Source organism: Megalops cyprinoides, chromosome 20 (assembly GCF_013368585.1).
Source record: "Megalops cyprinoides isolate fMegCyp1 chromosome 20, fMegCyp1.pri, whole genome shotgun sequence".
Lineage (NCBI taxonomy): Eukaryota > Metazoa > Chordata > Actinopteri > Elopiformes > Megalopidae > Megalops > Megalops cyprinoides.
The window spans coordinates 5,276,697-5,420,875 of NC_050602.1; the positions used below are offsets into that span (position 1 = coordinate 5,276,697).

General features: G+C 42.2%; 5 protein-coding genes across 9 annotated transcripts in view; 3 read left to right on the plus strand and 2 right to left on the minus strand.

Moving 5' to 3' along the window:
- Positions 1–24,706: 24,706 nt before the first annotated feature.
- On the minus strand, positions 24,707–88,483 carry vav3b (vav 3 guanine nucleotide exchange factor b). Its single transcript, XM_036554146.1, has 28 exons — positions 88,113–88,483; positions 75,882–75,998; positions 56,612–56,670; positions 56,275–56,340; positions 54,759–54,864; positions 53,956–54,048; positions 53,215–53,283; positions 52,577–52,680; positions 52,361–52,460; positions 52,029–52,124; positions 49,871–49,939; positions 48,005–48,091; positions 47,254–47,339; positions 47,023–47,155; positions 45,475–45,584; positions 44,213–44,314; positions 43,729–43,826; positions 42,392–42,417; positions 41,342–41,375; positions 37,122–37,252; positions 34,836–34,901; positions 33,841–33,875; positions 33,389–33,505; positions 32,087–32,174; positions 31,529–31,658; positions 28,056–28,136; positions 26,598–26,749; positions 24,707–25,366 (listed from the first exon to the last, which is right to left on the minus strand). The coding sequence occupies exons 1-28, from the start codon at positions 88,314–88,316 to the stop codon at positions 25,325–25,327; spliced, it is 2,601 nt and encodes an 866-aa protein (XP_036410039.1). The 5' UTR covers positions 88,317–88,483; the 3' UTR covers positions 24,707–25,324.
- Positions 88,484–91,165: 2,682 nt separating this feature from the next.
- On the plus strand, positions 91,166–97,729 carry selenoj (selenoprotein J). Of its 2 annotated transcripts, none has more exons than XM_036554438.1 (10): positions 91,166–91,449; positions 91,874–91,946; positions 92,273–92,449; positions 92,638–92,736; positions 92,973–93,065; positions 94,470–94,626; positions 95,100–95,215; positions 95,679–95,756; positions 96,464–96,603; positions 97,289–97,729. In XM_036554438.1, exons 2-10 carry the CDS (start codon positions 91,874–91,876, stop codon positions 97,388–97,390), a joined length of 1,035 nt encoding a protein of 344 aa, XP_036410331.1. In that variant the 5' UTR covers positions 91,166–91,449; the 3' UTR covers positions 97,391–97,729. The 2 variants fall into 2 exon arrangements, with proteins under 2 accessions (XP_036410331.1, XP_036410330.1); XM_036554437.1 differs by having other exon boundaries at positions 91,167–91,463; positions 97,289–97,728.
- A 4,735-nt stretch (positions 97,730–102,464) lies between these two features.
- sh3glb1b (SH3-domain GRB2-like endophilin B1b) lies at positions 102,465–111,084 on the plus strand. Of its 2 annotated transcripts, XM_036554143.1 has the most exons (11): positions 102,465–102,760; positions 103,519–103,660; positions 104,094–104,222; positions 104,640–104,773; positions 106,072–106,164; positions 107,205–107,291; positions 108,620–108,643; positions 108,906–108,995; positions 109,118–109,218; positions 109,651–109,864; positions 110,425–111,084. In XM_036554143.1, exons 1-11 carry the CDS (start codon positions 102,698–102,700, stop codon positions 110,530–110,532), a joined length of 1,185 nt encoding a protein of 394 aa, XP_036410036.1. In that variant the 5' UTR covers positions 102,465–102,697; the 3' UTR covers positions 110,533–111,084. The 2 variants fall into 2 exon arrangements, with proteins under 2 accessions (XP_036410036.1, XP_036410037.1); XM_036554144.1 differs by lacking the exons at positions 107,205–107,291; positions 108,620–108,643.
- Positions 111,085–118,101: 7,017 nt separating this feature from the next.
- LOC118795993 (transforming growth factor beta activator LRRC33-like) lies at positions 118,102–122,845 on the minus strand. The gene is made up of 4 exons (XM_036554817.1): positions 122,697–122,845; positions 122,346–122,446; positions 121,605–121,734; positions 118,102–120,116 (listed from the first exon to the last, which is right to left on the minus strand). The coding sequence occupies exons 3-4, from the start codon at positions 121,719–121,721 to the stop codon at positions 118,158–118,160; spliced, it is 2,076 nt and encodes a 691-aa protein (XP_036410710.1). The 5' UTR covers positions 121,722–121,734; positions 122,346–122,446; positions 122,697–122,845; the 3' UTR covers positions 118,102–118,157.
- A 9,379-nt stretch (positions 122,846–132,224) lies between these two features.
- LOC118795612 (myelin-associated neurite-outgrowth inhibitor-like) overlaps positions 132,225–144,179 on the plus strand; it is a 12,159-nt gene continuing 204 nt past the window's right edge. Inside the window, exons 1-7 of one of the 3 annotated variants that reach the window (XM_036554229.1) lie at positions 132,225–132,343; positions 137,022–137,112; positions 137,848–137,931; positions 138,428–138,570; positions 141,118–141,298; positions 141,665–141,789; positions 142,185–144,179. The exon at positions 142,185–144,179 is cut by the window's right edge and continues 204 nt beyond it. In XM_036554229.1, the coding sequence (XP_036410122.1) occupies positions 137,043–137,112; positions 137,848–137,931; positions 138,428–138,570; positions 141,118–141,298; positions 141,665–141,777 (591 nt within the window). In that variant the 5' untranslated portion in view covers positions 132,225–132,343; positions 137,022–137,042 and the 3' untranslated portion in view covers positions 141,778–141,789; positions 142,185–144,179. The remainder of the gene's footprint in view (positions 132,344–137,021; positions 137,113–137,847; positions 137,932–138,427; positions 138,571–141,117; positions 141,299–141,664; positions 141,790–142,184) is intronic. The other 2 variants (XM_036554231.1, XM_036554230.1) reach the window with 2 other exon arrangements.

Here is a 144,179-nt window from a genome sequence, read left to right on the forward strand (position 1 = left end):
CTTCGATTACTGTTTTGCTGTATTCTACAGAATCTCAAGAAAGTCTAGACATGAGTTTATAAAAGAGGTTTGAACAGTTTGTATTCATGTTTCTCAGCCGCCTTTGGGCCTGCTAGAACACACAAATTAACCTGTGTTATAAAATATTGTGCAGAATATTCAGTATCATCTTCATAAAGACTTTTTTCTCTCTCACGAACGTATTCATTCATTCTATAATTCGGAAGCCAGTTTGCAGAAAGAGATGGCACGGATCAGATCCGAACGTCCCGTCAGCCCGAGCTAATGCTAATGGGTTTTAATTACGCGCAAGCGAAATGCGTTCTGCATACCGCTTCGTATCTGGGAGTGCGCCAGCGCCTCGTGGGTTAGCTGAGATGTACGGCGTGCCATTGCTTGGTCTCCGAGGGGGGCTTTCAGGGTGTTCAAATGTTCAACAGATGGCCGTTGGTCAAATTTCACTGGGGCTGTCTTTGAGGGCGCTATGTCAGTATTTATCAGAGATCAGGGGACAAACACACATAGACTGAGAACAGTTGATTGAAGGAAACCTAAATTTTATCAGTAGGCTATGTCATAAGGGGCATATGCATGTTGTATGTGTATATACACATATAGAATTTTGATACAGTATATCTGATGAAATGTATAAATTATTGCCACTTTCATGTACACGTATTTGCATGCATTGCAAAATACATTTTACTGTGTCTGCACTTTTACAAATTAAAATGCATACATGAAATTATGCATCATAAAGGGTCAAAAACACATCTTTTCCACAGCACAGCATGCACTTTGACATATATCAAAAATAATACCTAAACATGGGACATTTTCTAACATCTATTGCTGTTTCACATCTCTTCACGAATTGTATTCATTCATTCTATAATTCGGAAGCCAGTTTGCAGAAAGAGATGGCAAGGATCAGATCCGAACGTCCCGTCAGCCCGAGCTAATGCTAATGGGTTTTAATTACGCGCAAGCGAATGCGTTCTGCATACCGCTTCGTATCTGGGAGTGCGCCAGCGCCTCGTGGGTTAGCTGAGATGTACGGCGTGCCATTGCTTGGTCTCCGAGGGGGGCTTTCAGGGTGTTCAAATGTTCAACAGATGGCCGTTGGTCAAATTTCACTGGGGCTGTCTTTGAGGGCGCTATGTCAGTATTTATCAGAGATCAGGGGACAAACACACATAGACTGAGAACAGTTGATTGAAGGAAACCTAAATTTTATCAGTAGGCTATGTCATAAGGGGCATATGCATGTTGTATGTGTATATACACATATAGAATTTTGATACAGTATATCTGATGAAATGTATAAATTATTGCCACTTTCATGTACACGTATTTGCATGCATTGCAAAATACATTTTACTGTGTCTGCACTTTTACAAATTAAAATGCATACATGAAATTATGCATCATAAAGGGTCAAAAACACATCTTTTCCACAGCACAGCATGCACTTTGACATATATCAAAAATAATACCTAAACATGGGACATTTTCTAACATCTATTGCTGTTTCACAAGGTGCACCCAGTCCTGCCATAGTGGTACGCTGTGCTGGGAGAATAAAGCGTGTCTCTGCATAGAGTTTGAGTGACTAACAGTACACTCGGTACTCACAGTAGTCCCAGCCAAAAAGACAGTTTGTACGCTGCTGGAATCAACCATCCATCAACAGTGCTGGTGCATTTTTTAAACACTGACACTTGAAATTTCAGGGTGTTTTACAGTTTTTACAACTGTTTTCACACTTAGGTCAAAACCATGCCCACTTTTTCAAAACTCTTAACACAGTGTGATTAACAAGCTTGCATATGGGCACATCAGTTAATCTTCGTGCAAAATACACTATGACCACTAAAACACTTCATAATTCACCCAAAAGTGACTCATGCTGCCATAACTATAGCAAATGTTCTCTCCCAGCAAGACTCAAAGAGCAAAAAAAAGAAAAAGAAAAAGAATGACACCTCTTTAGAGTATATACTGTAATACCAAACAAATAATTCTAACATGCTGCAATATGTTTCATTACAGGGATATGCTAAAGTTTCTGTGTTACTGTATATGCCTACTACAGCACAACAAAAAGCATGCAGATGTTACGCATTCATTTCCAGTGCAGTAAGTTACAAATAACAACACATGATACAGTATACCACAGTAATACCACTAGAAGTCTACTGTAGCCTTAATGCTGATTCATCCTGTCCTCTGTCTTTGGTGCCAAACATTTACATGTATGAACTTCACATTTACGGTAACATTCTCCTTTGCCTTGAATCTTGGAAATACGTAAATCTTTAGCATATCTTACTGTATCCACCCCTACAATCATCCACAAATATTGTAAGCCAAAGAGCTGAAGAAACTTTTGATCTGTTGGTTTGCATCTCATAATAGATGTCACGATTGAGTGTGGTAAGTTTACAGTAAACTGTAAATGAATGAATGTTTTATCAGAAAACAAAGAATAACAATTTTTACTGTGTAATGTAAAACAATATGTGATAAAGAAACAAATCACAAAATCAACAGTATTCTTCAGTGGGCTTTACTGCATTTTGCCATTTGTTATCAGAGTACATTATACTGTAGTACAGAAGAGAAAAATACATTAAAATCAATTATTCTAACAAAAATGCCAGTTAGAAATATTTTCACTGTATACAGCAATTTGCACATATATTGTCTGCCTATCAGTGGCTCAGAAGTCTACTGTTGAACTGGCCTAATCCATCCTATCCTCTACATTTGGCCATAGATTTTCATCAACATCACACCGAATGCTATGTCCTGCCATACACCGAGGAAAAAATCTCTTAAAGTGCCTTATCCAGCCCTGGATGTCTTCCACTGTCATGGCCATATACCCAGCAGCCATTGCATCTAGAGGTGACATCTGGTCATGTGGGCGGTGGTCATAAACCTTCCATCTCCATGCAGAAAAAAATTCTTCAATGGGGTTGAGGAAAGGAGAGTATGGTGGCAGGAATAACGACATCATCCTGGAATGGGCTGTAAACCACTCTGTGACCTGGCGGGAGTAGTGAAAGGCCACATTGTCCCATACAATTAGAAATATTGGTAAATTCTGCCTCTCTTGCTCTCTTGCTGCTGAAAGCCTTTCATACAGTTCATCAAGAAAAGCAATAAGGCGTGCTGTATTGTATGGGCCAATGACGGGCTTATGCAGCCATCATTGCCGTTATCCATCACCAGAAATTGCTGCACACATGGTGATGTTAGCACCCCTCTGGCCTGGAACATCTATTGTTGCCCTTTTTCCTTTTTCACATTCCTTCCACGGCAGCATCTCTTTGCCAAGTTGAAACCAGCCTCATCCACAAAGATGAATGTGTGTTCGGTTTCACTGGCTCCAAGCTCTATGACTTTCTTCAATAAATTAGAGAATACACAAGGTACTGTAAGTCACAAATTGCATAGCTTACTGTGTTGTGAAAAATCTCAAAGAAAATGCGTGTATGTGCTGTGTTGTTCAAAATCACCTCAGATATCTTACCTGGACATATCGGTACCCGAGTTCCTTGACATGCTCAGAGTTCCTCTCAAAGGGGACAGTGTACAATTGTTTCATCCTGATATGATGTTTCAGTAGCACTCTTGAAATGGCTGCAGTGCTAACATTCTCAGTGTTTGAAAATATGTTGTTGTCTGCGATCATGTTGTTGCATATTTCTCTTAGCCTGATTCTGTTACTATTGCATCCTCCTGTTGAGGCGTAAATATTCTTCCCCTTCCCCCTGTGGGAGGTAACCACTGGGTCCCACAGTAGTGAGTCAAAGACAATTGTGCACTGATACATCAGTTTTTTCTAGAGACTTTTCTCAAATCACAATACTTCTGTAATATACACATCATATGCTGTACCTTCAGTCAGAATGCTGTGAATACTGTATAGTACCCGTTGGTTTGGCTGAAAATCCTCACTATCGATGCCACTGTGGATCTAGGCAAGTTTGGTTGAACCCTCAGACCTGCTTCCCTCAGGGATAGACCATGATTTACCACATAATCGATTATTGTGGCTCTGATTTCATCAGACACAACTGTTCTTGCTATTCTGCAATGTCTTCTTCTCTGTCTCTTGCTGCATATATAAAGCTATATAAAGAAATATAAAGCTATATATATATATATATATATATATATATAAGCTTTATATTTCTGTACAAATGCATCACATAATATTGCCCACAGTGTTTCAAGTGTGTGTAAGATTTTGAGCTATATGTTAACTGTTTTGAAAACATTATCTAATTATATGCAAAATTTGTTGAAATTACATAGTTTTTCTTCTGTTTGACATTGATTGAGAAGACAATCCATGAAATTTGCAACAAGTACACATTGAACGCAACCACCAAAACACTTCATACTTCACCCAAAAGTGACTCATGCTGCCATAACTATAGCAAATGCTCTCTTCCAGCAAGACTACTTTGTCACTCAAAATACAATGGACTAAAAAACAAACAACTTGAAGCATTGCATATATTATGTGTTGCCGTATCCTCTGTTTTTGCATGGATTAGTGCTGCATTGCAAAAAAAAGTATAGTTTACAGTGTATATTGTAATACCAAAAAATAAATCTGAAATGCTGCAATATGCCTCATGACAGCTCTATGCTACAATTTCTGAAGTATACTATAGTACAACAAAAACTCTGCAGATGCTTTTCATTTCTAGTACAATAAGTGAAACAACAACACATGATACTACCACTAGAAGTCTGCTATAGCCCTAATGCTGATCCATGGTGTCCTCTGTATTTTCGGTCAATTTTTTATGAATTTCACATTTGCTGCAACATTTTCCCTTGCCTTGAACCTTTAGAAAAAAATCTTAGGCATATCTTATCCACCCCTACAATCCCCCGCACCCCCCAAGCAGCTATCAAGACACCAAGAACAAACTTTTTTATCTGTTGTTTTGCCTGTCACAATACTGTAGATACCACTATTGAGTGTGGTAAATTTATTGTAGTTGCTAGTTCTTGGGTCACTTTCTCTCACTGATAGCCCATGACTTACATATACAGCAGTAATAGTGGAAAAATCTCTTCAGCGATGACTACATCTATATTTTGCCTGCCTTTTGTATATATGGTAACAAGGCTGCAAACAAAAAAACTGAATAAATTTTCTGCTAAAATCAGAATAATCTGTCTTATTTCAAGCATATAGTTTCAATTGTATGTCAAAATGGAGAATATTTCCATCTACAGTGATGTAAATTTTGTGAGGTTTTGAACTGAAAGCTAACTGTTTTGAACAGAGTATCAAAATGTCGGCAAAATTTGTTGTAGTTGTACAGAATTTTGCTGGTGGTGAACATTGACTGAGAGAGGTATTTCATGAATTTCGGAAGAAGTGGTGATTGAATGCATTTTGTATCAAAGCAATGCAAAAGTATACACAGTTTAGTTCACATAGTCTACTGATATGGTGAATATGTTAAGTGTTTTGAAAAAGTGGACATGGTATTGAGACACGTGAAAATGATTGTAAAAAACTGTAAGTGAGTTCCAAAATGCTTTTTTAAAAGTGTGGTTTTATTGGTCTCTATGGTTAAAAGGTCTTCCGGATAAACTCAGTCAACAGCAGATGGCACCGTCAGACGATTGAAATGAAACGAAGACTCTTCGCAGAGACCGTCATCTTGAAGGATGGCCCAGGTGTGACAACGGGACTTCTTTCTCGTTAACCCAGAGCAATGAGAAAGCTTTGGTGCCTGGGTCACGTGTTACGTAACCATGTTGACCTGTGCAAACCTGACCTCACTCTTGGTCATTAACACTGACATCAAAAACCCAAAGCTCATTCTTTCCCACTACCAACGGCGCTTGCTACCAACGGTGCTCGCTTTCGCGGCGGGCAAGGCTGTCGGGAGCAAGATGCCCACCCGCCGCAGGGTCGATGTTGGTGTGAGAAACCACAGCGTCCACTCCAAGACCACTCTAAAGTGCGAGTGAGCCAGTCACGGAGCAGGGTGTGGCTGCAAGGCAAGCACAGAGTGCAGGAATTTGAGCCAGCGTCAGTCGCATTGATTTCAGGCCTTGGTCAAACTCACCCTTTCATGCTACCTACCTCCATATCTGAATCCCAATCAATCCCAAAAGTGCAACGAGTTCATGTATCGATTTTTAAATTCTTTTTTAACAGATTTTTTTCTTCCTCCAGACATTACAGTACTGCCTCTGCTTTGATCCAAGACTGCAGATATGTTCCTCACCTCCAGCACAAACAACACAGGCATTCCTGACTGACATCACCTTGGCCGGCAGGGTGCGCCGTAAGGGATTTTTTTAGCTTGAGCGCTCTTTGCCGAGAGAGCAAAGGAGCAAGTCTGTGTAAACTCTGCAAAAACTGAAGGTGTTTTGAGAGAATTTCCAGCGAGGATGTAAACTGTATTAAAAAAAAAAAACTTTCCGACCCAAATTTGCCCTTTGAATGTGTTGCTTCGGCAACGGCTCCGTAACACCGATGGCCGATGACTAATGAATCTTTTCAAGGTCCAATTTTTCAAACCCGCGGACTTCTTCGGAGAGCCGTACACCTGAGACGGGCCTGTGACGATGTTACTGGGGCAAAATGTCTTGCGCCGTGATAAAGTGTTACATGCTCTGCATTTCCGCCGCCCGGCGCAGCACAGGGGCAGTAAAGCATTCCTTATGGGATGCACGCTGGTCATTCTCTGAAGTTTTGGAGCTTTTTTTCATAAAGTTTTAAAGGTTGGGAAGTTTTAGGACTGGCACGCAGATCATTCACAGGGCACTGACAACCCACCAACAGAAAACAGCTGTGATCAGAATGCACAAGTAAAACTGTTGGAAGAAAGAGTGCAAGTTAACAAGTGATGTATGATCATATTTTCAAAATGATTAAATGAGATACATCTCTTCACTTACCATGTATTTAAGCCATCCTCACTGACATTATTAACAGGTGTGACATTCATATTTATATGACAAACACAACCTTTAAGGATGTTGTGGCAAGACACATTAAATGCATATTGCAGCAGCTTCAAAAACATGAGCACAGATCTGCCAGCAGCATAGCACCAAACACAGCACCCCTACATCATTTGAATGTGAACAGGAAGGTCAGTGGTGATCTGTAGGAAAAGCTTTAACTTACACTATATGGACAAAAGTATTTGGCCACACCTGTTTTTCAGGGTTTGGGCTAGGCCCCTTATCTCCAGTGAAGGGCAATCTTAATGCTTCAGCATACCAAGACATTTTGGACAATGCTATGCTTCCACCTTTGTGGCAACAGTTTGGGGAAGGCCTTTTTCTATTCCAACATGACTGTGCCCCAATGTTCAAAGCAAGGACTATAAAGACATGGTTTGATGAGTTGGGTGTGGAAGAACTTGACTGGCCTGCACAGAGCCCTAACCTCAACCCCATCCAGCACCTTTGGGATGAACTGGAACGGAGATTGCGAGCCAAGCCTTCTCGTCCAACATCAGTGCCTGACCTCATAAATGCTCTACAGAATGAATGGGCACAAATTCCCACAGAAACACTCCAAAATCTTGTGGAAAGCCTTCCAAGAAGAGTGGAAGCTGTTATAGCTGCAAAAGGGGGACCAACACCATATTAAAGTATATGTATTTGAATACAATGTCATTACAATGTAATGGTCAGGTGTCCAAATACTTTTGTCCATATAATGTATATCATGGTGCCATGATATCACAGCGTTCCATACTGGCAATGTTGTTTCATGGCATATTCTGTAAGAGTATGATTATATATATTGAAGTGAATTTTTTCTAACATTTTTAAAACTAAAAAAGGTACCTGGTGTTTATAAGGTACCTGTTTCAAATGACATAACATAATGACAAACAATGACTATGACCAATCTTAAGACATTGCTTTTATCTGTCTTTTTACTGTATGTTTTTGACTATTATGTTCTTAAATATGTTTTTTGTTCCCTGTATGGATGCAGCATGGGTGGAAGCCCAAGCCAAATTTCCCACAGTGTGGGACAATAAAGTTAATCTTGAATCTTGAATTGGTGTGTATGCATGAAAGCTTAAGTTGATGCTAAACCAGACAGACCATTTTTTCAACAATTCATAGATTGTATACTGGAAGGATTTCTCACACTTTCCACAAAAGATGGAAACAGCAAAATATTCCCTGTTCCCAGTTTTCCATTAAAATGCTGTGTAAAAGGACATTGTCTCCACGTTACCAAACTTACCACCTGGCCACATCTGGTGGAGAGTGGAGACTGTTTTCTAATTAATAATCTGGTGAACATGAATGTGACACCTGGGGATATTTCCAAGATGTGATAATGGAATTTAGTTAAGTGCTTTGATTCAAGTGAATTAGAATTGATTTAAAATATAAAAATTACAAAAGTAAATGGGTGATGCATTTTGCCATGCACTCCCAAGGTAACAGCAAACTGTTAGGGGTGGGGGACTTTGCGGGGGGAAGCGTTGGGGGAGGAGGCAGGGGTTTGGGGGCTTTTTTTTCACAGACCAGCCATGAATCAACACCTTTTCCCTGTTCCTAGATCAATACTTATACACAGACCGGTTTTGAAGACAATTCCCTCTTAACTCGGGCGGCAGTGTAGCGTAGTGGTTCAGGAGCAGGATTGAAAGGTTGCCGGCTCGATCCCCGCTGGGACACCGCTGCTGTACCCTTCGGCAAGGTACTTAACCCACAGTTGCTTCAGTAAATATCCAGCTGTATAAATGGATAACATTGTAAATACTTGTAACCTGTGTAAGTCGCTCTCGATAAGAGCGTCTGCTAAATGCCAATAATGTAATGTAATGTAACTCAGGTAGCATTCATTACCTGTCGTCTAACATCATGAATTCATTGTTCAAGCCTAACCACAAGAAGGACAGATAGTGACCTGTTCCCTTTTACAGAGGGTGCGAAGTGTAGAAGTTCTGAAAATATGCATGCTCCCGAGAGAGTGAACACGCTGCTGCTAATTACCTGCGATCTCGTGAGGCAGTCTGCAATCTCTGGATCTTGGCTGTGTTTGATGTCTGTGATCAGTGGCATGTGAACCATGACATTACTCTGTTATAGAAATATGTCATTTCTACCAACGTGGTCATATGGAAGGGGACTGAATATTAATTGGACAGTCCCTAATGAGAGAGTGTAGTATATGACTACATATGATATTAGAAATATGTATTCTATGTCAAAAATGTATATCAGTTATCTGTGAATCATATCTGTGTTTGCCTAATTAACATAATGTGCATAGCATACTATATTTTAAATTACACACTAAAGGTATGAAATTATCTAATTTAAAGCAATAATAAATTCAAACTGAATAAGCAAGTAACTAATAAAAATGATTTGTTACAATATGCATATGCACATTTTAATATCCATCAAAATGTATATTATGCCTTAGTTTTATATTCTGTCATTAATTGCTGTTTTGCAAAGGACCATGCTGATCTGAAACAGACTTTGTGTCATATATGTTAATATACTGTTGTATTGATATTGATTAATATGTATAAATTTCAGTACAATGTTCATGGAAGTTTCCATCAATCATGATCCATTGAAGGGCCATATATAAATAAAATAATAAATAAAGTGCACTGTGCACTTTAGCATCATGACGGCACACACCAACCAGCATGATGTTGTTACTGGGAGAACATAAGGATCCACTATGGCAAATAAGATGTTTTTATTATTATTTTAATAGCACTCAATCAGGGCTCCATGTAATGACTTGTAGTTGTAAGTTATCTGTTTGTACCATGTTACTATGAGAGCACAGCCACTGAAAGGAAGCCAGCCTCATTTTTGTCTCTCCCTATAATTGCATGAATTGCCGTTCCAGTTGTCTGAAATGGCAGTGGGGGTCATTAGAGGGGTTTCCTTCTCCGTTTTCCTGTGAAAACAGCGATGCCTGGTTGGCCTTCTGGCTCCTCGGGTGTCTCCTGAGGTACACTATGGAGGCGTTAGTTAGCCTCTGAAAAGCGTTGAAAAGTTTTTTGTTGTGAAGCTGTCTGCGGCATCTTCTGCTCGCCAGACTGACTGTAATGCTGTCTCAGGAATCAGCTCCACACAGACTCAACGAGACAGATCTGACTGCCTTTCCTTCAAGCAGGCAAGCGGTGCCCCTGGCCAATGACTCAAACCTCGCCTGTGTATTATCCTGGACATAACAGGAGATATCAGTGTCCACACAATTTCTGTAAAGGTTGCTGTTGATGTGAGTATAAGGCCATTGATCTTTGGCATGGAGTCCCATGAAGGGATCGCACCTGGCCGTGGGCCAAGGTTGTTGACCATCACATTTGGACATCATAAACAGGGAAAAGAAAGGGCAGAGACAAGGTGAAGAGGGGATGTCGTGAACAGCAAATGGAGAAAAAAAGTGGTAAGTCAGATTTTTATATTTGTGGATAGAACCAGCTTGCCTAGGTATGTTTTACTGCCTAGATATTGTCTGAAAATCCTTAACCTTTACTTGGAACTTCTGTTATTTATGCTCTTGGCAAACGCCCTTTTTAAGAATGACTGGCATAGTTTATACTTTACACAACATATTTCTGTGCAGTGGAAATACCTCCTGGAGGGTTGTCTGCTTGTTTGGGTGTGCAGTATTAGCATACAAACTGGGGGTGGAATCCGCTCCCTTCTGGCTTTCACAGTCAAGTTTCCCAACCACAGCTCCATCCCGCCACCTGCACGTCCGCTTACCTGTTGGTGTCTCATCTGTCCATTCCAGGACATTCTGACATCCGCAGCTAAACAATCACACACACTATCTGTCCACTGACCCCGTGGTTTCAGATGTAATTTACAGGCCACCATTTGGGCAAAAAGGACTGATGAGTAGCTGGGGGAATGGCGTTCAACCCCGCCGATACCACCACGTTACAAGTGTCTGGTGCGCCTGGTATGTCTGATAAATGTTTGATACATCTATGTACAAAAGCCACTTTTCATTGCTCCCCTGAGCTCGTTTGCAGAAGCAGAGGCTTGAATTTGCAGCTTTAGTGAGTCTAAAGGATGGCTGAGACATTCCAAAGCTTTGCTTGCACACGGAAGCTGTGAAATGAAATCACTTGTGTGGCATTTGTCGTCTTGCTCGTCTGGGGCTGGTGAAGGCCAGGGCCTGCCACTTCTGGCTTGTTGCCAGGAGCTAAGGCGACGCAAGGAAGGAGGAAACGGGACGTGGTCATTATGTAGGCCTGACGTGCGTGCTGATCCACCTCCGAGGATACAACATTGGGGGGCGCGTGGATAAGAGCTGCATGCATCGCAGCACAGGTGAAATTATTCGGCAAACAAGTTTCAACGATAACCCCCGTAATCTTTCACAGGCTCAAACAAGACCCCCCCCCACCCGAGCCGTGAGTGATTGCCGCTTTGTGACCTCCAGCTGCCTCTCCTGTCAGTGTACACATGATCAATCTGTGTGAACAAGCCCCGTGTTCTGGCGGGAGATTGTGTGTGTTTACGGAGCCGCACACACACTCCCGGGTTTACACAGCCACACATTGCTATGCAGCGCAAACGCGGATCAGTTGCAAAGTAAGCAAGAGGAGGTGCCAGCGTATTCCGCTAGCTGGAGGCGAAGGGTTCTTTTTGTGCCACATAGTGTCTGTTGACTGCCTTTTACTTCATTTCAAGGGTGAAGGAAAAATGTTTAATTTGGATACTTTTGGATACTGGTGCCATATGACACGGTCATTGCATAAAAGATGTTCAGCAGCCTACACATTAAAGGGGCAGACATTATCATATCATGATAATGTCAATATCATGACAATATCAAATCATTATCATAGCATTCTCGTTGCCCAACATCAAGCTGCAGTAGGCTGAGGCACACGTGTGGCCCTGCCGGCAGACAACCAAGCTTGTTTTGTTCATCCAGGGAAACAGCCACCAGCCTGCTCGTTTTCAGAAGCGCGACCTTGGGGATGCATGCATTTACTACACCACATGGCACGATGAAACAGAGCCTGGCTTCCAGGCCGTTCGATTGCTCGCTGAGTCTGTTTCCATGGGTTCATCACTGGGGCTCTCAAAGGAAGGTCTCTTTTTGTGAGGGCTTTTGTGTTATGGAATATGAAGGGGGGGTGAGCGGAGCTATAATGGAGATGACTCCAGAAGACACGGCGTGGTGATGGCTGGCGTTGAGCCATTAACCCAAATTCCAGTGGTGTGTCTTTGTGCCGGAAACAAAAGGCCGTCCTTGGCTCTGACAGCATTTTGCTTCCAGCCACCAGAACCCCAACTCCCTTAATAAGGCAAACATAGGCACGCGGATTGTGCTGTCACCTTAGCCTCGTGGGAATTTCTGCACAACCACTCTGGCAACCATTCTGATGTGCACACCTTTTTATTTCTGGATGAGGCAGAGGGAGGGAGTGCGGGACCGGGTGCTTCTGACTGAGTCTGTCATTTCAACTGGCAAGTCCTTGTGCTGAGAGGAAAGCGACTCTTCTCTTAGATCAAGGGCAGTCCTGTTGCTTTTTTTTTTAATGGGGGATGGCAGAAGGCTAAAACCCACACCAAAATGAATGCGTCACCCCCTGGGTTGTTGCAATATATGGCAGTTCTGGGTGTAGTTGCTGGGTCTGGCTACTAGGGGATGAAGGCTGAACAGGGAAGGGGAGCAAAGGTGTGTGAGAGTGAGCGTGAGTATGTGTATGTGTGTGGGTGTAGGCGTGTATGTGTATGTGTATGTGTGTGTGTGTGTGTGTGTGTGTGTGTGTGTGTGTGTGTGTGTGCGTGTGCGGATTTGGGGGGGGGGGGGGGGTTGGGTTGCACCTGTGCATGTGTAGTTGTGTGTGTGTGTGTGTGTGTGTGTGTGTGTGTGTGTGTGTGTGTACGGGGCGCATGCTTGTGTGCATGTTTGCGTGGGCACTGAGAATCTGAAGCCTCCAACAAGCACCCTTCACCAGCCTGTCCCCCCTCATTAAAATGAACAAGCCAACAACACATTTTCTATTCCACCCAACTACAAGCAGCATTTCCATATTTCTGTTCAGAGAAGCCCCAAGTCCAACCCAGTTTCCCCTGCTGGGGGAATAATGAAGTCTGCCTCCCAGATTACAACAGGAGCACTTAATTAAGACGCCTCTCCTAAAATACATCCAGAGCTGTCGGGAGGCAGGTTTGGTTTCCTTAGCTCACTCTTGGGAGGCGGGCAGGTGCGCAAACGATGAAATCACTCCTACAGCTTGAGCAGGGAGGGAAGTGCAAGGACACAAGTCTGGGTATAAGATGTGTGTTTGTGTGTGTGTGTGTGTGTGTGTGTGTGTTGGTATGCACGTTTATGTGCATGTGCACGTTTTTTTTTTTTTTCACCAAATTGAAGTCGAGTCATATTTTTCTTCTGAGTCCAGAAGTCTAACTTAGGTTTTTTAATTACGTTTTTAAAACATGGCATGTATGCATCTGTGGAATATATTGTAAATGACCCAAATGGATGCGCTGCAGAAACAGGCATTAAACACAGATGCGGACATGGACACATAAGTGCGCACACCTACTCTGCTGGACGTTTTTTTTTTTTTCACAGTGCACTGTAACCAGCCAGCGTCTCATAAGGATTTGTAGAGTCATGTCCTGACAAGGTCACTAGCTTCTCTGAAACCAAAACAGGCACAGCCCAACCACCCCAAATCAAGAAAACGCCACTCTCAGGACCCTGTATGCCCGCTAACATGCGCTCTGTGCGCGTGCTTCCTCAGAAGGGATATTGGGCAAAGCTGCACGGCATGGAGAAAAGCCAGAACACAAGGCCGAGGAGATGCACATTATTAAGATTAGGCCACTTATTCGTGGTGGTTTCACAGCCAAGGCCAGGCGCAACCGACAGCCAGACCGACGGTCGTTCACCTCTCCTGTCCCTGGCAGCTGCCAACAATCTGTCCAGCCGAGGGGCCCCCACGCGGCCGTAACCCTCATCCCCGCCTCCCGTCCCAAGGCTGCAATGTTTCTGATTGTTTGCAGAAACAGGCAGAAGAAGAAGGAGGCACACGGTATGTGATAGTGACCAATTCCGGGGGGTTCGGGCTCTGCCGTGGCAGCGGGGAGGAGAAAAGCAGCGCCGCCAGATCAAAGGGACATCTTAATCAACCGCTTTGAGTGGCGGGAAAAATCCAAAAGGCCTATTTACACATGAAGGGGATGGGGTGGGGAATTCTATCGGCAATAAACGCTCCCTAATTAGACGTAATGGGAACATTTGCATATGACCTTTTTCGAGGGTTTTTGATACAGGCATGCCGTTCGGACCGTGCATGCAGATGAGCGGAGAGGGCTGATTAAAGAAATGCCGGTGCAGCTTTGGGAAGGGTTCTTCAGGTAAACGGGCGGCAATGTGTTGCCACCCGCAAAAACGGACCAATCCAATTTCATCCAGATGACCTTCGAGGATTGAGAACCCTCCCCCACCCACACAGCAAAAAAAAAAAAATTTGCATTGCCTCTCAGGATCATCAAAATTGGACGCAGCCGATTTTCATCACCTAAGCACCAGGCTTTAAGGTCCTGCCGACCGTGACAAAGTGCCGCCTCCAGTCGGGCGCGGAGAACGGCTGCGTTAATGCACGGCTTTCCAGATGTCAGCCGCCGAGTCCTCCCCATCTCATCGTCATGAGGTGTAGCGCAGCTGGGGCCAAGGACGCCGTTAATTTCGCGGCCACCTCCGGGGCTCGTTAGCGAAGTGACGCCTCAGCGCGACCTTACCCGGGCTGGCAGGGCCATCTGCGCTTTCCTTATGCATGTGTCTGGCCGACATTAAAGAGCGGGAGGGTGCAGGAGTGACGGGCTCTAAACCAGACCTCCTCACCCCCCCCCCCCCACCCCCCCTCGACAGGGTCGGCATGGACTGGCAGGTGCGTTGACGGGGCCAGGCGAGTCTGTGAAGACCTTTCACAACACAGCTGTAGGGACAGAGGAACTCTTAAAACGGGCGGTGTCTATCTAATAACATGTGTGTCCTTAAAAGCTCCCAGTGTTTCAGAATCTACATTTTATCATATTTAAGGGGCAATTTGTATTGTACAAGCATTTCTGGTCGTACCTTGGACAGAAGGGAGACAGAGGCAATGGGACCAGGACTGAGCTGTGATCCGTGAAACTGAGTACAACACTGACATGGTTGACCATAAATGGTGTAATGATGAAACCCATGACCAGGAGACAATCCACTTATTCGCAAGCATGAATTTCCCCTGCAGATCCATTGATCTTCATGCCATCTTAATGGGTTTATAGGGGGCACAGATGATAAGTTTACAACATCCATATCATGAGCAGATTTGTGCATCTGCACGGCGCCTGCTCTGCATTTACTTAAACAGTAATTCCGTGGCAACATCCTTTTATACATCCTCTCCACTACATGCAAACCAGGAACAGGGGCAATTTTCTTTGAAGCAACAGTCTTTGAAGGCAAATGCCGCCTCATTCAGAAAAAGACCGTTTATGCTTTTATTCATCACAAAAATATAACCCTGTTGGCGTCTCTATCCTATTTAGCATCACGATAAGCATTTATGCCTGTTCCTGACAGATATTGCCGCCGTGGTGCAATGCCAATAACATCAACAAGTAAGGAATATGATAACCACCTGCCTTGCTGTGTTCTACATTCAGCTACACGCCCACTGTCCTGCAAGCATATAATTTCCCAAATGAAGATAATTGCATGATCCAGCCTAGGCGCTGAAACCGCGTTCCACTCCATTCCTGTCTCATGTTTAAGATAATACGGGGGAGAAAAAAAGCACTCTAAAAAAATCTGAGCACTCCATAATTGGCTCGTTAATTAATATTGCCGGTCCGCATGAGTAATTGCAGGAAATGATGTACACAATGATCCTACAAGGACCTTTTAAAACACTTAGATAGGCCTAATGCTAAACACATGAATGCGTTAGGCTCGATACATTAGAGTGGAATGGCGTTTCATAGCGTTTTGGTGTCATCAGCGTTTTACGCTGTTTACGCATCTGTAAACTGGCTAATTAAAAACGATGGCTCAGGAACGTCTGTAATTGAGACTTGCAGTCTGTCCTCTACAAAATGACAAGACTGCCGATGTGTTGCACAGGACACACTTGGCTAACTATATGCTTTTTTTATCTTCGAGTGACTTCAGTGGCAGACATGTCACCCCTGCCAGCTGACATTAACGCCACTGGATTTTTTTCAATAGTCTTTGAAATAGTTTTATTTGTTTACACTACCCCTCTTACATATGTTTGTTACACATTACCATATATACACGTGCTACAGATTAGAGTCGTGTTATGGTAATATGCATGCGGTATTTGCTGTACAAGTATTACTGGCTTTCTGAAATGTAGAACTAGGTCATGAAATGCCAATCTCTGTGTCATAGCAGAATGAGTTTGCATAATTTGACATTTTTTTCCATAGAGAGAAGCATAAATTATAGGTTGATGCGTTCAACACTGCACATTCACCGTTTTCCCCAAAGCGCATCCAAACCACATCCCCTTAAAGGGGTTCTGTTTGGTGACGCATGACACTTAACGGGGGTGAAAATCTTCATTCCATTGCAATGGAAGTTTAAGAGTGTGTGTGTGCGTGTGTGTGTGTGTGTGTGTGAGTGTGTGTGTGTGTGTGTGTGTGTTTGTGTGTGTGTGTGTGTGTGTGTGTGTGTGTGTGAATATGGAAAACTCATCTGAATCTGTAACTGCAGTACTAGTTTAAGCATCCCGGCCCCACGGAGCAATTTGAAAGATGGGTTCAATTTACAAGAGGAATTATCAGGTGTCACTCTGATTTGGTGAGGGAATGGCTGGTGGGGATTGCCGTTATTGCTTGCAAGGTGGGATACCTGTGCATATTTATGGCGGTATGACAACATTAACTTTGTTGAGAAATAAACTGTATACATCGAAAGCACTGTGCTCTTTCAGGAGTAACAGCAATATTTACTTGGATACTTTTGAATTCCACTTACATCTCCTCCTATGGCAGTCAGAAAGACCAGAGTTAATTTTGTCGTTGCACCTGCCAACCATTTGAGGCTGTTGAATTTCCCCTTTGCCATTTGAAATGTGAAATGAAAGGCCATATATAACAGGCGAATCACAGACGACCCAGTAAGCAGACCCATATCTATTTAGCCTATATTTTCACCTGGACCCATCCACCATTGGCAACCCATGGCAACAATTTGCTAGCGACTATGACATGAGAGGTTGGCCCCAGCATTACCCATGCCCAAAATTAAAGGAGCTGGAGTCAGTCTTTTGTAGACTCTGTGTGATTGGAATAACTCCAACAATGAAAACAAAAGCAGTCTGAAAACATACTTCACTATATTCGAGATTCAATTAGTGGGACCCGAAAATCGCCACCCTAATAACCTGTGCTTTCTCACCGGTCCTGCAATGTGGCTTTAGCGCCACTAAGGTGTATAGAACTTTAGATGGAGTGAAACCTGTGGGGAAATCATTGTGGGCATTATTGGATAAAGAGTGAAGAGAACGCGCTAAAGAAATAAACTGACTTCCGGGGGCAGCGCGGCCGAGGCTCGCCGCGGCGGTACTGTGCAGAACTGCTGACATCCCTCGGAATGACAAATGAAAGTGGAAAATGTCCGGAGGCGCTGGGAACACGTGGGGCTCCCTAAATTTCGGAACATTTGGTGTGCGTGTGCGTGTGTGCACATGTGAGTCGGAGTTCACAAGTAAAGAGATCGTCGTTAAGGTCTTCATTATAATTTGACTATCGTATAAACATGGTCGGAAAAATCAAAAATAATCAAAAATCAAAAATATTTATATATTACGAAAAAATATTTTTCGTAATATATATATATATATATATATATATATATATATATATATATATATATATATATATATTACGAACAAACGAACGTGGACAACTCTGACCGTTCATTCAATTCATAAACCGATCCCTTTATTAATCCTGTCCATGGATCAAATTACTTATGAATCAGACAAATAGTGTGAATAAATAAAAGATACAGCGCGATCTCCCGATGCATGGAATAAACTAGTTTATCTTCTATTTAAACAGGCTGCGAGTAAACCGTGTTCGGTGGATGGCGAGTTCCAACTCACACAAACAAGCCCAGACGGGATACACATCACAGCGAAACCAAAATTTTCCGTTAACTCAATATAGTCCTAACTCCAGCTGAACTACAGGCAGGCAATGTTGTTTTGGAAATACAGGCGTTGTCTCCCCCTCCGAAGCGTTTAAATCTTTTATTTTCATTATATCCTGAGCTACCACTCATATTCTGAGTGACGTAAAAAGTTTATGTTTAGCATTTAGAAAATTGGATAGTTAATGAAGCAGTTTCCTGTACCTTGATCTTCAACCCGAGATCCTAAACCAAGCCCAGTTCCCTGATCCGAGTGCAATATTCCCACTAATATAACAATATTTAGGAGATATATTCGTGTTCGAAGTTTAAGTGGAACTTCGGGGAATTATTTTCCACAACATTTTACCTAGGAGACTGAGTCCTATCCCCAGCTCAGATTCCAAACCAAACCAAACCAAACCAATCTTTAACGCTGTTCGAACTATTTTAAGTGAATACCGTATAAGCACTCCTGTCGGGAAATTCATTAATTTCATCCTTCTTTAGCGTATGTGTACACAGCGCTTCCTCGCGGGAGGCAGGGTCCGTTACGTTAGATAAAAAGGGGAGATGAGAAAAGCTTCGGATGCAGGGGAGGAGTCGTCGCGCTGTGGTGGTTTGACTGGTAAAAGCAGCAGACTCCGCTGTAACTGACGGTACCTCATCATGTGCGAGTTCCTTCAAGAAGTGAGACACTGCAGGGTGCTGCTCTTGCAGTCGCGTTGAGGCGACCCGCTCTGTCACGGCGTCCCAGATGCTAAAAGCGCAAGGGGCCTTCAGACACGAGTTGCTCATGAGAGGAATACACTGTAATTGCGGATATGCGAAAAGGAACATGCCCAAGGAAAAAAAAACTTATCGAGGGCTGACAAGGCACTTTAGGCTATATCATGACACCAACGTGAATAGACTGTGGTAACGTTAATTCAATACCGGCGCCTACCTTATAACGTGATAAACATAATCCTACAGGGTGAAATCGGAAACGAGCATTACATTTTGTCGTGATTTAATCTATTGTATCAAGGTAGCAAACGCGTCTAGATTTAAATTTATTGTTCGTATTAGAATATGCATGGAATTGCATATATGAGGTATGGAGTCAGACATATAAGCAATATTATACATCTCTGAATATGTTACATGCCAAAGCACGTAAATGACTGTCTCATTGATATATTACTCTATGCTAATAGATTGAAACTATTCAACGGTATGCCACGAGTTACGTTTTAAAGCTATATTTCGACATACAGTATTTGTACTGTTTTCCGAAGGGTTCCTAAGAGTGGGGAAATTACATCTTGCACGAATTAAATATATAACGCTCTGCTCGGATGAGTCAGAGAGATTTCGTCTGTTTACGCACATTTGGTACAGCAGAGGAGAGCTTTTGAACGGACGCCCATCTCTGCTTTGTGCTGCGCGGATTCTCTTTCAGGGATGAGAGGGGCCGGGCTGGATGTTTACACACTAGCAACAGCCTGTGAAACGACGCTCCCCCGACGGCCCCGAACCGCAGAAAACACGCGTGATGCCAAGAATGCCCGGCACCCCGTGGGAGAGGCGCTTTGCCAGCGCCGCTCCGGCAAAAAAGCGCCGAACTAGAGGACGAGACAGCTCGTCTTGCGCGAATATGAAATGCTTGTTATGCAGTCCGGTGAACTGAATTCCGAGTTGTCTTTCAACGGCGGTTTCTGTTGGAAGATCCACTGGTCTCCAGTCTGTGACTTAACTGAATCACTGACCACCTTAATCACCTTTAGTTCCAGGTGTCAATCACGTGTCAAAAGCAATGACGTCTTACGTGCTCTACATGGTAGTGGCAGAAATCTTACGGTTCCTTTAACCCAATCATTTCTTGAAAATGGATGGAAAGCAATAATCAATTAAAGTAAACATTTTGCCTCCAGCGCTGGAAGCTCACAAGCTGCACTGTTTGAAAGGCATTTCCAAAGGTCAGGAGATATCATCACAGCCCCACAAGAATCAACCCCAAAACACATTTGTTTGAGACTGACCAGCATCCCCCAATCAAAAGGCACTGTCCCTTTTGTCTGGAAACCAGCAGGACCCACACAGAGACAGTTTATCCCATTTCCGTCAGCGTCTTTTCTGCATCCGAGAATCCCTAAAATCCTGCAAAGTAAACCACTTTCCTTGCCACCGCCATCTGTTGTCTAAGTAGCTGGCGGTCGGACGTGTAGCCGCGCACGCTATGAAGCCACTGCCAAGACTACTGGAGAGAGCTGGGGCTTTGCACAACTCTTCCCACTGTTCGATATCAGAGAGTCTCTTGATGAACCCCCATGCAGTAGACTCCATCTCTGTCAGAGTTACGTAACCAAGAGCAGATGGTTAAACAACTGCTACTGCACACACTTTTGTCTGACAAACTTTCGCCCCTTTACAGAATCCCCCCGTGATCACTTTGGTGTGCAGCAGCGGAGAAACGTGCATATGGGATTTACATAGTTTTTCAGCAACAACCCGCAACTTTTAAGTTTGGAGGAATTTGAGTCCAAAATCCTGTAGGCTATATACTTTTATTTTTTTTATTCACTTGGCAGGCCTTTTTTCTCCGGGGTGATGTGCATATTAGAGTGCGTATTATCCTTTTATGCAGATGGATATTTACCGAGATCCAGGTTAAATTCCATGCATGAAGGTTTAGAACAGCAATGGCCCGGGTTCAAGCTTGCAAGCCTTTTGGGTCATGAAATCTCAACCTTAACTTGCCCTCAGGCCAAACAGTCCGCAACATTTCCCATGCCAATGTCTGGAACAAATTCCTTTTTTTGCCTGTAGCTTGAGGAGAACACTTGACATGCCAATGGCTGCATCCACGCCATTGCGAAACTCTGGACTCTCGACATCATGCCCAGAAATGGCACAGAACTGGAGGTGGCCTCACACACATTATGAATGGCATTTATGGTGCCCCCGTTCCTGATCCTCTCATTTCAAAGAAAAGTGCTGTACTCTGTGGGGTTGTGTCATAGAGTATCATATTAATTAAATGCATGCTCATGGCCAGTAAAACTGTTAATCCCCTGCACCCAGCAACCCCACACTTTCAAATGAACTCTTTAACTGGATAAAGGTCCCCTTTGACAGATGCAGAAATGAAAAGAAATGGCAAAGTTGCACTGCAATAGCAGTCATTCTGCAGGCGTAACACAGACACAGGCACAGACACACACACACACTCACACACACACACACACAACCTACACACACACACACACACCCAAAAATCATATTCTATGGTACATTTTTATTGTGTAACCTATGTACATTATTACAATAATCTGTGGCAAAACAATCCCAGATTGTACAGTATTCTATGCAGGTTACCATTACCAGCAGCTCAGTATCAAGCATACATACATCTTTGGCTTCAGATTAGACTTGCGTCATTGACAAAGAGCTTCCCTGGATACAAGAGACACTAGGAGCACTGGCTGGTTCATTGTGGATTCGTCCATAATAGCCTTTGCGCATATTTAATTTGCTCCTTGCCATTGATAAAATTACTGCAGAGAGGCATCTGAACTGAGGTACTACATCGAACTACATATGGGATTTTTTTCACACACACCCCCACCCCCCATTTGGGTTTATAGAGGGAAAGTGCTTTCCTCTACCTGACCACTGAATCTGCTGTCTCCACCCCCCGGTAAAGCTATCAGGAGGTAACCTCTGATACCGAGGGAGAAAAGCCATTTTGGGGTTTGAGAGATCCCCGAAAGATTGCAGCAGCCGCAATCTGAAGCCGAGATGTCTTCCCGCCACACGGAGGCCGATAACTCCCTGTGGTCGGAGTTCATCTCCAGGGTAGCGAGAAGCAGGCAGATTATCGGAGTGGAAAGGCTTTGAAACCCAACTGTTGCGCCCGCTATCTGGAGTCCGAGCGCCCGCGCACTGGGCGACAGCACTAATCTCCGGTCTGTGCAGACTCAAAGGGCACCTAGGTAGGCTCTCAGATCAGCAGTGTACCTCACCATTATTGTCAAATACGTTTATGCAGCTGGAGCTCGACAGAGTTTTTTTTTGGGGGGGGAAAAAAGCAATCATTTGAAATCAAACTCTAGGCATTTAGTTGGATGCACCAAGCTCTCACCAACTAACTGGCCCTTTGAAGAGTAAGTTAATAAATGCCTGGCACGTCCAACCAAGCACTTTCCCTGGGTTTTTTTTTTTCATAGAACCACCTCTGGTGTCTTATAAAGGATGAGCCGAAGCTGCTTAGGGTTGCAAATGGGGTTTAGAAAATAACTTCATTCAGTGACCTGTATGACAGATAGCCTGCCAGAGACAATTATGAAAAAGAGCCGTTAATGAAGTCTGACAGAAGCATAACACCTAATTTTTCCAATTGATAATCTTGTGATCATCAATGCATGTATTACTTCAAAGGCAACTGATAGATGGCTGCGGGCCCAGATCATTATCAGACAAGACCATGTAAATAACTCCTTTCTGCTCTCAGTAAGATGGATGGATTTGATTTGTCTCTGATACTTCAGTACAGATAACAAGGGAATCTCAGCAATTTTAATACTGACCTCTAGTGGTTACTAAACTTAATAATGGTATGGTTTGGAAACAGCAGTTTGGATGACACCTAATGACACCACATCTGGTTGTTTTATGCATGATGAAAAATAAAAAAAATTAAAAAGATTTTAAAAACACACAAAGGCCACATTCAAACCTCTCATGCAAAACAGAAACACATGCTACAAACAATATAGATAAAACTCCGGACAGAGACCACACCATCTGGCTTTTGAACTTTCAAATAAAGATTAACACAGTGCAGGACCCACACTCATTAACAAGCACAACTCATACAAGCTCATCCAAGACACAGTTCACCATAGGTTTTATCCAGCAAAACGATTTGTTAAATTATCTCTTATGTTACATTTTCACCTGAAAACATACAGCACAGACCCAGGGAATGATAGCACTATTGTGGGGACCATGCATATAAATATACATGTGGGTTCAGCAATGCAACAGAACAGTTTGTGGGAGATGAAATAAAATTTTTCTATAAAAAAAATAAAGGGGTAAAAAGTTTTTTTTAACTATTAAAAGGAATAAGGGGCTGTTTTTTGGGAAAAAAAAATTGTGAGTACCATGCTGAAAGACTGAACTGAGCCAGACTGACTCTGGCTCATACTGAAAGACTGAACCGAGCCAGACTGACTCTGGCTCATACTGCAATCCACCAATGATCATTTTTAAATTTGTTGTTTATTTTGGCAACAATTTCTCTATTCTCTCTGAGTGCAATGGATAAATTTGGATGAGCACTTTTACATGAATAATCAAGGATCACCTTATTTGAGGTGCATGTTTATACTGTAAGAAAACATTTCAGTTGTTATATGTTTTGTAATCCCTGAAACTGATAATAAACCTGAAATAAGCAGCTAGTGCATGAGTGGTAAGATTTCTACTCATTTCCGCTTGGGTGTTGGAATATCAGTTTTGTCGGGAGGTGACTAAACTGTAGTCCCCTTTAAACAGCAAAGTTAGAACCTGACGCACTTAACACAACAAATTTCAAACAATTTATTTGTGGGTACTTTAACATGAACAGGTGAACATGTATTAGCCATCTACTACATACAAAGTGTCTGCTTGCCAACTCCTTCATAATAAGTTATACATACATGAATTAAATCCTACTAATAATTTAGCAACTACTTTCTAACAGTATAAACAGGCCCTTAAGAAAGCATGACCACGTTAACAACTGGAGTCAAATTTTTCTGTATGTTTCCTAAGTGCATTTGTATGTTTGGAGTGCCTGTAAGACCTATTTGCAAATTTTCCCACAGGAGTTTCTAAGGGCTCTCCTGTTTAAAACGCCCCCTCCTTGTAAGGGTGATTGATTCAGAATCCCTCCCTGGCACATCTTTACCCATCACACTGAAGGACTGTAAAGAGAGCCGCCCTGCCGCACGCTCGCCCGTCAATCAAACCAGCGGCCGAGCTGCGGTCACTGAGGATGCATTAATCTTCAGCGTGCTACAAGGAGCATGAGGATCCGGCTCATTTTTAAAAACTTGCCGGGTGAATGCAGCCAAGTCGTGCTGTCCAGCCGAGACTGTGCGCTCTCTGAAGAACGAACGGCGTGTCTGTCTGCTCATTTCAATCCCACCCGTTACTGGATTAAGGAGGCAATGCCCTGAACAGTGAACAGGATCCCTTACAACTGGAAGGTGCAATTATATTGGAGCTGCGGGGCGTCGCACACTGTTTGGAAGAATGCAAGAAAGATCGTGTTTGTTTCCCATCGCTGGCACGATTGGAGGCTGCTGTCGGATCACAAATGCCGCCCCCTCAATATTACAGCACTGCTGCTATTGGGTAGGTGGAGCATCTGGTATAAATGGGCAGATCACCATGGCTTAGCTGAGGGCTGATAAAGTAAGAGGGAACGATCCATTGTCATGCTGCACCACAGCAGTTCTGCCCCACCCCCGCTCGCCCCCCCAGCGCCCACGCCAGTGGATCCGGGGCGCTGACTTTGATCTGCACTGATGGTGGGTTGGGGACAGGGGGGGTATGTCACATGGCATAGCGTTGATGGTGTCCCAGCTCCCACAGACTTCGGGTGGAGAGACCAGGCAGCAGGCACTGCCATCAATAATACCTCAGCTAAGTAGGACACGCAGGTCGGTCAGGACAGAGGAAGGTGTGAGGTGGAACAGAAAAAAAACAACACTGGGACTTTTTCCCTATTATGACTTAGTCCCTGAAAGTTCTGTCTGTGGGTGGCTGGGTGGAGGGGGGCATGGTGAACTCAACAGAGGTGGATCTTCCAGCATAAATGGGCAGGGCTGAGTGACGAAGGGAATGAGGTCATCTGGGTTTGAGTGTCTCCTCCAGGAGGACGCTCTAAGCTCTAAGCCAGTCCAGACTGGCTGACCGGTAGCCATGGTCTCCCTTGTAAAGCTCCAGGCTGGTTGGTCATTTGTAATTGTAACTGGCAGAAAGCTCCTGGAGTTTCGGAGGCAGGGCTAGAGAGACAGGCACAGAGAGTGTTTTTGGCTGTCCGAGCCTGAAATATGGCGTTTCCGTGGTGTCAATCCCATTTGGAACAATAGTCAGCCTCCTTGGTCATTCCTCTTCTTCGACGTATGTGGATGGGAACCAGCCCACCTGTAAGTCAAACAGAACAGGACAACGACGGTAAGGCCAAATAAGAAGATCAGGCCCCACAGAATAGGAAGATGAGGGTCAGACTGAAAAGGAAGTCAAAGCCAAACAGAACAGGATGGTGAGGGTCAGATGTGCCCTACAATCCCTGGAAAAGCCTTACACCAGTCTGTTGGGGAGTATGTGATGGATGGAAAGCAATGGGCTCCTTTGCAAGTGGAAGGTAAGACAAGGGGTAACGCCCTTCACACTACATTAGGCATGGCAGTCAGTCACTGTGCAGAGTCGCCACCGCCGCCGCACAGAGATAATTAAACGAAAACGGCAGTCCATTGCGGAGCACGTTCCCCTATTACCCCCGACCCCTCCCACCCTCACGCCCCACGCCCACCGCTAAACAGCCACTCTTCCCCTCCCATCCAATTCCCCTCTAAGCAGGACAGGGACGCAGCCGTGGTGACACTCTGGCACAGAGACAGCCCTTTGCCTGTCAAGAGGGGCCCAGGGGAATCTACAGGGGACTCAATCTGAAAAAAATGTGGCAAACGCAAATGCACACCCCTCTGCTGTGGGGTGCAAACTCAGGCCTGTCGAGCGCACTGATCCATAAACCTATTAATGATGACCAGAGGCATCAGGGAGAAAAGACGCCCAGCATCGCAATAGCAATAAAGCTAATAGTCACACCCTTAAAGGGAAACACAGAAGGTTAAAATTTGCAGAAGGGAAAGCTTGTACAAAAATATTCCCTTTCCCTTTACAGAAAAATTCCCTATTGACTAACATACATAGAACATTCACAATTTGAACATTCCAACACATGCAACACAGACCATGCCTTTATCAGAGCTTATAACTACAAGCTACTACCATGCTAGGCTTTTACAAGCCAAGTACTCCTCAGACTTTCCTTTCTAGTTTTTGCTGTTGCTTCTTTGTATAGAGTTGGGGAATCACTGTACCATTTTGTCCAGTAAATTGGACACATTCTTTCCGCAACACAGCTTGTTTAAACCTGGCCTGGAACGCTGGGTTTTTGCCATAGGGTCCCAAGGGTTATCCCAGTATTTTCTGATGCACTATTGCCATAGCAACAAGTTAGGTACTTCAGTAAATATCCAACTGCACTCATGGATGCTGTGTAAAATGTCAGCTAGGTGAATTTCTCCACATGTGTAAATGTGGTAATCTGAAGCTGGAGATCCCCTGCCCTCCCACAGGGGGCAGCACTCACCCTGCCATTGACCTCGCCTTTCCACCAGCCATTGGCGCCCGTCTTGCTGTAGATCTTCACCACGTCCCCCTCCATCAGAGACAGCTCGCGCATGTCCCTGGAGCTGAAGTCGTACCGGGCGATGGCGATGCCCATCACTTTGGGAGTGAACACTGGTATTAAGAAAACACTGAATTAGATTGTGGTAAACTTTTTATTGTTGCTATGCAGCTCTTATGTTACTCTTAATCACCTCCCAATGGTGTATATCCCAGATCCAGATAATCAATTGATTGCAGTTGATCTGTCTGAACAAATTCATATTTCAAAGATGGCAAACCCAATGAAAAAATGAAAAAAACACCCTGGAGTCATATTTAACCAAACATGCTGTACCTGCAAATTTAAACATTGACTTTAAGCACATGCTTTTTTATTACTTTCACACAAACCTTCACACAGACTGAGCTGTGCAAGTAATGAAACTAAGACTCAATTTGTTGCTCAAATCTGAGGGAATTGCGGTTAAATACAATGCAGCCATAAATGTTGGGGTTTTTTTGTTTATTTCTGTTTTTTACCGTTGCTCAATTGCTCAATCTGCACTAATTGTGTTGGTTGAGAAATTAAGGTGTTACACATGAGAACAGACATTGCATATCTTGTCACCTTGAACATGTCTAACAAATTCAATGACATGCAACAGCTTCAAGCAAGGAAAGCATTTTTTATTACTTGCAAGCATGTTAGGTAATGTACACTAATCAAAATTGACATCCTTGGTGTCAGCTATTAAAAAAGCATGTAATCTGAGCAAATGTATTCAAGATGCAAGATGTGTGAATGCTAAATGCAACTGAATGATTGTGGTGTATTACCGTACCATTTAAAAAACAAAAGAGACTAAAGACCAGTCTGTTAATAGACCAGTGCAGGTCACACTAACAGATGCTACAATGTGGCAGAGAGCTGTATTGATACACAAAGTAAGATAATAGAAATGTATTTCTTTGGTCTGGGAGCAAAAGGAATATCCAATTATCTTTGCTCAAACCTGATGTTCATAATCAAGGCTGTGCCAAGGACAGTGCAGCATGATTGGCTGTCTATGCACTTTGAAATGTTTCATTGGGCAGCACAAATGCTACATCTCTCGAGCTCCAGGGGACCATTCTCGGTACGCGGGTCTGATGAGTAGGGTTACGACCCTGGGCCTGCCCACTCCTCCTTCTTTTGTTGAATGCGCTCTGCTCTGCACGGCAGGTCTGGAGGGAAATTACCACAATTCTTTCTCTCACGCACATAGATGAACACGCAAGCACGTGCACACACACACCCCTACATGTGCATACACACAGCGCGCGCACACACACACTCATACACGCACGCACAGTGTGATGGAATGCTCTCGAGGTGCAGAAGCGCAAAGCCGCGTGATCTCAGACAGCAAACGGAAGAAAGAGGAAGCGGTACGTGTACCTGACCAGAAAGGAGTGGAGGAAGGAGGCACAAAGCTGTGGCTGGCAGGAGACACAAGAGAAAGCCCGCAGAGCAAAGCAGCTGGGAGGGGGAGGAAGAGAAGCAAAAGACAACAAATTTAAACACCACACGCACATCAGACAGAAGCCAATCAAGAGCAGCGGACAGAACAAGACCAAGCAGCCAAAAATACAAATCCAAAATTCAAGACTCCCTTTGGGATTTTGCTGACTAAAAAGGATCGGAGCCACAGTCTGCCGCTGTCTGCTAAGAGAATCTGGTTTGTGCCCAGCTCATTGCAGGTCCAAACTCTAGATGTGACACCACAGTTGTACCTTTAAGCAAGGTACTTATCCTGTATTTTTTTCAATAAACCTCCAAATGGATGATATGTGGAGTTCAAGCCATGAGGCCAAGTCACCTATGCAAATGAATGTGGCAATGTAATCCAGAGTGGCTCTGTGAGAAAATAATATGCAGGTCAAGAGTTTGGTTAGATGGGCCAAGCATTTATAAGCCACGATTGAGTTGGCGTGCCAGTGTGTGCTATGGTATGCATGAGTTAACACTTCTCCTGGAGTCCACTTAATATTGACTTCTCTTAATTGTGAATCACTTACAAGCTTTGCCTCATTTAAGTATGTAGTCATAATTTATCATTCATCCAAAAGCTCTGCCTTCACATTTGCAACATAACAGAGACGTTCAGATGGTTTTTACAATCAGTCCCGAAATCTCGTATTCTGGTCACGCCTCGCTCCTGTAGCAGAGGCTACAGCTCAGAGCCCCCCGTGCGAGAGCCTTGTCGCGGGGACACCTGGTAGTGGCGAACAGTAAAAGCCACTTCTGTCGCCATCATATGCTCCATCTGACCAGCCAGGCCAACAAGCTGTAAACTAGCTGGCCTCAAGTCCGCAATATGTTTACCGCCCTCCCGCCCGCTCTGCGTGCCAAAGGAGCTGAACACGGGCCAACGTGCGCTTGCTGCCATGAGGGCCAAGCGCTAACAAAACGACGAACATCATTGCTGTCGCCCCACAGCTTGTTTTTGTTTTTCGTCCTTCGCACCTAGTTGAATGTGCGTCGTGTCTGTTGTTGATTTTTGTTTTGTTTCTCGGTTTGTTTGTTCTGTTTTTGTCTCTTTCAGAGCGCGTTGTCGTCCCTGGCTTATCAAACAAAGACCAGCCATCTCCTTTTTGAGCGCGCCGCAACAAAGCAGCGACAGAGCGCCTTTCCCGCCGATGCCGTCGACAGAAGACGCCCGCCAGAGCGGGCCGTAAGATCTACGGCAGCGGAGCCATCACGCCCACGCGGTGTGGGAGTGGGGGTTGGCTTCTGTGAAACCTGTCCCAGAATGCACCGGGCCTCTGTGCATTTTAACGAGGCTTCGGATGAAGGCGCGGGGAGCGAGTGGCAGGGACGAACAAACACCCCCTCCCTGAGCCCTTTCATGTGAGACACGGGGAGAAATTCACACGACTTCGGGAAAGCAGAAGCACTGCCAAATCTGAGATGAAAAAAACCCAAACGCTCTCTTTCTTCCTCCCGCTGACTTGCGCTCATCTCATCAGCCAGAAAAAGGAGCAAAACACCCATTACACTTCTTTTGTTTTAACTATCAATTTTTTTTGTATTGTTTTTGTTTCCCTATCAACGAAATAGCGCCCAGTCCTGTCTGAATTAAAGTTACCCCAAAGGTAAACACGATTCTGTCTGTCAAAACCGTTCTGTGTGATTCAAGGTAAAATGTTGGTGTTCTTGCGGGAAAAAAAATCGCAAACACCATTGCCTCAGCTGTCACCACCCATGGCAGCTCTCTCATGCCGGCGGCAGGAGCTGAATAGGAAGTTTGCGCTAAAGCCAACGTTCCTTATTGCAAGGGTGTTTTTTAAACATCTGTTTGTGTCTTTAAGGAGCCATTCCTGGCACCATGTGACCTCGAAACAGAGGCATGCATTTATTCATGAGTGCACGCTGTTTCCCCCCAAAAGGTCTCCCCTGGCTACGCTGTCCGCTCTGCTAGTCTGTGATGTCAAACCATCTGACGAGCATTAAATAGGCACTTCTGATTCTACTGCCGTAGCTTCTATAAAATACGCAGACAGGAACACGCAGGGTGGACCAGACACCCTCCTCGCCACATAATAAATACTCCATAAAAACCCATTCGCTTCCCAAGTTTGATCATCATGATGTGAACTGAACTTTGTGTTTCTGCAGCTTGCACCCTGGAATATCAACAGAAAAGCTGGGCGGAGATACAACAGACTCCAAAACTTCCAAAGAGGGGGCCCAGAAATTAAAATATGTAAGACGGAAACCAACTTGGCAGTTTGTCTCGGCGATTTATGTTCCGCAGCCCGAGTAATTTAAAACTCCAAAACTCCATATTCAAAGGAAAGGTAATCCATGCAAGTATATTACATGCGTGCTACAAGGGGCATATTGAAACAAACATGGACAGACATTTCATTGTGCAGAACAGTCGAGATTAGTATGGTAAATTCTGACATTTAATATTAAGATATTACTCTCCTTCCAGATTCAGTTCGCCTGGGGTATTGGTGACACAGCTTGCAACATTTAAAAGACTGTCTGTTATTAGACTGGAATGGGCAGCAAAGTGGGACAATGGTAAGGGCGGGGTGGTGTTGTGACCCTAAGGCTGCCGTATTGATGGGGCATTGCGGCATGCTTCAGAAAAGGACTTAACTTGAAATACATCATTAAATTTCCAATATCCTAAAATGGTCACTCTTCCTTATGGTTGACTTATATGGATGGCAATATTTGTTTGTTTTTTTTCCCAAGAAGCACTGCAGCAATGTAAATGATGCAGTCACGATCAGCATACATCTGCATTCATTTCTGTGGCAATGAAAGTTATAAAGCAGGCCCGCCTTTTTCCCTGTTTTTCCCTGAGAGAAGGCCTTCGGGACACAAAAAAAACACCTCTACTTGGATTTCATTTCCTTTAGAGCCATTTCTTCTGTTTATTTGTTTAAGGAGAGAGAAAAAATGGATTGACAAAATCAGAATGAGTGGAGGGGGTGCCTTGTCCTCATATAATGACCTAAAACAACCCCCCCCCACCTCACTTTTGAACATTGGCCTTAAATAAGGGAGACATACAATGTTCCTTTCTTTGTGCTTTTGCAATTATTTTTAAAAAACAAATTTAGGAAGCTACTTTTTTATTTGTTTTGTAAATGTAACATATAATAGATTTTTGTGCCAATTACTATATTGATAAACCACAAAGGATGGATGAACACATGTGGAGATGTTGAAATTTGACAGAAAATTATTGGAGTTAGCCTTCTTCTATTTAAACTTCTGCAGAGAGGATGGAGTTAAATGTTGGTTTGGCCAGTTGTGTCCTCAGATTTTTGTTGCTTAAAGTTCACATTTTACCTGAGAACTGAAGATACAAGGATGTTTTTGCGCCTGGTAGCTGGCTGCTCCACACTTACCGTTTCCTCTGGGTCCGTTGGTTCTGTGCGTGCTGGAATTTTCTGGCACCTTGAATGGAAACAGCAGCATGGTGTCCAGGTTTCGGAAGCCCTCCTTCAAAGAGTGATGCTTGTAGTACTCCACCAGCTCCTGTTCACCACATTACCAATGATGCATTAGTGTTCTAAAGCATATCAGCTGACTCCTGTGACAGGTTATACCTCACTTACCTACACATTATATCTTACCCTTATGACCCACCGTCAATCTTACCCATAAGCATAATGCAAAATGCTAGATTTTTAGAAGTTGAACTTGTTACTGCATATGGTTTAATGCAGTAGATTCACTGGAATTTGACCACCATACCTTTCATGCCATCAATGTCAGGTAGACTTTCATGTAACTTCATGTAATCTTAAAAAGTTATGGAAAAACCAATATCTTACAGACTAAAGTCAAAAACATATACAGAAAACTTCTTAATGGGTCTTCATGGAGCTAAAATAAAACTTCTGACAGGGGGACAGGGTGAGTAGGAGCGACTTATGGATTTGTTTAAACAGCGGAGCACTTACTAATATGCTTTTGAACTTTTTGCCCTCAGAGATATAGAAGAGGCCCTCCTTGGTCAAAATCTTGATGTGCTTCACTTCATTGTTAAACCTGTTGGCAATGAACAAGCAATCAGCATAGACCCTTTCGAGTCTGACCCATGGGCTGTAAGCAGCTGTAACAGGAAGCAAATTTCTGGCATGTGACACACAGCCATGTCATCAGATCAGTTCCCGAGTGCTCATTAACAGGCTGCATTCTAAGCTTGCGCTGCTTCTGTAAACCTATCATCTAGCTGCTGCATTACTCCATGAGCTGCTAAGACTCCTGTGAAAAGAAATGACATAGCTATCAAATTGCTCTTTGTATTAGGACAATATGTCTTAAGTATTTGTCTGTTTTCTCAAGATGTTCTCAAAAGTAATATGACTAAATACCTCTGTGACAGAGTGCTGTCACTGCGGCTGAGTGTGTGCTCTGGCTGCCATACTAATGAGCCTGGCTCTTTGGCATTGTGGTCAAGCTGCAGGTTTGGTACCCTGTAGACCTGGCTTCAAGGCCAGGTGGGGTGACTGCTCTCGCCCTTCGCTACAACGTTGATATACACACACAACCACACACACACACACACACACACACACACACACACACACACACACACACATCCCCATAGACACATGAATATACTGAAAACCTTAACTTAGAATTCTACCTTGCTCATTTCAACTGAAAGTATGCATAATGTGGTGAAGAGAGGAGCTATAGTATTCAGCTGTTTCAAAGGGCTGAATACTGCTTTGAGGAGAATGGTGAGGGAAATGCCGCTTTGTTCTGCTTGGTAACCTTGAGCAGTCACCAGGCTTCTACTGGGCCGCTGCTCTCCGCAGGCAGGTAACCGAGGCCTTGAGTCTCGGGGTGTAACTGCGAGTGTTCAAAAACCGCAGCTGCTGAGCGAATAAAGGGCCACGAATGTTCTGTGAGGGAACGCCTGAGGATATTTTGGTGCCAAGGAGGACCAGATGGACCGATCGACCTGAGACCAAGCATGCTAACCAGGGAATCACATTCTGGAGTCAATGGGTAAGAACGTGGTGTGTGAGACATTTCTTCCCACACCCTGTGTGTGAAATCAAAGTGTGACAAAGCTGTAAGGAAAAGGTCCAAAGGTTTCCAATTCAGTTCCTGAGCTTTAGGGCTGTTATACCCTTGAAGAAGGTATTTAACCTGAGTTGCTTCGGTAAATAAACAACTACATAAACAAATGATTAGTAAGCTATAGTAAGGGTGACTGGCTAGCAAACAGTAAAAGCAAAAAGGGGACCTACTTTATACTGATGGCATACTCTGTGCATTCCTTACTCCGATGCCTGACCAGGTAGGTGCTGCTCTCCCTGTCCATCAGCTCGGCCTCCGCCTGGGTCCTCTCCATGGGTCCAGCAAACCTGTGTGATTCGTACGTGAGAGTCGCACATCAGCCAAAGAGAAAAGGTCCCCCCAACAGCTAGCAGTAATCAGGCGGCAGCTGCTAGCCTCACTCTCAAGAGACATAATGTTGGGCCTCTCTGCCACCCAGGGGAACAAGAAGAAACCTTCAAAGGAATCTTTGAAGGTGTCTCCTCTCTGTAGTACATACACAATTTATGACATGAGTCCAATTCAAAGATGACAAACCAACCTGGTCGCAAAAAACATGAAGTTATGTTCTTTCTTAATTGCTAAAAACAGCATAGATAATGTGTGGATCATTTGAAAATGAATGCAGTGTAGGAGCACCTACCACAGCTGGGCAGAGTAGTCAACCGGCTTCGGGACCTGGGTTGAAGAAAAGGCAAAGACTATTGGCCATTGCTGTCCTTCACAGCAAAAAAGAGCTTTGTTTTTTGGCATGGCATGATACCAAACCTGCCTCAACACTTAATCTCCACCCTCACTTGTAAAGCACTTTGAGATATTTATGCAATTCACCACCATAATCATCATCAACCCACAATTACCCACATAAGGCGGGTCAAAACCTTAGTCTGACAGCTGTCTTATAACAAATAACTTTTTTTGAATTTGCCGTGTTACCAAATGTTGAGCTTTTTTGTCCAGTAACCAGGGGTCTGGTATACTATATCAAGTGGATGATCAATTGCACAAACAGTTATCACTGTGTTGCAGTGATTAGGAAACTCAACTTGAAACCAGAACATTCTAAGGTCTGGATCCCAGGTGAGGCACTACTGTTGTATTCTTGAGCAAAGTACTTAACCTAGACTGCATCAGTAAACAGTTGGCTGTACATGAGTTTAAAAGTGTATAAATCTGTAATGCGTGTGCTATGCTAATTGCCCAAGGCAAGAATTTCTGCTAAGCAAATAATATAATCTATTCTAGACACTTCCACCATGGCTCCGATCATCTACAACCTTTGGCTTTTCTCCTTTCTTAATGGAAATGGGAGATTATCAATGTCAAATCCAATTGTAATAAATTGATATCTTCTGCTGTGGGCAGGGGGGTATGGGAAAGGGGGGACGAGAGACCTAAGGGAGCCCGTGTCCCATTTGTCATTTTCAATTAGACTTTGAACAGAAAAGGGGCTGTTTAACAAAACCGTTTGAAACAACAAACAGTACGTGTTCAACCGAGACAACGAAGATTACTTTGCATTGCCGTATAGAAGAGCTGCCAGGCTCAAGCGGTTGAAACACCTGTGGACATGTTTGTTCCCCCAAAACAAAAGCCTGCATTAGCCTGCGTGTAAAACAATTACTGACTCATACTTACGCACGGGCATGGCTTCACTGCGTCATTGGGAAAGAAGCCAATTTCTCTCGTTGCCAGGATTTTGCCCTGAAACCATAACGGATAATTGCATTATATTCGGCTGGGAGCCTCCCCCCTCAGTCAATCCAGAACAATTAGCCTCCAACAAGCGGAGCGACTAATTTACAGCCGGAGTTAATTATTGTTCAAAACCTGCCAATGGGTGGATTTGTGGCCCATCAAAATGAGCCCCTTGTTCAGCCGTGATAATGTATATTATTCAAATCTTTGAACGCTAAAGCAACAGAACGAGTTGCTGAAAATGCAGCTTTCCTCATACTTGTTGCTTCAAACAGATTTAGATTTGGAAAATAAAATAAATCTGCACTTTGAATGGTTTCCAAATGCATAATGTGTCTGTTCAGGAAAGGCGGTGCATAAGTAGCTTTCTTTCACATGACTGAATAAGCTGCTGTGTGTTTTGTGTTTAAATAATCAAATCATTTGCCTGTTTCAAAACTGGAAAATTTGTATACAACAGTGGAGAACTAATTAATTGATTATTTATATTCACAATAAGGTTACCAATGACAATTAAATAAGCTTGAACAGACAAGTTTTGCTTCATTATGTTTTTTTTTAAAAAAACAATATGTATATCGTGGGGGACCACATTCATATACTTTACATTAAATATCTATTTGTGTTTCTTTTACTACAAAGTGCATTACAACCGACAGGCCCTTATACACAAATTAGATTTGCGACCAAATCCTACAGCGTTCATGATATGTTTTAGCTTAATCACATTTTATCAAGGCCTTTGTTTGTTAGGCCACAGATAACCGTGTGATAAAGATTAAACATGTAACCCCTTTAGAGCAAACAGATGGTAGCCGGAGAAATTAAATGAAATTGCTGTGATTGATTGTATTTTTCTGGCATTGGGAGGGAAATTGTCTCTCAGTAACACTGGAGATGAATGCGCAGTGCTCTGCAATTCCATCCTTTGGCGCCACGGGGCTGTGAAGATTAAGTAGCCTTGTGTTGAGGTAAGTGTCGCTTTGCATAAAACAATAAAAATAGATAATATTCATTTCCGTTGCACAGATGGGATCCTCAAAGAAAAAAAACAATCTGCAACATCTTAGCAAGCGTGCGCATGTAGCCAGCCCAAAATGGTGTATTCGACTGGCTCAAATGCTTCTTTAACGTGCGCCATCAGGTGTTACGGACCACAGAGCATCTGAAATCACACAAAGTGCCTGCTCCCCTGCGTCTCATTGACAGAACAGCAGCCAGTCTGATAAAAAAGCATTAGCAGGACGATGGCATTTTAGTACCAGGATAAAGACGAACGGAAATAGCGACAGCAGTGCGATCCAAAAACTAAATAAACACCCGAGAACGAGAAGCGCCACCAACACACCCACACACGATACCTCGTTTTGCTCCTGTTTGACTGTCAGAGGAAAACTCTCTGAAAGATGTCCGTGTCCCCCAGCACACACATGCACACATAACCAAAGATGACAACCGAGGAGCTGTTTCTTTGCTGCGTCAAGCTGGTCTGCTTTTTTCGTGAATCATGACTCCTGATTCATGTCATATACTGTGGCTCTGTAATGTGGAGACTTTTTGCAAAAGCTTAGTCTGTTTAACTCCATGTGTAGAGAAACCTTTCACCTCACTCTTAGCAAGCTGTGTTAACGCTGGTCCGTGAGTTGCAGGACAATCTACTCTTTCTACTAAAGTATCCGAGTCCTTACAAACATAAAATATATGCATGTTGCAAGATATTAAACTTAATTTAGATGTAAGACATTTAAATACACATTTAAATACATTTCAAATATATACTGAATAAACAACTAAATAAAGCAATCACTGACACTTCCATCTATGTGTATACAATATGCATACATTACAATGCATTGCAATGAAGTCCCAGTCGATTTCTAAGAAAAAATCTTCATTTCAGCACAAACATTTAATATTTAACATGTCCAAAAATGAACTCAGATTATGTATGCCTCCTTGTTGGTTATATGTGAAACTGCAATTACTACAGTATAAACACTTAAGCGTAGTTTTAAAATAATTCTAAGTTTTTCAGTTAAGTATAAAAGGAGTTTATGTTTAATCTGTATTGTGCGATATATTTTACAGTTGAGAAACTGGATTGTTTTCTACATGATGTGCACAAAATGGTATTTAGTCAAGTGCAGCAACACTCAGCATAATTAAAATATTCTTGGGCTTCATATTCTAACATGTGCAGCATTGCGTAGCAAAATGAGTCTTCACCTGCCACCAGGAGGAGCGTACATCAGCACAGATGAGCTCGATGACATCACCGGTCTGAATATTCAGTGGCGGGCCACAGGAGGGACTCGGGACGCCACAGTAGTCGCGGATCGCCAGCATCTTTGGCAGTCCTGTGAGAGGACAGAGGTACCCGCAATTGTTAACTGGTTGTGCTTTTTCACAAAGAGGTAGGTTGCAGAAAGGCTACAGGTTCCCTGATCTACTCTTAATTTTACCATCCATGTTCTTACCTGTACGCCTTAAGAATGCAAAATTTTCCAAATCCAAAACATTACCCTACAGTTTTATATACTGATCAATTGAAATTTGTGATATCATAGATACTCTATATGATGATCAGGTATTCAGCTCCTGCATGCCCTGCCTTCTTCCTTACCTTGGTGGTTCCAGTTGGTAAATGGAGTTCATTGTGCAGGCTGTGCTGCTACATGGGCTATGGATATTCTATTTTAGACCATGCTCTTTAAAAAGTGCTCACAATGATGCAGCAAATCAAAGCACTTCTAACTTCAATAATGGAACAGAACTTTCATTGTGAGGCATAGCAAGCGGAATATCTGATCCACATAAAGAAAATCTGTGGTGACAGCATGAGGATGAACCCACTACATATTCAGATAAGTTGAGCTTTCAAATGCACTAAAAAAACACACACACATTGAAAATGCTGTTTTTGCATATCCTTCAACAATAACAAGTTTAAGAAGAAGTCTTTTTAGGGATTAATTGGGATTTAATGGCTTTTGAATCTTCCATCCTTATGTCTTTATCCCATGGTGATGTAAACCAAATGTAAGTGCACTGTATATTATGGGCCTGGCTCATTGCATTGCAAAGTGAGAGATTCTCCTCCACTGGCTTTAAGAAGTCAAAAAAGTGACATTATCTGAGCTCCCTGTAAAGGAGCTGCTTTCCTGGAATAAATCATATTGTTTCACTTGCTGCTCTTGTCAGAGAAAAGGAACGCTGGATCTATTCGTGAATAGTTTGCCCCGCCATTGCTCTAATTATAGGTTGGACAGATCTTGTAATGTAATTACTATAATTGAGCTTGAAGGTCTCCTTCTGCTGGCAAATTGAGAATAACCTGGAAAGTCAGGCTCTGCCCAGGGCATCCACGCAAGATACAGAACAGGGGTCTGGGGCAATGCGAGGCAAAAGATGGCGCCCCCGAAATCGGCGCCAGGCTCTTGTGGCCTCGGTAGAAGAAAGGCATGCCTCTCATTGGAGGACTCTTTGAAAGTGCTTTACAAGCCAGAAGAGCCCTGTGAACACAGTTATTCTAACGGGGGGGAGGCAGGATGGTGGGGGGGGGGGGGGGGGGGGTGCATAATCACCACACTCTGCAGAGGATGACAAAGGACGTCTACCCCTGAGCAAGGGCTGGCTTTCTCCTCTCCGAGACGCTGCTCGTAACAAAGACCCCAGAGTGTGTCAGCCTTCCAGCCGATGCCTTCAAAGATGGGAAGGAAAAACACGAACCCCGAGCACATTTTTCCTTGTGCCGCAGAGATGTTACAAAGTTACCTCATTAACTGTCAGTCGTTTGGAGGACATATGATCTCAGGTTCTGATAAACCGCTTATAATAATTCTTCTTCCATAAATCAGGTAGAAGAACACCGCAGTCTGTTGTGGCGCTACCTCTAGCTAGAGATGCACTTTCTGGTCGAGTGATTTAGCCAGTCTGCCAGTCGTAGTGTTTTATCAGGCAGTGTCCTGCGTGTCATCTGGACTTTTTCTAGTGCCAGCCTTAATGGAGATGAACTCCAGACCTTCTGTACGTGACAAAGCAAACTGACCCAGGTTCAAAAGCTCTCTTGCCATTTTTTTCTTTTTATTTTTTTTTTTTGCACTATCAACCCAGTTCTATCACTTTCAGTCAGTGGGGCATTTCAGTCGGCTCCGCTAATACGATTTGCCTCATGGGGTTTCGTCGCTGGCTGGACCTGGCTGCTCCGCTCCAGAACAGAAGACAGTTCCCAATGCTCAACTGTTTACTTCCCTCAACCTCCAGGGAGCTGCTTCACACTTAGCAGCAGAATAACTTCTTTGCTGATGTCATATAGCTTGTGTACTTCCACAGTAACATTATGCTGGGGTTTACATTTGACTATGCGCCAAACGGATTTGTATGCGTTTGAATCTCAGGACTTTCATAACTGTTTTCTATTTCAGAGCCACTGGAAAGTACTTAGGGCCAAAAATGGGTATAGCATGTTCATGGAATCAGAATAACCAGCATTTAAATGACATATTTAATGTAATGTTAATGCCTCACATCAGTGACATTCAAGGGCAATCAAAGAATGAGCTGGTTCATCAGCATTCTTGACTTTGCGCTTGCATCTACGTGCACGGTACTTTTGCTTTAATCGTGAGAAACGGTTAGAAAAGTTGGAAATGTATAGTAAGGTAACAAATACAGATCAATTTTTTAACCACAGAGGACTGTATGAGTGTGAGTTGACCAAGGTTGTGCATTTATGTACAGGTGGTACATCTTCTAACCCTTAAAAAAGGTTTTCCACTGCTAGATACATTGTAGACATGGCCCAGACACTGTAGCTGAATAATTCATCTAAAGTTTTATTTAAAACCCTTGGAAGTGCTCATAAAACCATATACTCCCTAGTCAAAGATGCAAAGCATAATTTTTACACCCAAGAAAATCGCGTGGTTTTCAACTACACAGTCACCACGTGACCTTTCTAAAACAGCAACTCCAAACCCATTAGCATAATTTGACACAAACCGTCGGAAAACTGGATTATGCTAACAAATTCCAGCACATCTGGATAACGCGATTAGAACATTTAAGCTCTCTAATGCAGACCCTGGAGTGTGAAGTTTCAAATATTAACTGCTTTGCACTCATACACTTTGCGCTCACACACACAGGTCAGAAACTGCACTGAGAGTATGTGGCCGTTGTAATTGGCAATGAACGCGAGGGTTGTGTTTCTCGAAGTGCCAGAACGGACATCTGCTAATGTGCAGAGCCTCATTAGCATGGACGCCTCTGCCCAGAAAAAACCGTAATATCTGAGTCTGAATCAAAAGAGAGATGTCCACTGAGCGGTTATACAGCATAAATGAGTTGGTTTTTTTCCTCTAGGTATCTCATTACAGACAGTCAGATTTTGTAACTGGTCAAACCTGCCTTTTCTAGCATGATAAATTTATTACGGAGCTACCTGGAGGGTAAAATGCATTATGACAAGGGCGGCAGAGAAAAACACACAATAAAATTTACACCCGAAGCACGCAAATGGTTTGGATTATGAAGCCACGGTGACCTGGAGAGCCTAGCGTTTATCAATTTCAGCGTGATGCGAAGAGGTGGAGGGGATTTTCCACTCTTTTAACTGAAGACAGATCAACAAAAGCGGCCATGCATTTACGGTCAATTTGTGAGGCAGTCACCAGACTCTGGTTTATGCGCCTCAAAAGCTGGAAATCTTTCACACCCTGGTCAAAGAGGCCATTCTGGCCGTGCATATGACGGACAAGTATTATATGGTAGATGTATCCTATGTTGGTCATGTTATTATTTTATTTGCTTGCTGGGGGCTCAGTTCCTGGGCAATTTATCTTTACTTCACAATTACGTATTTTATTCACTAATACAGTTGGATAGTTATTAAACCAATTAATATAATTCTGCTTACGTACGCTGTTAATGCAGTTGTTAAAATATGAATTCCACATTTTCACATGTGCTTTATGAATGTACATATGCATTCATTTTGGTATGAAATTACATATATTGAAACATTTATTCTGCAATGTATACAGTTTTATCCTGAAAAGTGGCACTTATTATTATATTTTAGGAATATAACATACATTTTTACATACTGTGAAATATATTTCTCATGCTTTGGGTTTAATATTTTAGTACAGTCATATTGACTGCATATGTATTGGGATGAGATGATAAATTGATATCTTGATGCAATGACATCATGACATTGACGTGATAAATACATCCATGGATCTGAATTTAAACAGCCCCTCCCCCCCATTCACACACACACACACACACACACAGAGCCACCCAGTAAAGTGCTCAGATCTCCATAATCCTTGACAGTCACTATATCAATACAGATTATTCATTCATATTCAAGTTTATTGACACATCTGCCTGTTTCATAAGAGATCCTTGTTGAGTTTTCACATGAGAAGTGTACTGACCTGGATCGATCCGTCTTCTTGCTACAAACCCTTTCTGTGGAAAGATGATACAAGCATCACTTATGGAGATCTGCAAACTTTCACTGTTATGACTATGGATACTATAGCTATTTACGACCCAATATACCTTTTTTCACCCCAAATGTCTTTTTTAGTACTTCCTTACACTTTTTATCCCCTTTCTCCTTAATTTGGAATCACCAACTGCACTACAACTTGTGGCACAGCCTCTGTACTTGTGCAGGAGTGCTGAAGTCAACACGAACGCAGTTCTTCCATACACTCACAGCCAGAGGCTGTTTTTTCATACTACAAGTCCCACAGTGCTCCACTGCAAAGCAAACACTGATTGGAGGATTGGTGCAACTCTATTGACATAATATGAGTGACTCGCAAGCACCACACGAGCCACTAGAGGGCACCATGACAGCACGTCCAGCATATGCCAAGCAGATAATGGTAAATTGGAATATGATATTGGTAAAATTAATAAACAGTACACATTTTGAGATTACTCAAAGCTGGAAGAATGCTGGACTACAGGATTACATCTACAGGAAAAACAAAAGAACTCTTTACTTCTTAGGCCATGCAAAGCACAACAAATTTCATACAGTATTTCAAACCAGGAATGGTATCATTAAAAATGATGAAGTGATTTTAAAATTTATGACCAAGATTATACACTGTATCATTAATTGATTAATGTCTCCATCTTCAAATTCATACTAATGAGTCTTATATATGCATTTGGAGGAGAGGTTGCATACATTATATTATAACTTCCAATTAAGCCAAAATTGGAGACATGCTGAAAAAAAAGTATAGAATGCCAGAAAGGCAATTGTTCCATCTCCACAAGATTCCAAGTTAATTTCCTTCTAAGGATAAAAAGATGTAGTTCCACCTACAATGGAGCAGTCCTCTCACGACCAATCACAAACAAGGTCTTGTGCTGTACACGCACAGCACACATTCACTTTCAAAAGAGCGCGCAACCAGCTTTGCAACTGTATTTAAAAAAAGAGCTGAAATTGGTGTACGCCTTACCTGTGGTTTCTGCTGCGGGCTGGGATCTGAAATCAGTTTTAGAAGAGGCATGGTCAATGCGGTGTGGCCGAGCAGCCTGTTGCGTGACTGCGTGTGTGTGTGTGCGTGTGTGTGTGTGTGTGTGTGTGTGTACAACATTTGGTGTATTGTCAGACTCGCTCCTGATCAACCTTAAGGGGGACAGGACCAGAGATTGTTTCACTCCCGATAGCCGCCTAATTGGTTCCCTGAGGGAGGGCTGCCTCTTTACTGCTTCTGCATGTCACCCTGAACTTTGTCTACGCAAACAGGCATGGGCTTTAGGAATAACAAGGCAACAAGGGCAGTAAATACACAGCAACGTGCCAAGAACTGTGCTGTGTGCAGCTCATAAACCCCATATATATTGTCTTTTAGTGCTTGTACTGTTCTTTCTGAGTCACAATACTAAGTTTGAACCCCTCATATGCCTTAATTCAAGGTACAGTATCTAGCGTCTGGAGAAGTATAACTGTCTGAGAGAAGAAAACAAAGGTAACATGATTGATTGAACATGCTGAGTGAACCTTGTAAATGAAATTTGAGTGCTTGATATGTCTAACTATTAGGCATATTCATAGACAACAAACTTGATTTTAGGTAGTCAAGTTAAACGATAATAGTAAGGTTATGTATTTTTTTCAGAGAACAGGGTGTCTGAGATCAGAGTGTAACATTCTAGGTTTTCTTAACATTATAATAGAAAGCCTTTATATACTACTAAACCTTCATGAATCTACTGTTCACACTGAATATGTTATACAATGGTTACATTTACAAAATCAAGGGTTGACAAAGCTCAACTGTTCACAAAGTAGTTGTGATGCAACACAATATAGTTATGGACTGTGACCTCTATATTACTCTGTGTCCCACATCTCAGTAACAAAGACATGGCACATATTTTCTCTGCTGACACCTTACCTTCTTAAACATGCATTAGGTTCGTGAATCACCTGATTACGGTGTGACATAATTCAGCTCAGCCAATAATGATTAACAGGCATTCAAGAAAGACTGCATTGTTTAGCACTCTCCCAAATCAAGTGAGATAAGAAATACCTCCAGTTGCCCCTGGAAGTGGGGGTATTGCAGTGGAGTCATGATTTCAAATCAGTGATCTGGAAATGCTACATGTGTTTTCTCAGCAGATTTTGATTCAGGAAACGTGTTTCTTTCAAACAACATATCCCAAAATCTAACAGAGGGTATGGTCAAACACTTTGCATTCCCATATTTGTCTTAATAAGTGGTCATGCTACAATATCAGGTAAAAATGAACTGATTGGAATGTCAGACGGTCATTAGGGGAGCCCTACCTTGATTAGCCTTCCCACAGGAGGCAAACCTGCCCAGGCACTCTTTGTGGGCCCCTGCCCCACATTTTGGACACAGGTATCCCTGATTGAAAATCCCCCTGACAGGAAGAGAGTAAGATGACATTGCATTACCGCTTTCATTAACTGATTACAACTGTGATTAACGAGGCAAGTTCTTTCAGGTCTAGAGCATTCATCAGTCAAAGCCTACGAAATGAAGTAGTCTGAGATAATTCTTTAGTTTGTGTGCTTTATGCTTAGAAAGTTGAGTATAGTGCTTAGATCACGATCAAGGTCTCTAAGCAATCTAAATTCCATCCTAATGTGAAGCATTCCTAGTCCGAAGACCAAAAAAGTGTTGTAATGTCTTCATAGAATGCAATACAGTAAGATTTTAAGCAGTGTGTAATCATAAAAAAAACAGGGAGCATAAAACATGGTGGAATCTGCATGGAAGTGAGAGCAGTGCCTTGCAGATGCTCACCTCAAGAGCATGTGGCAGAAGCTGCAGGAGGTGGTCTTTTCAAAGGTGTGCATTCGGAACTCGTGGAAGTTGCTGTAGGCATTCTCTGGGCGGATGTTGGACCTGCAAAGACAGAACGGGGGGGGGGGAGGTAATCGTTTTAACAGGTGGCCAGTCCCAGCAAATCAGGCCTTTCTGGTTGCCAGCATCAGGCCTTGCTATTAGAATGCTGTGCACTTGTCACCAGAAGGTTGCAGGTGGAAATTCTGGACAGGATGCTGTTATACACTCACGTTAAGCCTCCATGGCTTAGGAGAATATCCAGCTCCATAAATGGATGTGTAAGATGCAAGCTGTGCAAGTCACCCTGAATGAGTGTGCCTGCCAAGCAAACTGATTACTTAACGTTCTGTAGAGCCAACACCACCATCCTTCATCCACAGTCTGCGCTACTGGAAAAGACTTTATGAAGCATGTCTATGATTGCTTCCCCTCTCAAGGGCCCCGATTCTGTTTCAGAGATGTCTTTTGTTGTGTTTTGCAGCTTCACTGAGTTCGACGCACCACCTCGCTTGCAGTATGTGGGGCGCGGTGGAACAGAATGGTGGAGCAAGGAGTCATGGTGATACTTAGCAGGGGAATCTCATGACTCACAGATAACATTCCGGAATGAATTAAAGGTTCTCTTTAACCTTCCCGAATAATGACTCACTTCTAAGTCAAGGCTCTGTGCTGCTTGCTTTCCAACATTCTACAATGTGGCTGCTAAATTCCCCATAAAAAAGACATTAAAGGAATTTGGCTTTGTCATGGCAATGGGTACACCAGTTGCTTTGAAAAAAATGCTTTGAGCCCTTCCAATCAACAAACCGGTTGAACATTATGAACTCTAATGGTTTACCTCACAGAACATTAAACCCACACCTCTGGCTTATCTTTTTCTGGCACCCAGATATTTTTGCCCCTGTGCTCTGTTGTATTCATCAGGTCATTGCAACGAAGGTGCCAGCTAGTTAAAAGGGAAAGTCCTGCCCTGGAGAGAGGGGACGTTATGGCTAGCAGTCTTTTGTGGGCTGATCAGAGAGTGCCACGCCAGATCGTCCTCTGATTCACAAATGCGCCTGTGAAGAAAAAAACCCTGCTGCTCTCAGGCCTGCTGTTCTTGTTTTTAGAATACAAAGGGGAAGAGCAGGCAGCGGTGCTAGTGCTGGTGGTGGTGGGGGGGGGGGCAGGGGGGTAGTGGGGATGTCAGCAGGGGGCCAGCAGTGGGCCAGCACACTCACAGAGCCATGCTGAACTGCTCCATCCACTTCTTCTTCATCTCTCTGGTCTTGAAGAAGAATTCAAAGCCAGTCTGCCCCTGGTTGTGGGTGAGGTAGAATCCGTAGGACCACTGCGAACAGGCAGAGAGGGACAGCATGTGATGTGTGGGTACAAACACACACATACACACACACACGCAGGCACGCAGGATGCAAATTCTGCAGCGATGCGTGTTCAGGGGTCGTGTGCGCCAAAACTGTCGCGGGGCTTCCTCCAAAAGCGTGACCTTGCACGACACGTACGTACATCGCTCAGTTTCAGATTCCCGCTCAACATTTGGAGCTCCGAGTGGACACAGAGTACCACTGGCTGGGGGCAAAGAGACTGCAGGGGAAGTGATCAGATATCAGCTAGCCTCACATCTCAGACGTGGGAGTGAGGGGAAGGGGAGGCCGGGGGGGGGGAGTCGATGCACAGGAGGTGCGGGCACTTCAAACAGGCCGGCCAGTGGGTGTCAGTTCAGCTGAGGTAGACTTCTTAAAACGGCATGTTTTGGACCAGCAGCTCAAAGACACCTCTCAGTGGTGGATATCGAACCAGACAGCGTGTTGAAAGGAAACCCATTTCCTGAATTAAAGTGAAAAGGAAATTATGACCAACCCGCAATGACCAATGAGAAGGTGATATTGGAGGGAGGGAGGAGGCAGGTGGATTGTTGTCAGGCAGAATCTCAGCAGCCTGGAAAGGTACCTAGTTCTGTTTTATGAGAACACGGCAGGATGTTTACTTTGGTATTTAACATTAATATTTAAACAGTGCTTTTTGAAATAGAGTCCCAGGGAAAGTGTTTACTTGGACATACTAAGCACCAGCCAAGTAAAAAACCTTTGCAAGGCTCATCAATAAATTCTTGCCTCACCCACCAAACATTTCCACTGGATTTTTTACTTCCTCAAAGAAACATAACTTGGTTGTATAAAGTGTAAAATGTGATGAGAATTCCTCAAAAGGAAGCATGTGATGTTGTATGTCCACCTGAAGCAGTTGCAAATAATTTGATAATTATTATAATCCAATGCATAATTGTATTGGATCTTTGCTTAAAATTGTTGATTTTGCTTCATCATTGTTGCTGCATCATTTAACTTCTCGTAAGCTACCATACTGCTAAATACCTTACCACCCAGAAGCTATCGGTGATGTTTCAGAACCTTTGTGTGCTTTTGGAATTAATACATTAGGCTTGTCTCACCGCAGTAATCTTTGCATTTACACAGGAGCACTGAGGCAAGACTGAGGCAATCCTCCGACACACTCACACACAGCCAATGGCTAATTTTTGTACTACTATACACACAGTATACCACAGCAGAGCTTATGAATTTCAATGCACATGACAGCAATGAGATGTGGAAGCACTTGCCTTCCTACCTAAAGCCAATTTAATCTGTAACTGAGGGATTCTGGTCACCTCAGCAAATGACACGGCTGTTTTCAAGCAACCGCCAAATAACTTTCACCCATCACAGATTTGCCAGCAGGGGGCAGCGTTTCCTCGGCTAACAAACCTTCCTGCTCTCCTTGTCCGTCGTGGGGTTGTTGGTGATTTTGAAATGGTTGAGGTCGATCACTTCCTTCATCTCGTAGTTGTCGCCGCGCCTCTTGCAGACGATCACGGCAACATCGAATAGGAAGATGTGCCTGCTTTGCAGGGAGCAGGGGGCAAAAAAAACAAACACATGAAAGGCAGTCGAAAAGATGACGGTGAAAGCTGTTCACCGTGAACGGCGGGGACTCACCGGTCTTGTTTTGCCCGTTTATCGACCGTGGCCACCCGCACCTCCCCGTCGCCTTTGGGTCTGCCGTAGTTCCGCAGAGAATGATTCTGTAGTGAAGATGAGGCATACCAACATAAGGCTACAGCTGTTTATCTGGGATACCATGTCAGGAGGTTACTGTTTAAATCGGGAGTTTGGGCCAGTCTAGGTTAATGTTTGATTTTTCTCCAACTGATAATGAATGAATTCCGTAATAATAATCACAATAAATTATAATTCAATTAATAATAATATAATTTAGGTTAGTTTGTGAAGACCGCAGATATTACTACTGTGACATTCATGTGGGCTCAACATCTAGTATGATGAATAAATAGTAAATAGGCGTGAATATGAACAATTCTAAAATACAAGCATACAACAGTAATTGATTATGCACACAATGCCTAACAATTAGAACAATGTAACTACATTATAACAACATGCGAACGAGAAACCTAACACAGATCTATAACATAGAAGCAACATTCTCTGATATTATAGCATTCATACTGCACCAAGCAATGATCTATAAGAGAAAAATTAAGTTGCTTCATGCCACCATACTCCAGGTGCCCATAATAAGTAAAAGTACACTGCAGTATGTCAGTTTTCACTTAATGGATGTAGAGATCAGACACAGAGTAATGGCCTAATTACTAGATCATAACACTACATGAAACATGGTAATGGTTTAATAAGGGCCTCCGCTTGTTCAGTTTGAAGGACTTACCAAGTTTTCGATGGATTTCTGATACTGATCGATCTCCCGCAGCGTCTCATTATCCCTCTTCACCTCATTAACGTACTGAGCCAGGTCCTTCACGCCAGATAAGACAGAAAAAACATTTCTGAGGATGCTTTCAATGTACACTTTCATCTCACAGATTCAGTCCCATCAAAGTATACGTACGTGTTTTGCATGCATTCGAATCGTACTTCAAAGCACAGCTTGCACGTTAGCGGTTGATTTTTAATGTGGTCCATACAACCTGGGACTGTGATTTATTGGTCTGACCAACAGTATATCTCAGCAAATCGTGACCTCGACTCCAAAACCCACCTTATTTTGTGTTGGGTAAATAGGTAAAACGGGTAAAATGGCTGGATGGCTATAGAGTTAGGAACTTCTTTCATCCCAACACTTACCCTGCTTACTCAGCTAAGTACTGCCTGAGTTTATAACTGTTTGCTGTTTGTGATTTACAGGGGGCTACAATAGCTGCTGAGGATTGTGGACCTCCAGAGCCTGGACTATGGTAGCCCTCCTCTACGCATTGAAAGCATTGGCTGCAAATCAGTTTCCATCAGATCCACAGGTTTCTGATCTTTGTCATAACTAAGGCTGGGATCCCTTAATAGGAACAATGACTGGATTAGACACGAATGACCTGGGAACCGATTAGCCAGTGGTTGAAAGGAATCTTCTAGAATGTCCTGGAGCAGGGGTCTGCAGGTCTTAGCACACTCCTGGCTGCACCTAAAGGACCACGCTCTGCTCTCTTCCCATCAACGTACTGAAAACAGCTCTAGTCGTTGCGTCTAGTAACTAGGAACCCCTGGATTTCTGCCAGAAACCACTGATTCCCAGCATCCGTTTAGCTGACATGTCTTCTCCAGCTCACTGCTGTCCTACCCAGACCGTGAGGGAGGCAATGCCATCTGTCGACCGCACAACCAATGGCAAAGCGGCTCAACAGAGGAGCCCTGCACCTCGTGAGATGAGAGGAATCCGCCTGCCCACAGACAAACTTGAGGAATTAATTGAACGACAGAGCCTCATCAACTCCATATCCCACCCCCCCCCCACCTCCACACACACACACACACACACCTCCCCAATCATTGTTAAGTGGATAATTTCTCCAAATTAAATCATCACAACCGTCTGCATAATTTGCAATCTCCTCTCCAGCCAGTTAACTTCAATTATAGGGAACCAAACTGTCAGGGTCCATTGGTTGCCGCCTTAATCACGTCTCAAGATTATTCAGTAGGGAGCCGCTATTGATTTCTGAAATGGAGATTTTACGCGAAAACAAGATGTCAGGTTGCATTAAAGCCCACCCAAGTAAAATGGAATCCCTATTACCTGTTTACTACCCACTAATTATCTAGTTAGTAATGGTTTCAAACAATGTCATGCTTCATAAATACAGTACATTAGTATTCATGAATGAACTTTCCTGACAATGTAAGGCAGCCCGATAAAATGAAGAGACCAGATTCCTAAATAAAAGTAAGACATTATACCCTCCACATGCATGTTGCTTTGAACAATGTCATACTTAATTCATGAACATTACAGCATTCCTTATTTTTTCTGAGAATTTAAAACTGTTAAAATACAGCAACCAGATTCTTACATAAAAGAAATTATACTCTATGCACGCTAACATTTAGCACTGCAAAACGTGTAGTGTACGTGTTAAGTTCTGAACATCAGAACAACAAAAAGAAAGGCAAATGTCAAGGATCAGCTGGTTCCAGTAGTTTGGCGTAATTAACCAAGGCCAGGTGTGAATTTTTCCGTTGGGAGGAGAACCGGAGTGCCGAACGGCGAACCTCTTTTCACCTCCTTTCACGGTGAAGTGCTTACCTTCATGGCGTCCAGCGCCATCCGCAAATTGCTCTTGTCGGTGTCGTCATGGGTGTGCTTGACTAATTCCTGCCGGATCGGATAAAAGGGAGAGAGTGAGCGAACCCACTCTGCGGCTCATCCAGCTGCGCTAAACCATTTTTCCCTGGCACTCAATCACGGATAAAGTGCCCAATAAAGCTGTGCCTTTTATTCCCCGTCATTATGGAGACATTGAGACTGCATGCTCAGCTCCGGGGCATGTTTTCCCGCGTGCAAGGCGCTTAAACGCACCCGTCCACGCCGAGCGAATTGGCCGCGGCCGGCGCCAAGCGGAAAATCGTTTCTATTCAACGGGGACTGCCATTTGTTTTTTCGTCCTTTTGTTTTATAAACTGCACTTAAAACCCAGCGGAATAAACACAGCCGTTAGTGAGTTCAACACTTGAATCCTGCAATTTATTGGAAATATGTACAATGGCAACACTTGACTTGAGAACCTTGTTTTGCATAAATATGTATAAATATGTGTGTAGAGGAAAACAAACATACATACATTTTACACAAACACACACAGACACACATATATACATACTGTATATTGCAGTATATACTGTATGTGCACACATCTGTGCTGAGGTAGCTTGCCATGGCTGTCCTTGGCAAACTCCTGTAAAGCTCGTCTCTGTTTTCCCACACTGTGTCCTCTGAGTATCCTGTGCACACGCAGAGAGTCATTCTGCAGTCCCCTGTGTCCACCGTGCTGAACCTCTCCATTAATGTCACACACAGGGGACCGCCGCCGTTCCCATACACACGCAGAGAGGAAAGAACGGGGGTCCGTGGGGAGGGAGGGTGTGGACGTTGTTAAAGTGAGTTCGGTGGTGGGGGGCGGGTGCTGGAGGTATCAGGTGACATTAACGAGCAGAGAGGAGGGCAACGGGTGCTGCTGAGTGTCTAGTCTGACAGGGGTGGAACTGGCTGCTGCGCTCCCTAACCCCCACCATCCCGCCTTCTCTCCACCCCCCACCCCCAGCTCCCTACGACTCAGCACTACAGCACTATTTCGCATAGCTGTGATTGTCTGTCTGGGAGGGGGCAGTGATGTCGCCGGGAGCTGCCCCACAGCAACACTCCATCAGCGCTCAACCCCCACCCCCGTGTCTCCAGCACCCCCCACCCACCCACACACACACACACAGACACACACACACACACCCACACACACGAGCACAAAAACATCGGTCTCAGCTCAGGAGGTGACCCTGGGACTGACTGCCTCTCAGGCGGCCACCGCCAGCTGTCTCCGCGGCTACACTTGAGATGCCAGGTGGACAGGTGCGGCACGTCACTCCCACCGCCTGGGAGGTCGCCACCCACGAGACCCCCTGTCCACACCCGCGGAGGTTACAGTTCAGCATGCTCGTTACCGTGGCAATTAATGTCACTCACTCACATGGAGAAGGTGTGTGCCTCAGTCGGTATTTTTTTTTTTTGTTTTGGTTTGTTTTGTTTTTTAAACCCTGACTGACACGTCGTGGGAGCTGAAGGTACAAACTTTAAAGACAATATGATTAAGTCAAATACTTATTTGTGTGGATAGACTGTCGGTTAAGAATTTATGAAGTCCAACGATAAAATGAGGACTTTGAAGGACGTTGGTGCCACCTAGTGGTAGCTTCCGTTACTCACCCGACAAATTGAGTCGGAATAACTTGGAAACCGTTTAACTCGAACGCGTGCAGTGTTTTCAATGCCTTAAATCTCTTTTAGCGTCTGTGAGTCTGTGCATATTTCTATGATTTCACTAATATTACATCATCTGAGATTGATCCAAGGAGTAATTCTAAATTTTTGTCGGTTTTAATTAATAGAATAACCTGATAAACCATACAGTGCTGACAAAATTCAACATGAAATTTATGCGTGCAGTCCAAATTGATTTAAAGATTGCAGCGCGAAACCACATCCATCAGACTCTAATTCTGAGGGACTGAGACTTTAAATCAATCATTTTTCAGTTGCTAAACAGGAATGAAAACGAGCTATATAAACAGGTGAGAGCTGTACGATGTTGAAGCATTGTAAATCGAAAGAATTTCCGTTAGGCAAATTGAATACGCAGTTTCATTTTTCATACGTATCAGCAGACCTCTATCTTTCGTCTGACGTAGCTCACCTGTAGAAGCAGATGGTATTTTAACACTCTTTGCATCGGGACCACGAGGAGATCTCTTAATGTAAACTTTCCGTTGTTTGCCCTCTTTGAACATTCCTACAACAAAAAATAAATAAAAAAAACAACAACATTAACTGACTTACAACAGGTGCCAAACACAAACTTTCAGTACTATTCACTCCACGTAACTACAATGTGGGCTGTTGATCACTAGGGGGAGCGCAGTGATCGCTTTGAAAACTCTTTCCAGCGCGCGTCGTCTATTTATAGTCGTAGTCAAATGAAACAGAAATTTAAACTTTGACCCACAACCACCCGCACCATGGTCTCACCTCTAGTTTCAGACGAACATCCTCTTTCTCTTTGCAAATATAGTCCAAAACAGCAATGGCAATTTCAACCTGACTGCAGTATATTCCATAAATGAGTAGTCTGAAATGCAATGTAAAACAAGAAAATAGATGAAGAAGTAAGTAAATGTGCAAGAAGTAAATGCTCAACATGACAACAAATATCAACAAAATAAGATATGCGGAAGCGCATCTTACCTTTCTTTGTAAGTTATGAAAATCTGATAGAGGTTCTGGCCGTTTTTGTTGAGGACAGAGTCTTGAATGTCATGCATTAGGCTTTTGTGTACTTTCACCAGGTCCTGTGTTACAGAAGACAACGATAAGACATTTAAACAGATTTCAGGAGACACTTTCACTTTACTAGACTAATGATTATATCTCAGAAAGAGAAGCACCTGGCTCTGTCAGTACCTGTGGAGAAGCTGGCTAATGCTTCTCATAAAAGACAGAAGGGGTGAGACTTGCAAAAATAAATAAATGAATAAATAATTTATTTAGAAATCAAGAAACAATAGAGCCAGCCTTGGACACAGAGCACATAATGCCACAAGCTTGTGAGAGCATCTGTCCATAACCTTTGAAATATAAGATTTGGTGGAGGTCAATGGTAAAGAAGCCGTACATTACATCTACATTATTAAACACATCCTGAATGCTAATGAGCTTTGAATCAGTACACAGTAAGGTGAATTCATGATAGAACACAGAATACAAAACTGATGGAGCACAGTTCTGGTCCATGTTGGAACACAAGGCGCAATATGTTTTTCAGAGCGTATGAACTGAACCAGGTAAGCCCCTGTAGCTGTGGTTAGCAGTTTGGATTCGCTTACTGGAATGTTGATGAAGACTCTATCGATTTCCGCCGCCGACAAAAACTTCCTGAGGGGGGTCATGAAGTACTACAGAGACAAAAGCATGACACGTTTTCTCAGACCTCCTCAAAGGGGGGGGGACTCCTCCACCTCTATCAAAACGTTCCTCAACATGGAGCACTCAGGTTAAACCTTCAGATGACACAGTTTGTGTGTGTGTTTTTTATTCTGTTTTCGTGTCTGGCATTTAGTGAACTGGAGCTGTCTTTAAAAGACTGCGGTTTCAGGACCCCAGTTGGTGTCTTTAAAGTAGGGTGACCATATGTCCTCTTTTTCCCGGACATGTCCTCTTTTTGGGACCTAAAAAATGCGTCCCAGAAATAGGACATGTCCGGGAAAAAGAGGACGTGTAGTCACCCTACTTGAATAGCAAGGCCATTCAATCAAAGTAAGGTGTGCTAGCAAATATCCAGGCATGTAAATGTTTGGCAGACTTTGGGTCAATTCCATTTCAATTCAAGTTGGTTCAGGAAATCAACTGAAACCCAATGAACTAATAGAAACTAATATTCTTCAACAATGGGCAATTTGCAACTCATGAACTAAAATTCATTTCCTGAATTAACTGAATTGAAATGGATTTAACCCCAGCAGTGATGCACAGAATGTAAGCTAAATCACTCTGCACAGGGGCAGAATAAAGAAATAAGGTGAGTGTTTGGTGGGATAACGTCTCTGCAGGGGAGCCCTTCCACCCACCTTCTCTATGGACTCCAGGGTTTCTGTGTACTTCTCCTCTGTGAGTCTGATTTCTGCCACGCAGCAGCTTCGAATGTCAGTCTCAGTTTGCTTCTGCAATCAGAAAGAAAGCACGCCATAGGTCAGTTGATGTTGTATTGCATTAAAGAGGAGGCACTGGTGCTGGGCAGCCATGGACACAAGAATGTAATCATGAGATATGTGAAGGAACCCAGAGAGATGATGGTCCTCTGAGTGTTTATTAGTACTTTAGGCTGAATTCTCACATTTCTCTCAAAGACAAGAGAGGGAGGAGAAGACAGACAGAGAAAAAGCTAGAGGGAGAGAGATAGGGAAAGAGGGAAGAGAGGGAGAGGGACAAAGAAGGAGTGAGAAGGAAAAGAGGAAGAGAGAGCCAGCCAGAGGAAGGGGAAGAGAAAGGGAGAAAGAAGGAAGGAGAGAGAAAGAGAGGGAGGAGAGAGAGACAGAAAAAAGGCAGTCAGGGGGCGAAGGGGAAGAGAAAGAAACAGCCAGAAAGAGGGAGGGAAAAGGAAAAAGAAGGGGGGAGAGAGAAAGTGAGGGAGGAGAGAGGCAGACAGAGAAAGAGGGAGGGAGAGGGAGAAAGAGAACGGGGAAGGAAAAAAGGGGGGAGGATAGAGGGAGTAATAGGAAAAACTGAGACAAAGGAAGGGTTGAAAGTGAACAAGACAGAGACAGAGAGAGTTTGAAGGAGGAAGAGGGAGAAAGAGTACAGGTGAGTTAGCTATGTTAAAAACTCCAGGCAGTTCACTGTGGTTTGTAACTCATGAAGGTCATAGACCTACAGGCTGGGGTATGACTTCCGTCTTCATCAGGTCCTCATACACCTCTCCACCTTCATCATCGCCATACACACAGTCGTACAGGTCCTCCTCATCCTCCACCTCCTTACTGTAAAACAGAGACAGAAGGGATCAGGCTGCTGTTCTTTCTGATGACAATGATTATGATGATAATTATGATCTTCTGCTCAATTATGATATTATGTTCTGCCTTCAGTGCAATTACAATAAAGAGTGTACCAAGCATTTACATCTTGTCCCAAGCATTTACACATTGGCTTTGCAAGATTCATTGACATTATACAAGTTTCATACTTGTGTGTTCAAGAAAATGTAGCATAAAAATGTAGTTAGACTTTGATTATATACAGTATGTGTTAAATGACAAATGAAAGGTAAACGGAAAATGATTTTTAAAAGAAACACTCGGTGTCTTTTGAGAAGCATTTTCATAATAAATGTGAAATTAAATATTTAAATTTATAACCATCATCTGATGTTGGCCTGTTCTGAGAAAGCAACATCCATCTATGGGACAGGCAAAGCAGTCTGGAACCATGATATACAAAATATTTAAATAGCTAAACTGATTTCTTATTGATTCTTATGATGTCATAAGGCAATGTATATTTTATAGAACTGAATATGTGTGCAAGTGCATGACTTTGGCTATGCATCCGTGTGCTTATCTGCATTCATATGTATCTACATGTGAATATGTGTGTGTGTGTGTGTACATGCATGTCTGTATTTCTGTATGTGTGTACTTGTATTAGCATATGTGTGAGATCATTTCTGTTTGTATGCATGTGTTTTTGTGCACATGCAAGTGAATATATATATATATATATATATATATATATATATATATTTTTTTTTTTTTTTGCGTGTATATCATTGCATTTGTGTGTGTATGTATGTATGTGTGTGTGTGCGTGTAGGTATTAATGTATATTTGTGTGTGTGTGTGTGTGTGTGTGTGTGTGTGTGGTATGTATGTATACCTGCGTTCACCTGTCCACTGTCTGTGTGCCTCAGCTGTGAGGTACTGTACCACCCCCAGGTATGCAAACATGACTTTCATGGCTGCCCACTGAAGTGGAACCACCTGCCATGGCGACACGTCACCTGGCGACCCCGTCCGTGCCCCCGCACAACCGCAGGGGACGCTGGCCTCCCTGTCACAGTCACCTGGGGTTCCGCTCGCATCCCGTCGTCCCCCTCCCCCTGAGTCCCGCCCACACGCCCTTGCAGCCCTCACACATCAAACGGCACCACTGCGTGGGCAGGATGTTAATTTTGACTGAAATTTTTCTAAATTTGTTCCCGGAGCAGTGAATCAGAAACCGAGACTTCCCTTGTTTTTACCAAAACACGTGGGTGCGAGAGCGCGACGACGGAGCAGCCAGTAAATGGGCTGTGTGTTGTTTAGTGGGCAGCTTCCCACAAATTCATTAAGCATGTAAATGTAAACCGCGAGAGAAAGAGAGAGTGCTGTTATCAAGAGCATCATACGTACTCTATCAGGTCTTCCAGGTGGTTATAAATATCTTCATCTTCCAAACTCTCCTCTGTGGGAAATGGCCTGTTGGAATATAATTAAGTATGCGCACACATCTATGTGAATGCACACACACACACACACACACACACACACACAAACATGTACAATTCCTTAACTAGATTAAATTCTTTCTGAAAACATTTGGGCACTCTAGTATAGTCAGATTAAAGATTGCGGTTGCTGATAATTGTACTGTTAACTGATTAAAATGGTTAAAAGGCTGCAAGAGCCACCAAAAATTTGTATGTTTTCTTTTTTTAGAAAACTTTCAGAGAAGACATTCCGGTCCTACCTTATTCCTTTCTGTTGTGCAATCGGGGAGTGTGAGAGTTTAGATAAGGTATCCACCACCTAAAACAACATGAGGAATCCATTGAGTCAAGTGCAGAAATCACAGATAAAACCATTTCACTTCACTTGATTCAATGGCATTATCTGGAGCAAGAGAGAAGGAGACAAACAGGTATTCCAGGCCGTGGATTACCAGAGGCTCTTCTGTTATCATTTTTCTGTTTTTTTTTCTTTCATACAAATTCTTAATAACATAATTGAATCTATTACCAGTGTAGCGAAGGGCGAGAGCAGTCACCCCACCTGGCTTCAAACCCGGGTCCAAGGCCGTGTGGGGTGACTGCTCTCACCCTTTGCTACAAATGGTGTCAGAGTGGGATGGCTTGCCGTGAGGCCATCAGAGGCGTGCCCGGTGTGTGAGCCATATGAGGGACCCCCAGGTTCAGTTGACCCTGGTGTGTGAGGGACCCCAGAGATGGGTGAAGCACGGTGTGATGGACCCCAGAGATGGGTGAAGCACTGGAGTGTCGGGCACCCTGGGATGGGAGAAGTACAGCAAGAGAATGCGTGAGGGACGCCATGGTGCGTGAAGCGCATGGGTGCGCTTCCCGAGGAGGAGGGCAGTGTGACGGAGTGCCGTCACTACGGTTGAGTATGTGCTCTGACTGCCATACCAACGAGCCTGGCTCTTTGGCGTCTCAGTCAAAGTCGCAGGGTTGGTACCTCGTAGTTCTGGGTTCGAGGCCGGGTGGCTGCTCTCGCCCTTCGCTACAACCAGATAAACAAATGCCAGTCACTTTTAAGACCAAAGTATTTAACTTTGCAAAAAGTGCACCCCCTTTTCAGTTTTACAAGTAACATTTGCACAACCATTTCTGATACCTGCGTAAGTCTGTGACTGATGTGACGTTACTTAACGTGAGTATGCGCATAACAGGAACACTTACAGCCAGGGGGATTAAAACTGGGTCAGCTGTGTTTCATGCAATAGAACAGAGAATGCATCTACCAATTTGCAATTTTAGGGAGCTGACACTGGGAGCAAGAGTCAAAATCGTTACACACTGAAGCAAGCATACCAGTCTGAAAATGTTCCCCACCAGCTGCATACCATGCAAGAAAACAACATACACAATTACTAGCAGCTGACTGTAAATACAGGCTGCTTACGAGCAAACACTTCTTCAACATAACTTCACACTCAAGGAAATGGCCTGATCTGAAAATCTAATAGAGCGCGGCATAGGAAGCGCCTCTCGGGTTTACATCCCCCCCCCCCCCCCCCCCCCCCCCCCCCCCCACCCTCCACCGCCGTTCGGCTTGAAAGCGATGGTATCTGCGCTCCTCCGGTCTGTTTACTCAGGCGGCAGTGCGCTGCGTCTCAGTGAAGGAAGTGGTCGCGCGATCCTGAACGCGGACCCCGTTTGACAGGAAGCCGATGAGAGAGAGAAAGAGAGCGTGGAGGCAACAGTACGAGATCCGGGCTCCGCGAACCTCATCCTGACAGGCACCTGGAGCTTGTATGCCTTCATGCATTACCTGATTCAAAAAACTTAACAAATGAGCAACTCCACTTAACAACTTAGTCTCTATACCGTATATGCTTAAAAAGAACCTAAGGCCATTCAAATCATTCAGTGTAGTTTACTTCACGATTATCTATTTACTGTATATATATATATATATATACTGTATATATAGATTTCCTTGGATATCTGTCTAAAAGTATCTGAAACTGAAGCCCAGGAAAAGTGTTCAACTGGGCTTAACAAGCCCCCTACAAGCCAACGAACCCAAGAAGGATGCCGCAGAAACACTTGGTGATTTCAATCAAACACTTTCCCTGGTATCCTTTCATCTTTTCACATAACTAAAACAAGGGCCTTTTAATTGGCCTTTTATAATTATTGTCAGCTGCTAAGGAATCAGACAACACAAGCGAATTAGAGGTCATATAAAGACAGATTAATATCCTATGCCTTTATCATTCAACATAAGCATTACACAGAGCGACATACATGGGTTATGAATATTTACATTTTATCCATTTATACAGCTGGATATTTACTGAGGCAATTGTGGGTGAAGTATCTTGCCCAAGGGTACAGCAGCAGCAACCTTTCGGTTACAAGCCCTGCTCCTTACTACTATGCTACACTGTTGCTACACAAGCAACGCACCGGCTGGAACTGTAGATCTATTTTAAATCAGTTCTCCATATTTACTGTGGCCTTTCATAGTTGATGTGCAGGAACACTGGTGTTCCACTTCCTGTTTTGGTGCTGGAGTGAACAAAGGATTTCAAAGCAAAACTGTAGAGTTCATGTCTGTTAAAAGTGCATCAGTGCATCGATCAGTGCCTCTTAATGGTTAGGAAACTGGATTTGAACTGCTCTTGCTTCATTGACCTTGGTGCCTTACCTGCACCTGTAAATATTCAGCTATAAAAATGTACAATATGTCAAAGAAAGCTATTCACATTTCCCTGGATAAAGCCTCCTGCTCAGAATATAAATGATGCAATTTAATAGTTAAGTCTCCTTTTTTCTTTTTTTGCCTTCCTTATGCCTTTCTTGCAAAGAGCATGCATTACCTATTAGGCCATTGACCTGTTAGGGCCATATATAGCCACAGGAAGAGAGGAGTCATCTCTGAACAGTCCTAACAGGAAGTGGCTCTTGAAGATATCCTTATCTTGCCACATCTGAGCATGAATGGCGCTCAGAGCAGACACCAGTACCAGCAGCAAGGGGATTAACATCACAGAAATCCCCATACACAGTGTGTATTTGATGCTCTTCTATAACATAGCCATGCAGCCTGAGGTACCGCCAGCCCTGTGCTTCACGACAATACTGACGATTCTTTTTTCCCTCCATTTTCATCTGACTTTCGAAGCGGCAGTCATCTTTTAAACTGGACTCAAACGCCAATCCTCACCACACCTGCGCAGGAAGTTGTATCACGAGGGTTGTATGGCCCATAGCTGTTTTTGATGGCACAAGTCACACTGAGTGTGACAGGAGCACCAACAATTAGAGAAGGAGTGCATATGACAACCTATAAGCTATAAGGTCATGAGGCTAAGAGGTTCAGATATGGTATTAGGCCAGAGAAATTTTGCTATTGCAAGTCCACCACACCCTGACCTGACAAAGCCAATTATTTCCCCTGCCGTGGACACCTGTTGTGGCCCAGCCTCCAACAAGCAATATCTGGACAGTATGGCGCAGAATGAACACGTACAAAGTGTCTTTACTAACTGAACCGCTTGGCTGGCCTGTAATGACTATACTATAACAATGTAACCATGATATACTGTTAACAGCAGATACTGGTTATACTCTTACAGTGTAATATTGACATACTATGCACTTTGGAAAGACTTTGCTGCTGATCTGATTTTCAACTGTACAAGATAAACTGAACCACATGAATAATATCCTCTAGTCTTTATCTTATTTTTCTAGTCATTATCTCATCTTAAGCATTTTAATACAATTCATTCATACAAAACAGTCTGCACAGGTAGCTGCTACACTAAAACCCCAGAATGCAATGTTCCGTTTTGTTTTTTGTTTTTTTGTTTTTTCGAGGGGTACGGGTTGCCATGGACAGTTCAAGCCAGGACTCTGAACAGAGTGGTTTTTAGTGGTTTTAGGAACCATTCTATTATTTATGCCCTCATCCATCTTTACGGAAATGCATCCCATCCTGAGCTGCAGCTCAAAGCAGAGACCTTGATTAACCTGTCCTCATCTTACAAAAGTACACTAACCTCCGACAGCAGGTGAAGTCATCAGTCCTCCTGCTTTTAGCTGTGTATTTTGTGTTTTGATGCCTGACAAGGATCATCCTTTATTTAGTTCTGCTTCAGACCAAAAAGCCACAAGCGTGGCATTGAAGTTAATCACTGGAACCCAGTGGAAAACCAGGAAGTGGACAACGGTGACCAAATTATTGCTCTATCAGGGAAACACAGCATGAGAAATGCAGGGGGATATGCTTTTACAGTCAGTTTCCACCGATCGTTTGACCTAATTCAGCCAAGCGCATGTCATGATGATTGTCTTCTTCTTACTCTGAATTTAAATCTAGACACAGTAGATAGATTCGTGTTTCAACCCCACGGGAGGTTTGCACGATGACAGCTTTTCTAGTGAGATGTCAAAATAGCGCGGGACCAGACCGTTCATCACATGCAGCTCGAGGTTTTGCTTGGCTTTGTGAAATATAAACCACTGGGCTCGTCGTTCATCTGTGCCAGGAAACCCGGTCCCCTGATAGTACTCCTCTGCATCTGGCCTTCTCTGGAGCTGCTGATAAATTGGTGCCTATTTATGTGTGCGGCAGCAATACACCTGCGTTTCCTGACATGGCACATTCAGCTCTCTCCATGAGCCCACACAGACCAGCCAGGAGAGCCACTCTTTAGAGACGAAGCAGACTTGGGGGTGGGAGGTCTGGAAACCTTCAGATTGTTGTGTTCCTGCCCTCCAGAAATAAGCAGAACAGAGAAAATCCCCATAGATAGAATTACAATGTAAATACCCTTTTAATACCCTTATAACTCTTGTTTGTAAGGCTTTTCTCTGAGGAATTATAATTTATATTTTTTGGGCATTTATCAGATGTTCTTATCAGAATGTTACCTTATAATTACCATTGAATATGTACGTGAATGTGAGCCTTCACCTCTCTCCAAAACTGCCAACTAACAACGTCTGTTGGTAACTTCTTCTTTACATGTTTGTGTAAGTTTGTTGGTTTGAGGGTCGTCTGCGTTCAGTAACTACCTGCCGTTTTATCAAAAAACAGACCTGTGTTCCATCAGCTTCCTTTCCAAATGGGATACAGTTTTATGCAAAAGTTTGGGCACCTCTGGCCAAATTACATATTTTTTAATTTGAGAGAGTTTTAGAGAGCTTAAAAATGACATTTTCTGCAAATGTTAATGCACTGTTGCTTTTGATTTCATGAACTTAAAAAATAGAAAAAAAAAATAAAATAGTAATTGTGACATGCGCAAAAGTTTGGACACCCTACTAAGTCAGTACTTAGTAAGTACCTTTTGGCAGATGTAACAGCTTTCCAATGCTTTTGTACTGAGCTAAGAGTCTTTCTGTTCTTGACTTAGGAATTTTCACCCACTCTTCCTTGCAGATCACTTCTAGTTCTGAGATGTTCTTGGGCCGTCTTGTATGCACAGCATGTTTAAGACCTACCCACAGATTTTCAATGATGGTCAAGTCAGGGGACTGTGAGGGCCATTCCAAAAGCTTCAGCTTGCGTTTCATGAAGTAGTTCATTTTGAGGTATGTTTTGTATCATTGTCCTGTTGCTGTTGTAGAAGCCAGCCTCTTTTCAGCCTCAGTTTCTTGACTGACTGTGTGACATTTGCTTCCAGAATATGCTGCTATTTAGTGGAATCCCTTCTTCCCTCTACCCCTCTTCTCCTTTTTTTCTCCAAACATATCTTTGGTGATTGTGGCCAAAGAGTTCCATTTTTACTCCATCAGTCCACAGTACTTGTTTCCAAAATGCCTCTGGCTTATCTAGATGTTGTTTTGCATACTTCAGATGTTGACTTTTGTGATGAGGTTGCAGGTGAAGTTTCCTTCAGATGACTCTTCCATGCAGATCATGTTTGTGCAAACAACACTGCATAGTGGAACAGTGCAGCACCAGTTCTGTGTCAGCTAAACCTTCCTGCAGGTCCTTTGCAGTCATATGGGGGTTTTGCTTTGCCTTTCTGCCCAGCATACTACCAGTCCTGTGGTTGTATCTGAGAGTTTTCTTGGTCTTCCAGATCTTGTCTTGACTTCCACAGTTCCCCTTGCAATTTCGGAATGACATTTGGACAGTGGAACTTGAGAGCTGGAAGTGATTTCTTATAGCCTTCCCCTGCTTGGTAGGCATCAATTAGCTTCATTTTCAGATCGTCAGTCAGTTGCTTAGAGGAGCCCATGGTTGTTCAGTGTTGGCACAAGGTTTGACGAGTCAGATAATTTATTAAGCTCTGGAACTGTCATCAGCTGATAATTCCTAATGACAATTCTTGACCTGCCTATTGAGTCCTAATGAGTCAATTAAGGCCTAATGAGTTAATTAAGTTCTGAAACTTTACAACTGGAAGGGTTCCCAAACTTTTGCACATGCCACAATTACTATTTTATTTTTTCTATTTTTTAAGTTAATCAATTATAAAGTAACTGTGCATTAACATTTGCAGAAAAATGGTATTTTTTAAATAGTGTCCTGCAGAGGTTGTGTTTACTTCTTTTCACTTCAAAAATCAACAAAACATGTAATTTGGCCAGTGGTGCCCAAACGTTTTCATACATCTGTAACTGTGGTTGTATATGAGTGAATTTGTCCTTTGGCCAGTGATTGGTTAACAAGTCACACCAACCCTAATCAGCAGCCTTTAAAACTAGAGTGTGGCTGCTACTGGGAGATTTTGTGAGATTGTGTGAGATTTTGATCTGCGCAGTTGAGTGTTGTCTGTGGCTTTGGAAACACTGGTTATCGGTTGTTGTGTTGACTTTTAAAATGTTTTTTTTTTTGTACATTTTCTCCCACTATTTGGTTTAATGCGTGGTGCACTGATTACCAAGGTGACAGTGTGTATCAGCAAAAAGTACATGAACTGAAAAATGTAACCGGGGCAAAGCGTTCAGTCAGACGCACCAAGCACACATGAGGCCAATAGCCCTTAAAAAAATGGTTTGTGTGTCCAACAAAACACTGGGTTGTAAGTCCTTACAGAACTACCCTAGGTGCATTTACATTATACAACCATCACATACCTACTGCATACTTACTTCAACAGAGTATATAATGAATAACTGATGGGAAGTATATTGTCTATGTACAATTACCTAACTTTGAGGAAAAATTTTAGGGTTATGTTTCAACAGAACGCTCGCTGTGTGTATTAAAATCACGATTTTGTCATCTCTTCAGATGGTAAATGTCAGCAGAATGAATGAGAGAAGTAAGGAAGCAGGACTCTGAAAACCGCAGCTTGCATGGTCGCAGTTTGCCGGGGCCCTGTGCAACGGCACTCAGTCATTTCAGGATCGCGTTTCAGCACACCAGATGTTCTCCCCCAGCTCAGTGCATCGCCTGCTGGCGCGCATAAAGGTCAAGTCCGCTGCAAGATGACCACGAGCTTCATTTTTCCCTCTCCAAAACTGATTAGGGCTAACCCGACCCATCTCCTCGCACCATCCGTGTGACACCTTGCAAAAGGATGGCATGGCATTAGTATCTAAAGGAGGATGGGAGCTGATTTAGCGGTCATTTCAGCCTAACAGCAAGAACCCTTCGTCCTTAACTGTGTTGTAAATTTAACCATGTGTTGCATTTTTCAGTGCATACTTTTAATGTACTACACATTAGCAGTGTTCATGTAGCACATGAACACTGCTAATGTGATACAATTAATGTCTGCTGTACGTCTGCTCTAGGGGAAGCACCGTGTTAAGGAGCAGGGGTCGTAACTGAAAGGTTGCTGGTTTGACTCTCCTCTGCGGTACTGCTGCTTTACCCTTGGACAAGGTCCTTAACACGCAGTTGCCGCAATAAATATCCAGCTGTATGAATGGATAACCTGTAAAAATTGCAACCTATGTAAGTCCCTCTGGATAAGAGAACCTGCTAAATGACAATAATGCAATATTACATTAATGTCGGGAGGCCTCAAACTTACAATGCAGAAGAAATGACATTCATGGAACTTGCGTTCTTCCTCATTCCTTTCTCGTTGTTACTGCTTGTGTGTGAAATTTTACAGTTCATTAATACAGGTTACACTCCAGAAAAGGGTCAATCCTCATTTTGAAACGTGTAGTAAATGAACATGGCCTATGCATACTCCTGTAGATTAAATACCATTCGTCTTATCCCAGGGGAACTAAAATATGTTGCGGGACCCTTCCTCTGGGGAATACAGAGACGCTCATGTCGGAATGAAGCATGACACCAGGTTCCTCATGGCTGCGTGTTGTGGGGCTGGTGGTCTGCAAATGGCCTACATTTTTCATGCGGTGATGTGTTCCACATTGTCTTTATCTTAAGAGCACTGCTTTTTTTTTTACACCAGTTCCGAAAGGAGAGGTAGGGGGAGAGCAAAAATATCTGATGAATCTCTCCTAGTTTTGTATTGTGTATTGTATTGTGTATGTATTGTGTTTCCAGCGTGTCCTCCTTCTTGTTGCGTAGGCTCAGTATTTGCAGAACTGCATGCTTTTGCACACCAGGGTTCTCCACTGAGAGGAAACTGCCGTCGTCAGTGACATATACTGTGCTGCATGGTGACTTAAAGAGAAATGTCAAAGTCGCATAATCTCCATTCTTTACGCAACGGAGGAGGACATTTTACCAAATGGTAGTCCTCTGGAAGAACCAGGAGCTAGTGCTTCATACTTCAAAATTCTCTTATTATAGCAGAACTGATAAGCAATTTCAATAGTCTGCGCTTTGCATTTGTTGACAAGGGGTCATGAAAACAGTGAGCAGCAGGTTCAGAATAGTAGAGCCAGTAGATTGTAGACAGTTGCCTTGTACTGCCTAGCTCAAAAAGTTCATGAAGCTCTCAAAACCAGCACAGTTCTGACAGAGAAACTGCTTTTCCACAGTTTATTAAACATGAGCTTGGATAATCTATTAGAATCTGGCAACCTGTTCTACTTTGTAAGCAATCTGCCACTATGGCATACTCGTTGTATAGTTATAGAAGCGTACAACCAGCAGATTGCAGGTTTGAGCCCGTGGCAGGGAAATTGCCTTTGGGTTTAACTGTTAACCATTAAACCCTGGTTTGTAAATGGATAATGCACCAAAAACATCCAGTTGCCCTGAACAGGGGTATTTCATAAGAAAAAGGTGCATACAACAGTATAAAACGCACAGCATTGGTGCATGTTAACTCCAGCGCACACTTGTTGATCATTTATGATGGTGCTTTTAACGAGAAGAGCATGAGATCTCTTATCATGAGGGATCTGTTCTAGTTTCCTGTGTGTCTGCTGCAGGTTCTTGGTTGCACAGGTGGGCCTGTAGCTTTAAATATCTTCCCACGAAAAGTGTGTTTTTTTTTTTTTCTTTTTAATTCAACAGAAGATGTTTTAACTCATTTATTTGTTGCTGTAGAAGTACACTGATGTCTTAACAACTCCCCTGAAGTAGACCTAGAGTTATTCATTGCCCACTCTGGGAAATTATATTGTGGTTGTTTAAATGGCCAGTTACAGTAAATGCCCCGCCACTTAGCACTCAGTCTTAGTTAAAGCTGACAAGCAGGACATAAGCTCTTTGCAGTCAGCATTTGCAAAGCACTGGGAACCATTGAAAGCAATCAGACCAAGCAATGGGCTTGCACAATTTATATCGCGCTACTAAGCATGTGCCAATTTTCAGGTCTGATGTCCAATCGATATCCATTGTTTTGTCACCACTCCGAACACCATTTTGGGAAGTTTTACTCTCACACAAGTAATTCCTAAAACTCTCTCTTCATGAGAGACACAGCAGACATTAAAATCCATGGGTTCATCATTTTGCTTTGATGGACTATGACACAGAAAGACTATAAAGGCAGATACAGTACAACATATTACTTCCATTCCCTTTTTATGTGTACCAGTTACATGCATATATTGTAAAATATATTTTTCTAAATTTTACCAAATACACATGGATGAATTACATTTTGAAGGAGATGATGCCTGACATGTTTCCTGATATATTTAATATTTTTAAAATGTATTGAAAAATCAACTCTTATTTTGGAGCCTTCATTAAAAAAATATCAACTCTTTAAGGCCCTACTCTCTGTTTTAGAATTTATGCTTTTTCCCTTTTTCATCCAATTTGTAATCATCTTTTGTATTGCTTTAGGGTCACCTCAAGCATTCACGTTTGTCCAGGAGCATTAAAGAAAAAATAAATGCAACCATCTAATTCAATGACAGTGGCTCACAAACAGCCAATGGCTATTTTGCACACTACAAATTCTAAATCTACATCAAAAAAAGCACCAATTGGAGGACTGGTGCAGTTCTGCATCATGGTGAACGAACTGTGGCCGTTTGCCCTGGCAGAATGAAGCTGATTGAATTCAGCTTATCTGAACCACGGCCTGAGCTGTAGGACTCCGCATGTATGGAACAAGCTCTGTAACCAGCTCAGCCACTTGGAAGCCCAATAAGGGCCTTCTCTTTAATAACTACATCTCTATAGGAGAAAAACTTAGAGGATTTACAAATGAATTTAAAGTATTAAGCACAGAGTATTCACCAGTGATGATATGAACAAAAACAAGCTGAAGTATCGTCTACATGACAGGTTATGAGAATCAGTTTTCTCCTAACAGCCTGCACAGAACCTGGAAGTGCAAGTGAAGAGACAAATATTTTCAATGGTGACTTAGCAAGAAAGATGAGTGCAAAACTGACAAAAAATGGCAATCCCCTGACTTGCTCACCATTTTTCATAGCTTCATTTTTCCGGTATTGTGAGGCAACAATGTTAAAAATGTGGCATGCTGGTGTTAATTAATCAGGAATGGGGTGAATTTTGAAATATTTGCAGCCTGAAATACCCTTCTCTTTTTCTGGAATGGGGAACATATCTTCACTGGAACTCAACCCAGTTCCAACTGGTGAGAAATTATTACTTCTCCCCACAGAACACTGAAATGCAGACTAAAGAACAACAACATTTAGACTTGATGACTCTTGCATCCTTGCATTGCTTGTTTCAAATAAACTGGCATATTCTGTCATACATATTTCATCTAGGTGATTCACCCAAGAAACCCTGTAAAATATAAAAAATTGGCATCAATATATTTTTCTTTTTTTATTAAACTAGAACATTATCTTTACTAATGGTTTGTCAAGATTGTATAATACAGGAAAGTTTCTATTTCTTATATTTGTTTTAAATTTTTCACTGAAACCTAAACACTGCATTGGGCCAAAAAAAATAAACCTGTAGAATTAATCTATATGAGTTATCAATCAAGAAATCAAAGAGAAACATGCAGCATTTTCATAACCCTGTAGGTCATGATGTATGTGTGTGTTTGTGTAATGCAGAAAGAGGTGGGGTTAAATTGAATGTTAGTATTCAAAAAGCAGCTGCAGAGAGCATTTTAATATGGGAACATGATTAATCCTCACGCTCCGTCTTATAAACCAACCATGTGGTTTCTGAGGTGGCACATTCACACCTATTAGTCGCTCACCCTTTCACTTCTGTCTATGTCCCAGCTTTTGTGAACGAAACTAAAAGGCCACACCAGTTCCCCACAACGCATATTAAGACCAGGTCTTTTACCTGGTTGCTAGAAGAAGAAGGTTTGTGTGTGTGTGGGGGGGGGGGGGGGGGGGGGGGGGTGGGGGAGATGAGGTGTGTGGGGTGTTTGTGTGTATGAGTGTATGTGTTTGTGTGTGTGTGTGTGTGTGTGTGTGTGGGGGGGGGGGGGGTTGGGGATGTGACATTCAGAAACATATTACTACCAAAAACGTAGGGTGAATTAAAATTTCTTATCAAAGCATGATGTCAAAGCAAACCACTTCTTTGAAGACATCCCGTAAGAGAAGTCAGCTATGCGCACCAACCCACCAAATTACGCACTCCGTGAAGCTCGCTCTCAGAACTAAAGAAAAACAAAATGAAAGTTAAAAATCAAAATGCTTCTAAGAGCTCCTGTGGCATTTGTTCTGATGAAATTGATCGCGTTATTACTAGTGTTTTGTTACAGGGGTGTATATGTGATGTGCACCCATGGTGGTTCTAAAGGATGATGGGAAAAGGCTCAAGAATTAGCGCACAGTCTGTGGGATGCACTCCTTCAAAGACAGGAAGCCAAAGTATGCTCAAAGGTAAGCAACTGTGTCACTCTTTTCGGTTCAGCAAACAATGTCAATGTAGTTCTGCCCCAGATGATGTCTTCCCCTAAAAGAGAGACAGAGCTGCTGGACTGCATGCAGATAATCGCTCCCACTGTCCCCTCTGCCCAGAAGAGTTTGATGTAATCCCATTATTTAATTAGATTATTGTTTAATTAGTTGAATTAATTGACTCTGGATTAAGCAGTCTGTGAGGCTGCCAGCTCTCTCTCTTTCTCTCCCTCTCCCACTCTGACTCTCTCTCTCTCTCTAAATCTTTAGTTATGAATGCTGAACAAACATATTCTTGTTGATTCTCTCACAATTTTTTTCCCAAAAAAAAGCACCAAACTCATATTTCTCACTCAGCTTTGATGTTGGACTCTTGTAAATTTAAAAATGTTAAAATTGCTAATCAAAGTTACGGACTGAGGATTGCACACATATACTAAACCTTGAGGACAAACCAATTTGCAGATGGACTGAATCCGAACCAAAGGCTGCCAGTTCAAGTTCCAATCTTGAGTAAGACCCTGGACCGGTGGCTGACATCGAAGCTGACTAGCGAGAGCAAGGTGTGAAGTATGTTCTCAGGCATAGTCAGTGAGGGAGCAGCAGATGGAGAATCAAAACCAAGCGACGTCACCACAGCTCAGTGTGGTTGGAGTGGCTTGAGAGCTAAAGAGCATACCAGTGACACGGTCACAGTCATAAGACACTCACCAATGATTTTCTCTGACCACTAGCCAGCTCTGGCAGCTGTCACTACGGAAGTGGGCATGAGAACAAAAAAGGTGAAGCGCAACAAAGGTGAGTGTCTGTGTTGGTGTGTTGTGTGTGTGTGTGTGTATGTACGTATCCATGTTTCGTTTTAAATCTGGCTCCAAAGTGTTAATTCTTAATTCTGCCATCGCACCTGTATGCTGTTGCATGCTCTTCTCTTTAATGGGCTGCCTCCAGCCTCATGAATGTTTCACTGTACACAAGACCAAGGCCCAGGAGAACGCAAATGGATGCTAAGTGGTGAAGTATTCTGCACAGAAAGTAAAGGCCCACCACAAAACCAACCATGCTGATCCAGAGACAGTCTGTGTCTGAAAGATACAGAGGCATAAATATGCACAACAAAATGAGCCCCAAAAAGGTACCATCAAAGGGGAAGTTCTTACAGACCTCCTCAGATGCAATACCTAAGTGTCTTCCCTGGCTTTATGCTTTACTTCACAATGAAACTGACATGCCGCCGATAAGAGAAAAAAGACAAAGTTCACACAGCACATTTTGTCACTTAGCAGACAAACTTCTCCAGAGCAACGTCCAAGATGAGTGCATTTAACATTACATTTACGCTGTCAACATCAAATAGACACTCTTATCCAGAGTGACTCCGGCAGTCAAGCGCAAAGGGCACCCAGCAAAGACAAAATACAACATGAGCAAGGAAACCATCATCCACACTCCAAGAGCCAGTTTCAAGCACACAGCTGAGACCACAAATGCAAAGACAATATAAGCCGACAGGAGTGTACCATTCCACCACAATACCAGCATATTCCCAGGGCCTCTAAGTTAATTCCAATGTCTTTATTACTTTGAGCTTTTCAAACTGTGGGAGCAAGAGAGAGGTATTAAAGTGTACGACAGAGGAAGCTGGCGGTCACTGCTGGTGGGTTCCGCTCTGAACACTGGGGAACGGGGTGGCGTGCTAACCTGGTAGCAGAAGACCCTGAGCATTGCAATAACTGTGGTTAGGATCAAACGCCATGTGCAGACCAACACGCCTGTAGCTGTCCTACATAAAAAAAAGTGCTTCTCTTCAGAGCGTCTGCAGCAAATCACGCTCTCGTGCTGCCACACAAAAAACTGTCACCTATGGCTGCTTACCGCTCATTAGAGGTGACAACCTTTTCTGCGCTTTTTTTATTCAGCGTAGTTCTGTGTCTAAACTGGATATGTGGCAAACAACTTTGAACAGCTGTGTTCTTGGCATTGAATTTCCCCCGCAATAACAACGTCTGACCACTAGAGGGCAAAAAAGAAAACAGCCAGAGAAGTGGTCACTGGTCTTGTTCTTTCCAGTTTAACGAAGTCCTAGAATCCCTGCAGGCAGTCAGCGTTTCAGATTTGCCGTGTGACTACATGTACCGATGCTTGCGGTGCTGCGACTGGTAGCATGACTAACACTGTTCTGTGCCTCTCGGCTGGGGCAGAGGTGAGAAGCCGGGGGAATAGGAGGAGGAGCACAAACTGCCGTGTCATACTTTGCCCCATCCGAAGCACAATGCATTGCCATGGGATAAACACACCGCAACCCGGATGGAGAAACTGGCACAGGTCTGGTGCAGCAAAGAGATGCACGAAAATGCTTAAACACATGCACTCACGCACATACACGTATTCACAAACACACAAGCGTGTGCTCATACTCACACACACACACACACATACACACACACACACACATGCACACACGTATTCAGAAACACACAAGTGTGTGCTCACACTCACACACACATACACACATGTAGTCACAAACACACATGTGTGTGTTCACACACTGTCACAAACACACACACACACACGTACACACACACACACACACACACACACACTCTCACACATTCACATCTGCACCGCTGGACACACACACATACTTGAACCACCACACACCTGAGCTCCCCTTCCTCGAGCAACAGGGGAGGGGTGAGAGCTAGCTACTGCTTTCTCGTGCTTCCTGTCTCTGACTGTGGTCCACATCTTGAGTTTGAGTGGTTTAAAATTAGCCAACTGGAAGCCAGCTCTCACTCTGTTTCACATAGCCTTGCATCAGGCACAAGAGAGCACATGCTTATCTGGTGCGCAAGCTCTTGCTGACTGACTGTTGTACAATAGCTATACTGTACATGTGTAGCAGACTTCCTGCCTTCTGATGAAAGTAAACCTTGAGCTTGGTTTGTCGGGTATGCAGGAGCAACACTTTTACATGGTGCACCTGAGCAAGAACCTCTATGGGTTAGAAAGTGGAGAGAGCTACACAGTATCCGTCCAGTTCATAAGCACTAACCTTTTGAGGTGTACTAGTCGTGGATTTTTTTTCCTGTGACAAAATTCTGTGACTAATTCATCAAGTGCTGTTGTCGTCACACATGCAAAAGGCGGGTTTCTGTCATTTCTGAAATGAGCATCTCACGTCAGTTTGAACCATTTGACTTGTCTGCGGGAAGGATCGCAAATATGCTGATCTGTACCGCAAGGATTTAATCACATCACTTGGAATCTTCACCAAGCCTATTCAGATGTAGTAAAGATCAAGATCAGCCCAGCCTATCCTGATGTAGTACAGATCAGATGCTCAGAGTGTGACAAGCAGCTCGAGTCAATTAACATTTTTTTGTAATGTTTACCTGGCAGTACGCTGCGTGAATCACAGAAAAATTAAATAATAATGAGTCACTAAATCCTCTTTTTCTTTCTTCTTTGTTTGTTGTCCACATGTGGTCTTCTGTGATGTGTTGGCTAGCTGTTCTGAGCTGTACATTTTTACCCCAACTGTCCTATTCATTTGTGCCAGGGAGACATAATCAGGGTGAGCGGGGGATAGAGATTAGTAAACAAGATGAGACACAGATGATTTCCCCCAAAAGGAGGAAACAGCTAAATGTGACCATAGCATGTCGAATGGGGTTAACTTCTGCAAACATCTCCTACACCTTCAGCAAAGAAGCAACTTCAGAACTCATCCTGGGCAGCTTATCTCAAGTGTAGTGAACCCTGTGTATAGTATCCAATTGAGAGAGTTTATGACAATGCCTGTAATAGCAAAAAATGAACCCTCCCACAGACATAAGACCAGTCTTCTGGGCTTATTTGTACTGACAAATCTAGATCCTGTTTTCTCCTCATACCATCAGCACTGACATGAGAGGACGCTAACAGACCCTTATGCAAATAGATTTGGGCATTCATCCACATTGTTTTAGAAAAATCTGCATTAGATGGCTTTGATTCATGAAGAGACTGCTGTTTGGATTAAATAAATCAAACTAAAAAAAAAAGCAGAGCGTATGTCCCATTTCTTTTGTAATTGGTTAAATGCCTATATTGGGCCAGGATTTAAATGTATCATCACATAAAGATCATAAAGACTTACTACCATTACTCACTGAAACACAAAAAAAAAACAACAACGTGCTTCGGTGCGCATAACGACTTCAGTGAGAAACGCTTGTGTGCGCACGATGAACTTTCTCTGGTTTGTCAGGTCGCCGTGCGATTTTGTGCATGGCCGCTGATACGTCGCCCGCAGGGCGGGAGGCGTTCGCGCTGTCTCTCTCCCTCTGCCTCGCGGCGCGTCCTTCGCCGCTTCCACAGCAGAAGGTGAGTCACGCGGTAAATCGCCGCTCTCGCATGAAGGGCATTCGCGATTCGCCGACCGCTACCGAAGCGGCCGTTAAGTTTTTTTTTTTTCTTTTGTGCGCTCCTCTGACCGTGGAAATCCGTTAGTTAAGCTAAAGGGCCTCCCGTTCGTTTGAAGGTTAGTCTATTAAGAAACTCCTTTAATTACCACTAAAGACAACCTCAGATGTTCCCCTGAACAAAACAATATAGTCTTTCCATTACAAAATCAAAATTTGGACAAAAATAAATGACTTCTTATTCATTTATTTTTAAACGAATTCTTTCAGTTGTAACACCCGCTGGTAGATGGCCAGATATGTGCAGCGCTCTCAATAAAACATTACATTTTCTTAGCAAAATATAGGCCTAGGGGAAAAAAACAACATTCTTTCTCTTATACATTGAAGGGAATCACTAACATTTTATCCATATAGTACTGAAACAGTTCAGGTAAAGTACCACATTGGAGAACCGTACCACAATGTTGCACCTATAAATCAAACCTGGGTGTGAGATAGCTTCCATAACCATTACGCCATCCTGATAGAGTAGACCTCATTAGTGCTTCTGTGATGACTATATATATCCCAGTATAAATACCCCACTTTCTTTAGTGCTGAGACTCTTTTTTTCTGTGCATCGAAACAATGAATTAATGACTTAGGGCAGAATTTTCCCAATAGAGCCAAAGGGTTCCTTTCATTAGTGTTAGTCATGTATGGGGCCTGTTTCCTATTGTCCAAATACAGCTGAACCAGTACTGCTGAGACATGCTCTGTGGGATACAGGATATCACTGTTTCACATTAATAAATGAATCTGACTCCGGCAAACGTCCCAGAATACTCACGAAAGAACATGTCCAGCAGTTCGTGCAAACCTTTAGTCTCCAGTCAACCATGACTAGATATATCCTTAATTCTTTTCAACAGAAATCAGCTAAAACCAGATAAATGGAGCTTTTGTATTTTATTTAATAAAAATATTGAGATGACACAGAAAGAATAATCTTCCACTGTGTGGAAGACATGGTGATTCATCTCCTCCTCATGGATTTGTCCTCCTTTTGTAGAGAAAGTGCTAAGTATTGGTCAAAGGTCACTGGAAGATTGCAGGTGCCAATCTGGTGTGAGGCACAACTGCTGTACCCTTGAAAAGAGGCATCCAACCTGTACTGGGGGCAACACATCTCCTCCTCTCTCCTCAGTAAAGCACATTCAGAACCCTGAAAGGTGCTGTATAAATGTAGTTTTTTATTTAGAACTAGTAGTAGTATGTTATTATTATTTTATCATTATGGCTTTAGTAAAACATCCAACTGTACAGATGGGTAATGAGTAAGCTGGTGGACAGAGGGGTGGGTGTGCAGTACAAACGGTAAAACTATTGATTGTGGATGACCTTGAAAGGTCAGATCATGACCACTGCATACAGTACCGAGAGTCCCACTGATGTATAAATACTACGTACTCTCTCACTGTGGACCGCGTGGATATTCAGTAAGCAGGATGGCGTGTTTACAGTCAGAGCCTCATAAAAAAGAACTGTTTATGCATGCAGAGAGAATACCATGGAAACAGGAAATAGAATGTCAAACCATGGGGAAAAAAACTCTGAAAACCATCCAGCTCTGTTCTAAAGCACAGCAGCAATTACAGTACAAAAAAATTAAGAAAAAGACCACATCAACAAATATTTTCTGCAGATCTGTGGCTTTTTTATACTGCTGCAGTAGACAGCAGTGTGGCGTAGTGGTAAGGAGCTGGGCTTGTAACTGAAAGTTTGCTGCCTTGATTCCCTGCAAGGGCATTGCTGTTGTACCCTTGGGCAAGGCACTTACCCCTCAATTACATCAGTAAATATCCAGCTATATAAATGGATAAAATTGTAACCTACTGCATATATGTTACTCTGGATAAGAGTGTCTGTTAAATGATGATAATCTAATATATTTAAATTTCCCCAAATTTAATTCTTATGAAAGTGTGATAATAATAGCCCAGCAACAACTGTGAGCCCTTCCCCTGGAAGTGAAGGTTAGTTTTAGTTTAGTTTAGTTTTAGGCTGCAACTGTCATATTGAACTTTGTGGTGGATGAAAGTGGTCACACTAGTGGCCCAGTGACTGTCAGAGAGGAGCCATCTGTGGGGCATCACTGATGGTGGTGGCCTGCCCAGGAAGTGGTGTCTGCAACTACAAAACTGCTAAAAAAGGCAGGCCAATGTACACAGAACCCCATGATACATGCATACATCTCCTCCCAATTCCCCACCAACACACACCTACACACACACACACACACAGACCCACAGATACACACACATAGAGACACCCTCACACACACACAGACACCCCCCCCCCCCCCCCCCCACACACACACACACAAAATGAAAGTCTCACAGCCTCCCATTAGCAGGGAGTGACATGCCCCTGGCCTGGAACCCTCCGAGCGATGGCCAACCAGGACGTCCACCGCAATGGCGCCATCTCTAATTAAATTTCACCCCAGACAAAGCTCAATTCCCAGCGGGGTGTAATGTTTTCAAACAAGGGGGTTCAGACTCAAATCATGGCTGGAGATAATGAGGTTTCGATCCATGAAAGTGTGACATGTTGGGAATTTCTGTTTTAATGAGGCAGAGTTGGAGAGTAGGCAGAGTAATTCATTCTTATTTTCTCATTCTTCAGTACAGGCCAGAAGTCTAACTCCTATATTGTTATGGTCAATATAACTGTTTAAGAGAGAATATAGACAATGTGTTGGACTTTTTCCCATAGTGTTTTGTTTGATGATCATCATCTAATTGAGAAACAAAGCCTTCCCATTACCCCCCAACTGAAAGATTTTTGGGGAAACAAGATAGTTTACAAACAAGATATTCAATAACATTCAGGAAAGTCAGGTGAGGGGAAAAAAGACATGCAGAGCAGGGCTGCTGTTAACAACTTAAGAAATAGCAGATTAAGTCATTACCTTCCCAAAATCGCGGACATCAAACAGGTCGAACGCCTCGAACAGTTCACTCTTCTTCATGCCGAAAATGTCACAGCATGCATTTAGGAAAGTCCGAATGTTCTTCAGGCAGAGAAACTGGAAGAGAGAACACCAGACCCTGTCAATGTCCAATATTGACGCAATACCAATATCCTACTGTGATATCTAGATTGTGTGTCATTTAAGCAGGGTGTTGAACACAGCTGTGTATTCTGCACCACGAACGTGATATGTAGGTGTCCAGTGTCCACCAATTAAAGTGGAAGTGCAAGCAACAGACTCCAATAAATTGAAAAAAATCTGCCCTTTTCCCTCAAACATTGCTTTATTGATAGTTTGTGCAGGAAGATACTTGTTTCTAAAATGAAATTTAATAAACTGGTTTTGGGGCAAAGTATCCTGCATCCTAATGGACAATAATTCAGAATAATATTGTATCTCTGACTATATGACTATATCTCTGACACAGTGGGGTGTTGAAGATCCAGTGAAACGGCCTTTGAAACCTGGTGTGTGACACACAAGTACTCAGAGGATGCTTGCCATTCATGGATTTATGATTAGCTGTTTTGATTATTCCTGCCTGGCAGTGCTTACTATTCTCAGCTGCACATCATATTTTTGTTTTCTATTTGTAATTATTGTTATTCTGGAAGGCATTCAAGGTGTTTATGTTGTCGTCTTGGTGTGAGCTGAACTTGCCCCTCATCTTTACTATTCATGTTTAAGTTTCTAATAAAGAATTCTGTGGCTGTGTGTTGTCCTGGTATTTAGATGGTTAATTAGCTTAATGAATTGCTCATTGTTAATAATTAGATGGTGTATATCTTTTTCAGCCGTTTCTGTCATTTTGGTAGTTCACGTCCCAGAGAGAGACACAATGAGCCAGGAAGACCTTTTCTCATTATAACCTTTATTATTCATATTATTATTATGAATGAAGTATAATAAAGTGGCATGAAAACCTGCTACAATAACCACACATGAACAAGCATCAGTGCTAAACATAGAACTGAGATCACACATATGTGTAAGTGCAAAGCAATATGTACAATTAAAGGATTATACCATTCCAAATATAATTCTTATAAACCTTTTTTATCGGTGCAATACTAGTAGATGTCTCTATTTGCAGGGACCTCTAGAATGCATCCCCTGGGAATGGTGAGGGCCTCCTCATTTTACACAGCATTACTGCTTTATGCATGCTGTACACATCTTATGAAATAAAAAGGTAAATTTATTGGGAAAACCTAACCATCAGTCAAGCAATGACAATTTACTTATGACAAGATACTTTACACGAGGAATACATGAATATATAAAAGCCTTCATCATACTAAAAATTAGACTAATCAATGTTTCCCTCTAAATAATAGATACTTGTTGTGGACATTTCTTTGAATTATGTAAGTATGCCTGGAGTTTTGAGTGACAGAAGATTAACAGGTAGGTTAAAGCTTTGATTTGAACGAGGGGCTTGAAGGTCTCCTTGAACTGTTGCATAGAAACATAGTCAATTAACATAAGGAAGGTAATCTTGCAATTACCTTCAAGCAAATAGATTTGATTACTTTCAAGAGTCATTGGGCACACAATTTGAAAGCAAAATCTGATCCAAGGAAAGGCACACATACTTGACAATGGCTCTCGTGAGGTTTGTGTATAAATGCTTCGATCATCTAAGCACACACTTTCCATGGGATCTGTTTGCTCATAGATCGATGCAGAATTTCTTTTAAAATAATTATTACATAAAGATTATGTATGCTTTCAACACACGATCCAATAATCCAACAATCCAACAGATTTCTCTGAAACAAGTCAAATTGCAATATTAAAAAATAAAGTATTATAAAGTAAAATATTATTGCACATTCCACCATCTGTAACTGTCCTGTTTGTCACAAAGAGCTGTGCTCCAGGACTTAAAGGAGAAAGTTTACTTTAGAGGTTTGGAGAAACAGCTATTGAATTTTTAACAGTGGAATCTAATCTCTTCATGCATGGAGACTTTTTTGGAGGTGGTGATCAGCCAAATATTTCAGTGTGAAGCATTGATTCTGGAAATGGACACATCCAGTGGATTGGAAGTTTGAATTGTACGTGAAGTACTCCTGTTGAACCATTAAACAATATGCATAAATTGAAATGCTTTATTAAACACTTTAAACATAATTTCCAAAGCCACTGGATAATTGTGAAAGCCTAACTTTACCGTTAAGTCTGCAATTGTCAGCACCCCCTAATTATACCAGTTATATGCCAGCCCATTATAAAGAGTTGTCTATGCTGACATATACTTGAGCATTCATTTTCTATCTTGAGCAACAGCCAGCTGTTCAGGAAGTGGTTTATTCTTGAATTGAAATATCCTGTCAAATCCATATTAAGAACGTCTATTGGAGGTGTCAGTAAATAGTGATTCAGTGAACAGACAGTCTTGAAGGACTCCATTCCTTCTGTTCTCTGTAATACTGCATAATGTGGTATGAAATGGAAACTTACAATGTTGTGGTGTAGTATAACATCACAGTTATCATAGTTATACAACCACAGGAAGAAGGCTTGCAGCGAAACTACCCAAAATAAAAGCGAATGATTTTATAGAGCACATCTTCACACTTTGTGTTTCATGAAAACTGAATATTTGATCCCAAAACTGACTGCATGTTCAATGTCTTGTTGTGTGTTACAGGAAGGCTCATGGGAAAAGAATCTCAGTCAAAACAAAAACAGACAAGCAAACACTGCACAGCCGCGCTTCTTGATACGTTTAATCCTCAGAGCTGCACGCATTCCTTTTTTATCATCTGCGTTCATCCTGTTAACGCCCAGGTCCGCGCGAGTCCCAGAGGGCTCGGTCTGTAAATGAAGCGCGTTTTTTAAAAGCTTCACAAATGTGCAATTCTGCCAGAGAGCTGCCTCTTTACACTGCTAACAGTGCTGCTAACACATGAAAACAGCTGTATAACAGGGTTACAGAATGCATAAATAGAATAATGTTGCACCTGGTTAATGTCTCTGAGGCAGACACAGGGCTACTTGCTTGTTTATGGTTGTACTGTATGTGAGTATGAATGCATGTGTGTCTTTATTGTATTACTGTTGTAGCTGTTATTATTGTTATTAGCAATGTGACATAGCTATATGCAGAAGGGCTCATCACCCAGATTGTTAGGTTGTTAGGTTTCATTCCCCTGTACGGCATGGCTGTTGGACTCATGAGAGAAATACCCTCCCCAAATTATTTCAGAAAATTTACAGATTAACATATACAGGATGTGTAAGATATATAAGTTAAGCTTTTATACCTCACATAAAGTTTGCTCCAGTTCAGGTATTAATTGCCTGATTGGAATCATTGTTTGGACGAGAATTGCAATTGTCAATCACGTGCTGGTTGAAATGTGTATCTAAAGCCCTCTGTGCACCGCCACTATTAGGAGTTTATTACTGAATCTTAATTACTATCTATTGATGTCAGTTTACTCTAGCTAGAGTTTACTCTCCTACTGAAATGACAAATTTCACTGAAATGAGTTTTTTGCTGGGGTTGTACAAGACATTCAATCAGAAACTTTCAAAACTCATGTACACATTACCTAACGAATTAATCCAAATGCAAGATATACTCAAACCAACCCTAAGATTTACTTTTGATGATTATCAGGCTGTGATAATTAAAAATGAGGCGGCATGATATCTCAGTAATATGACTAATATCCACGATTTTTGTAAGGACATGTCCACTTAATGTAGTGTACATAAATGTGAACACGCACTGTGAACCACAACGTCCCTCCAGAATCCAAATATTCAAAATAAGGCAGTCCTGCATGTGTAAGCAAACACCCACCTGTATTAGAATTACAGAAAAACAAGCAGATTGTGGACTATGAAAAATTACTGCATAAATATCCAATTCGTGTTACACAAGAGAGACGTTAGCTGAAGAATTGTAAATGCACGAGTAATAAGGAACTCTGTGACCTTTCAACTGAGGAAGTGACAGTTCTGCAGGCTTTTAGGAAACAGTATGGGTAAATCTGTGTCCAGTTTGATCAGGATGTGCATACCTGCCTAGTTTCAGACAGGAAATTGCTTATATAACAGAACTGAATCAAAGAGAAATGGAGGGATAGCTTGAAAACATTAAAATGTTCAGAATTTGTCAGCAGGACATTAAATGTCCCATAAGCCAGGCCAATTTTATATTGAATACAGTCCTTAAAGACATTTTTCAGGGCATTGACTTCTGACTCCAGTACATTCAATTATTTACAGATTTGTTCACTGCTATTCAATTCAATTTATTTATTTATCCATTTATTGGAAAGCCATGGGCTGTTTTTCAGCAGTATGACATGAGCTCTACCACAGGCATTTGCTTACACTGAAGAAACAGCTGTACAACTCCACATCTGGGTCCAAGAAGCATCAGTTCTGATTGCTGCAAAATAACCATGTCCATCTAAATGTGTTTTACAGTGTGTGCATAATACTAAATGTCAGAACGTTTGTGGACTATTAGACAAATGGTTTTATGGGGAAATGTAGATTGTCTTAACTTATAGGTAAACCAGTATTATTTATAGTGTCATTTGAAATAATTGGAGTGGTATAGATCCCAATGCATTTTAGTGAGAGGCGACATTAAGCGCTTACTGCCATTTTGTGCTTAAAGAGAAGCTGATTCAACACTCCTCTACTGACACCTGCCAGCTGCATTTAAATAATCCCTTCTTTATTCATAATCAATAATACGGTTTTCCACCAGTCTTCCCTGTTAAGCTGTTAAAGAATAAAATGTCTGGTCTTGTTCAAAAGCTACCGTACTGGCATATCATTAATAAATACTCACAGATCAATAACTGTGATCGACAGAAAGGAGTAATAACTCATAGGGGAGTACGGCTTCCTGCTGACTGAGTGAAGGATACTATGCCCCTCTCAGTAAATAAATTCATAAACAGCAAGCAAGCAAGTCACATTAAATGGCACCATTTTTTTCCTGAGGGTGTTCTTGCAATAAAGGTCAAATATATATGGCATTCCTTTATTCCACAGTACTTACTCTTAACAATATGCCTTCTGCCTTTTGTAAGATGGGAATCAAATACATGTATTGTGCATTGTGAGCTCCTTTAGATACAGCAAACCAAATGATACTCAAAGGTATATGTGTAAGTACTGTACATCTTTGCTTTTCATCAAAAAATGTAAACGCAATTATGTCCCATGTGACATGTTCCCCTCACAGAGAGAGCTGCTGTATCCTCCCAGTCCAGCATGTAACCAATCAGTCACACCGTCCCCTCTGTCCACTTTATAGAAGAGTCTGATCTAACCTCATTGCTTTATTAGTGGATTATTCAATTTGTTTAATTAATTCTAACTTGAAAAGTAATGAGGGGTCGGCCCTACCGTCAGCTCTGTCTCTCAATCTTCACCACTCTCGCTTTCTCAGATACTAGAGAAAAGCTTCAGTAAAACTCCACAGATAGGAACAGCATTTCAGCATGCTACTTAATAACAGTACGCTGCACTCGGCAAAAGTCCCATTTCCATCATCCATTACCAGTCTGCTTTCAGCCAGAATCATACAATGAAAAGGCCATTCAATTTCTGGAGCGCTTGGAGATACATGGCTTTTTTCTGCTGTGCTCTGAAAGCTGTTTGGAGTGAAGGCTGCTATAGTGCTGTAGGCTATATTTCTCTGGTGTTATCTGGGTCCAGTTAATTCTATTTGGACGTCTATGCCCGTGTGTCTCTTGACCGAATCCATACACTACACTGCAGCACTGAAAGGGCAATGATGAAACCTGGATTTTATGGTCTGAGAAGTAGATGGCGAAAATCGAAACAATAACACCCCCTCCCCCATAATGTGAAAATATTACATTTACATTTTGTCACTTAGCAGAAGCTTTTATCAATGTCAAACACACATCACTGAGACCACAAATGCAAATACAATATACTTGACAGGAATGTACCATTCTCACGATACCAACACATTCCTAGGGCCTCCCTGGGTTAGTGCAACAGTTAATTATGCTAATGGAGCAAACAGTGAAAATACTGCCTCGGCGGCCTCCCTCGATGACACCCCCGCAGTTAGACTCCTTTGTCTTTGTACGACCCAGTCTTAAGTACGACGATGCTGTCGCTTCAGTGCAGACACACCCAATAAGTACCTTGCTCAGAAAATGAGCAGATGAGCAGTCATTTGAGAGGGGAAAACAAAACTACTGACTAGTTAGCAGTGAAACAAACCCAGGAAACTAACTGAGACTCTACAAACACCTGATATATAGCCATCAAATTCTAAACAGTAACAAATACATGATTAGGTCCTAAGCAACACACTGTTAAACACAACACAGTTTTAGCAATAAAAAGTTCTACACTAAATATTAAGCTGCTTGTATTCATAGGTTGTAATTACTGAATGGAGGGCAGCAAAAAGATTTGGTTAACGTAGCACAATTAAATGCAAGTAAGGGGTCAGCTATTTTCGCATTTTTAAGTTTTGCTATACACAGGATATCTGAGGACATGCTAAGTGTAATGGATAATAACAATGGTAACGACATGGTCAGATCAACAGTGGGTTGTTCTTGGGAAGCAGCTTTACCAAACATTTTGTCACCTCATTGCTATTTTTAATCTCCCCCCTCTTGCCATGTTAGCCTAACCACAGCAATATGTTTTAATTGTTCCAGATGCAGGAGAACATTTAGGAGTTGCTGATTCAGAGCAGTGCCTTGGAACGCATTTACCATAGACTGACAGAATAAATGCATGTGTTTTGGTCTGTCCGTCTCTGTCAGCACTGACGGCATTTACATGCCATATTGGCATACAAACTGCCACTGAACTGCTTTTGTTTAAAAGCACACACACACACGCACCTGTGTGTATGAACATTATATTTATAATCTCTATCATATCTCCAACTGCCACTATACACACTATAAATAAAGTTCGTAGTATTACAGTTAGTATTTCCAGGAAGTGTAAGCACATTTTATATGTAGTGTTGCCTTACAAAGTATTATTCAAACCTGCAGGAGTTAGAAGTGATATTCATTGGCCCTTGGTGGTACCAATGTGCCTGTGTGATTGAGGCCACTTCATTGGATGAGCCAGTCAGACTAGTCTCACCTGCATCCATACCTCAGCATCTCTGTGTAGGCAGTAGGGCACAGATGGTCAGCTGCCTCTGCTTTCAACCTATTCAATGCTTCAGCTTGTGTGATTTATTTCTCACAGAAATCAGACTTTGGACCAGATTTAAGCCCTGTTTGCTTATAATTCCAGCTATGAAGAAGCCAACAGTCCTGGCCTAGAATGTGAAAATAGAGGCAATCATTTTCAAGCCCTTGCAGGTGGCCTTTGCTTTTGCGGCTGTGGTAAGCGACGATTCGGTAGAATCGCAAAGTGCAGTCATACCCATACCAAGGTACTTTTGTTATTACAGCGCGGAGTTACAGAATCCTGTATGAACGCTGATCAAGCACTCAGACTTTAAGAATGAAGCAATCCGCTTCACTTACAATAATCATTTTGGGCTCACTCATGATGTCTCAAGACATCATTCAGTCGAGTGCACTGGTAGACAATAAGTGTACATAGCCTTTAGGATTTTGACTACGGTGAATGTCATATCTTTTGCTGGTAACCAAAGCATCTAGCCAGTACAATGCTTTGAGAAAAGTTGTCCAAAAGGAATTTGTCAAGTCCATTTCAAAAACCAAATGTGAACTAAATTAAAATATCCCCAAAAATCAGTCTCACCATTTTGAAACAAATATGACATCATAATCAGCCCACAAGAAATATGTTTGGTTTTTCTAAGTGTGAGACATATTGCAAAGGGCTACTTGTTGTGAACAGACAAGAGCTTGAGGATTTGGAGCAGAACGCTTGTTTCCAAAATGGAATGCCCTTAGGGAACCTTTAAATGCTCCTAGGAGATATTTGCAGTATAATGTATAACAAGGGGGAATTTTGTTCAACGCTAAAATTTGCCAATATGTATGTAACTGTTTTTTAATTACTGCTTCCATTTTTTAATATGTACATTCTTCTCAGTAAATATAACATTTTAAACTATAAAAATCAAAACATGCCATCATTTCTGTTTCTTGGTGGCATCAGCAGGTGATTTTACTTACAATTTCTCAGGACATAGTAAGTAATTAGTCTTATTTGAGACATTGAGCATATGCTGAAACTGCCAGGTTACACTCTTAAATGGTTAACTGAGTGACATTGTAATTAATGCTGGTTTCCTCCGAACCGCATACAAAGACTTTTGGAACGGAGACCCAGTCAAAGCACCTCAATTTGAACGGTACTTCCACACTGGTCCACACTTAACTGCTTTTATGAACGATTGTATGCTCGTCTTTCCAGTTGCTGTGTATGCTTCCTGATGTCAGCATCATACTACATAATAAAGCAAATTCCCTCTGATAGACTGGTAACTGTGCATGAAAAGGCCAGCAGGATGGCTCTATAAGAGAGTAAAACCCATGGGAGGTGTTTGGCCGGATGTATCAAGCTTTGATAAATCGGCCTTTTACAGTAAGTGTCATTGACTTTGCGTGCTGGGTATTTCCAGCTCAACACATTCAAGGGGCTTATTTTCACATCACTAATAATGAATTCCAAACTCCAAGGAACTGGGATATTTTTTCCAAGGACATCGACTTACAGGTGTTAATATATGACAGCTGTAGTGGTTATTCTTCAGAAAGCGGCCCTATGCGTCCAAGTACCTCGCTCAAACACCATGCCATAATGGTGTCGCAGTTGAACAGTGCAAATTCAGATTATCGCATTGTGCTGGCTGCAGACTTCTGTAACTGTTTCTCCTATCTCTTCTGTGGTCACACACACACCAACGATTTAACTCAGGCATCCAGAGCCCAGCTTTCTATTTTCTCACTTCCCAAAATGACATCACCAGGAGCATTTATTGTCCTCCTCTGTCACATCAGCAGGGAGGGCCATCGGACCAGTTTGAGGTTTACAACAGGTCAGAGGTGACATGAAAACTCGCTGTAAATGTGAGCCTGGCATACCTGTCCCAGAGGGTCACAACTGCTCACTGACATTTGAGGTCCCCCTCCATTCCATTTCCTGGGGACGTCACTGACACAGCGCGACCCACGCTGAGCAGAGAGCGCAACATCTGCACTTCTGTGAAATCCTGCTTGCACTGAAACTGCAGCGCACCGCTTCTCATCTGTCACTGATGTAGCTCAGTGCATTTTTTTGAGCGTCTGAAAGGCAGTAAGCAGAGCACCAACAAGACAAAACTGTGACCCAAAGAGAGGATGGCTGTCCTTCAGTGTTTCCAGCCAGTAACCTGGCTTCTTTGTTGTTAAATGGCAAACCATCCACCTTGGAATGGAAACAAACTCAAACCCTGACCCACCCACTCGAGCGTGGCGAACAACAAACCCTTTAAACCAAAAGTTCCCTTAAAAAAGACGAAGAAGAAAAGAAACGTCAGACGGCGGCTAGCTCTAACCAAAACAGGATACTAGGCTCAAATTTCATGTGTCTGTGTGTGAGAAGCGGGTGGATCAAAGCTTTGATTTAATCTGGCCCCTCCGGCGATGTGGACTATGTTTTGGACAGAAGCTGTCTGGAGTGGGATGGCTATCCCAAGAGTCCCCAGTGCTAGGGTCCTTGTACTGTCAGAACACACATAAAAGTGTACTCACATACAAGGTGTCCCACATTAAAATATGTCTAGATCTAATATGATTCCCTTTAATATCAAAACTGAAATGACTTTCTGATATTTAAGGATCAAAGACTTGACAGAGTTTGCAGCTATTGTGTCTGATTCAGTATATTCAGTATGTTCTTTGCAAGGGTTTGCTTGTCAGTTCACTCCTTGTCCTCTTGTACTGCACCAATAGGACACTGTTTTTAGCCTCATACAGGCCATACACAGTCCTTTTAAGGATTAGTCCCAACTCAGCACAGCTTGATCTCAGCACGTCAGTTTTTCCCACATTTGCCTAAAGCGTGACACATTTGAACACATCTGCAAGACATCTGTGGCCTTTCTGTGAGCATTTGTAGTTATGTTACTTCATGGTTTTCATTAAAGGTGTATCACAATGATGTATCATGAGTGCATTTTCTGGAAAAGGTTAAATGAAAGTGAGGACCAGGGAAAGTGTTTTGTCGGACATAAAGTTAACAGTTTACATCAGTTATGGTTAATTGCCATTTCAAAGTGTGCCGTTTCAGGGCATATTTCAAAATACTAGACATGCTCAAAATGTTTGCATTTTATTATAGAACAAAATATATATTTATATATTATACATAGAATATATTCTAGTGGTCATAGAACCACTTTAAAGTCCCGTGTAATTGTAATTGTAACAGAACTGTAACAGTATAATTGTACAAGACTGCAATTTTAAAACAATTATAACCGTAACCACCTTAGGGGGCCTTTACAACATTACACTTTACAATTTTTTAATTATTTTTTATTTATCCATTTTGGCAGATATCCTTATGTAGGGGTGACATATCAAGTATTCTTAAACGCACGCACTGTACAAAATAACATGTTCATGCACACAGTGACCATTGTGTTCAGTTGTATTTTGCCTGACAACCATCAAGACTAGATAACATTCAAAGATGGCAAGAATATTGGAAACAAGCATAAGTACTTTGTAATTATTGTAGAATATTTCTAATGTTTTTTAGACTTAAATATGTACTGCACTATTCCTGCAATACTGCGATACTCTCCTTCCAGCCATTGCAGCTTTACCTGAACAGCAATTCTATAATAAAACTGGTTGAATTTATTCAAGACCGTAAAGTTATAAATTTGTCAATAATGGTGATTTATCAGTCACTAAGCAGGTCAGTTCTGTATCAAACTGGAAAAAAAAAACACCTGAACAAAAATCTATTGAAGCATGATGAGGAGGCCCAGTAGACTCTTGACCTTGTGTCATGCGAAACTGCTCCAGGAGCGCTTTCATCGATTAATATTACCCATCATATTAAACACTCTGGTATACAAGGGCTGCATTGCTTATTCATGAGCTGTGTTTGATTCAGCGCTGTTGTCACCGCGGATTATGCTGCCTGTCAGAAAGGTTAACCTGTGATGTCTCAGAGCGCCATGCCCCCGGGGTTTGGAAAGGACAGTGGTGCTTCACTTTGAATGGGCAACTGGTCCTTTGTAGATTTCCCTACATCCTTTGTACCCATAGCACAAGCAAGTGCAACAAACGACCCTGGATGCAAGAGAGATTTTTGATTTTGACAACTCAAACAGGACTACTTGGATGGCTGTGCTGCTTGTTGATTCAATTCTAGATTAGATTTGGCCAATTTATATATACAGTAGGCCTACAGTACATGTAGACCTACTGTATATATCAGGACGGATTACATGGAATGCCTGTCATTAATAATAACAATCGAAAATACTGGTTGTGCCATTGGTGTAATTTTCTTGATGGTACTATGATGTCCAGTTCTTACAACATCCCTAGCAGAATTCAATTGAATTTAGATCATATTCATAAAAAAGACATTAAAAAAAATGGCATCGAGATTACGTTTTACTCAAGTTTTATTAAATCTTACTATTATGCCATTGAAAATTATTAAAACTAAATGACATTAACACATACACATACGGCTACATTTGTACATTTGTTGACATTAACACATACACATACGGCTACGGCTACAAAGGTAAGTCAATAACAAACTATGAAATGGTAAAATATAAGACAATAAATATACCAATTATGTTGTTGCTTACTCACAGTGGAGTTTAAATCTTGTTACCATTAAGCCTTAGAGCTGGACAATAATCACTTACGGCTGTTTTATTTCACATAACGGTGTGGCTTTCTGTACAACTTCCTTGATTCAACAAATACATCTGTGGAGCGTCAAGAGAATGCTCGGGTTTGACAGACGGCCCTTTCCTTTTCATGTGCTTTCACTTGTATTACAACATAAACCATGTAAGAGAAGCCTGTTGATTAACTTTAAACGTGAAATATTCATCTCAGCATCCCTTCGTGTACATGAAATCGTGCGCAACGCTTGCTTGATTTGAAGAGCGATCGTGGCAACCCTGCAGTAACCATTCCGGTGGCTAGAACAAGTGATAAATATAAACAAAACCCTTACCTGTGACATCTGTGGTCGGAGGTTGATCTCCTTCAGATTGATAGACTGCGGTCGCAGGTTGTTCAGAAGCTGGCACAACAGGACCCCATCCCGAAGTGTCTGGGCAAGATCGAACACCTGGGCAGAATCCCATGTCACCCGATGGTTCGGTGGCAGAACCCTACAACTGATCAGCCACACCGCGCACTGCCTCCAGTACTCCATCGCCCCTTTGTCTTACAACGAAGCCAATTATGCAGTTTAAACTTTCAATAAACACTCGCAGAACAAAATTCGCCTGCTAAAACCGCCTACTGTTGTGGAAGCGAAACACACGGACCATGTTCGCTTCCCACATTTGCATCGCAGAGAAAAGCGAACATACTGATGCTCGCTTTACTCGATCTCGCTCAAAGCGTGCTGTGACAGCTTGCTTGTCTCAGTTGCCTTGCTTGCTCCGTAGCTGCTTGAACCGCCCTCTCTCTCTCTCTTCCGTCTGACGCTTGTCCCGTGTTTACAGTGCCCTCGGTCCACACAGTACATGTAAGCCGAACGTTGCACGGTGAAGATCTCTACACAGTTGACGGGGACGTTCGCCCACTACTGGAATATGTACAACAGTAGTAAACTAATAACCTAGCCCTAACAGTCTAGCCCTGGGGGCGGGTACCTCAGCTGAAATTCATTCGAATTTCTACTGATTCCGATCTGGTTCACTTAAGTTCACACTAATGAACTACCTTGACAACCATACAAGATAGTCGTGCAATCCGTGTTTGTTTTAAAATGCATTTTGTGAGCAAGGAATAAGCAAAAATAAGACCAAGGCGGACTGTATATTGCAGTAAATTCCGTCTATAAAATCTGTTCCTGACGTGGGGGCTGACAATTCCTTAGCCATTAACAGTTTATATGCAAGATTAGATATGTACGACCAGGATACAGGTCCGCAGTATTGTGAGAGAAGTAAATATAAGAGTAGTTACTGATGAGCAATGAATATTTAACAACTTTTATGGGTTATTCTGTTTATCCATGATCATCCCTCCCTTAAATAGGCCTATTACTGATTTTCAAAAGCAGACTACTTTGTACTTGACATAAAAATCAAAACAAATCTACCAAAGCAAATCATTTGTAAATTAGTTAAATCCAAAAGAAGAATGAAAATATAATTGAAAACAAAAAAATGACCAATGGCAAAATAAAAGTAATGGCATCAGAAATACATTAAAGTGAGACGCTGCTTCCCTCTGATTTGGCTGCCAGGAATCCAATCTATTAGAGCATTTGCTGGAGTGTGAACGAGTCGCCTGTTAAGATAGTTCTCTGCAAGGTGCCAGCTCTGGAAATGCTGAAATTCCAGGGAGAATTACATATGGCTTTGTGAGAGGCATAAGGTGGATTTTTGAAAAAAAAAAAAAATAGCATTTCTTGGGGTAAAAAAAACATTCATGGATTTGGATTTGAATGGGCTGAAACAGGCTTAATTTGAAATGGATGCTGTAGTCAAAATAAGAAAGATATAAATTCAGCTTGTTATTATGACAAGGAGGTGAAAGGTGTTTGTTCCATGTGTATCAGCTACTATGACCAAAAGAGTGACTGAACACTACTTATAAGACTGCAGAATATCCTCTTAGAGCTTCTGTGCAAGTAGACCTATATTAAATTTGGTAGGGCTAATATAGAGCTACATTTAGTGATGCTGTCATGATTTGACAGTGCCGTAGGTGTCATTGAAGAGTAGTGTGATTCAGCTTTGAAAGAATTTTCAGTGTGTTGTGGCTTTGTGTGGGGTGGGCACATTAAGTCAATACAGGGTATGCTTCTATGTGGGGGAGAAACAAAGGAAAATCCAAATCAATCCAGGATGCTTTCATTCAAGCAAACTTGGGGTTCCCTTTGATCAATTCCTCATGTTTTTCTGGTCTTGGCATTATGTTGGACTTTCTTACAACTACAATACAGTCAACAATCTCAACAAATAGAGCTGCAGAGTACTGGAGAGGACCATGTTGTCCAATCAGAGCACTGCTATCTGAACACAGGCCATGATGTCCAAAGAAAGTGTTGCAATCTTCAAAAGAGCTACACAACCTGAGCCACAGCAATGCAAAAGAGAGGGTCTCTTGCGTGCCTGCAAAGCACACACATGCAAATATTAATCCTTGATAAAACAGTCATTACAAGGAAGAAACTTCATGGATCACAAGAAATCACATTGCTCTCAGGTTGTTCTATATACAGTGTACTGAATCTAGCTTTTTAAAGTACTGAGGTCAAAATCAGCTCTTACCTGCCACCTTGCTAGATGTTGATCTGTTTAGAGTTGAAATGAAGGTAACCTGATAAAGTTGGCCAGCACGGTAGGAAAGATGGCACCATGATGCACTTCAGGTCTGTGTTCTCTGTTACTTCTCTTAGTATCAGAATTAGGGTGCATTTGACATTTATAGACACACATTGATGAATATAATAATGCATTACTAATTTCTTTTCTAGCTACTTCAAATCTCCATAGACATGTCATGTTATTTAGGGGAAATTTCTGTGACCCAGTAGAATGCATCTACTTTGTTAACCAATGCATACCTGTATTTAAATAGACAGTACCAATATTTACTTTTCCAGTTTTGAGAGTTAACCTATATCAAGTTGCCCTCCTCATTGAAAGCCATGCACACATATGCACCCAGCTGATTTCATTACTTTGTAAATTTCACATGGACTATTTCCTTAAAGTAGGCCTATGGATTTCATTAAAAGAGAATCCCCATAAAAATGTATTGTCAGGAAGGAATAATTACTATTTTATCCTGTAGTAGACAAATGAGAAATGGACACGTTCCTTTTTTGAGGAGGTCATAGACCTCTAAGGCCCCTAAAAGTCCAAAGTACAATTGCACGTGGAAAAATCTATTTTATTTAAAAGAAAGGAAAGCCATGTGACAGTCAAGCTTAAGTGAATATCGCAATAGGGGAAGCAGTGCATTATTCTGTTCACTTCAGTCGTTCGAACTCTTCCACCACTGCGAAACGAGAAGCTACTTTGAAACTGAGTGAACCCACGTAACTCCACGGAATTCGGAGCAGAATTTTGTCAGCTGATAAAAGATTCGCTTCTCAGCGGTTATAAGATACCCTGTACTTTAAGAATTTTGTCGTTTCTCTTATTTAACTGAAGTTTCCTTTACCGGATCTTCTCAAAATACCAAGTTAGACGAACAACCGGAACTTTTTATTTCAATCAGGAACAACGCAAGCGCAGCATCTCTTGAAATTGTCCTCACACAGTCACTGTTTCGTAATACAACTTTCTGTCCGGGCAGGAATTGTGTGCTGCGGAGACATTGAGGTAGAAAAGACAAGGTAGCTGCGTTAGCTGAAGTTCTGACAGTGGTTGACATTAGCCTGCAGGCTACATCTTCAGCATGCATAATACGGTTATATGAAATAAATGACTGAAGACAAGAAGCTGCTAGCTAGCTACTGTGTTATGTTACCGTCGCAGCCCTATCTTCGATCGATAAAGCACTAGCTACCTATTCTGGTGTTTTATAGTCTCAATTGTCGAAAAACAAGTTTGCATTTACAGAAGCTGGTTAGTTAGCTGGCGTTACAATAGATTTTTGATATGTATACTCGGAAGTAGCATTAATGGCACGAATGATTTCATATTTAATGTCAATTAGCTTGCTAACTGCATGACATTACCATGCTAACTGGCTGAGCGGCACTTGAGGCGATTTACTTAAACCATTATTTTATTTTAATTTCAGATGGCCGTGGCTTTGTCTGTGGTAGACAGAGCTGTCGGGGCAATTATTGGAGCAGCTGTCGCGGATGCAGCAGGTATTGTTATAAGTGCTATGATCTCCTGTTTAATGCAACAAATACCTCAAATGCTACGACCAGGACTGAGATTTTTTTCCAGGGGGCGTTGTTCGTCACAAACTCTGCTTTACTCATCTAACCGCACGAATTACACTACCTGCCTTTTTTGGTGGCAATTTTTACGTTACGCCCAAGAAGAAAGAGAATTTGTTTTCTGTGTACTTTTTCTTTATGAATAAATAAAAAAGAACTGTACAGTTGTTGTGTGTTTATCATGTTACATGCGTTCACTCTGCTCTTTTAAAATAATAAAAATCTTGCATTTATTATCCATACCTTTGCAGCACAACCTCTCCATTGGAACTACAACCTGGATAAACTTAGAGCCATCTTGGCTCAAGAGCCCTGTCCAGAGTTCCACCCCCAGTCGGCTAATCCGTTCTACAGGAGGGACACGGGCCAGCAGAGTTGCTATGGTGACCAGGCGTATGTGCTGCTGGAATCGTTGTCGGAATGCGGAGGTACGGCAGTGTATGTTTTAAAATATTACCATATGTAATAGTGTTTGGGAATATGGCAGTTACCATACTCCCAAGTAGTAACTTTTGGCATGTGACATTTGTATGTGTGAAGGTAAGTATACTCATGGGTTTTTATATGCATTTTACCAGTGCTGTGGGTATGTAAACTTATTTCAGTGTTTCATCAGGTCTAAACGTGGAGGATCTGAAACAGCGCACATACAAGTTCTTTGGACCAGGATCAGAATATGACACCCCTGTCAATGATCCTTATAGAGAGAAAGGGGGTAAGGCAATTTAATCTGTGTTTCTTAAATTCACTTGAATATTACATTAATTCTCAGCTCATAAGATATGCAATAAAATATACTGTAGATAGTGACACTTTTAATTTTATGTGTCATCTTTCAGCCAGAAGCCTCTATTGGGGATTTTATTGCGCTGCTTCGGCTATGTGCTTTAATTGACAATACACGGTTTAATTGGATCATTTTCTGAAAGTTGTCCTTTCCAACTGTCAAAGGTCCAAGGCCTCAGCTTCCCATAGAAGGCCCCTGGAGGCATGCAAGTCTCAAGAGCTTCCTGAAAAATGTGGATGCAGGCAAAGAGGAAACAGGTAACCTTGAGGGGGAGTGACGTAGTTCTGAGTGGGAGAATGAGCTCAGTTTTAACATAGTAGGCCAGTTACAATACTCATGTGTACAAGCCTTTTTGTGCAGGTAGTGTGCATACAATCAGTCTGATAAACATCAATTGCTCTTAGTTGGAATTAATTCTTTCACATGAACGAATTTCATGACTGCTCAAGACCACACGTACCGCATAGGCAAATACACTGTATGTTCTTTTTGCCATAAAATTGATCAACTATCAAATTTTACATGTGAACAAAATAACCTTTCACAATTGAAATACATTCATATGATTCCATTTGCAATATCCAAATAAATATACTAGGCAACTAATCTCATCAGTCATCTTATAATTAATATTTTTTATAATTTAGCTTAATTGTGCATCTGTCTATACTGAACATGTCAGAAGTTACATGCTGAAAAAGTATTTGAAGCTGTTCCTATAAACAAACATTGAAGTCAAGAGTTTACCACAGGGGTGAACTGCAAATTAGCGTTTCTTTCAATGAGTGTTTCTTTCAGGAGGCCTTAAGCAGTGCTATTCACTTTTATATGTAGTTACATGCTGAAATCCTGGCTGATGAAACATGGCATTTGTTCACCACTAGAGAAATGACAACAAGTGGACCCTATGCTCGGATTTCTTTAGAGAACAGGGCTATGATCCAGACTCGCATAGAATGAATTGTGCGTCTTTAACTCACAGAATAAATTTCATGTAGCATGCACCTTTTCACTCCTGGTTTAGATCTGTAATGTTTACCCCCCACATACTTTCTGTGTAGTTCTGTGCAAATTTAATTATTAGATGAGACAACATAAGGACAAGATTTTACTCTAAAAATTATTTATTTAAACATTGGAGTCCATTCAAAATCAGCCTGTGATTTACTGATGTCTCAGGCAATCCACTGCTCACACTGCAAAATAGAACATTTTAATGAATGAGGTCTTGTGAGCTGACGTTGCTAAGATACTTGGACTCAGCCACATTATTCAAATCTAAATGGTGCCACAAGTTCATTCTCCGTAATATTAAATTGTTTTCTTGCAGTATGTATTGAATTGAATAGAAGTATGTGTCAAAATCTGCCCTTGCATTATGTAATTGCTTAGCAGATGCCAAAGCAACTTTTAAAGCTTACATATGGTCCATTTGTACAGTGGAATATATCTGAGATATGGTGATAAATATCTTAAACAGCACTGTCATTTTCATTATCAACTTTTAGGTTTCAAACCCAGTTCCCTATCCACGTCAGATCCCTTTTTTTATCCTACTTGAGCTAATCTAAACTAAAATTTCTGACCAAAAATACAGAAGTCAACAAGCATGTTTTGTTTATTTTTGTCATTTTTTAACAACCGTGTTTTTCTCCCTGTAGGCTGCGCTGATGATAATCAGATCGATGGCATTGCAAAGCTGGCCCCAATCGTGGCACGCTACGCCGGCAAGCCGGAGATGCTGGAAAAGGTGGAGGACGCAATCCGCGTCACCCAGAACAATGACACGTGCGTCACAGAGACGCTGGCTGCAGCCAGGTCAGTGTACGTGCACCAGCCACACAGAAGTGGCTAGTCACTGGCTGCATGAGCAAAGTGGTGACGATAACAGTGAATTTGTCAGGATAAAACGCACCCGTTTCCCTTGTGCGGTGTGTGTTGGGCGGCAGTATCAGACCCTGCTTTGTAATTTGGCCAATAACAGTGATGGCAAAATTAAGACAACTTGGTTCAAATTTTGCAGCTTTTGGAATCCACATAGAACGTCAACATGCCACAGATAGCATGGCGCAGTGATCACTGAGCAGATGTACTACTATGATTGTTCATGTTGTACCACATGTATGGTTGTTCAGAGAGATCAGCAGAGGGAAATGTTTGTTTTTTCTTATTTATAGAGAGATGCGGTGCCAAAAATAGGGCTGAATTGCTGTTTCTCTCAGCTGAATCACTCCGAATCACTTTGTGCTCAAGTCAGCAGTGAAAAACACGTGTGCTCTTTTACTCTCCAGGCTCCTGGAGCACTACATCCTGAACGGCCCCGATCCGAAGGCCCTGGACGTGGTGCTGAAGCAGCTGGATGACCCGGAGAGAAAGAACCCCCAGGAGCTGGACCGCGCCGTGGCCGGTGAGCGAGGAGAGAGAGCTTCCGCCTCGCCACGCCTGCGCAGCAGAGGCTCTGCCGCGGAACGCCGGGGCTCCTGACATTTGCAATTCATTATCTCCCGAGAGAAAGTCTAGCGGAGGACACGCGCCCCTCCTGAGTCATCTTTCCCCGCCGCCAGATTGCATTATAGAGATGTTCATGGTGCCGTCGTTTACAGAGCTGCCATGTCACGCGCTCACAGGCACACATTAGTCAGGCAAATGGCTTCTAAACTGGGTAATCGCGAAAAATTGAACTTTTCGGTTTCGCAGCAGCTGTTGACTTAGGAGAGTTGAGCTTTGACTAATGTGTGACACCACACTAGGAACTGTGAGTGCAGCGTGGCAGCGCTGGAAAGCAAGGTGTTCTCCATTAATTCTTGGCTAGACAGACACGTGCGGTTAGAGGTTGTAAAATGTGGCACTCGTAATCGCTCTTGTTGCAGGACACCTCCACCAAGTGAAGGAGCACATGTCCAAAACTCCCCAGGAGCTGATCCCCGCTGTGTTCCCAAACACATGAGGTAGGTCTGTTTGCCTCCCGCAGCCCCCCCCGCCCCCAACTGGCCGTTTCCGTGGCACAATAACGTTATTGTCAGCAAACCTTTGAGCTCTGTGCACTCAGAAGGTGATCGTGTCTTTGATCCTGGAATGGCTTTGTTTCCCCCCTAAAGCGAGGGTTGGTTTTGAAGTAAAAACACATGTCCTGGAAGCCTCTCACTTAATACGTGGCAAAGACTTTAACAGGGTCAAAAAAATCTAACACAGTGCCCTTCTCTGCATGGGAACGCGCAGGTAGGATGAGAAGACCATGCAAACAAAGAGCAACGTGGCACAATGCGGTAAATGGGAGATGAAGTCTACTGTTACAACAGAGGCAATACAGAACTGTTACGTAATGACAGTTTTGGACTTCACTTCCCATGAGCACTGCAGTAAATTGTCTTGCCTGTTGGACATGGTGGTGGTGGTCCCTGGTGGTCATGGCCATGCTTTTGTGCAATGGACTTGACAAGAAATTGAGATTCTTTTGTCATTAATAGGGATAACTTTTAATTTTCATTTTCAATTGGTTTTCATTTAAAGAGAAAGTATCGTTGTCTTCCTGTTGTGGTCAGGTCACTGAAATGCCGGCAGTGTTGCAGATACCACACAAATTCACAGATCTTTCATGCAACGCGTATTGCTGTCCCCCTTTCCTCTTGGGCTCATGCTTGACGCTTCCTCCCAGGTCTGCCTGGTGCGTTCCAGGCAGCGCTTCACGGGGTCCTGACGGCAGTTGAGTTTGACCAGGCTGTGCGGGACACCATGCGCTGCGGTGGATGCACCAGCAGCAGGGGCTCCTTCATCGGGGCGTGTCTGGGGGCTCAGGTACGGCACACCATGCCACTCAATGTGTAGCGGATGCATCATGGTGGTAAAGGTTGCGTGAGTTTTATTTACATCACAACCCAGTGTGTGGTCACTTAACTTCCTCTGCACCTAATGGTGCCAGATGTGACTAACACAGACACACAAACACGGTAAGGTGAATGAAGAACATGTTTGGAGAACACGGCATCCAAAAATGAGGCAGGGATTTGACTAAGTTATCACCCATCTGACTATGAAGAAATTATTAGATTTTAGGCTATTACGTCCAACCCCCAGGAGGAGAGAGTACAATTTTTGCTTGAATTTTTTTAATTGATCAGTGGATGGCAAAATGGATTTAACATATGCCCATATCAGGTTGCATTCATACGGAACTGAAATTTAATGTAATATTCTGTGAAATATATTATTCAACCCAAGAATATATTTCAAATACATCTAAAATATATCAATGCAAAACAGAAATATATTGCAGTATATGATTGCAGAATGGCAATAATTTACATACAGTGTTTTAAATATATTGATTGAGTTAAAAATTTATTCTCTAAAATATATTCTCAGTATATTGGTTTTTGTATGGGCAGTATACAGTTATGTGCATATCTAGGTAAAAGGATCTTACTATTGAAATTAGACAGGATCCCAGCCGATCTTTCTCTTGCTCTCTTTGTCTCCTCAGATTGGACTTCAAGGAATACCCAACTCCTGGAAAAGCAAGACCCACAGATATCCTTCTTTTCTGGAACACGCAAAGAAAGTGGCAAACGCAAACCATGCCTAATCACTGAGGCCTTATTTTCATACTTTATTTATGGCGCAGGAGGGTGTTTTAAAAATCAAGGTATTTTTTCGATGATTCTGTCCCTGACTTAGATACAAACAAGCCTTATTATATAATGGTTTTTTTTCTCCTGAGAAACTGCATATTGTAAGAATATCTCATGCCATTGTTGAGGTTTGACAAAACGTTTAATGAACGTTCCAGCTAAAATATTGCAGGGCTGGAGCGGGATGCTCCTTGTTCTGTTAAATATCAGCATGACCTGTTGAAGATATGTCTGCATGTGCAATACAGTGATGTTCTCCATAAATTAAAATGAAGTGAATGACTAGACCAATTTGTCAAATAATTCTCTGAGCAATGGATAGAAAGAGACCAAAAAGATCACACTTTCAATGATTAGTGTCTAAATTAAGCTTGGAGTGTTATTACTTTTAATATTACTCATATTTCTATAATTATTATCTAAAATGTCTCATCCCTGTAGCTACCCAGCACTTTTGTGATATAATGCACTGAAATTGGGGATGTGTGTTACATTGGCATCCAATCTATCAACCGTTCACAAAAAAAGATCATTTGAATAAGGTCTAAAAAAGTCACACAGTATGAACAAGTTAATTAGGGATATGCACTCATTGGTTTTGAGACCTTCAGAGTAACTTAAACACAGTAGGTCAACACTGTAGCTTTGTATCCGCAAGATAAATGTACAACTGGTTTCTCCTTTACTTGGGGTAAGGGGAGATTGCAAATTGCATAGAGATTGAAGCCTTTTATTTCCAAAGTGTGATATTGTTTAAAGACTGCTGTACTGTTTATTTATACCTCTCTTTTCTGGAGGCCTGTTTTTACATATCATGTCTTGGTCATTGCAATGGGTGTCTGCGGAAAACTTTTAGAACTGTTGCTGTGCCGGCCACCACACATAAAAAACCCAATGAACAGACCGTAGCCACAGTGCTGGATCTTATAAAAACATCAATAAAAATACAAATAACACATAACCAATTAAACCTAAAATAGTGAATTTCAGGGGAAGGCAGCTCAATTCCAGTGAATGTTCTCATTCCTAAGAACATTTTATCTGTGTAATTACACTCTTTTGTGTGGCATGATAAACTCTTCCTGAGATGGCTCAGTGCTGAGACAATGATAAGCAAGGTTCCACTAACTGCAGTGTTTCCGTAAAATATGTGAGTCAGTCTACACAATAATGTGAATTCTCACAATGGAATACCCTGGTGGTCAGAGCCTTTTAAAGCAACCAGTGGTCTCCACTTGGATATTTCATTGAGTCTGAATGTGTAAATTGTTTAAAGCACTTAGAAACCAAAGTTTGTCAGAATGAAACAATACAGACCACTTCTTAGACATAGACCCTCAATTCTATCTATATTGCCACTGACAGCACAGGTAACGTTGACATCCGTAACTGGTGTAATGTGACACAGCTGGGTTGAGGACCCAGAACACAAAACGATGAACAAGAATTTCTTGTGGCATTTATGAATTTAAATGAACTAAAATTAAGAAGGGGTGAATAATTGGGTCTGGCAGCCTGGCCACTGTGCACAGCTTTGTCACTCCTACTATTTTGGGGTCTGTCCCAGGCAAAGCCTCTAGGGGGAGCTCTGAGCCCTTTTACATTAATGAAAATTAATCAGACTCATGGTCATGAATCACTTGAGGCACAAGTTCCTGTAAGTGCTAACCTAGGGTCAAATGTTGCAGCCACATTTCTAACCATAACCACTGTAAGATAAACAGCAATCTTATATCAGCACTTACGGGGAACTTTGCCTTAAGTTTATGAATCACAGAGGTTTAAAATAACTCACATTGGTTATGCCATGTGCAGACAAGAAATGTCTTCAAAAAGTGAACTTATTTTTGAAAAACACCCCATTCTTGTTTAGACCAAAACAGTGTTTTTTTGTATTACTATGAAGGTATCTGTAAAGAAAATACTCCCAAGTCCAAGTAATGATTTGTTTCAGTCAGATTTGAACTTGTTTTCCTGAGATGAGTACATATAACACTAGTTGAGATCAGTCTTGACTGACATCTGCCTACTCCTAACATAAAAGGAGTAACGGTTTCTTGAAAGCCAAAGGTTACAAGGGAATCCCAGGTGAGCCGCTACTGTGGTACCCTTGGGCAAGCCATTTAACCCAAATTGCCTCAGTAAATAGCCAGACATGGACAACATGTGAAAATATAAAATGTGTAAATTACTCTGGATGAAAATATCTGCTAAGCAAATATAAGGTAGCAGTGGAAAAAAGGCAACAAAGAGCATTAAATGCAGCAAAAATGTACTCTGCTTGGAAAATAACTGTGGTTTTGATCTTGGTGTCCTCAATGATTTCATAGTTTATATTTAGTCTAAAGCAATATTTCGCTTGTTGTCATTGAACCGTTATTCTGAAGTGCAATTAAGTGCTTCCTCTTGGTTTAAACAGAGTCAGGCTTTGTGCAGTCGACTCAAACCACACAGCAGGAAAACATTTCTGTCTTGTCTCTAGAGGAACATCCACAGGTTATTGCGTCCAGAGTAAGTAAGACACAATAACATTGATGTAGAGTTGTGCAACTGTCACTCTACCTATATAACTTTTTTTATATTACCACACTTTTGTACCATTGGGTCTTCATGGACTCATCCAGATGTAGAAGAATGTAGGCCTACAGTTTATGTACGTAAAAAGAATTCATTCAATTTCATCCTCTTTGCTTCTCATGAAGGGACTTTTTGTAGAGCCGGTTTATAATTCAAAATGATTCACAGGGTCTAGTAGCTTTACTGTATAAAATAATCATTTCCATTAGTGTATTCAACCACATTGACAATTAATAGCAACTTACAGCCTATGTTGGGAGTGGAAAACTCAATGAAGTCCGGGCCATGCTTGCTGCCTCAGGCTGACAACTGCAAGCTCAGAGATATTGAATAGGATGATCAAGTGTGAAGAAAGCTCATTTCCTCGGCCCCCACTTCAAATCCCTAGCCAGCCCGCGTCTCTGATCCAAGATAATTCTCGTTCGGTTTCTCCAGAAGCTTCTCCATGCTGTGGAGAGAAAGCAGCCCAGTAATAAAAAAAGATTACCAGTCCCCCTGGCCTCAGCTCGCAATCTGGCATGGGTTTGGGTCCGCTCAATTGGTCTGCTTGCTCAGGAACGGCAACAGACATACTGTGACTGGTTCAGTAGCTGTCTCATCTCTTCTGTTATATATGCAGAATATTGTCTCCTATTTATTTTATGATGTGCAGGAAGAAGGGAAGGGACTCTATAGATTATCCTCCTTGCAAGCTTAAATTTCCCCAAAAAACATCAAATAGGAATTGAAGTGAAAGTTCAATTTCAGGACTCCCTCTCCTCTGGGTCTCGCGCTTTATTAGCTATGCTGCAGGCCAGCCTTGCTAAACTGTTACGTCAAGCGGACATCCAAAAACATGAAAGACCAGGTTCCTGACTGCTCAAAATGAGAAACAGAGGGCTTCCAGGATGCTTTCATTGTTTTAAATCAAAAACACAAGGCTCACACTGTTAAGGCTGCTTCGAGCAGCAGCTTGGGAAAGCCACCAAGCTATATGTTACATGCACAATCTGAAGGCAACACCCAATTAGACAGATACAGTGCAGATCAACAGTAAACTCAACATCTCTGTAATATTAGCCTATGCTATAGTAGCCATTTGTGGGAGTAGGAATTTTTGTTGTATTAATGAACAGTCGGTGCTCTGCATTCAAATGCAAGAACTACAGAGGCAACATGAGAAGTTCTTTTGGTGATTTTATGTATTTATCTGCTTCTGTTACTTGTGAGATCCCTTGGGGTCAATTCTGGGGACATATTTTTTCCATTTATATGCTTTGTTTTGGCAGTATCATACACAATCATAATTTCTCTTAACTTTTACACTGATGATACAGACCTTTACCTATCACTTAAACACAATATCCAAGTATGAGTATTTTAGCTGATCTGCATGACTATCTGAATGTCATAAATTTTTGGATGGCCCAAAATTTTCTACAGCTTACCACAGAAAAGTCAAAAGTTAAAATTCGCAGCCCCAAGCATTTAACTTATCTATATCTTATGTGAAATCTGCCTCCAGGAACCTCCCAGATCTGAATTCTGAGACATGGACCTAGCTCCTTAGTGTATTACTGAGCTGAGCTGAGTTGTTCTTATAAACTTACTTTTAACTGTGTAGGGTTTTTTTTTATTTTTTTTTTTAGTGTTCATCTATTGTTGATTCTTGGCTTTTATTGTTATGTGATTCTACCTTCAGTTTCTTACTGTTTACCTTTTTTATGTTTTGTGTCTTTTTGACATTGATTTCATGCTTTTTAAATTTAATTGTGTTTATTTTTTCATTCTGTAAGGTTTTACATTACTATTGTTATTATTATTATTATTATTATGCTATGCATCCGTTAGAGATGATCTTGCAACAAAAAAAAAAAAAAAAAAAAAGAGGAGACATTTTCAGGGGCAAAGTGATTTCTTAATTTTGTGTTTATAGATACTTTGTGAATTTCATATATACAGTAAGTGTAGATCATAATGTTGCTTAAAGCAACATGCAATGGATTCTCGCTACAACGTTCTCAGCAACAAATACAATTGGTTTACTTTGCCATCTAGTGTTCATCAGTTGCACTCAACTAAAATATTTCTCACGTTTCAGTGTGGTTGAGGGGCGTGACTCAAAAATAAAATGTACATACTACATAATATATAAACCGCAAACTGACCGAAAGTTATTTGTTGCAACAAGATTGACCCCCCAGACATCCTTCTTTCACTTAAAGATTTAAAGTGAATTAATCAGCATACTATGCACTGAAACCTCGTTCACACTGCAACAACAAAATTAAATACACGCAATGCTGTGTCTTATAACTCAGCTACGGAAATGTCTGGAATAAAAAAGAGGATCCATTGAGTCCAACAAGTTTGGAGTACCAGTGACAAACCAAGTAACAGGGAATATCCTACTCCCTACTGAGAACATTCACGTACTAATAATCAAGTCCCTCCTCTTCCTCCTGTGTTCAGCAGCTGGCTCGCTAAATGCTAGGCGCTGACTAGCTACTGTAATCTGGACACGGTCGTCCGGATGGCAGCGAGAAGTAAACGGTCTTCGAAAGCTCTAAAAATCGGAGGGACACACTCTGTCTCCAAAGCCAGATGACATAATATTGATATCTGCCATTCTTTCCGTTTCAACTCTCTGCTAGCTATAGCCACCTCGATCGCCGAGACATTTGCTTTTGTGCAAACAGGAAAATATGGACTTCAGCGTCAAAAGATTAGCAGCTGACGCCGGCACTTTCCTTAGCCGAGCCGTACAGGTAGGTGAGCCCACTAGTTAGCTAACATCAGACTGGGTATGCTGTATGTTGCTAACGCTAGACTGCCTTTCTACAGTGAAATCGTGTGGTTAACACTCTTGCTAGTCTTGCTACTACCTTAGCTAATCAGCCAGCTAGCTTCTGTTTATTACCGTGATCAGTGACAGTCGCTGCTCTGTTTAGGCCTGCTGAAGTGTTTGGTTTAGCTGGCTAACTAACGAAGTTAGTGTCACGAGATTTTCGTATTTGTACGAACTGGGAACGGTTAATATTAGCTTTCAAGCTCTGTAGTTGCTATAAACGCAATAGCAATGAATAAGATTTACTTGGATAGCATAAGGTGGGTGAGACATATTTTGTAGAGTGTTAAATAAGTTAAATAATGTAATGTAATAATGCTAATGTAGGATAGTTAACGTTGTCGTCAATATTTAAAAAGCTGGCTATAAAAGCCGGTAATACAGCTAGCTATAGGTAAACTGCTAAGAACAGCGTGGTGAGTAGCATACTTAACTTAGCTAGCTTGTTAGCTATGTGATGTTACTTAGCTATGACCTATAGCAGCGAGTATCTAAGTAACCTTCGTCTAGCTATATGCTATCTGTGAAGGACAGATAGCATATGACTGTGTGGTGTTTCGTTTGTGTTGTATTGTACCTCACTTATAAGTCGCTTTGGATAAAAGCGCCTGCCAAGTGAATACATGTAAGTGTAAATGGATAGCATAACCCTTATGAAGTGATAAATCCCTGTCACAGTTTACAGAGGAAAAACTTGGACAGGCTGAAATAACCGAGTTGGACGCCCACTTGGAAAACCTCCTCACCAGAGCAGAAACCACCAAGCAATGGACGGAGAGAATAATGAAACAGACAGAAGTTTTACTGCAGCCCAACCCAAGTAAGAAGCATCATATTCTGTATTTCCCATTTACCATTGTTGATGGTAGATGTCTTACGATATTCTAGCCTGTTACTGACATTACTGAAAACAGAACCTCTAGAGCTAGTATAGGGACTCCAAAGCACAGGAACCTCTTGTTACTAACTGGAAACGTCCAGCAGAAGGAATTCAGGAGCTGATTATCTGGATACAGTAGAATGCCTGTAGTACAGCAGCAGCACCTTTCCCTGGATTCAAACTTGCAGCCCTCAGGAAAATCTGTTCTTTTAACCCATACACTTCTACGGTCCACAGGGCTGCTAACATTAACAACTAAAGAGACAACAGCACAATCTTGCTGCAGAGTTCCGCCCATCCCATTGTGAGAGAGCGCATGGGATGTCTTGTGACTGTTACCTCTGTCACAACCAAATTTGTCTTCTATTTGCAGATGTCAGAATAGAGGAGTTCTTGTATGAAAAACTGGACAAGAAAGTCCCGACGCGGGCCAACAACCGTGAGCTGCTAGGCGAGTCCATGATTGACTCTGGGCATGAGATTGGGCCAGGAACGGCTTATGGTGAGCCCTGCGTCGCCTTGAATGCTTCAGCATTGGCACGTTAGTGTACAGTTGCCTTGGGAATGACCCATCTCCTTCAGGATTGGTTCAGTTTCCCTAAGTGCTGACTTTACATAAACATTTGTTTTCATCAGTGTTAAATGTTTTTTTGGCAAAGCATTTTGAAGTCACTTCCATGATTATTTGAAATGCTGGCCTGTTTTAGGTAATGCAGCGAACAGCTGGCTGCTTCCAAATGCTGTCCCACCATTTGACTGTCGACCTGCTTCACCTGTGGAAGTAACACGCTTTTCAGTTGTATTTGTTCTACAGATGTGTTTGCCTGGGTCGTACATCACCAAAGCGACACAGCATTAACCATGGTAACGACTGGTGTGGCCCCGCCTTAAAATTTACCTGTCATTCATCTCATTTTAGGAAGTGCACTCATAAAGTGCGGCCAGACAGAGAAGCGGCTCGGAGGCGCGGAAAGAGAGTTCATTCAGAGCTCAGCCAACACTTTCCTCACGCCCCTCAGGAACTTCATTGAGGGCGACTACAAGACCATCTCGGTAAGCTCCGCTGAAGCACCCTGTCAATAGCACATGTAAAACCTGTCGCTTAAGTGTGTAAGAGCTGCCACTCTGGCACATAGCCTTTAAAAGGAGCAAGAACAGATAGGTTAACCCCTGTGTTTTATTTTTTTTCTCTGTGAATGTATGGAAAACATGGAATGTATTTAGTTGGATGTGCTTAACATTGTGCATACTTGGTACATCCAAATATATACTATTCTGAAGTTCATTTTAAATTTATGGCTTTTTCCCAGGAAGCGTTGTTAATCTATCAGGATGTAATCTATCTAACTGTAAAGTAATAACTGTAAGACAAGCTATCGATCAAGTTAAGAAAAATGTCTTCAGCTGCCCCCTATATCTTGTTCATAAATGGTTGCCGCAATAAACCAATGCGTTGAACTTGTTGAACTGTGAAACTGGAGCTGTTGACAGAGTAGCAGTCTAATCTGAAACAGGTCCACCTTTCCAGTTGCCACCCCCACCAATTTAAATTGAGGCAGTGTAATTTAGGGGTGTCATGAAAACATGCAATAACCCTTTTTTGTCCTCTTCACTGGTGTGTCAGAGGACACATGCCATTTGGCTTCATCACTGTTATTCCATTCCCACTCTTACCTAGAGGATGGAGTTCAAAATGTAACTATAAAGGAAAATTTGAGGACTGGCTGGAATGAGATTTTCAATTTGAGATCATCTCATGCCGATATTCACATGCTTTTTGTGAATGGGTCTCATGTCTGCTAAATGCCAGTAATGTAATGTATTCACAGCATTCAGTTAGCCTCGACTTCACCAAGCCCTCCATCTCCAAAAATCAGATTTGTGTAGATTATCGTGTTTTTCCCTGACACCCCTCAAAAACTCTTGGTGCTTTGCAAGGGAAAGTGTTCAGTGGTTTGGTCAATTTATTGGTTAGTACATCCAACCAAACCCTGGGGTTTATTTTGTTTTATTTGTTTATTTTGGAACCACCATGGACACCTTTTAATCACCTTCTCTTAAGGCCCTCTTAACCATGTTGAACTCCAGCTTCTTCAGCTGATGTCTTGTGTGACTCTCTCATTTATCAGAATGGCTGTATGTTTTACCCTGAACTGCACTGATCTAAACTGATTCTGTATTGCAACAGATGTGGTACTTAGCAGAATGCTGTATGTTATGTAATGACTCCTGCATCCTGCTATCGGTTGTGTCAGTGATGCGACGGCCTTTTTGTATGCCCTTTAGTAAGTGGCTATGAATAAGAGCGTCTGCCAAATGACTAAATGTAATGTTACCCTCCCAACCCCCAGAGAGAACGCAAGCTGTTGCAGAATAAGCGCTTGGATCTGGATGCTGCTAAAACCAGAGTGAAGAAAGCCAGAGTGGCTGACGCCAGATCAGCAGTGAGTATTGTCATCTGTGGCATCTCCTGTTAAACTCTTCTCTTCACTGGTCCCATACGCTCTCTGTGCTTCCAACAGTTAGCTCAGCTGTTTGACTATGCAGCCGTGTCATCAGCTCCACAGTTAGCTAAAGCAACCACTGTGATATTTGTGGCAAGAAGCTGTTAGATGTCAGTTTTTTTTTTCTTTTTTTTAATCTTTTTTATCTTATCTTTTTAAACTTTATCAAAAACATAACAAGCAGTTTACACATTTATGGTACAAGGGTGCCTTGAAATCCCTGTAGGAAAGAGAGACGGCTCACCTAATAAAGCTTACTTACTTAAAAAATCTCTTACAGAGACACCTAGTGGATCTCAAAATGAATTACACGGTTAAAAGTCACCTAGCCAAAAAAACATGGGGTTCGAACAAACACATCTCATGGTTCATGAAGCCTCTTTCTTCCATCACTTCTTTATGGTTGTTCTGTGTCCAAGGACTATGGTGCTGTGTTTAATCAGGAGTGAATATTTCTTACCATCACTTGGGAGTTGCAGCTTAAATGGCACGTCATGCTAGCATGTCTGGCAGTGTCTCCGTGCACCATCAAAATGTGTTGACTGTAATACAGACACTGAAATGCATGCATGATTTAATTTGCAGACTTTTTAGACTGACACTGAGATCACATTATTAGGCACCAGCTGTGTTTCAATTTTGTCACGATCATTACGTGGCTTGGGTTGTGGAAATGGCCAAAAATGGTTGCCTCATACCATTAACGGACTGTTGCAGAGATTTGAGAAACTTTTGCTACCTGTTGCAGCACAACACAGGTCTTCCTCCCAAATACACCTGACGCTGGCACAGCCTTGGGAAAGAGAGTTCTCTCTGGAAGGAGGGAGACTTCTGCATGCTCCAATTTACTGACAGCACATAGGTGTGACCCACCCTTAACCCTTGGAGTGTGTTTCTTTGCACGTGTGCCTGCAGTGCCACAAACTTTGTTTCTGTCCTCTTTCTTTCTCTCCTCCTCACGCTCCTCCCTGCACTGATAGGAACTAAACTCAACTCCCCCGCTGGGAGAGGAGTACGGGGTCCACTTTTCCTACATGCTCAGCTTCTTGCATGTGAAGTGGCTGAAGGTTGGTTCATTCTCTCAAGGTCTCCTTAGGTCTCTCTCGCAGTCTGCAGTATCCGCAGTTTGAAAAAGCAAAACAACAGAGCCCGAGCAGTGATCCCACCAACACCAGTACCTGGGGCATGGACCATAATCTGAGAGGATGTCTCCTGTTGGCTCCTGATGGCTTGTCGGCTATAGGCCTGTTGGCTAATTGACTGAAGGCCTATTTGCCGAGAGTGATCCTCTTAATATTGTTTGAGCAGCCACTGTGTTGTAGACAGTGTCGCGGTAGGCATGGTTTTCTGTGCAGATATGTTGCTCAGCAGAATGCTTTCGTCAACCTGCACTTGGATTTAGATTAGTGCTATGCTCAGGAATTCAAGCTCCTAACTCCTAACCCTGTTAGACATCGTAAGGCCAGTGAACGTAAAGCAAAATGGAATGTGCTATGGAGACATAATTCGTTTTTGTTATTGCGATGGCCTCACAAAATGTCAAGAATTTACCCAAGCCCTGGGAATGGGTGTCTGGGCATCCAGCTCTATCTTTCCAGTCTGTAGGTATTCTGCCAAAAACCTGTGCCTATATTGGCTTATTTTAGTTTTTACATTTGTGTTATGATACATTAAGCTAGATAAATTCTGATAAAGGCAAACGCTTTAGGCATGTTTCACTTGATGTGGTTTGCAGACAGCAAGAGAAGGCATCTCAGTGTGTGTGTTTGCTGCACCTTGTCTGTCTACAGTCTTATCTTTGACATTTCTGTGAATACCTGCTGTAGTGGTTGAGGGGACTGGTAAGAGAGCATTATTCAAGCTATGAAGGATCAGTGTTTCCTAGTCAAACCATTCTCATACATATATATGACATATACATATATATTTATGTGTGCGTGTGCGTGTGCATGTGCGTGTGTGTGTTCATGCCTGCATGCGTCTCCATGATGATGTGGTTTTGAATGGCACCATGCAGGAAGCACATCAGCTAGATTCCTGATGCATATGTTCCCTCATCCATTGCAGGCTTCATTGACATTAAAATATAGTGCTGTACTCCTGGTTGTGTGGCGGTTTAACCCCTGTAGACCAAACCCCAGATAGATGTTTCCTCTTTAGTCCCATCATGTACTACATGACCTCAAAATTGCCTTCATTCACTCCCCTGCTGGTAGCTGTTTACCTTTGCTCTTGCCATGGCTGTAAAATGGGAGTCATAAAAGCATGTAATATTGTTCCCATTGTGATCCTCGAGCTTAGTACTGAGGGTGAGAAACGAGTTCTGTGGCTGTCCTTAACCGCAAGGAGATCTGCTGACCTAATGAGTATGTCACTGTTTTTAAATGCTGATCAGATGTGGGCACAGGAGGTGACACAGGTAAGTGGAATCCATGGTTAAGTCAAGTGACACTGGGTCGCTGTTGCTCAGGGACTGCAGGTACAACATGACTATTTTTAATGTGCCCAGTCTGAATGCCTTTGATCTTGGCCACTGCGCCAATGTTCTGAGCGTGCTCAGTATGTCTGTTCTCAGTCTTAGTATGACAGTGATCTGAGTGTTTTTTGTTTGTTTGTTGTGTTTAAATTTGAATGTTTTTGAGTGTACCCACTGCGTGACTGATCTGCGTGTCTCCCCTCAGGCGGAGACGGAACTGAGGGTGACGCAGAGCGAGTTCGACCGGCAGGCGGAGATTACCAGGCTCCTGCTGGAGGGCATCGGCAGCACGCATGTACGCACCCTCCTCTCTCCAAAAACCCGTCACCTTTGCACAGAGGTCGCCGTGACACTCTCATACAGAAAGGTCAGGCCGCTCTCTCGCTGTGTGCTGACCCATGCTCCTCTCTGCTGCAGGCACATCACCTCCGCTGCCTGAATGACTTTGTAGAGGCCCAGAGCACGTACTACGCACAGTGCTACCAGTACATGGTGGACCTCCAGAAGCAGCTGGGAAGGTAGGCTGCCACATCTTTAGCAACCCGATTTCACAGAGCAGTGAGACACCAGTGCCACCTATTGTTTAAGAATGGAAGAAACAACTGGCGTATTACAAAGCATACATGTATGTATAAAATGGTTTGTTGCATTTACTTGCAGGCCTCTGTTTCCTTGTCAATAGGTGTAAAAATTAAAAGGATTTTTACGTTTGGTCTGATGTACCTTCATCAGGGCATTACTCTAATGTCATTTTAATTCATGCTTAATTTTTCTACCTCAGAATGTTGTGCCTTGGTGTCTTTTGGACAATGGCTTTGACTTTTTCCTATTTTTACCATCAGAAGATACAAGCGATAGCCAAACCTCCTCTTCTCAAACCTGTCCTCTTCAGAGTCTTCTGTAAGGACCAGGGTTGATCCTCCTTTTTAACTGGTGCTCTCCTCCTCCAGCTTCCCCTCCTCGTTCTCATCCAACAACAACCAGTCCGGCATCTCGGTGCCCGCGGTCTCCCCGTCGGTGTCCCTCCCGTCGCTGGCGCCCGCCCCCAGCGCCGGCTCCTCGGCCCTCGGCGAGCTGCGGGGCTCGGGCGGGAGCCGCAAGGCGCGGGTGCTGTACGACTACGACGCGGCGAGCAGCAGCGAGCTCTCCCTGCTGGCGGATGAGGTGGGTGGCCGACGCGCCCGCGTCACAGGGGATCGGGGGTCGAGGAGCCGTCTCCGGCCTCTCGCAACAGGCAGGAACACCCCTGCGCAGTCTACCCACAATGCACCCCGTTTTTGGAATCTCCTCACATGCCGCGTTTGCTGCGTAGGGCAGAAAAAAAATAGAAACGTAATGCTCGTTTATATGTTGTTGCTCAGTAAAGCACAGAGCGCATTGTAGTTGGGTTGGAATACTGGCTGATGGTCTGTGGTTTCACACAAACTCTCACCAACAAATGTACCAATTATGCCACATTTTAAAATTACAGCCTTGCCTTCTAGAGGTAAAGCTTTGTTACTGCACATGTTGATACAGGCAGTATCATTAAAACAAATTGAGCACTAACCACTTATACAGCTGAACATATACTGAAGTGATATATGTGAGTTGCCTTTTTTAAAGTAAAACAAGTCTCTCACTTATGAATCATACCAGTAAAAACACACTGGAAATGCACTTTTGCACTGATACTGAAACAGTCTCTCTCTTTCTCTCTTTTTCTCCCCCTCTCTCTTTCTCAGGTCATCACAGTGTCTAGCGTCCCGGGGATGGACTCCGATTGGCTGATGGGAGAACGGGGGGCGCAGAAGGGCAAGGTGCCCATCACCTACCTGGAGCTGCTGAACTGAGTGCTCGGCGCTGGCTGCGGGGGGAGGGGGGGGGCAGCGGACCCCTGCCGCTGCTTCACTCCCACACGCGCTCAGCTTTGCACCAAGTCTTCCGCACTGCCAAGTCTTACGGGTGTCTCTGACTCCAAGGCCACGTGACCAGCGGTATGCCAGTCCACCTCACGCGGCAAAGTTCTTCCCAGAGATTTCAATTTACGTGCCAAATGGACATTTTGCTTTTTTACGTGAATATTTACGTAGTTCGGGTGTTGGCCATGGTGTTCTGTAGTGCGCAAAAGAGATATTCTTTCTGCCAAGTGTTCTTTCTGTATTTCAGAGATGCAAAAAATAGATTGAGCTTTTTAAGTTATTTAATCTTTGTTTAATAGCAACACTGATGTGTTGAATAATACTCTTGCAATTTTAATGCTCTTAAACATGACGTTTACCGTGCTTAAGCGCATTAACTTTCCCTTTAGAGTACTCTCAGTACAGGGAAAAGACAGGTTAAGAATGGACCTCATAACTCCTGATAAATGTACATTCTGCCATTTACTACAACCTGTAGTGATTTGCAACAAAGACTGGGGGGGGTGGGGGGGGGTTGGTGGAAGAGCTTTTTGTGAAAGTGTAAGTGTGAAGCTACAGAACTTTAAACTGAGAAACTAAGGTTGAAACACTTGTTATGAGGGTCTGAGGTGTCACATGGTTAAAATAACAAATTAAATTTGTTTGCTGTTAATTTGGTCGCAGAGCTGTGAAGTTTAATGAGTTGAAGGAAAACTGGTGTCTTTCATTTTTGGTGACAGAAAAGCAACACGCTATGTGGTGTCTTCACATTCACACTCAGACATTTCATAGTCTTAGCAAAATTATATTTTCCCTAGTGGAGTTTCAGTGGCTTCTTTGTTTTCTGCTGCATTAAAAGTTACAGAGCACTTTGAGAATCACTGCCTTCAGGAAAAATATAGATAATGTGTGCATCAGATTTTAGTATATTTTAGAGTAAAGAGTAAGCATACTGGCGGATATAAACTGGAGTAGGACCCATCATGAATTGCCAGATTTCATGTATTTTGTACCTCATTGTGTCAAAGTTCTTACTGGGGCGCTAAAGTAGTTCAGTGGTTAAGGCGCTTGCCTTTAATGCAAGCTGAGGTCTATAGCCCAGGCTCAATCCTGGCCATATCATCAGCCAACAATGGCCAGGAGTCCATAGCAAAAGAACAAATTGGCTTCCTTCTGCTGGGCATAGGGGTGGGCAGGTCTGTCAGGCTTTCCTTGTCTCACTGCTCTCAGCCACCCTATTATTCATCAGGCGCTTATGAATGGCTCTGATGACATTAGCAGACTAGCCTATCCTCAAATGAGCGCCTGCTCCAGTATAGAGCACTGGGTAACCTGCAGTGTGAAAAACAGCCTTTGGCTGCATTAGAGTGTACAGGAGGATTACATGCCTCTTCAGCGCTCCTCCCTGCAGTAGTGGTTGTAGTGGTGAGACAAGTCTAGTATACAGTCGACAATTCCATAATATAGAGAGGGATATTTTTCTGAATAAAGGGAGTTGCATATAGTGGGGAAAAAGCATAGAAGAATAATGAACAATTCTTGCTTTAAGAAATATAAAATTGATTGTCATTGTCTTTTATATTAAAAAGATATATGTGATGGTCTTTGGTTACTTAAAAATATTCAACATTAATATCAAAGAATAGAGTAAACATTTGTCAAATTTAAACAGTTTTAAAAACTGTGCATTGGTAAAAAAAAAAATAATAATAATAATAATAATAATAATAGTAATAATTCACTCCAGTCTGTCTTCATGAGGAGATTGGCCATCCTGATCTGTCATCTAGGAAACGGGCCTGCACTGGGACTGTTCTATGCCTGATGTCTCTGCCAATCCACAAAGAATGAGAAACTCAGGGGTTGGCCGTTTTGTGCAATAAAGGGTCTTTGATGCTTCTCAAAAGAACTGAGTCATTTGTTTGTCTCATTTTACAGGTTTAGGACCACAGTAAGCTCCAGATGATGAGACAAAATAGATTATCTTTTTTTTATTATTTTAACAAAAGCTTGCATTATGCAATTTCTATCACTTCACTGTCTTTGAGTGTTTTTTTTTTTTTTACACACCAGCAGGTGTCAGCACTGAGTTACATTTCAGTAGTGCCTGTGCCTTTGTCAGTAAGCCTAACGTCATCACAGACTGCGTTTCAGGGACATACACGACCTAACTTCTAGGTCATATTTCCACCCAGTCAGGAATAATTAGACAGGTAGGTGTGTGAACTAGGAGTATTTGCAAGTTGAAAGTCATCAAATATGTGCCAAGTAGTTGTCATACAGGAGAAAGTGGTTTTGCACTGACAAAGTTATGTTTTTGCAAAATTCAACAAATCTGACTCATGGTGCAATCCCCCTGGAGCTTTGCTAAAGATGAACAAACGTTAAAGTTATCTATAAAACAGTAAATGGGGCTTACTTGTTCAGGCAACTTGTGTTCAGCAAGCAGCTTTTATATAGGAGAAAGGGGTTTGACTATGACGTTTTAGTCAATTTATAAATAGTCGTAGTATAGTAGTAATAGTTGTATGTCAGTTCGCATTTACGACGTTTATGTCGTCATTGTTTTATCCCAGGCTATTTACCACAAGAGACAGGCCAGGGAGTGTGAAGAAGACAGGATAAGACACAGAATAGTTTTGTCCCAGTCTTTTATGCTATCTTTTCAGTTTGTTGCTCTCATTCGGTGCCGCGAACTCGTTTGGGGAAGCTGAAGATTGAATTGAGTATCCTTGCATAGCGTGCGCTGGCCCTCTCGCCCTATAATAAACAACCGTTTTAAGAGCGTGACCCCAGACTTGTTCTCCGAGTTCCGTCATAACCGAACCACCACGCAATCTTCACAACACTGAATATATATATACTGTAACTCGTCTGGACGTATAAGTATATTTAAAGGAGCAAATATTTATACATTAATATCGTAGGAGGACCTGTGGCGTCGAGAATGGCGGAGAGCGCTGCTCCTCTGTTTTTACGCCTGCTGTCTGATGTCTCCCAAAGCGGTGGAGACTCAAAATCTGGTAGAGCGACGATAGCTAATGCTCTAGTTCGCGGTTTAGCGATTAGGCGGTCAGGTTGAACGTCCAGGTGCGCATATTTATAGGATTCAGTTCCCAGTGGGGCCGCCTTCATTCCGTGTGAAACACACACACTAATTGAGATCAACCCACAGGGCGCACGTCATGTGGCGTTTGTTTTTTTGCGCAAAAGTATGAGGATGTGGTTGAATTAGTTTCCCATAGCGGTCAGGGCAGCAAAATAACTGGCCATCTTCCATAATAGACTGGAGAGCCTCTAACGGATTTCATCATGGTTATCCACCCCAGTAGTAACTCATCGTCCTTGTAGTTATGTAATCTACGCTGTCGTTAAGGGTATGCTGTGTTTCTGTATTCCACTTTTGAATTTATGCTCCTATATATTTCAGTTATGAAGCACATATGTATTTACGATAGCACTTGTTATCACAGAACTCTAGTAGGGACAGCTGTATGCTGGGTTGTGTCAATGTTCTAGTGCGTTCGATTGTTCCTGCAAAGTTAGCAGATTCCTTTAATATTCCTACATTGTAAGTCTACGAAATGAGCAAACGTCTAAATAGATGATATGCGAATGATGCATATTGCTGGGTAAGAGTCTCAGCTAAGCACATCTAATCTAACGTGATGTATGTGGTTGTGGTTAAGGAGCTGGGCTCGTAACTAGGCGACTGCTGGTGTAGTTCCTAGGTCAGGTAAGGTAGTGAACCGTGATGAACCTGAGCGGTTTTATTCAATTATTTAGCTGTCCAGTTGAGGCTTACTAGGACAAGGGCTTCCGCCATGTAAATAAGTTGCGTAAAATCCCTTTCGTGAAAACAAAACAGAGGTTCAACATCTTGAAAAAATCCACCATCTTTTACTGCAGGTAAGCAAAGCCTATTTGCATTTGTGCAATACTAAAGTAGGTGCCATTAAGATTTGACTCATTAGCTAGTTATCAGATGTCAACTAGCTGTCACTGCTCTTTGAACTAGTGTTATAAGCGAAGGTGGGTCCTAGGCAGGTTTCTGCTTCATCACAAAGAGGTTTTATAAAGTGGTCATGAGTAATCAGAGCATGATTATACCCTCACCACTGTGCACCAGTGAACTGTATTGGTGCTCAGAATATATACATGCCCTTTAGAAATGTCTGAAGGAATTTCCTTAATGTAATTGCTAAATGTATGTTAAGTTAATGTACGTTTTCAGTCAAGCAGGCAGTTAAGACAATTTAGGTAATTGTTTGTTTCAAGCATTAGAATATCAGATGGATGAATTGTATTTGTATTTGTTGGACATTAAATGCATTTCTAAATATATTTATTCAGTTTAAATAAACATGCATCTTTTTTCCTTGTTAGTTTATTTCTCCTTAAATTGCATTACCACATATCTTGGGGGGTCATAGCATCAAAAACATAGAAGGGCATCAGTGTTGAACATGTCTTCCAAAGTCAATCTTGTAGCACATATTGTGCAATAGCAATAGTTTGTATCAATTCTGTTTGTTTGACTGTGCAGTTCTCATAATGTCATTCTTAAAAGTCATTGTTTGGACACTGGGAAATTTCCAGCTACGACCTCCAGTGCAGTGAAGAAAGGGTTAAGAGGAAGTGCAGTTTTGTGGTCTGTTCAGTTCCTGTTGGTGGGGAGCAGCTATTAAACCCCTGGGTTGCTCCTTCCCCAAAACAGCCATAGAGAAGTACGGCCCCACCACACGCCGTTGATACCAAATGGCGAGTGTGGAAATTCTGCTTGCAACGTTTTTGTCATGTTCATATTCAGGTTTGCGCTGAGAACTCATTCGGTATGCTGTTTTTTTAGTTCTGGATGACTTGAACTAAAACATGGTAGAATAAGCTGTAAGCTGAACACCAATCAAATCCCAATTAAGAGGGCGTAGCTTTACAACATGGAACAGATAGGAAAGCAGGTGACAGATAAATGAGATGGAATTCAGAACAGCTGGAACTGGAACTCATAGAACAATGCAAGGAGAGGTGGCTCTCCAAATTCTAGTGTGATTCCACGTCAGTTATTACACCAATTTACCAAGCAGATATCCTTATTTGGGGCAATACATTTTTTTTGCTATGTTCAACACTCTGTATGTTAGTTTAGCCTTGTTGTAATTGATAATAATAGTCTTATTGTACAGAATGTAAACCCAAATGTAAACAGACTCTTTCTTATCTGGTATGTGTCCAAGGGAGTACTGATGAAATTGAGTTTTATAGAATTTGGGAGGAATCAAGTGGCTCACTGTCCCTGTTAAATAAATAAATAAAAATGAGTGGTAAACATTACATATAACAAACTGTGTGGCATTACAAATTTAGATATAACTATTTGTATTTGGTGATGATCTTGATAAAGCAGTCTTTTCTTGCCCTAAAATCAGCATATGCTCCACCGATGTGTTCTGCGGTGGTATTTGCAGGGATCCCTTCCAGCACCTAATCACCCAATTTAAGTACTCGTACATCTCAGCTGAACCAAATCTGGCTCTCTCCTCAGTGGTGAGAGTATTGATGGTTGAAAGATGACTGGAGAACCTGCCGGACCTTTGCTTTTGATGGGAGTGTAGGAGCCCTGATCTGCGCTCGGCCTTCTGTTAAACCCTAACCTCAAACACCTGAAAATAACAGACAGGCGAAGAGAGTGGGTTTGGAAGGAGTCCCAGAGCTCGTGAGTCTCTCGTCTCCCTCTCTCTGACAACCAGCATTGGCCTGGCCAACACCACACATGGTATTTTGGTTAGGCCCGCGTTTTCATGTCTTTTTGGCACGACATGCAAAGGCGTATGCTCCACTTTCCTCACCCAACCCCCCCACCCCACCCCCGTTTCCTTTGCCGGTGTCTGACTCGCCCGTCGCCAAAACTCTCAGTGCGTCCCTGTGATGCTGCAGGGCCAGGAAGTGGCTTTGCTGCAGTCGCCGAGCACGGTTTACCCCGAGCTGCTACCGGGGCGGCTGTCCCAGCCTGTGGTGATGTGCGCTCACCAGTTCAGACCCAGACAGGTTGGAAATGGGTCACACCCGAACGCCCTGTGCGGTACACCGCAGAGGCTTTCTGGTCAAGTGTCATTTCTAACAACACCACAAAGCTAATAGTTGGAAATCTTTAAAGTTTAAGGATTATTTTTAACATATTTTAACCAGAAGTATCTTACCTGAAAGTTTATTCTTTAATATTTAATGAGACAAATTTTATTTTTATTTAAATGTTTCCTGTCTTCTAATTGAAATAAGTCATATTTTTACTGGGTGCTGTATCTGAGTGATGCTTCCCAAGATCTCTGTAATGTAAGGATAGCACAAAAAGAGGACAAAAATGGTATTTTACTATATTTGCTAAGGACGCACTCTTATCCAACGTGACTTACAATTTTTACATTATACCTTTATCCAGTCGGATACTTCCTGGATAAACTGAAGAAAATCACCCTCAGTAATTTCATGAGAGTCCAGCACACATAGGATTCCCACATTTGATCCCATAACCTTCTGGTTTATAAATTTTAGCAAACATAATGTAGATCCTCATTTTATTGCATGCTCAGATTGACTTCTGGGATTTCCTGCTTTTTATAGCAGCTTTGGCCTCATCTCCATGGTCAGCTTTTGAATGTTAAGAGTGACGTTTTAAGCTTCTGCATTGTTAGGAATAGTGTGTCATGTTTATGAGCTTCAGTGTTCAAGCCAAAGTGTGCTATATTAAGATGGCCTAAAGGTGCTTTCTCCAGCCTCCGTACAGCTGCGCGTGTCAGTCCAGGTCAAACCCTTCGATACTGGCTGCCACGATGCAGGACTGACCGTTTTCTGCAGAACTCGGAACAACAGGAAATTTCACACTTCCTCTGCTGATTTCAGTGAAAGCTTGCATTGACAAGACTTTCGCAAATGCACTTGCATGCGCGCGCACACACACACACACACACTCTAAGTGGAGCAGAGGGCCATAACCCATGAGTCTCCTAATTGGATTACTTCATGAAAGCATGTTAATGCCTGAGTGCTCTGTCTCAGAAATGGATAACACTCAAATCATATCAAATAACAATAAAAACTTACATATTGGATCATTTTTTTCTCCTTTAAAAATGATGTATTTCTCATTCTTTCATAAATTTTTTACTTCTTAACCTTACAGCTGCATTGTGCGTAGCTATTATGAGTGAAGTATAACATTTTTAAAAATATTCACATGGTAAAAATCCAGTAGGTGTTTTTTTATAGCATATTTATTGGTCCTTTTTAATCAGGAATATGAATAAATATGGAGGGTAATGTATATGGGTATGCATCTCCTCTATCTTCAAGATATCAAGCTCTTTATTGCACAGTCATCTGTGAACTAGAGTTGCGACTATAAAGTATTACAACTGTTGTACCATAGAGCAGAATAAACAGATTAAAAATACCCAGTACATAAATGGTTAAAAGGAAGCATTGCCAGTCATGTAGGACAGAATAAATGAGAGGCGTGTCTTGAGAAGTACCCTGGAACCAGTCAGACCATGTAACGACATTACTTTATTTCCCCATCCATACTAATATGTGGTGGTCCTCAGGTACCTCTTCTTTATCACCTTGGGCACCTGGGTGGACTTAAAAGTGAGCACAAAAATGACAATGATGCCCACGAAAGAGAGGCACAGGGGCAGGAAGAGCGCCACGTACCACCAGCCAGATTCGTCCCTGCCATTCCGGCAGGGGTGTCCACTCATGCGCTCCACGCTCTGCCTCCCACGGGTGACATGTTGACACGTCACGTCGGACCTGTCTGCGATATTCACAGAGCTCCCCCCCTCTAGCACTCGGTACCATTCCAGCTCGCAGCAGTTGAATGGGTTTCCCCCAATGAATAGGGTCTGTAGAGTTGTGCTCAGTGTCTTAGCCTGGTGGAAGGGGATGGTGTTCAGGTCGTTGTTCCTCAGGTCCAGCCACCTCAGGCCTGGGCTGGTTAAGGAGCCAGGAACATGGGATATGGAGTTCCTGGAAAGGTCTAATGATCTTAGGTGAATGAATGGGGTGAAGTCAAAGTCTTTAATGCCTGTGTTTCCCAGACTTAAGTGCTGCAATGTTTCGCTGAGGCCTGCTAGCGAATCACATCCTAGAACGATTCCAGGGTTGTCGGACAGATCAAGGTGTATTAGTGGAGTGCCGCCAAAAGCGTAGGGTGGGATGCGGCCTAGGTTGCACCCTCTTAAAAACAGCTGTCTCAGGGAACTGACATTTGTCCACACCACACAGTCATGGGGCTGTGCGCCTCTGTCTAATTTCTCTGAAAAGCATATGTCCACTTTGCTATAACTAAGGTCCAAAGTGGTGAGGCTGGGCAAAGCTGTGAACATTCTAGATGGAAACCTCTGTAGGTCATTCAGACTCAGGTTGAGGTGAGTAAGATTACCCAGTGTGGTCAGGCAGCTCTCATTAGCATGAAGCACAGTTATTCTGTTATTGCTCATGTCCAGCTCATACAGAGAGGCTGAAAGCTCTTCGGAAGAAAAGCCAAAAGACTCCAGGCAGTTCCTTCCCAGTCTCAGCCTTGACAACTTAGGCATTTTACTTAAGAAGCCCTGAGGGAGATAGCTAACCTGGTTCCCAGTTAAGTCCAGCAGGTCCACCGAGGAGATGTCACCGTGAAGTGCCTCGTCCCACAGGTCAGCCGTGACGTTGCTGTGGTTACCGTTCAGGTTGAAGAACTGGACGCTGGTGGTCCAGTTTGGAGAGCGGCGGTCCGCGAGGTGCTGGTAGAAGCTGACCTTGTTGTTAGACAGCAGCAAACTCCGGACCCGGCTGCGAGTGGGCAGGAACGGGAAGAAGAGAAGCTTGTTGTCCTGGAGATCCAGGGTCTCCAGATGGAAAGGTTCGTCCATGCCCTGGTCGGAGATGAACCACTCTATGTTGTTGTGGCTGGCATTCAACACCTTCAGCTGGGTGAGGCGGAAGTTCACGAGGCAGGGCAGGCCGTTGAAGGCCAGGTTGAGTCTCCTGAGCTTGTGCAGGCCGTCAAGGGCCCCTTCCTCGATCTCATAGAGTGCATTCCGCTCCAGGTGCAGCTCCTCCAGCTGGTGGAGGTCGCTGAAGATGGCCTGGTCCAGCCTCAGTAGGACATTCCCAGAGAGAGACAGGTACTCTAGGGAGGACATGTTCCTCAGAATGAAAGAGACCATGTCCTCTGTCAGCCCATTTTGTGACAGGTCCAAGGCCTTCAATTGCGACAGCAGCCGTAAGGCCTGGCCAGTCGACTGGTACCTGCTGCAAAGGTCATTTTCAGCCAAGTTGAGGTTCTCCAAATAAAGGGTGTTGTGGAAGACATTTGACTCAATGCCATCCAGGTGGCAGCTGGCACAGCTCAGGACACGGAGATGAGGGTAACCAGAGAGACAGGTGTTTTTTAACATTCCGATGTGATTGCAATTTAAATTGAGCTCCTCAATGTCCCCTGGCAGGTCTGCAGGCACAGATGATAGCTGAGATCCATCGCACAGAGCGGTCCGCTGTGTCTGGAGAAGAAGAGACCCATCACAGGATAAGAAACTATATTCCCCAGAAGAAGAAAAGGCTTGAGTTATATGAAGAGAGAGGATGCAACAGGGACAGCTTCCTTCCAATAAAATCCAACTGCATCAACACACTATGCAGGTTGTTGCGGACAGCAGAATGCTAATAAATCATATTATGAAAGACAGATAAGCATCTTGCTTGTAGAAATACTATAATGAACCCAGGCATACAAAACTGGCAACAATCAGCAGGTCTTGAAATCAACTCAGATAAGAGTCTGGCACATGCAAAGACTATGTACTAAAAGCGCTATAGGGTCTACAAAGCTCTTTCTGTGACAAACATCACCCCCTCCTGTATCTGCTATATCTGTTTTATCAATATCTGTTTTATCTGTGATTGCTCCTTTCTTGTGGCTGGCTATGCCTCACTACTGTGCCTCACTACTGTCTACAAGAACAGACAGCAGTCTGGTGAATGAGTACACCTCAGACAGCTTCTCACTGCACTTGGTGCACCTCACAGTCTGTTGTACCTTTGAACCCCCAACTGAGGTACTGTAATTTCATGCCAAGTGTATAAGGTTGGAAGCCTGTCAGGTTGTTGGACATGTATAGCTCAGACCAGCATGAATTATTTTTAAATAAATGATCTTTTCTGAACTTATGTTCAACTGTTTCAGCACAATCAGACTATTGAACAACAAGCATGTTGCATGGTATCTTACATATTAAACAAACTCCTAAGCTCCTAACATGATAACTCCACATGGACAGGGCCAGGTTTGAGTGGTGAGACTGCTCTTATCTTCACCACTTAGACCAATTGTTTTGATTTATCACCGTCTGTGTCACTGTTTTTCCTCCACTTCTCCTCATTGTTTTTTCCTCAGCCATCGCTTCATGTCTAAGGTGTCATTATCTCCACACTTAACTCCTTTTTCCTTGTGTTTTCAAATTTTAGACTGAACTAGGGTGTTGGACAGTGTGAACTGTAATAAACATGGTGGCTTTAGTATGATAAAGCTAGGAGAAATATTTCCCACAGACAGGCTGTGAATTCTGAATATATATGCGGCCGTGACTGATTTAAAAACAGATCTCTTTTAGATAGCAGAAACAGAGCCAAGTGACTCATAACATGCACCTAATAATGAGAAGTCCTCAAGTGTTTCAGTCAGACTGATAGAGAAAATTACTGTATAGTTCTCCCAGGGCATAAGACAGCACCATGTAGAAAGCCTAAAAAGAATTCCAAGCTCTGGTAAGATATCACGACATGCTAAGTACTAATTTAAGGTAAACCACTGACTGATCTCCAGGGGTTTGATGCTGACCCATAGGGAAACAGCCTAATGTTGTCTTTGGAGTAAGTTGTGGCTGTTTTCAAGAAAGAGACCCAAGAAACAGAACAAAAACCCTCCTACATCCAATGCTGGTATTACCACCGCAAATTTCTGCTGTTTGGACTCGTTCGTGGCTCCTTACCAGTTGGCAGTGGCCTTGGTGGGCATACTCGCTGTGGCTGGCAGCCGGTGTCAGAATGTCCCAGGGCAGGCCCACAGCGAGGCAGGCCAGGTAGGGGAGGAAGACTCGGAGGGGCATCTTAACACCATCACTGATGGAGAGAACGAAGAGAGAGAAGTGCAGAATGGGAGTGCGTGAGACAGTTCGCTGGGAGACTTCCCCTCTTTTTACTGGTCCGAGATTCCTTCCTCATGACCAGAAGAATGACCATCACTGATTTACAGCATGTGATGTAGAAGGCCAGGGATTTCAAACCATAGTAGAATAAGCCCAAACAAACAAAAATAAAGCAACACAACATTAAAAATAAAGCTTACCTCAGATCTGAATTATTGTCATATGCACATATAGGTTTGAAGTGCCACACACAGTGAAAGCAAAATGTCCGTAACACTTATGGTTTTGTTTACAATATTGTGCAAGCTTGCTGACCACTCAACTGGCAAAGATCAATCCTATTGTACAGTGAATTATAGACATTCAATTTGTTGCAACAAAAACAATACAGCAAAAACATTCTCTAGCAGGTCAAACACATTGGTCTGTCACATGGTGCTCAAATGTTGCCTGTGAGGAGAATGTGGTTTGTAGTGTGCAAAAATCTGAGCTCCCGTATAAGGGATATGATATTGTCATTGGAGTCAGTTATCACACCGCTCTTTTACAGCTGTGCTCAACCTGCTGCCAATGGTATGAACTTACGTGGACAGTTAAGTTCACCTCCTCCACAAAGACTATTCTTGAGTCATGTCTCCGACTTCTCCGTTGCTCACAGTAGCCTCTTGCAAGGATCACCCCAGCACCTGCAAAAGAAAGCAGGCAGTGGAGAAAAAAGTCACCTGAGTAGCAGAGACCATAGTCACTTGCAAGTCGAGGGCGCAAGAGCAATGCTGTCTAGGGCTTCATAAACCACATCTATCGAGGCAACCAGTCGCTTTAGCAGTGGTGCGTGGCCCAAATAGCAGGCTACGTGTTCAAAACTGAAGCTTTGCATATTATTTGCATATGAAACATATAACATATGTATAAGACTTGTAGACCCTCAAGACTTACAAACATGCTTCATGCAGTTATTTGTCCAATGCCCGCATCAGTATTCAGAATCCTTTCAACAAACTCAGAGTGGCGCTCCATTTACATCAGTGATGAAAGACAGCTGCCTCAGGGTTGGATTTGAACGTGTGTAGGCTTCTTCACTCTACAGTCCCCTGCAAACAATAAGCACACGTTCATACACCGTCATTGCAGAGTTGTGTATAGTACCCCCACCCCCTGCCCCCCCCCCCCCCCCCCCCCCCCCAAGCCTTCTTGGCACACCCACGGCTGCGCTCCCAGTTCTGATCATTCAACAGAAGAACCTTAAGAGGAAACCGCACCGCGCTCACGCCCTTCCTGAAGAGCTGCAAATTCTCACACATCTGCTCTTTGCATTTCTCCCAGGCCCCCCTCCCCCTTCCCCCTCTGCACTGGCAATAAGCAATGACACACGCAGCTCTGCCCCACTTAAGACACCTCTCACTCTCTTGGCCCAAACGCTGCCGCGCTGTCACCGGTGGCCTGCCACAGCTCCTGAGGGGCCGTTACCCGCTGCGTATCAACTGCTAAAGTGAAGCACGGTCCAGAAAACTTTTGTGCAAGTTTTGTTCTTACTCAACTTGCGGTTTGATGCTCTTTTTTTTCAAAACGCTAATTTTAAAACTCAGGAATTAAAAGGAGGAAGGAAGCAGAGAGCTGTCGTCCAAGGGAGTGTGCCACTGGTTTCTTGTGCTCCCGTGACGTGGGTCAGGCGCTAGTTCTGCGTACTGAGAGGACGAAGACCATCTCAACAATGATTATCCAGGAAGCCCAGCAATTGGTCTCGACCCTCCTGTTGGCAAGTTAGGGGTCTTGTGAAGGAAGGACTCCCAAACCAGGGGCAGATGGTGCACACTGCTGTGGAACGGTCAAATGTACTTATTGAAGCTTACGTTTTGACAACCCCACAAGCTTCCTTTTTACATTCGAGTTCAGTTTCACCCCTTTGTCGCAATAACATATGTCCTAGTCACCTCGCCCACGTTACTCATCAGGCGTGGTGCAAACACTTTCTGCATGATCTTGCTGTAGATATGGCTGCAAATGTGGTTGTGACCAGCTGGGATAGGTCATACCACAGGGGCAAGATGAAGGCTAAAGCAAAATTAATGATAATGACAGATACTAGTAATTAGAACTAGAAGTTAATTTCTATGATCGCTTTAACCTTTAACCTTCCCACCGATATATGGGAAATATGGGCCTCTTCAGAAAGCTTGTTCTCTCCTGAGAGGGAGTGAGGAGGACCCCGACATCGATCCCATAAAACAAAACCACTTACAAGGACAAAAACATTTTTTCATGAATCTGAAGCTTGGCAAGGCACCTTTGTGAGTGTGTCATTGGAGCGGAATGACACAGGTACAGTCTGGGAAACGTACATGTAAATTTTCTGGCTACTAGAAGGTCACTAAATTAGTCTTCATCCAAACTATTTCCAGGCTTCTGAACATAAACCATATAATCCCTAAAACATTTTAAACATAAACTGATTCAATACATGATACTGTGTGATACTGTGATGTCCCTGACTTGGCACTACTTCTGTGTGAGTAGCCTACTGAATTGGCTACTCCCATGAGCCTTTGCCCTTTTTTTTGTTTTGTTATATTGTGTTATATTATGGGGATGGGGTTGTTTGTTTTATGTGGGTTTGTTGTTTCCCCCTTTTCTCCATGTGTTTCCCCCTGTGTAGTGGAAGAGTTGTCATTGCCATGGTGCCTGTTTGTCTGTGTCTGTTCTGTTCAGTTAGGTATGGATCTTTTCAGGGTGCATGCTTAACTGTGGGGAGCTGCACAATTTCAATGAAGTGCAATTTTCAGTCTTTAGTGCAGTGTTTTCAGTGTTGTGCCCACTGAATTCCCTATCAGATGAAGTTGTTACAATACTTACAGCAGTGAGGTGCACTGTCTCTGCAAAGCCCGCGGTTAAATACAGCTCTATGCAACGATAATGGGCATTGCTCTCTTATGGAAACACCGTGAATTAATCTATACAAGGGCAATGTTGTAGGTGCAGCCAAGACATATTCAAAGTGGGTGTTCATTGTATATTAACCAATGTGTCTCATTTGAAAATTTTCCTCTTTCAATATTTAAGAAACCTACTCTTAGCCTGTAACTTTACATTAACCATGAAAGTATCTGTATGACTCATAAGTTTGATTTGGCATTCATGATATCAGAGGCTTCTGTTGAGCTCATTCATCTCGACAAACACATTTAGGGACAGTTGGTGTAAGTCTGACCCTCTGTTCACTGTTGCTTAATTCAGTGTATGGCAAACAATGCTATCTGGATGATAATACTGCAATACTACTAATGATTGTCATTATCATTATTCAGTCTAAGTGAATTTCCACACAATCAAAGGTTTGATTTGGTGTGGTTATTTTACTAGACTGTGGTCTGAGTTTGTTGATCCCCCATGTGGACATTACCATACCTAACTGAACAGAACAGAGACACAGACAAAGAGGATGTTGTTAACAGGGATGGTATGAAGAGCTGAGGTGAAGCACTAAGTAGGATTTATATAGGTGTGGATGGGACCAGTTTGTCTAGTTTTGGTTAATTGCATAGGAAGGAGAAGAAGAAGACACTTTTTCATTGTGTTTCAAATATGGCACTCAGCATGATTCCAAACAAGAAAAACACAGGAAGCAGGAGGACACTTCCTGATATGCTCTGTTGAGGTGCTCCCTGGGTTCACTGCTCACCTGAAGTTTGTTGATAGTACATATGGAGTCAGTGTATGTAGAGGACATGATGTAAAGCCTTGGGAGAGATGAAAAGATGAAATCTCAAAAGGCACTCCAGAATCAACTGGCAGCTGGTGACACCAAACCAGATCTGGAATGATACGTGTTTTCTGTTTGGTCTTGTTTGTGACTTTTTTGCAATAGCATTTTGCACCAGCCATGATAAAGACCAAACACAGAAAAATTGCGTGCTCAATACCACGTATGCTGTTCTGATGTCAAACATATTCCGGTCATGTGGTATTACGATATAATCAGATACGTAGTTAAGGACCACAAAGTGATTAAAAAAAAGTCATTTAAAAAGTCCCTGAAGGCAATCAAAACAGGAGATGTATTGATAGGTTCAACAGTTTCAGTTGACTCATCTGTTCTTTTTATATTGATGTAATTTAATCTTTTGATAAAAACAAGCTGAAATGCTTATATCTGGACCACAAAGTGTAATATGACCTTTGATGTTATATTAGTGGGAAAGCATGTCAAACTTTTCCCACATGTAACAGGCATGCGAACAGTTAAGATTTGTGTGCCATGGCAGATTCGTAATACTGTTTGTAAAATTAAACAGGGTTCTGGAGTTGTTATGATTTGCTGGTATGAGAGTGGATGGGTAAATGAATTTGGCTTTTATCACTGGGTATTATAAAACATTATTTTCCTAATCTGAGCCTAGTTTACATTACATTTAGATTTTATCACTTAGCAGACACTTATCTAGAGCAACATACAGAATGTGAGTATGTTTATAGTTGCATTTACATTTCTGACATTCAATGTTCAATCACATTTAATGTGACATTATTAATGACATTAATGATATGATTTAACATGACATTATTCATGACATTGTCACTTAGCAGTCACTCTTATCCAGAGCAACATAATTTTATCAAAAGCCACCTACAAGCCACCTGCAACATTTAACATTACATTTGCATTTTTGACATCCAGTCAATGCTTTTAGCCAGAGCAACTCCCAAAGTCAAGCACAAAGTGCATCCAACAAAGTGACACAAAACCTCACAAAACCGCACAATACCAGCACATAAACTGACGTCACAAATTACACTGTAACTACACACAAGTTACTTTGCGCTTACATTGGCTATAGTACCGTAGATACCATGGTGTAGGGGCACATGGGCTACGTAGAGTGGTGTGAAAAAGTATTTCCCCCCTTCTTGATTTCCTCTTTTATTGCATGTTTCTGTCAGTGAATGTTTTCATATCATCAAATAAAATATTAGACAAGGGAAACCTGAGAAAACACAAAAATAGTTTTTAAATTATTATTTCATTCATTTAATATAAAAAGTCACCAATTACCCATATTGCCCCTGTGAAAAAGAAATTGCTTCCTTAGTTTTCAAACAAAGAAACTAAAAAAACTTTTAGTTGTTAATTAGATTCAGGTGACTGAACTCAGCCAGGCTTGATTGCAACCAGCCTTGTTGAGTTCAAATGGCATATACACTATATGGACAAAAGTATTTAGCCACACCTGTTTTTCAGGGTTTGGGCTAGGCCCCTTATCTCCAGTGAAGGGCAATCTTAATGCTTCAGCATACCAAGACGTTTTGGACAATGCTTCCAACTTTGTGGCAACAGTTTGGGGAAGGCCCTTTTCTATTCCAACATGACTGTGCCCCAGTGCACAAAGCAAGGACTATAAAGACATGGTTTGATGAGTTCGGTGTGGAAGAACCTGACTGGCCTGCACAGAGCCCTGACCTCAACCCCATCGAGCACCTTTGGGATGAACTGGAACGGGGTTGCGAGCCAGACCTTCTCGTCCAACATCAGTGCTTGAACTCATAAATGCTTTAGAGAATGAATGGGCACAAATTTCCACAGAAACACTCCAAAATCTTGTGGAAAGCCTTCCAAGAAGAGTGGAAGCTGTTATAGCTGCAAAAGGGGAACCAACTCCATATTAAAGTATATGTATTTGAATACAATGTCATTACAATGTAATGGTCAGGCGTCTGAATACTTTGTCCATATAGTGTGTATTGAACCTTACTATCAGAGAGAAGTAGTCACCGCAAAGCTTCTACAGGCACACAATGCTACAATCAAAAGAAATTCCAGAACAGGTGAGGAAAAGGTTGTTGAGACATATCAGTCTGGAAAGGGTTACAGCCCCATTTCTAAGATTTTTGGACTAATAAACCACAGTGCAGGCCATTATACCTAAATGGAATAGTGCTGAATATTCCCAGGTGTGGCCAACCTGCCAAAATTTCTTCAACCACACAGCAGCATCTCATCCAGGAAGTTTCAAAAGATCCCAAAAGAATGTCCAAAGAACTGCAGTGTATGAGCTGAAGCTGAAGCATAATTGGGTGATGTGGTGATCTGATGGTCCCACCAGATAATAGGTTTAAAGGGGAATTTACTTTTTCACAGGGGTGATACGGGTGTATGTTAACTATTTTCACTGAAGAAACAAAATAAACATTAAAATACTGTGTTTTGTGTTTACTCAGGTTCCCTTTGAGCAATATTACATTTTGTCTGAAAATCGGAAACCATTCAGTGTTCCAAATAGGCAATAATAGAGAATATCAGGAAGGGGGAGAATACTTTTTCACACCGCTGTATTACCCATGAAAGTGGGACCAAAAGGCGCATGTGCGTCTCATACCAGATTACAGCACATGTTCACAATCCGAGTACATTGTGAAATTTACTTGTGAGGATTGATAGTAAGAGGGAGAACACTGAATTGAAAGGCAAGGTGCAGAGGCACATAGAGAAACTGTACAGCAACCTGGAGCCATCTGAGGAATGGAGAGGAAGGGAAAGAGAGAGGGAGAGTGGAAAAAAATGCAGGCACCAGTTTCAGATTACATGCATCTAACCTTTTTGAAGAAAAAGGGTAGCGCTTCATTAGAAGTGTTTATTAGAAGTTATAGAAAGTGTGTGTGTGTGCACATGTACATACACCTGCGCTTGTGTGTGTGCGCACGTGCGCGCATGTACATTCGGGTGCAGTTTTCACAATGTTACAATTTCCTATGAATGCACCTACAACCTACATTTAATGTTTCATGTGAGAACTTCAAAGAAAATGCTACCCAATAGTAGTTAAAGCAGGTTTTATGCTATTAATGTATCTGCATTGTGATAGGTGTGGGGTATCCATGGGAAGACAAAAACTGCTGAAGGTAAGCAATACTTGCTAAATGTCTACTGGGCTTATTAAGTGTGACGTATCTAACATGTGAAAATATTGATCCACTAATCCAACAAACTTATTCAATTAATTTCACATGAATTTTCAATTTTGTTGCAAAACTGGTTCAAGTAAGTAGGATGCTATAGGTTCAATCTGAATGGTTACCTTTCACTTTTTTTATTGACAAACGCCACAGTCAGACAGAGTCTGTCTCTATATGTATACGGCTTAGCATGAGCTCAATAAATTTATGTCAAGATTGTATTGCTTCTTAGTGTTTTTATGATTGTATACGAATATCTGCAATATTACTGTGTAAAACTTTACATCTGGAACTTAATGATGTCAAATTTATTGTGGTGGCATCAGAAAGATACCCCACAGTTGTGTTAACATTATCACCACTAACTTCTGAGATATTTAATCTCTCATGTGCAGAAGCACTTTGCTTGGTGGTTCGGGGAATTGGCATTGGGAATTGGGAATTGAAAGAGGCTTGGTCATTTAGTCACTTTGTTGGAGAAAGGCATCATTTACATAAACATAATTTCAAACACAAATTACTCGCATGTAAGAATCAAATTGTCCTGGACAAATAGGATTCTTTATGAGAGGTATGCACTGCAGAACACTATGTGGTGTCAAGCCTTTGCTAATGTAAACACACCTCAGTTTTTTCCAAAGAGGAAGTCCACCCCTTGTCAGGCCTCTCTCAGCAGCAAAAATATTAACATGCTCAGTCAAACTTAGAGGAAAATTTATTCTCTGAGCCCAGATTTCATTGTATTTTTCATGATATGAATGCACATGTATGAAATTATACAATTCACAAGTTTCTCCATAAACTCAGTCTTCTCCATGACCAACATCAATGTAGTGAAATGCCATTGTTAACAGACCCAATATGAGCTCACTTGATTTAGAATCATTTGGAAGCTATTTGCCTTGGGAGGCTCAAAGGCCATTCTAAATGATAACCAAAATAATTGTGTCAGCAATGGGGTCAGAGTTCAGTATAATTTAACCCTGTGTGACCATCTCAGCAGTAACAGGGCTTCAGTTGCCTGAAGCATAAACCAAATATCGCTGCACTTAGACTAAACATGACTTCATGAATTTGCCTATCCTTCCTTAATTCCTCACATTTCTAAAAGAACAAACAACTCCAAGCCAGCTTTCAATTTCGGTGCAATGTAACTGTTTTTGAATTTGAACGATGCCCTCTCCTGGTGAACAAGATTTAAAGAAATACTTCCAACAGAAAAAGAAGCCTTTTTAAAAATATGCAAAAAATAAAAATATTTTTTTCTAGCCGATGTGAGGGAATGTGTTTTACTTGACACAAATGATGACACATTACAAAGTTTGAAAGATGCACAATATTTATGTATTTTTTAATCTCAAAAGCAAGACACTTTAACCAAAAGAACTAAAAGTGTACTAGTGTCTGCTTCCATCCAATGCTATTTTTATTATTTTATTTACCATATGCTGTTATGGGTATGGTCACAGAATCAACTAATGACACTAATAGTCAATCACAGTGTAGTTAGACTATCACCTAAAGAATGTGCATACACAATATGAACATTTTTGAGTATGGCCACCATGCTTGTTAACAGCTATTCCTTCACAATGTTGATACCTAACTTGCCTATGAAGTAATTACAAAGGTCTGTGTAGTCGGGAGCCTTTTTAATTATTTTTTATTTTATTTTAGACAAAAGTTTTTCTGTATTATTGGGCATGGCCAAAGGCTGAGCACCTCACATACTATTTTACATGATACACCCGACAAACCAATCCCATGAATTGGGATCAATCAATAGCACAGTGAATTACATAATAGAGAAAACCTAGCACACAGGGAAAATTGGCACAACAGACTTCCCAACCTTAGGGCTTGGAATCCTAAAAAGCATTTTGAGTAAACAAAAGGTGATCGCTTTCATTACGTGGGTGAGGGGAATCGGATTTCTTCACAATGTCTGTGGTTGGTGTCTATGCAAAAAAAAAAAAAAAAATCACTCACCTTCAGAACAAAATGCTCAGTTGCTAGATTAGCGCTGTAGTGTGCTGTTTAAAATCTCATTCTATCTTACCCTTCCGCCATTGACAATGTTGTCAGCATCTTTCCAAGTAGTGAGGTCAACGTTCTTTCACCTTTTTAGCAAAAGGGGTCTAAGCAGGTATTTGGAGCGAAGTTGACCAGAACAACAGAAGAGCTTTTCTCCCCATAATAAGGGCAGGCAAAGACCATTAAGCACACTAACAATGAGGGCTAGAACAAGGGTGGTATTTTACAGATCTCCATGTGACCACTTTATAGGGAGTCTGCATTTGAGGTAGCTAGTCAGACTGTTGATCAAATATGAAATACAAAGCTGCAATAAGCCTATTAGCAGATATATCTCTTAAAAAAGCCGTTAGCCTCTCTGATTTTTTACTGACAGATTTTACTCCAATAATTCTCAGTATCACTAGGTTGGCTGGGCCTGGTTGTAAGTGGGAGCCCAGCTGTGGAGGCCGAAGCTGTGCTAAGTGATGCTCTGCTCCACTTCTCTTTTTTGCTGGAAGTGTGCATATGTGACTGGATGGTTGGATGTGCTGGTGTGCCTTCTTTACTCTCATTTTATCCTCTTTGCGTTTCTCTTTCCTTTATTTTCCTAGGTACACATTCTCTGTCTGTTCTTTCTCTGTTGGCATCATCTTCAACTGGTTACTGGTTCAATTTCCAAATGGACCACTCCGCTCTACCCTTAACCCAAATTTCACCTGAAAACGTCCAACCGTACAACACTAACAAAAATGTAATGTATTGTCATGCTCATTTTTGCTTCAAATGCTCCTTTAATCTTTAGTACCTCCTCTTGGGATGGGAAATCTGTAGGTTAAAGGAGTAGAATGCTAGCTGCATCATTTTATTTTCAGTTAGCTGAATTTCACAAATTCCACTAGTTAGCAAACAAGCTAAATTTGTTTTCTGCCTTCTAAGATCATTAGCTAATTGGCTATGTAGCTCCCTAGGTAGCAAGTAGGCTCATTTTCATTTCAGCCTGTTACTTTGTTGTCTGTCTAGCCAATGTTCTAGAGGGCAAACATAACATTTTCAGCCAGTTAGCTTGTTAGCTAGCTGGTCAACTAACATGTAATGACAATGCATATTACAGGAGGTCTAGGACTCTTTTTCCATTTTACTTCATGATTTTAATTCATTGTCACATTTTGGTGTAATATACCAACTCTCAAGAGATGTCTCCATAATTTCAGACTCTTAAAATGTTAAATGGTTAAAATTTGTGACATTATTACTTCTGACAGAACTACTGTTACTGAGAGAGGCAAGGATATAATAAGACAAACATATCCAAATACTGTTTTTGCTTATTATTGATTAGTAATGAGCTTTAAAAATTCCAGGTTAAATTCCTGTTAAGCAAGTTAACCCACAAACATGAAAGGAAAAATAAATAATTTACAATCAAGCATCCACATCCCTCTGTCACATGACATGGGTCCGGTTACTGTTAGGCTTCAGATGCCCATTCTCGGAAGTGACGCTAGCTGGTGTAGGTTTGGTTGGTGCGCAGCGATCACTGACAAGAGAGGACAATATCAAACCCGTAAAGGGGAAAAAAACAGACGAACAGAAGGACTGTCGGAGGAGAAAGTCTGAAACATGTAAGTAGCTAGCTAGTGCGTCTTGTGAGAAAAACGAGTGCAGCGTTTCTCGTAAGCGTGGTTTACCTGTTGCAAGGGATACTTTCAGGGGTGGGCTCAAGGGTGAAGAATGGGATAACCGGCGGTGATGGGAGATGCTGGAGCTGCCTCAACTCCGTACACTGCGGCCTGTTATGCGATAGCATTGCAGCGCCCATTCAGAAATTCAACCCACGCTCAGTCTGCTGTAACGTTAGCTAACGATAGCTTGGCTGCTCGTCACCTTAAGTCGAATATGCGTTTCCATCGTCGCTAGCAAAGGTTAGTTATCAGTCGCGTGCATATGGGACATAAGTGGTAGTTAGCTACTAAGCTACAGATTTTGATAAGATAGTTCGGTAGCTGGTCCAGATGCAGATTATTAGCGTCAACCAGCTACTCCGTGTTAATTCTCGAAACCCCTGTTGCCTGAATGTTAGTGGTCTTGCTAGCCAACTGGTTAGACATGTGGCACAAGGCATGAGCATACAACAAAATCAGTGTAGCTAGGTAGCTAATGTGACGTTTATAGACCGATTGATTGCTTGCTACCGATCAGTTTGGCGGTTTTGACAGCACAAAGTGTAACTCGTGATTTGCGTAGGTTTTATAGTTAACTGGCACCACAGTTCTAGGATTGGTTTTGAAGCTGTGGGCTTCATTGAACAGAATGAGTAGCGTTAGGTAGCTAGCTAACTTGCTGACAGGCAGTTGAAGAAATGTGGGGTGAGAATAACGCTAAAACAAATTAATAAAACATGGTCCGGTATTCCTGCCAGATTGTTGTGAAATGTGAAGTTTCGTCTATTATAAGTTTTAACTGTCGTATCTGTAGGTTGTCTAAACAGTTTGCACTGATTTTAAATAAAAACTGATGTGCATTTAAACTGTCTTGACAAATTGCAGTATCTTCAAATTTTATTTTTAAATAGCTACAAAGAACTGCCACATTTGACAGTGTTGTCAGTTGTTTCCATTTTCTGTTGTGAAAGGCGGGAAGCAAGCAAGTCTCTTTTTTAAAAGAATAAGATACAAAGGCTTTACTTGTTGTAACCTTTTCCAATGCAGGAAAAAGACGATTTGTCAACATAAAAAGTAGCAGCATAAAAAAACCCTGCAGCACCTGTAGCACTGATCTTGTGAAAACAGCCTTTTTTCCTGTTTATACGTCTCTGTTTCGTTCTTTGAGTGGTTTCCAATTTGAGAGAAATTCTGGGAAAGTAATGATCCCGTGTTGCACCCATCAAGAATTCTGTTCCATTTCAAACACTTTTCTGCTTCACTTCATAAAAGCCCGCTGGAACCAGTGGGAGTTTGAGTTATTTCAGTGTATCGAACCACGAGTTGAGAGGCGTATTTGTTGAGACACTCAATAACCAGAGAATAGCTGATGGGAAGAGTAAAAATATGCTCCTCTCGCTTGATCAGAATTATTTTTATTGCTCTCCAGAGCTGCAGGTAGGACCTAACTTCAGTCTGCCATGCCCCATTTTCGCTGGAAGGGTGGTATTGTTTCTGTTTATTTTACCACGAGATTATTTTATAAAAAAGATCTTTCAAGGAAGATCCAATGACAGATTTTACTGTCATCAATCTTGTCATGACTTGACTTAGACATTGGCCTACTCTACTGTACATAAGGGCATTTTAAAAGCACAACTGACTGTGTCCTGGCCTAGGTTACTTATTGTATTTAAAAAATATATCATGGTGACTTAAAATATGTTGCTAATATCTGAGTGTTAATTATATTGAATAGTAGCACGTTATAATGACACACACACCCTCCTATTAGGTTGATTTTAAGATGTGAAAAACGTGAATATTCGCTTCTTTGGTCAACTTCCTCAGATCCTTAGTTAGACGTGTTATGCAATTCTCTTCAACTTGGAACAAATGACACGTTTTACCAGTTTTTTTTTTTTTCGGTTGAGGTGGTGGAGGACTCTGATTGTAGACTGTTACTTTATTGCTGTGTTTAGTCTGCCTGCCGTGGTGCATAGCAAATATGTCTCGATACAAGGACCTTTGATCTTGAAGCGGCAATTGATATGAATCCCGAGTGATTTTTTCCGAATGGCGCGAAAGAAAGCGCAGAAAAGGCGTGCAAAACCATAGCCTGTATTATGAAAATTAAAGTATAGACCGACGTGCAGAAGTACGCATTTAAATTACATGCGGTGTATATTATACGCTCACACACTTTCAAATTTGAATATGAGTAAACAACGCAGCCCGTCTGAACTGGCAGCAAAACTTTGGTAGCCTATGTCGAGACGCCCAACAGTCGCCTGGGTGAAGCCAGTCGTTTGACAGCCAATAGAAGGGGGGCCACAGCGTAATTGACTGAAAATCATGGAAATGAATAACTACAAGAAAATTAATAAAGTGTTTTGCGTTGCGGACGTATTTTGAGTTGGGGGGTAGAATTTGGAGGCAGTGGTCATGCTGTGTGGATCGCTGTGAGGAACCCCATAAAGAGTTGCATGTTGTGGCATTCAGCACCTGCAGGACAGCGCTCGCGTTTAGCCCCAGGGCCAGCAGTGTGGTATAGTGGTGGGGAGCAGGGCTTGTGGGTGCTGGTTCAGTTTTCCGGTGGGCCAACGCCGTTTTACCCTGGGGAAAGGCGCCCCAAAAGAAATGTCTCATTAAGTTGCATAAATATGACATGTAAAATGGAAGATACTCAAGTCGCTCTGGATGAGAGCATCTTTAAAGACAATGATGGTCTGCTCTCCGATCTCTTTAATTTGATGTATGGATAGTTGCTTTGCTGCATTCTGCTCATGTCTCTTGCCCTTACACGTAATCATCTTCTTATCGATTCATTTAGCAACACAATGACAGAAAACCGTGTTGGTTCTGGCGCGCCAAAAAAGAGCACCTGTGATTTTTTTTTTTTTTAAATGTCCCTTCCAAAGCGGCTGCGGCGGCCTTTGTTTCGTATATCCAACTAAGTGCTTTACTTGGGGTGTAATTTTCAATTACATATTAATTTTTTCCATCTTAAGACATCAGATTGTTTTCCGTATCCAGTTAGGTATACTGTACGCGCGATGTCGGGGACGCTCGTGATGTTTTCAGTGAGCAGATGTAGGTGCTATTAAGAAGATTAGTAGCTATACAAACGAGCAAAAGTCATTGTTAACATAGAATCAATCGCAAGGTGTGACAGAAATAGCACACTGTTGGTGAGTAATAAGGTGTCTGTTGGAGTGGTTGTCACAGCAACCAAGAAAGGAGGATTAAAAAATAATACTTACTTGAATGGGCGATGTTGTGAAGTCGTGGTATTGTGATTAATATAACCACCTCCATTGCTTGTCCCCCACGGGGGCAGCAGTCGTCCGCAGTGGTTGATTTATGCTGTAATTTCAAGGGGCATGTGGAGCAGAACATTCACCTGTCCCCGTGAACTGTTAACTGTTTAATTGGTGGTTTTTTTAATTGCTTAAATAACTTAAACGTCTTGGTCTTTGTCTTTCAAATAGATAATTTGTGAATAACTGAGCTCATTTCATTTCAAACACACCTAACCAGTTGATTCGTTGTTACTTGCTGGTTTGTTGTTGTTTGTCTGTGAAAGCTAGCCATTGATTAATTAGACGCACCTGCTAAATAAGGTCTATTAAATTAAGGTGTGTGGCTGCAGACAAAAATCGAGGCTTTTAGAGTTGGTTTTGTTTTGTGCTTAAGGGTGGTTCCTTTTTGTTTTTAGATTTTTAAAATAATTTTTAAAGTAAATTATTTGTTTTGCTCCTCTTGTTTAATTTTTTTGTGAGAAGTGCCAGGAAGCTTCTCCATGGGGCACGTGGTGATATTCAGTGGTTTACTTAGTACTTATCATTTAACATTTAAAGGTAATTAGTAGTCTGTAGATCTGTATGCCAATTTGCACATGCTTGGTAGATCCATGCAAACACTCTCCCTGAACAACACTGGTTGCCTTTTAATGTCATTGTTCAGTTCCTGAAGTGTGTCTGACAAGCACCTCATGTTTTGTTTCATATGGCAGTCTGCCATTGTACCGTCACATTACCGATGCTATCTGGGAGAGTGTCAGATAGAGTAGATATGCGTCTAATAATCTGACTCTTCATGTACATGTGCGGCTGTCATTTAATGCAATGTAAGCCTCCAGAATGACCAGTGAGCAAGAGCAGTAGCTAGGCTCAGATTCTCGTATGTAATGTGATGAATTGAATTGCCTGAGTATTACAGAATACAGGAGAGTATTTGAAATGCACGTGTGTGTTGGTGTTTACATACATGTGTGCTTGCACATATAGGTATATAAATACCCATACATGAAAACACATTTTGGTGATGGTGATGATGGCAGGTTCCCTTACACTAAATCAGTTCACTTTTCTAGGGAACAGTTTGCAGGCATCATCAGCCTGTAGAAAACCCCCTGGAATGTAAATTCCCTATTTTCTATTTAAAAAATCACTCTGTAATAGTTTAGCACTTAACTCAGTATCTAGCTGGCCTCTTGTAATACTTCTCCGTAACTACTCTTAGCATAGTGATGTACTTATTTACAAGTTGCTGCGGGTAAGAGAGTCTGCTAAATGACTTAATGTAATGTAATGTAAATAAATCTTGATGGGTCTTAAATGTTTTTAACCCCCCCCCCCCCCCTTTCTCCTTTGCTCAGAGAAGCAGCCGCCACTGCAGAATGAACCCAGTTTACAGCCCGGCTCCAACGGGGGTGCCCTACGCTAACCCCAAGGGAATAGGATACCCAGGTAAGCAGAGCCTCGTCTCCCTCTGTCCGTCGAGATCACTTGACACACAGTAGGTGTGGCACGTCGTTAACCTGGCCCTCCACCTCTGGCCAAGCTACCATTTATTAAAGCTGTGCCGACAGTACCGCACACTACAGGACCTGCCCCTTCCCAGGTTTTGGCTGTGCATGTGTATACAGGCAGTTCCCAAGTTACGTAAGGGTTCCATAAATCACTAACTTGGATTTTATGTAACTCTGCTTTCACTCTTGAGCCTTACTTTTATATAAGCATCCCTTTCCAACATTACATTGTAGCATGGTGCGTTGATACTGTGCTGTTGCTGTTTTTTTTTTTTTTTTTAATGTTCCATATGTCATAACTACAGCAAGTAGTGCTTCTGTGTATGTTGTGCAGCTCAGATTTGTTTTATATTTATTTATTGCTATATTTTAAACATAACTAATGCAATGATACGGCATTATGAATGTGGTAGAAAGTGTGAGTTCATAAATAATAAGCGAGGTTGATGGTTCAATAAAGACCTATGTTTAAGAAATGCAAATTGCTGTGAGTAAGGGGAATATTTCCTGAGAAAGTTAGTATTGTAAGCGCATGAATTGCGGTAAGGTACAGCTAAGGCCAAAAGGGTGTTTGAAAGCTCTGTGTGCCTTTGTCATCCACATAGTTTGTGGGTGGGTGTCCTGAATGGGGTGTGTGGTGACTGTGCTAAGCCTGTCTCTTCTCCCATAACAGCAGGGTTCCCAGTCGGCTACGCCGCTGCTGCGCCCGCGTACTCCCCGAATGTGTTCCCCGGACCCAACACGGCCTTTCAGACAGGTACAGCAGTGCCTCTGGCTCCCACCTCCCCAGCCCCGCCTTAGGCCCCTGACTCTTTGAGGGAGAGGGGGACAGGCACACGGGGAATATGCTGTGCCCCGCACATTGAGGCTGTGCTTTTCTGACCACGACACACGGTCAACAGGACCACACTGACGACATCCAACCAGGAGCTGTAAAACACACCCTTCACTAACGCACACCTTTTCAGGTTACGGTCACCTGCCCGGATTTAATATCCCTCTGAAGCCAGGGAGATCAGGGCTTGGTCGCTGAAGTGCAGTGCTGTCTTTTCCAGGGATGCATATTTAATGAAAGGAAGACACTTCCCTCATACATCTTGAATTATAAAGACATTTGCTCTTCAGCTCATGCTTTCCGATCCACAGTCTGACTTTAGTTGCTATTGTTTTTTTCATTCCCTGATGACGTATGAGTATCTGAGCAAATGCTTTATTAATATCCGCTATTTTTCATTTTTCTTCTCACATTTCAGGGTTCACACCAGGCACGCCGTATAAAATGTCTTGCTCACCAACCACCAGCGCTGTCCCCCCGTACTCCACGTCACCAAACCCGTACCAAGCAGCTGTCTACACTGTGAGAAGTGCCTACCCACAACAGAACCCATACGCACAGGTGAGGACAGCTGATCAATAGCAGAGGCCCATACACAGTTGAAGGGAGTTGACCAATAGCAGTCGAACAGTCTGTATGGTTGCAATAATAGGCTGTTGTTTTTAAGTAACCGGCTTCAGATTCCCCAATGAACCAGTTCCATATAGTCTAAGAATAAGATCCCATATGTGGAACTGAATATGCGATTCAGTAGAACAGGCTGGATTCACATGCATATCTGGAAGGAAACTGAGCAAAGTCTCCGGTTCCAGGGATATGCAATTAATTGAGTAGTAGAACACACAGGGCTGTGAAGCAGCCATTACTCCTTGTGACAAGATGCCTGTTGTGGCGATGTGGAGATTTCCAAAACGGTCGGGCGAAGATGCATGATGCCAAAAAGATAGTGATTGTATTGCTCCCCCAATACAGGTGTGGGTGAGGACTAATAAAAGTGTAGGGTGAAGAAAACTAAATTTACTATTAAAACTAATTTTACTATTTAAACAATTGGAAATACAGTCCGTAATTATTTCATTTTCTGTTACAAGCAACTTGCTACTAGGGATGGGACAATATAGTTATCTCACGATTCGGTTCGATATTCCATATGAGGTTCGTGATTCGATATCACCACAATTCGATAGAGCCTAATAACAGTTCAGTGACAATGTATGAGTATTCAGAATTGATATTTAATTTTTAGCATGCAAAATACAAAATAAATTCTTATTTGAATAAAGTTCTCTACTAGACAACACATAAAGAGATCAAAGTAACAACAGAAATTCTCATAAAGATCAGAAATACAACAAAAGTGTCATAAATACAACAAAAATTACAAGTAAAATAAACATTGAGTAATAGCTGTCTACATTTAGGCTGATCCAGTGGATGGAAACCAGTATCTGAATTCACACTAGGGGTCCAGCAGACCCACTGAGCCCGAAATTTGTATTTGTATTGTATTGTTCAGTTGGAAGCTCACACTCACACACTGTATGTGCATGTATATCAGGGCTGTACAGTGCGACAGTTATTTTGTGCAAAATTAAATATTGATCCACTTGTACCACTTAATATCAGAGTATACACATTTATTAAAATAAGTACTTAAATGTAATTTGAATTTAGTATTCCTAAGTAACAGTTCTTATTGCAATACCCTTATATTTCGATTGTTTATGATTGGCGCATGTCACTTTATGAGAAAGGCACGGATGTTGGTTGACATGGTAATGCAGTGTAGCAAATTAGCCGGTATTTTCTGTTTGTTTTTTGTTTTTTTTACAGTAGAGCTGCACAGTTTTCTTACCCTGTTGAATTGCAAGTGTAAGGAAACAAGTAACAAAGTGTAAATTTATTATATCTCTTTCTACTATGTACTCTATTTGTTTTTGCATTAACGAGAATAAATTAGTTTTGTTTAAATCAATTACAGGTCAACCTAAAGTTCGTTTATGGCTAGAAGTACATCATACAGTGTCTTTGCGATCTGCAAATCGCAGACAGAAATAAACATTAGCTACCTAGGCCTACTAGTTGAGGTCTTGTAGGGACATGTACAATGAGTGTCTTCTAAACAACTTCATTAGCTACTCGTATAAATGTAGCCAAGGACATGGTGGAGATATGATCCAGTATGATAGGTAACGCAAAGACTATCTTTGGCTGAAGTTAGCTCGGACCAAAAGCAACAATGAAAAGATATTTCTTGGTTGCGAATGGCTTATGCAGGTAAAGCTCTACTTGCACTAACTAGTTATTGGGCAAGATTAGGGTACAATACAAAGTAGCAAATATCACAATATCATTTTCTGAGACACGAAATGGATTGTAATATTTTTGGATCGCAATATATCGAATTTCGATTTATTGTCCCATCCCGACTTGCTACCTCATACAATGCAACTGTTAACACAAAAATTTCCCACCCTTCGTATTCATTAATTATACGACAAAAATGAACTGTTCCATGGTAGTAAAAATACACATAGATATGGTATTGGGAGAAACATCACTCGATTTGTTCTGGTTGCTCTTGGAAACCTGGAAGAGACAGGTGCTTCCACCCAAATGTGGAGAAGCTGGCCAACATTTCTCACAAAAAAGAACAGATGTTTAAAAAAATATTTTAAAACCCAACAAACAAGACCACTCTGAGCAGACAGTCAGCTGAAAAAAGGGAGCCTCTTGCTCCCCAGCCACCCACCTGTATTTCAGGTGCCTTTAATTAGGCATTTATGGCTTGTTAACCAATGGGCTGGCCCATACAGTAAAGACTGCTAAAACACATAATCACAAGCACTTAACACACGTAACCTGTTCAGATGAAATTGACTGATGAGCTCAGTTATTGACAAGGTTGAAGATGGAAAGACAAGAATCGTTAAACATTTTAAAAAGTGACAGCTGAACAAAAAACCGCTTTGGGGGAAAGGAGAAAAAGGCGAAAAAGTTCTCCTCCTCACTCCTGCTTTCTTTTTTTCAAAGACGTTGGAGTAAGTGTATAAAAGTTGCTTTCGCTCTTTCCCTCTCTCCCTCTCTCTCTCCCTTCCTCTCTGGCAGCAGCAAGGCACGTACTTCACGCAGCCGCTGTACGCAGCCCCGCCCCACGTCATCCACCACACCACGGTGGTACAGCCCAACGGCATGCCCGCCACCATGTACGCGCCCCACATCCACGCGCCCCGCCCCAATGGCGTTGCCATGGGCATGGTGGCTGGCACCACCATGGCCATGTCAGCCGGTAAGCCTTTCAGACACACTGTGTTGGTTCAGCAGTTTACAAGTGTAATTGTTGTGTGTTATTAAAACATATATGCTGCTAGCTGCAAAGTTCTTGTCTTTCAGTGTATTTACACAGGTTGTATGAATGACCCCAGCCGTAGCCATAGCCCCAATCCTAAATTCAGTGCTAATCTAAAGCCAAATGCAAACAAGAAACCAAATCCATCTACCCAAACCCAAGGCTTAATTTCACATAATTACCCAGGCTAGGTAATGATGTGTAGTACGCATTCACAGTTCTAACTAAAATGCTGGCTGGCTCTTTTGTTGTAATATAAAGCACTGGAGGTTCTGAACAGCCCTTTGTCCCACCTCTAACCCTCAGGGACCTTGTTGACGACCCACACCCCAGCTCCGGTACCCCCCCACCAAGTCACAGTGCCCACATACAGGCAGCCTGGCACGCCCACCTACAGCTACGTGCCCCCCCAGTGGTAGGAGAATGATGGAGTAAGTACCCACTTCACCCTTCTGCGACCCTCTCTGTATTCAGATACCATTACAGAAAAGCACTGCTCAGGAAGGAAATCATGTTTGAAGGGCACCTAGAGCCAGTCTCTGATAAACCATAAGTTGTTAAGATGGCTATCATTTAAAATGCATATCTAACTGGAGCTTGGGAGCTGTAACTTTTCATGGGAAAAAGATAAATATTTAAAAATGAACCACAGGAAAAGTGCTTGGTTGGACGCAACAGATGCACGCTAAATTGAACAGCCCCTCTATTAAGCCCCAAAAGAAGCTCAGTAGAAATGGTCTGTAAACTTGTGCACCAGTTTTTAAAATGTGAAGTACAAAACAAATCATGCACTTTGTTGTATTCAATCTTCCTTTTTGCTCCATAGGTTGAAGATTATAGATATGCATTCATATTCAGTCCAGTATTGTACACTTGGTGCTGATGCCTTGATGTCACCGGCCAGGATTCAATTCTTCCAATCAGATTAAAGATTAGGGAAAAGTATCCAATCAGAGAAAAGAGGCGGATTGAGAATCTTCTCAGCCTTGGCACCTCATGGAAACACTACCATGACCCATCCACCCCCCCTTGCTGGACGTCTCGTATGTACACTGACACGGCTTTCGTCGAAACGTCTTTTTGTGGACTGTCTCAAAACTCTAAACGGCGAAAAGGGAGAAAAAATAGTTTCGTACGGGACCCGTGTCGAGCCCAATGCATGCTCATATACACTGGTGTAAAAAAAAAAAAAGCTTGCTATATCTACCTGCAGTGACTGATGCAAAAATGTCATAAGCAAAAATCCAAAGGAATCAAGTATAAAGACAAAAAACCTGACAAAAAGCTGACACTCAGTATCACAGATGCAATGTCTTAACGTTACTTAAAACAAGTATTTCTTTCAAGTGAACATGTACATTAAGTTTACTCCAAACTCAGTGCTGTATACTTTGAACCAACTCTATAGCTGTTTTTTTTTTTGTTCATTTTTTATGTTTGTTTTGTGTCATGTCAGCGGAATGGTCAGTTCATAGCAAACGGTTCAATATCGGTGGTTGGTGCTGCATTGATGTATAGTCAATATAGCAGTAGAGTAGAGGGAATTGTTGCGGTGGGTAAATGGGTCATCTGTTCTGAACAGGGGGATTACCTGTTCTTGGCTCTTGACCCGTGTGTGTGTGTGTGTGTGTGTGTGTGTGTGTGTTGGACAGGGCTTCAGAGAAATCCTGCAGTGTTCCTTCATTTTCTTTGGTTGTGTTCTTTTCTAGTCTCTTTCGAATTGGAAACCTGAAAAGGGGAAGAAAAAACAGACCTTACGTAACCTTTAAAGGGTCTTCACTTATTAAGTGCATTGGCATTGTATTACATTTCAATCATACCAACTACCGGTGTTTTATATGTCCTGCTATTCTTTTGGAAACCTCAAGGTGGCGCCAAAAGAGACCAACTACAACGTTGTCTTTTTCCGATTTTCCCTCATTCCTCTAGGTTACCTCAGATTTGTGGGCTGGGATAAGGAAGACGTTAATATTTTGTTTCGTCCTGCATTTTTGAGAAAGACCAAAAGCTATATACAATTATGAGCATCTTCACCAGTTTCATTGATGGGCCAACAGTGACACTTTCTTACTTATGCAAGAAAATCAGCCTTGTCTGACCCCACATATGTACTCGTCACAGTGAACACGCTGATTATAATGTCGCTAACTACATCAGCTAGGTCTGTGGATCAGCCTTCCCTCATGTAGTTCTCAAAGCAAAGTTTCTTAACATTTAAAGTGGCATGCATGAGAATAGTGACGATACACCCATTTTAGTACCAGATATCTAAAATTAACATTAAGAGGTTTTGCTCCATAACTAAAGATTCATGTAACTTGAGGGTTGTCCCTAAACCCAGAATGAATGGTCTGCAATATTTGGACTTCCCATATAACCAGCATGTTTTATCCAGTTTTGAAATTTTCATTCCAACAGTGCTTTGGTCACTGGTTAATCCAGTAATTAGTTTCAAAGGCATTTTATAAGAATGTCGCGTTCCTACAAACGCATTAAACCATCTGGACCCAAACACTGTCAACGAACTGTGCAGTGATTGTGCTGTTCAGTCAAGCAATTCCTTTTTTACAGGCCTACCTTTATGATCGCCAGTTGTTGGGCTACGGTTTCCTTAGGGAACGGCTAAAACCAGAATACAGATTTCAGCGACAGATCGCCTCTATGTCACAGGTAGGCCGTTTTGTTCTCCCTGAAGGATGAAAATGGCAGTTCAAGGTGGCTTGCGTGCGATTAGATTACTCACATTCCTCTGAGGTGTCAGAGAGTTTGGTCCAATTGAAGACAAATCGCGATGGGCTTTGTTCCTCAACGAATTTAAGCA

Excerpts from the sequence above, each read along its gene's own strand:
- vav3b (XM_036554146.1), bottom strand. The coding sequence starts at position 88,316 with ATGGAGTACTGGAGGCAGTGCGCGGTGTGGCTGATCAGTTGTAGGGTT. Across the intron at positions 41,376-42,391 it reads GCCCGCAGCAGAAACCACAG|AAAGGGTTTGTAGCAAGAAG; the intron begins GTAAGGCGTACA and ends ATCTTTCCACAG. Across the intron at positions 34,902-37,121 it reads TACGCTCCTCCTGGTGGCAG|GGCAAAATCCTGGCAACGAG; the intron begins GTGAAGACTCAT and ends TTATGGTTTCAG.
- LOC118795993 (XM_036554817.1), bottom strand. The coding sequence starts at position 121,721 with ATGCCCCTCCGAGTCTTCCTCCCCTACCTGGCCTGCCTCGCTGTGGGC. Across the intron at positions 120,117-121,604 it reads ACCAAGGCCACTGCCAACTG|ACACAGCGGACCGCTCTGTG; the intron begins GTAAGGAGCCAC and ends CTTCTTCTCCAG.
- sh3glb1b (XM_036554143.1), top strand. The coding sequence starts at position 102,698 with ATGGACTTCAGCGTCAAAAGATTAGCAGCTGACGCCGGCACTTTCCTT. Across the intron at positions 102,761-103,518 it reads TCCTTAGCCGAGCCGTACAG|TTTACAGAGGAAAAACTTGG; the intron begins GTAGGTGAGCCC and ends TCCCTGTCACAG. Across the intron at positions 104,223-104,639 it reads TGGGCCAGGAACGGCTTATG|GAAGTGCACTCATAAAGTGC; the intron begins GTGAGCCCTGCG and ends ATCTCATTTTAG.